Source organism: Camarhynchus parvulus, chromosome 1 (genome assembly GCF_901933205.1).
Source record: "Camarhynchus parvulus chromosome 1, STF_HiC, whole genome shotgun sequence".
Taxonomy (NCBI): Eukaryota; Metazoa; Chordata; class Aves; order Passeriformes; family Thraupidae; genus Camarhynchus; species Camarhynchus parvulus.
Window position 1 is genome coordinate 69140942 of NC_044571.1, and position 109271 is coordinate 69250212.

A 109271-nucleotide genomic window follows, 5' to 3' on the forward strand; every position below is an offset into this window, starting at 1 on the left:
ACGCGTGCAGGAAATATTCTCACAGACTTTAAACTTTAAAGCTAAACAGTTCTCAAGTTAAAAACAACATCAACTTCTTATTTTTTTTTCTTGTACAGGATGGTCTGGTGGGACACGGGAGGTCTGAGTTCTATTTGTGTCTCCTGTCACCAGCTTCCTATGACCTTGGACTAGCTGCCTAACCTCTCTATGCGCCTCCGTTTCCTTCTCTGTAAGAGGGGGATGACTACATTTACCTGCCCCATGCAGACACTCCTATGACTTGTTTCATAGTATAAAAATATAGGAAGGGCCACAGTGAGTCAAACTGAAGACCTGACTCTCGCAACAGCCTTTCTCTGGCTACACAGGGAAAAATTGGGAACATAGGGCTCGAGTTTTGCTGTCACGGGCTCTCTGCTGATCTGTCACAAAATAAAACATGTATGGGAAACGTGAGGTATGTGCATAGGGGGGGAGAAATATATTTCTAGCGCTGCCCTGAATGTTACAGAGTCAGAGAAGGCCAGCAGGGGAGCTGGCAGGGCAGACTCCCTAAGCATCCTTAGCCAGTGCTGCCCCTTCCTGGCTTCCCTGCTCTGAGCGCTCTCAGTGCTGCTGGCTGGGACCCGTTCTGGTCTGGGTCAGGCCCCGCACAGAGCGGTCTGTCCCGCGGCTCCCTCTCTCCAAGGAAGGCGGGGAGCGGAGCCCCGGGCCCCTGGGGCACGGACAGCGCTTTGGACCCTCCGAGCATCGCTCCGGGCAGCCGGGGCACGGCTGTAAATGGCCCCCGCCCGACCCTGCACCCGGCTCGGCAGCTGGTGGCGGGACGCGGCGCTGTCAAGATTTTCCTGCGGAGCAGGCGAGGGTCTCCGCAGGACCGGGACCCCACCGCTCAGCATTCTGTCCAGGAATCACAAGTCCGCTTCACGCCCTCCCTAGAGGAGCCTGACGACGTGCGAGGGACGAGTCCCGCTGCCGCCTCGGCAGAGCTGCGGCCGCGGCGGCTGGAAGCAGCCCAGACCCGGGCTCCAGCGGGACGGCACGGCCAGGTCCCTGGGGGCTGGGGGAGGCCCGGACCGGGAGACCCGCGAGGCACCGACACCGTGCCCGGCGACGGACGGACGGACGGACGGACGGACGGACGGACGGGCGGGCGGGCGGGCGGGCGGGCGGGGGACGCATCCCGGGGAGGGCGTGCTCCCGGCGGAGGATGTGGGCGGGGGGGCGGAGGGGTGCGCGGCGAGGGGTGGAGAAGTTATAAATCAGCGAGGCTGGGGCTGGCGGGTATCTGATGCCCGCGGGAGGTGAAGCTGGCAGGGCGGCCCGCAGCGGACACTCCGTTTCCGCAGGTCGGGCCGGGCCTGGGCGGGCGGGCAGGATTGGGGGGCTGCTGGATGCGGATTCCGCGCCTCGCTTTGCCGTTATCTCTTCCACCGCGGGAAGCGCCCGGGACCGAGGAGAGCCCGTCGGAGCCCAGCCGGCGCCTCTGCCCCTGCCTCGCCGCCGTCGGCAGGGAAAAAGCCCTGCGCTCCCGCAGGCAGGACCATGCCCCGCCAGCTGCTCTCAGGGACCGTGCTGCTGGGAGCCGCCCTCCTGCTCGCAGGTAAGGCATCGCTGGTTCGCGCTGCCCCGGTCAGACCCCGTTCTCTCCCGAGCTCTCCGCGACGGGTCCCCAGTGATGCGCCTCGTCGGCTGCTCCTCCCGCGCCCCTGACCGATCCCGCCGCACCCCGCTTATGGGCTGCAGCCGGCGGGCACCTGCGTCCCCTTCGCCCCTTTCCTCTGGGCAGGGCCGGGGAAGTGATCCCTGCTTTCCAGGGAGCGGAGAAACGCCGCATCCCCGAGCTGTCGATATGCTCCGGATGCCCATCGGCGCGTCCCGGGAGCAGCTCCCCGGAGGGTCCGGCGGTGCGGAGCCGTGGTGCTGCTCCTCCTCCAGCAAGGCAGAGGTGGCGTGGAGGCCAGCCTCTCCCGGGCGCTGGGACCGCCGTACATCATCGGGAGTTGTCCCAGCCGGTGCATCACGGAACGAGAGCATGTCTTGGCTGCAGGGCACGCTTCTTTCCTCCGTACTTTGTTTTCAAGTGCGCCAGCTCTGCCCGCGAAGCGGCAAAGGTGTACCTTTTCTTCGCAAAAATCGAGGTCCTGCTGCCTCCCGCCCGAGCAGGTCGGCGGAGCGCCGGTGGCGCTCCGTGCGGGGCTGGCTGCCGGGTCTTACTGGAGAGTGGGATGGAGCTGCTCTCCGGTGCCTGCATCCCGCAATGATGGGGATGGATCATTGCAGATTTGATGTTCTTAACCGAGTTTTATTTTGCTTTGAGCCAAGAGCCAATCCCCGCGGGCCGGGGCGCCGCGGTGGGCAGTGCGTCCCAGCCTTGTGTGGCTGAGAGCAGGGGTGCGTGGTGGCCGGGCAAGGGCCCGTCCCGCGTGGGCTCATCGCTCGGCAGGGCCGGTGCCCTGAGCGGATGCCCCGCGGAGCGGGACGGACGGGCACTCCCGCAGCCTGTCCCGCCCGGGGCAGCGCGCACGGCCGCGGGGCCGGCGGCCGGCGAGGAGCGAGACCAAACCCCGGGTGGGGAAGCGAAAAGCCGAGCTCCCTGCGGAACAGCCGTCGAGGGCAGCGTTGCTGTGGTCGGCGGCGCGAGTGGCCGCGGGCTCGGTCTGCTCCGCGCCGCTGAGCCCACGGGAGCCGTGCCGCTGCCTGAGGCTGCCCGGGAGGAGAGCTGGCGGGGCCGCTCCGACGAGACGTTTTCCTGCTCGGGAAGTGCTGATTCATCAGCTTTGATAAAGATACATAGGTATTCTTCTACATTTTTTTCCTCTTTCCTTTCCCCAGGAAAGTGCTAATTTCCCCACATTATTTGTCTCTGCCTAGGAGGTTCTTATGCCCAAGATGAAATAGGCAGAGGCATGGGACACCCACCCTGGATACAGGAAATGTGGATTCAGATCCTTGACAGGCTTCCTTCACAGCTTGAGTCTGAACTTCGGCGTCCTGCTCCTACATGGGCTCCTGCAGTGACCAGCTCCGCCAGGGGACTGGCTTCCTCTTTCCTGTCGGAAAGGTTTTCCATTGTGCAGATCGTGGCAAGCCCACTGCCCAGGGAGAGGGTGGACTCTGTGAGCCAGGGGCTGTGAGAAAGACCCTGGTTCACCTTCCTGTTCATGTGCACCCTGGACCAATCCCAGTGGGAAAAGCTTGGCTTGCTTAGAGGACAACCTGGGGCTCTGGGTGCTGGGGACAAACATCCCCATGGCCAGCTCAGGTGCTGTAGGTGTTGGAAAGTTTCTTCTCTAGTTTGGCTGGGTGCCCTTACAACCATTTTGCTGGAGATTTATACCCTCCCCATGTAGAAGAGATTGTTCTCAAATCAGAATTTAAATGTTTTCACACTCATTGGCTTTCTTGGGATTTTTTTGGTCTGTTTTCTAGAGGAGCATTCTTGCTCAGCTTTGTTCGGACATCTCAAATAGGTTGATCATGCTTCTTCTGGGCCACTGGGAGAGCTCTCCATAGTCGTGTTTGCATGGAGAGTTTGAAAGTTTTTGTTGAAGTGGTCGATGTTTTGTACCATACATCTCTCTGTGTTTTTCCTCCCGTTTCACCCTCCTTCACTGCTTATTTACCTGCATTTCTTATTCAGGCTGCCCAGCACTTTCCATTTCCAGTGGTCTTGATGAAGTTCAATTCATCACTGGTGCCCTCTTGTAATTCAGTCTCTGCAGGTGCCTGCTGAGCTTCCATTTACTGGCAGGTTCTAGGGGAGATTCTCAGAAACAGTCAGTGGTTCAGAAAGAACCTAAAAAGACCTCCACAAGGAGGAGACAGAAGGAGGTCTTTCAGCCCATAAAAGTATGCTTAATAATTTAAAATCCCTGAAAACAACATGCAGCCTACAAGCTTTGAGAGTACCCATTTGAAAAATGAGATTAAGAAAATTAAATTCATTTGACATGTGAGTCAAGGGCACTTCAGCTCTCTTGTGCCACACATATTTTGGTTAACTTGGGAAAGAACAATCCTTTTTTTTCCTGGGCTTTGCATAGAACTCACATATGTTTTCTTTATATCTTATAATTGTTTATTCCCCAAATTGTATTGCATATGCTTGCTAATGACTGTACACATAATGGTCAACATGAATATGTGGTTGCTGTATTAAGTTCAATCTCCCAGTCCTCAACTTTATTACTATAATTATAATTATTACTATAGTATTACTATAATTTTAGTCACTAGCAGTTGGGATTGTGAAGGACTGTGTTTAAACCCTGAAAATATCAGACTCTGCAGCCTGGATCAAGGCTTATGCACCATGTTTCTAGAATTGTAAATGATGGTTTAGCTGTATTTCCGGCTTTCCACACAGAAGTGGAACCTCACAATTTGCAGTTAGAAGGTGGTAGACTCTATTACAGTCTTATCTGTGAGCAGCACCATATGATCTCAGTTATTTCAGCAGCAACTAGAACATCAAAATCCCCAGTGGACTTTTCAACTTCATGGCCAGCTGGAAAAAGTGAAAGAAGAAATTCTAGGTCAAATCTAATCAGTGCTGAGGTTAATTTCTTGCAATAACTTACCTGACTTCTCTGAAAGTGCTGTTCAGATGGATGTTCATATGTTAAGGTTTCAATTTGATTTGAGTACTTGCTGAAGCAATGACACAGATGGAATGGTCCAATTTGGGATAGGGGCTGGAGTTATTAACAAAGTTGAGAAAAACTGGCTTTCCCACTTCTTCATAAAACAGGGCTCCCTAAAAATTCTGAACTGTGTTCACATAAAGGAGAAGGGTTAGGAACTGCTATATAACAGAGATTTTACAAAAATATATGGTGTGTATGGGGTTAAAGCATCAAACTTTCTGACACAGTTAAAGAAAATCACTTACAGAGCTAATTGATGTTTTACCAGACAGGTGTTTTTCCCATGTGCTCTACACAAAGCTAGATTTCATTATCTTACAGCTGGTGTAAATCCAGAGCAACTCCTTTGGGCTGGGCTAGCATCTTCTAGATTTACGCTTTGTGTTGGATAAACTTGGACATGGCTTGTGATGTAGTAAAGATCTTCATATCCAGAAGCACCTAATATATTTAGAACCCTAAAAATTTGCTTTTGGGGAGGTTTGAAAGTTTTTTTGGTGGTATGGGGGTGGGTTTTTCTGCATCCAAACAATAACAAACAAGCTGTCTATTTTTGGTCAGATGCTTCAAAGACTGAAACCAGTAGCCTTCCACACTGTGTGGGTGTATAGGACAAAAGGAAATTGTCCAGATTTGCAGGAGAGTTGATAAGTCCTTACACTTTCATGTGGTTTGGAAACTTCCAGCACACTGTTTATCAGCTTGCTAGTTTTCACGTCTGACAGATTGGGAAAGGAAGAAGCTCGGCAGAAGCAGATGAGGGTTAAGGTTCGGTGTTTCAGAAATCTGTGTCCAGAGGGGCTGTGGTGGGACTTCAGCAGCAAAATTGTTCCTTTGAATCCTCCAGAGTCAGAGTTTGGGACTTCCTTCTGCAGGCCCAGAGGGAATGGAAAGCAAGACTGCTGCAAGAGTAGGTTTTGCATGAAATGCCTAATCACAGTCACCCTGCTCTTGGAGACAAGTCTCTCCTGTTGATGTGAGACCTTCAGGAAGAAAACTGCTCCCTCCAATGACATGCTTCATCTTTAGATCTCATCCCTGCCCCCAGTAGTCTCTTTTTCCCCCCTCTACCAATATTTGTGAGAATGTAGAGAAACACTTCTGTACATATTTGGGCATGAATTCTACCCACAGACAGAACCAGGCTCTTCGGTCTTTGCCCTTGTGATGCATCCTCACTGCATGTATTCCTGCAGCTGGGAAGCAACCTTTCCCAAGCATCCTCAGCTGGAAATGGTCTGATTTCTTGATGCATCGTGGGGAACTGCTTATCCTAAAATTGGTCCAGTGATTGTCAGGAAGGTGCACACATAGTTTTCTCTTACTGAGGTGCAGAAGTTCAGTTTCATTCTCCTGTGGTTTAAGATCAGTACTGCATAAATCCTGGTGCTTCAAAGAAAGAACTATGGTGCAAGAAGGAGATGGAAAAGTGAAAATGCAGTCATTAGTGCTCTCTCCAAAGCCAGGCATGGCATAATATCATGCCTTTGTGACCAGCAGAACGAACTCATGATGGAACTAAGCAAAGTGCTAACAGATTGAGAAACCAACAGTGAGGGCAAAGAGATTTGAAACTAAAGATTTCAGAGGTACTTTTGTCTGAAACTTAAGTCTTGAGCCATTGAGATGTATGGAGAAATTTGGACAGGGAATGTGGATGACTGTTTCTTCTGCATTAAGTCATGTTTGCATTTGGGGTGTTTTTTGTGTGGCACAGTGAGTGGAGATGTGCCAGAGTAAAGATGAAGAGGAGGATGATTTAGCTTCATGTGGTGCATCAGTGTACTCAAGACCATTATAGATGTTTGTGCAATAGTTAATAGATTCATTAATCATCTTTCTCAGACTTTGGGTTGTCTTGTGTTAATGCTGAAGCAAAAGGTTCATGTTCATGGTGAGCTGGTTTTACTCTATCTGTTGTTTTATCCTCAAATCACAGTTGATTTTTCATTACCAAAATCCATATCCACAATGTTGAGTCACTCCTGTAACATATTTAGAGCATAATTCAGTGAGATGCTGTTGACACCAATTTCTCTTGGCATGACTTTTCTGGATGGTGGGGCTGCTTTTGCAGCAGTCACTGGTATGTGGCACTAAGCACTTGTGCAATACAACTTCTTTTTAAGTTGTATTCCTTCTTTTGGAGTTACAGTCTTGAAACAAGGCTCTCTTTGCTGTTGGAGCAGCTGAAGGATGGGCACGGGGCTAGAGGACAGCTGCTTCCAGGATTTTAGTGGGTTGAAGATGCTGTGGTGCCATTATTCCCACTCCATGGCTGGAAGCGGGCAAAGCAGGCAGGGCACAGTGGTCCTTGAGAGCCAGGGACCTGTGAGCAGATGTCTCTGCTCCTCAGATGTTCTCTCAGGAAGCCTTTGCTCTGGGAACAGACCCCCTGCTTGGTGCGTGGGGAGCGAAAAGGGATGAGTGTGAGGGCATTTCATGAGAGGAATTTCACAATTTCACATAGCTCACTTAAGTGTCCTTCCTGTGGGATTCTTCCTTGACACAGAGTGAAGGAATTCACCCGTTTTGTTCCCATTGTCATTCCTCTATGGAAAAACCTCTCATCAGGATCACCATAGACTAATGTTAACAGAAGCGTGAGAGTTGCCATCCTGGATCAGAGAAGGGCTTTTTTAGCTTCGTGTCATGTCTTTAGAGGTGTCCAGCATCTCATCTTCAGGAAAGGGTCACGAAGCCTTGCAGGAAGAAGTTATCTGATAAAATTCTTAAGACGGGATTTTTTTTTTGGTAGTATGATCTAAAATCCAATAGTATTTCATAAGAAACCATGGGATTGAGGGTCAAGGAAAGTAAAATTTAGTTGTTGTCTATGTTTATGTAAGTGGATTATTACATAGTGGAAATAAATCACATTAAACTATATAAGACAGAACTTTTTTGTTCTGTTGTGCTGAAAGTGTTTGGGGCGCCTTTCTTTGTCTCATGCAGTGCTGCAATTGACAATCATCCTAATCTATTTTATAAGTATGAATAATTATAATTTCCCAATGTAATTGAGCCCTAGGCAATCTTACCAGATTTTTGAACACGCATCTACCTCCTTAGACTAGGTGCTTTAGATGTCATTTAACAGCAAAGTGGGTTTTTCTCCTAAGCCATGGCAAGGGAACACCTCTGTACAGACTGTTTCTGTTCTCACCTCTCTATTTTAAATTGTTGTGCTGCATTATTTACTTGTTCTTGTTTTAAACCCAGGGGCTTTACTTATAGCTCTGCTTTATAGGTTTAAGTGGGATGGATGGAAAGTTGGTTCCTGACACTTCTTTTTGTCTTGGAGCACTACAGGACAGTTCAGATGTAACAATGGAAATAATAACCAGCAGCCTTCAGCAAAGCAGTTCCTTCAACTTTGCTTTACATTTTCTTTTACACAGTTCCTAATTTGTTTCTGTGCTTACAGCTTAGTGATTACTACAGCCCCAGATGAATTTGACAGGCTTGTGTTGCTGACTGGGCAGGTAGATTACTGGCAGGTAGGCAGTTTGCCTGTCTTTATGAATGTCTTCCAATTCAGTCCTATTATATTGCTTCATTTGTCCTGCCAGCTAATGTGTTACAGATTTTAAGTATCAAACTGGTAAAGAAATTTAGTTTGGACAAGAAAATATAAAACTTTTTCCCTAAGTGACTAGCATTTCTAAATTGTTTTTGTGTGAATTTTAGTGTACTTGCTTTCTCTTTATACCACATCGATACTTTTCTAGTCACGAATTATTGGGATAAACTTTTCTGAAGAATGTTGAACTGGCCATTATGTGCCAGGGTCTGTCATTATGGAATTAGAGGAGAGGCACCATGGTTGCTGACACCTGTTAGTAGGTAGATCTGGTGACTCACAGGCATCGTCTGGATTGGGCTCTCTACACTGTGTGAGCAGCACAGGCTGAATTGTGTGGGGAGGCACGAAATGACACTCCTGGGTGAGTGCCACTGGCATCCCTTTGGCTGGCAGATGACGGAGTCGCAATCATTTCTCCAGATGAGAATGACCTGATCAGGATCTCCATGCAGGGGCCAGGACAGGCACATCAAGGTGGAGGGGTATGAGAGCCACATGGATTTGTGCTGAATGTGGCTGTGAAAGTGTTGCTAGCTCTGGTGTTACCAGCCTCAGCTGACCTGTTTTGTTTTTAAGATGGGCATTTACCCTGTTGGAGTGAAGACCAGACTAAGGTGGGCACAACTGTGGTATTTCTCTTTTCTCAACACACATCACATGTATGTGTGTCTTTTGCCTTCCTGGTGTGGTTTACCAAAGTGGTCCTACAAGGGTTCATAATGGAGGTGTCAGAATGTGCATTTGGATATCCATTTTCAATTCCAGGTGCTCAGTGGGAAAGAAAAAGTTTGTAGTTATGGCTGGTTTTATTTTGTCTCTGTAAATATGCCCTCCTTATATAACGGATGAAATGAGCGCCTTCATCAGGCTAGATATTGGCCAAGATGCTCATTTCAGATCCTATATTTCTAGAGATATTAAAACTTGATGGATTTTCTCTCAGATCTTTGTCTGTTAAATACTAAAATTTATTTTTCATTGGCATTTTATCATGTGCTTATGCCCATGCATGGGAGTTACCTACTGAGTGTAAGGCAAACAAGCACAAACTTCTGATGAGCTGGTGAATCAAAGGCCTTCAAGTGGGTCTTGTGGGCCACTAAACATGGAACTCCATGGCCTTGGTTGCCAGGTATGATGGGAAATGTCAATAATTTCAATTGGTAGTAACTGGCATGAGGTTTATGTCAAATAACTGGCCGAGGTTTCAGTTCGTTTAATTTCTACATTTAAATTTTTAAATTAACAACCCCCCCCCGGCTCTTTGCCAGAAAGACTTCACCACAAAATTCTATAAAAGCAACTTGACCTGACTAGAGCAAGTGCTGGCAAAATGTTTGGCAGTTATTGGGGAAATATATACTTGTTTGTATTTGCAGCTATTGGCCATATTGGCATGACAGTGTGTCCTACTCAGAAGTGTTAATGAAGAACAGAGCTATTGCATTATTTTAAGCTTTGGCTCTGTAACATTTAATCTTAAATCAGTGTGTATAGTCATCTAGGAACACCAAATGCCTAGAGAGTAAATAAATTATAACTTGCTCTGAGATCTAGAACTGAAAAGGAAGGGATACACTTGTTCAAATACCTTTCTATGCCCATGAAAGCCTGTTTTGGGCAGTTGCACATCCATTTTCCCTAATGACTGATTTTAGTTCCACAGCATGGAGTCATGGTCAAGGCTTTTAGTCTACCCAGAAATAATTTAATCTACTGTAACCAACCCTATGCTGTTCAGACTTTACTATGGTAAAGTATGTATCATAAAGCAGCCCAGCTTTGCCATCCACTAACCTATCAATTTTTTTTGACTGGGTTTTATGTCCTAATAGTACTTTAAATTCTTACATTATAATTGAGATTGATCAAACATAAGCATTTGATCCAGAAATCACTTGGCACATGTTGCAAAACATCAGATTAGGTGAATTGAATGTCTCTTTTGGACCTGAGAGGGATGAACCAATGAGCTGGTAAATTTTGTGCCTCTATGTGTACTTAGTAAGTAAATAGAATCCAATAGTTTTCTTGGTCTTGAATGCAAAAGAGAGGAAAGTTTCAGACACGACAGGGATATGTGCAGGTGATGGCTCTGTTAAGGAGTGATACAGCTTGAGCTCTACCCTGAGGGTGTTTCTGTCTGCCAGCTCTGTACCAGCACACATGGTGCTTCTCTTTGCACAGGAGCCAACAGGAAACAAGTACAAAACTACTTCTGAGTCCAGGGACCTGTATCTATTAACACTTGTAAATCCCCACGGCTCTTAATTGGCCTGCAGATTTCTGCTTCAATGGAAACAGTGGTTACATTTTGATGCTTCAGATCATGAGTTTGCTCATTTGGACCATTGTCAATGTCAGCTTAGGACAAAGTCACAACTTCTTGCTCTCTCGCAGTTAAGCTGCCCTGGTTTCTCTTCTGCAGGCTTCAGGTATGAAGTCCGGAATTATTTCAGAGAAATGCTGTGAAATTAGGTGGCCGTGAGGTTTCCTTTAGAATGGGGACTTAGATGGCATCTGAAAGACATGGAAATACCACTTGGAGCCTCGGGGTGGCTCATGGTTTGGCACTGTAGGTCTTTTCTGGAGACTGTTTTTAAGTACAGGCAATTGAAAGAGTGCTTTTACCCCTAGGAGCAGGAAACCAGGCTGTGCTCCCTTCTTTGCCTGTACCTGAGCATCAGAAACCCAGGTGACAGATGAGATGGGGGCTATTGATGCTATGGAGATAGCAGAGTGTCTCCTTCCAGCAGCAGTTCTTCCTAGCCACCAGCACTCACAGAATCAGAAAGCTTCATAATCCAGGGTTCTCCCTTCTCCCTCTAGTCCTGCAGCAGGACCAGGTCAGACAGTTACACATTGAACAGGAAAACAAAATTTTCTTTTCCATTCACCACACAAGTTTTAAGACAACTCTCCCTAAAAGTTCTCCTGCCTGTATTAATGCAAGTATTAATGCTGAAGAGAGACTCAGTGTTGATTAAACTAGAAGGACCTGTTGGTCTAGACTTCTTCATATAGTCAGATGTAAATTGAAACTTTATGTGGCTCTTAAGAGTTGACCATGAGTTTTTCTTCTCTATACCTTTTTCTCCTTTAATAGAGTGAATTGGTGTAATAACGTAATTGCAATTATTATGGGTAGGTACAACTGTTTGACGAAAAAAATAGTTATATTTACTTACAGAATGGATTGAAGAACCTTTTAAAGAAATGGTAATACAATAGCTTGTTGAGAATAGCTCTGAAATAAAGAAAACTACTGATATCCCAGATTTCCTTACAGAATGGAGTAAAGCCATATACTCCATTTGAGGTTAGCTAGTGGCCATGTTCTGGTTAGGGTGCCACTGCAAGGTGGTGTCAGCTCATTTTCGCTGGAGACACACTGAAGGTCAACCCACTGGGTACTGTTGTGTTCCTTTACATTTTGTCTGAGTTCTGCAATTCCTTTTTAGTAGTACACATGTGGGTATTCCCATTCCCTCCAGTGGAATGACTCATAGGGAAGTGCTCATAAGCAAGAGTAAAGCAGAAGCAAGAGTCCTGGGCTGCATCTGAACTGAATGACTGATGTTTAAGCGTCACAGAGGTGGAGACCCTGTTAAGAAATAACCTGCCCTGTCCTTCCAGTGCAGGAGTGTCCTCTACAAAGTACATTTTTTGCTAAACATTTGAATCAGGAGGAAATGATATTTGATGGTAAAACTCTCGAGGCTCAGTTATGTTTCACAAGGGGTAAAACATGTACAAATCCAACAGTGACTGAAACAATTACTTCATGATGGATAACTTTATTGCCCACAGATGGCACTTTAAACCCAGAAGGTCAGATTCTTTGTACACACTGAAGTTGCAGAGATAAACTGATCATTCTCCTTAACCTCTCGTTGTGCAGGTGAAAAAAGGATTAGTCAACATGTTGAGGGTAACAGGAGTGGCTGGAAGACAGTCACAGCCCCAAATTATGGAAAATATGTTAGAAAGCCATCAAATCTGTTAACTTCAAGGACGTTTATAATAACTTCTAATATTGTAATTTTTTAGACTTAGTCTTAAAGCTAGCTTTTGGATTTCCTTTCTTTAGTCAAAGGTACCAGAAATTCTCTGTGTATGAAGAGAAATTTAAAAGTAGAAACTGGGAAAATTGGAATGGGAATAATAACCCAGACCATGGTCCCAATTTTGAGTTCAACCAATCTATGATTTTTAAGGGAATCCAGGATTTAGCAGAAATCGGTGAAAGGTTCATCATGTGTGCATTGTTACTCATTTGTCTATAGAACTAGACAAATATCATATTGGAAAAATACATGCACATTCATTTTTTAAATCTTTTTTCATGATTTCTGATTGGAGGGGTTTTTGGTTATAAGATAATTCATATTTTTATTTACTTAATTTGGAAGAGGAACAGATTTTTTTGCGGGACAGAAGTTAATGGAAGAAAACTTCCTTTTTTTTTCCTTGAAAATCACAGATTGCTCTCTGCTTTTATTAAAAAAATATTTGTCCTCCCCTTACTTTAGTTAGAATGGCTAACTTTTGCAATCTAAATTAATGTTTGCTCATTAATTAAGCAACCCCATTGACTGACTTTCACATGCATCTAATAAGCCTTCCATAACAAATAAAATGCGTCCGAAAAAAACACCCTTCCCCCATGGGAGGAGATTCCTCAGTTATCAGGATTAATTAGTTCTCTTGTTGTCACATGAAAAGAAGCTGCACCCCTCAATGTAGGTCAGTGTGAGGGTAGGCTGCTGATGGTCGCTTAGTGACAGGCACAATGATAAGTGAATGTGTCCTGTTGAGCCATGACCCTTCAGAAAAGACAGTGTCAAGTAAAATGCCCACAGAAGGTACATAGAAGGCATAATCTGCTTCTAAATATTGACAGTAGGAATTTCCCTGCTATTCTCCTTCCTTTTTCTTTCCTGGTAAACACGTCAAACTCTATTGCATTTGTACTCTGCATTGGTTTTGAAGCATTTAAAAATGTAAGGAAGCTAATGACCCATGAATAGATAGGATGTCAAATAAAGCTATTTTTCTTCGAGACATAGCATCTTGCTGGTAAAAGCATTGTGTCCCATACTTGTAAAAGCAACAATATTGGCTTGAAATAAGACCTCAGCTTTTTGTCAGTGAAAAACTAAATAAATGAATATATAACCAGGCTTGTATCTCTTCCCAAATACACTGACATTAAGTCTTGAATGTGAATACGATTAACTACTGGAGTTAAGTACCTAAAATGCACTTGAAATCAATGATGAAATGCTGGCTTGTGTCAATGGGAGCAGAGTTAGACAAACATGAAGCACTCCTTAAGAATCCCCCACACAATATTTATAAATACTGTGCTGTCTTTTAGATATATGTAAAATGTGTAAAAGGGCAAAAGCTTGAGTATGTGTCCAGTATATTTGGGTTTCTTTTTTTGCCTACACGATGGAGTGAAAAGGTGGGTGGTTTTGTTATGTTTTTTCTTTGATTTTAGCAACTCTGAGGCAGATCTGACATACAGGCTTCTAGGCTGACTTGTTTCATATGCTTCAAATAAGTTAGATCTTAAGGTTTTTGTGTCTTCGTTTATATCACTGTGAAGTTAGGAAGGGTAAAACCTTGTAATGTTTATGATGGTTTCTTGCTCCTCACCTCTGGCAGACTTTGAAGACAGCAGCAGCCCACATTCCCAGGGCTGGTCTCCTGGCCTCAGCATGGGTCAGATGTGGGCATGGTGCTGCAGGACTGGCTTTGCTCCTGGGCATGGTGCAGTGCCAGTGCTGAGCAAAGCCAAGCGCTCAGCACCGCAGGCATGACCAGGCACTGCAGACTCCCTCCTGTCTTTCTGTCAACACCTGTCACTCACATGGATTTTTCCACTTTCTCACCAGTTTTACACAGGAAGCAACCTACATGTTGCTCTCTAGCAACTAGTTTGAGTGTTGCAGCTCTAGCAACTGGGCTTTGATCCCAATGGTTTCCTTTGGCAGACAATCGCTGATGTTTTTTTCATACGTATTGAACTGCTTGTAAACACTGTTGCATGCTTTCAGCTTTTCCAGGGCCTCTAATAAAGAGCAGTTCAGGGAAGCTTGAGGTCAACTTTTCCCCAAAGAAAAAACCAAGATTCATAAAGCTGGATAAAAACTCTGCCTTCTTGGGAGCACATCTGACCCTTCAATTCTGGGATGACAAGAGGAATGCAAATGAAATGAGGGAATGTGGGAGTTTCACAAAACCATCAGATTGTTTAGCTAGAGGATGTTGACAAACCCTCTCAACCAGAGTGCCTGGGTTGCTCTCCAAGCAGCTGCCTAGGCTGTTGTAACATCTTATCTCAATTTCTCAGTGATTAGCCTCAGAGGCATTGTTTCAGAATGGTGAATGAGAAGACTCATGGACTGTAAGCATCTATGGGAGACTATCCCATAAAAGCACAGAGCACGCTTTGGGGGAGCCAGCCCTTCAGAACTGAGATTCCTAAAAGGCGAGAAATGTATGTTTGCAATGCATATCACATAACAATTACTTCTTCAGAGATTTGCTGCACCCTTTTTCTCCTCTCTTACCAGCTGCCAGAATATATTAATGTCTAGTTAGAAATATGATTGTCCAGACAAATCGCAGAGGAAGTCTATGTATGTGGACAGTCTCACCATTCAAATCTATGGTGTTATTTGAGGTCCAGTCCAGAAGATCTCTTTATTCTGAAAAGTTGTTATGCCCTTGCTTGCAACTTGTGCAAGTGAGCTATAATTTTATTTATGTCTATGTTCAAGTGCGCCCTTTAAATCTTGTTTTGAACTGGCGCAGATGATAGAATATATTGAAAACTACTGGAGCCACATCTTAAGTAAGATATCCAGGGCTACAAAGAAAGCTCCTGAATTTGGAGCAGCCATTGGCTTTGATGTGTTTATACATCTAAACTTTAGTCACCAATCTCCACAGGAACTGGTGTCCAAACGTTCCTTCTCTAGTCAACAAAAGAGAGAGGCTTTTCTGATTGGTGATACATAGCCCCAAGAAAGGTTCATGTATTTCTACTATGTTTGGTGCATACAGCTGTTCATACTTGGCTGTGCAGGGACCTCTTGGAAGGACTTAAAATAGCTAAGCTAAAACTGTACTTGACTGAGTTCTAGAAGAAAAATCTGCATTACCCTTTACTATGAGATGGGGTTTCTCCCATATGTTGACAAGGTAATACTTTCTCTTGGAGTAAAGTGATTTGGGATAGTTGCTGTTGCTCTTTCTCAACAATGAAATATTTACAAATTACACTTGAGTCCCAATTAGACTACAACTGGTTTTCAACTTTTAACTGTTTTGAAATGTTTTTACATTGTGTTCCCAGCTTCTGGAACATTTTGCTGTCAGTGCAAGGGCAGCGGGATGGATTAAGCACTGCCTCTTCCCTAAGGCATGTTCTTCTGTCAGCTTGCCATGAAAGCATTTGCGGCCATAGCCTATTATAGGGCAAAGACAAATCATTATGTCTTTCAAGCCAGCATCTCCTGACTTGATGAGAAGGAAGATCTCATGCTCTTCTGGTTTTCTGACCATGGGGCTTTTTCATGGTCTTCTTCAAAATGCCTCCATGTAGACTTCACAAAGCCCACCTGGATGTTTTCAACTGTCCTAAGCCACCTTGTGTAATGACACCAAGGCTTTCACCTGTGCCAGAATGGTCTGGCCACAACAACAGGCTTGCTTTCTCAAACAAGCATCAGACCTGGTCTGGAAGGTGTCTTGATCTTGTTCTCAGGATTTACTGTAAAGGTCTACCTTTTGATGCTACTTTGTTGACAGGAAGCCTGGAGATGGTGAGGGGCCCGGAGTAAGTATGCTGTGACCTTCAGTCAGAAAGGGAAGATCCTTAATGCATTTCACTCCTTCCACATCAGTTTCAGCCTTGCAGCAAGTTGCTTGAGTGGGATTTCAGTATCTTAGGAGTCAGTATGTGGCTCTTGCCATGGGAGTGGCTGAATTTACCCTTCCCATTGAAGGGGCTGCCATGGCTGTGTTTCCTGAGGAAATGCAGCCAGTGGTGCTGGGGGCACACTTCCTTGGTTAGATGTTAAATCCATGAGGTCCTCAAGTTTCTTCATTATATGTTCAGTGAAAAATTTGAGAGCAAAGTCATTGACTGATACCTTTCAATTCTATTTTCTTTCATGTGTAATGCTGCTGGAAGGTTATTTGAGTCCTGAGTCAGGGCAACAGGACTTTGCTCAAAGGAAGAGAGTATGTATGGTGAGAGAGGCACAGTTTTCTTTTCTTTTCCTTTCCAGTATAACAGCATAAATTTTAGTGGACTGGAAGCAGAATTATTTGACTTTGTTAATGTTTTTCTTTTTTTTTCTTTGTTTTTCTAGGATCTAGTTCAGGATCAAAACTAAAAGTTCCTGAGCTGAGTATAAATGGCATACAGCACGTTGTTCAAGCCGGCCAGACTTTAAATCTCACCTGCAGGTAACCAACTGAGTTGGATTATGATAATTTGGCAGAGACTTCATACACATGACACTTTCTTTTTTTTGTAACTGAAATTAGAAAAAAAATTAAACCTTGTGTTGTGGGGAAAGGTGGGGAGTGAACTTCAATGGCAATTGTTTAATAGTTCTTTGTTGTTTCTGCTGTTGTTTTTGGAAAACAAGATAAAAGAGAACCCCATAAATAGCCTGATATAATAAAAAAGAAAGCTTGGGAACTGGAGCTATATAATTGCAGCCCAGCATAATTGTTTCTGCTTCCTTATCTGTGTTTGCAGGGGGGAAATGGTTCATTCATGGTCTTTGCCTGAAACTCTTAGCAAGGATAGCAAAAGGCTGAAAGTAATTAAATATGCCTGTGGAAGGAATGGGAAGCAGTCCTGCAGCAGTCTGACCTTGAGCAGAACTCAAGCAAGTGACACTGGAAATTATAGCTGCAAATACCCCACAAGTCCAGCAAAAAAGAAGAAGGAATCTACAGTCTATGTATTTATTAACGGTAAGATTAAGTTTTTTTTAACACTTCCTGGTACTTGCTCTGCAATACAGCAAAGTGGAAAAGTAAGGCAGTTCAGCTGGGGCTGAGTTTTGAATGACATTTTCAGCATTGCAAAATGTTAATTTGCCAATTAATGTATAAAATCTTCTTTCTCAGAACTTGCAAATACGAATAGTAGTCTTTTATCAGTTAGAAAAAAAAATGAAGCAAAAAAATGACCCAATCCAACCATTTTCCTAGAGAAAACAGGAGTCCAGATGGAAGTAGACTACAAGAGAATATGTGAAATAGATATCAGAAACCATATCCTATGTGATGTGATGTGATTTCTAGGCAGCTGAAGGATGCTAAAGCTGCCTGTCAGATCACTGACTTGCCTCATGCTGCAGAAAATTACTATTTGCATATGAAGTCATATTTAAAAATAACCTCTGTAATCCATGTATCCATGTCACACAGATTGAAAAAAATCTAGAATAAATGGAATCAAATTAAACACAGAGTTGTGTTCAGCAAACAAGTATTGTGTAATGTATGGGAAGTGCTGGAATTAGGTCAGTTAGACTATAAAAGAAATTTCTGGTGATCCAGCTTCCTTCCAGAGTATTAATCAGACACTTATGAGAAGAGCTTAATTCAATAGACACAACAATAAAAGAACAAATTATTGACACTTTAGGGATTTAATTAATAGTTTAGTTTTTCGTTATTTTTACAGAGTAATGTTAATAGATTACGGTAGTATTTCAGGACTCACAGGTTTTGAAAGTCGATGTTACAGAGAACGTGCAACTGGAAGTTTTCCAAATTCTGGATCTGCTGCATCTAATGAGTTCGCATCAGAGTGAATTAGCCTTTGTTTTCATTTTGTGATATGAAGAGTGAGACTGGCATTGTGAAAAAGCAGAATGAAGTGGACCTCTCACTACACTGATAGAAAATAAGATAGCTCTCCCCATTACTGTGTGTTGCTTTATTGAGCACTATTGGCTGTTCATCCTACTTTCCTTCATCTGAAATATGCTGCAGTGTTTTCATCACCCATCTCTTTTCATAATTCTCTGTAAACCCAACAACAGATGCATCCATGGAAGAATAGCCAAAATAGGATATTCATTTAGTGACCAACAGCCTGCAGCCTAGGGAAATGTACAATTTCCTCAGATGCCTTTTGCAAGTTTCCCATCACGGGACCATCTTGAACCTCCCACCTTGGATATTATCCCTGAGACCTACCCACCTACCTACCCTCTCCATTCACTGCATGAGAAAGACCTCTCTGCTAAACTGACTTTACCATACAAGGGATGCCTTTGCATTCTCTTTGTCCCTTGCCTGTTTGAAGAGTTAATTTTTCTGTATCCTAAATTTTTACTAATGAGAGACACAACCAGAATTCTAACTCTTCACTGCTTCCCACTTTTATGTGGCTTCCCTGCATTTAAAAGGCACCTTCACTCAGATGATTGTCAACCATGGTTATCAGCAGAATTCCCATGGTGATGGAAGAGAAATGTATCATTGAGGAAATTGTTTTAGGACAGTCCCACCCCAACCCCTGTCCTTCCATCCCCTCTAATAATTTAAAGAAGGCTGTCTGGGTGTCTTTGTTCTGTTGGTTTTTCAAGGACTTTCAGTCACAAACCTTGATGTCACTTTTGAAGAGATGGCTAGATTTTATAACTCCTCCTACCTTAATTGCCAAAAAAGAAGTAAAATGTTTAAGGAACAAATCTGTAGCAACCTTAAACCTCTCTGGCATGTTAATTTTCTGAATTTGGCAATAATTTTGATTGAAAACCAGTTTCTTAAGATTGAAGTGTTAATTGTGTCCCAGGAAGCACACCTGAAAGTTAGGGAAAACTATGGATAATGAGGGAGGCTGCAGGGTAACTGCTCATTTAATGCCTGTTGGAGGTGTCACTCTGCCCTAAGGTGGAGAAAGGTCTATTATTCTTCCAAAACTTAACAGTTTCAGGAAGAATTCTTGAGTAAGTTGGAAAGAAACAAGATACTGAGTACCAAAACTTACCCTTTCTGATAAGTGTGCATTAGAAAAAGTATTTTCTTTCTCTATGCTATCTCATCTCTATCTCTTTTCTACCTGTCTCTTAATATGAGTCACCATTTCTGTAAATATGCATGAAATTCAATTATTCTAACTCAAGTGAGGTTGAGATGGGGGTAACAGAATCCTCTGTGAAGACTCTCATTCCTGAGTTTAGTTTTACTTTGCATTAATTCATGGGTGTTTAGGAAATAAACATTTGTGAAATTTGGGTCCCTCCTAGTCTTGTATTGTTTCCTGTGACAGGACGTTGTGTCAGTCCATTTCCCATATTAGCTCCATGTGGATCTCCAAGGTGCCTGTTTCCCATGTCTTAGCATGCTGCAGATGAGAACAAATAGTTGCTATTTACAAACACAGAATCCGAATCAGGAAAGTTGATATTGTTTGTACAGGAAGTCATCACTTATTGTTTTAAAAATGTTCTTCATTTCCGTAATTGGAGTGATACTGAATATGAACTGGATTTAAAAAAAAAAGCCCAAAGACCAGACCACAATAAGCCCAGTAAGTCCTTTGGTTCAGTGATGTATGTATGCTCCAGCAGAAAATTTTCTGGTATAGAGAAAAACAAGTCACAAGGCAATGAGAAGGACACTGCAAGTCCCACAGGCCCCAGGATGACTTGAAGCATTTCTGAAGTCCTGCTTTTAGGGGTCAAGGAGAGGCAGGCTGGTGACTTGGCTTGGAGGAGCTAGTCCTGACACCACCCCTCTTTCAGCTGGAGAGGTCACTACTGAGTTGCAGAGGGGAGTGAGTGCACAGAGTGTGTCCACAACTCTTGACCCCACACAGCTCAGGAATTGAGACATTAGGCAAGGGAAATTAATTCTCTTAAGAGTCTTCATCTTTGCCTCAAGAAAACTGATGGCCTGACTTTCTCCACGAGCCATGGGAAAAATCTGAAATGAAGCAAAGCCTCTTTGCCAATTTCTCCACTGTCCCGGACCCAGAACTGCTCAGAGCTTTGTTTTGTAAAGGAAAATACAGCCTAACAGTAAAAAGGAAAGATTTGCAATGAACGCTCACTGCATACATTGCAGTGAGGCATGGGGAATTTTCTGCTTGAAAAGAGATAATGATGGAATAAAGACATTTAAGAAACACCAAATTATCAGCAGGCTGTTCCGAATCCTATGTAAATTTCCTTGGGGAGACTACTAAGGGCTTTTCTTTCTGTCTGCTTTGTCCCAGTATCTCCAAGGCACTTTTCAATTGCTGGAGCTCATTCACTGTCTTCAAAAATGGGTAGTACTCTTAATTCTCTACTCTCATAATTTCTTGCCTTTGAACAATTGCTCCCATGGTATGACAGAGAAAAAGCTTGTAAGTTCAATTACATTGATATACCAAAGTTAGATTTTTGCATGAATTTAAGCCAACTGTGATTCAAGTTGAAGCGTTGCTATTTTCTGTGATGAAGGCCACTTTCGGCAAGTAATATACAAGAGTAAAATCTTAATTATTCTGCAACAGAGAGCAGAATTCTTCTCAAAGTAAAACTATTTGGCTCTGAGGCACTAGCCCATTTACTAATCAATGCTCTCCATCTCCTTGTCTTTTTTCATAATCCTGTGATGTATGTCTTCTGGTCACTTACTTTTCCTTGCAGAATGAGACATGTTTTAAAATCAGACCTCTAGGCTGTGTTAGTTGTCTATTCTCTTTCTATACTTAACAGAGAATAAAAGAAGCTTCTGGTATGTACTGTTCATCACCCACTTTTCAAGAAATCTGGAGTACAAGCTTAGAATAAACTTCTTGCTTTGAGGGGATTTAAGCCAGGTGAGGCAAATCAGAGCTGTGTAATTAAAGATGCAGGTCCTGAGAGTATCTGTGTTCTCCAATGCCTAGAATGTTGAACATGCCCACTAGCTGTATGTATTTGGTTTGATGTGTGTCTTGGGCTCAGAAGTCCAAAATGAAGGGCTTTATCATTAGGAAATTGTTCAAACTGTAAACCTTTGAAATCCCAAAACATCTGGGATTCTGAGCTCAATTTCAAACACTAAAGTTCTATGCTGCAGATTCTGAGTGTTTTAGAACTTCCTGGGCACCTCCCTGGGAGGTCCTCCTGTTGACAGATAGCTGGATCCAGACCCAGAACTGACATGCATTTAAGATTTAGCTTGGATGGATTGACTCCTGTAAACCTAAAGATACTATTGTTGCAGGACATGGAGGGTATCCAAAGAGTTCTGCAAAAGGGTCTCCTAAATCAGAAGCATCAGAGTCAAAATTATTCAACGTGTAAAAAAAGTAAGACAAAGCACCCTGAGAGCTAACAGAAAGGGAGAATTTTCTTCTTTTTCCTTTTTCTTCTTATTTACAAATAACACACTGATAAAAGAAGGTCTCAGGCCTGGGAAACTCTTCCTCTCCATGCCTTCTTTTGTCTTTGCTTTTGGCACAGTTTTAGCATATGAGCAGTATGGTTTTGGCTTGCACCGTCGGAGTCAATACTATGATAGCGCTTCTGCTATGAAGAGGAAACTCGTTGGAATTAAACTATGTTGCAGCTGTATCAAGTATGCGGACACATTTTTAGTTTCTAATGAGGTTCCTGTTACAAAACAGAGACCTCTAGGATTTGCTGACGTCAATGGCCTATAATTGCCGCTCTTTTGTCATTGCGTGTGCTTGGGCTCCGTATCACAGGACACCGTCGGGAGCAGAGCATGTGCCCACACTTTGGCAGCATCCAAAGCTCTGCAGTGACCCCTCCGTGGTCCTGCTCCCTCACCAAGGCTCACAGCTCCTACTGAAACAATAATCTTTCCAGGGTGAGCCACCACAATGGAGGGATACCTCTGAAAGAGCATTCCTAGTATTCATTTGCCTTTCAGGGATTGCTTGCTGAACACAGTAATAGCTGTGTTGTGTATTTCCTGGATAATATGACTATTTTTCCTGAAGATTTTTAACTGTGTTTTATTTGTGTCATGATCCTATGTTGACGATAGCATAGTGTAACTAATCTCAAAGTAAAACAAACCAATTTTGCCTAAAAATTTTTGTACAATTGTTAGAAATCCTTGTGCCTGAGTGTGCTCTAGATATAAATTAATTATCATAGAAGTCTAGGTAAAAGAAAGAAAAACAAAAAAGAAGGGGAATACTTTATCAGGTTTTCTTTCCAGGTTTAGACATACTTTGTATTTGAAGAGTGTTATTTTACAGGTTTACAAGAGGCAAAAGAGGAACAACCTTTCTTCTAGAATAAGACATACAAAATGGGATTGTTTTTCTTTAAGGAAATTAGGCATATGAGCCGGTTCAACAGACACATTTCCTAGGGCATGATTCACCTCATGGTAAAGCAGATATCTAAAACAGGTCAGATGAGTCCCATTGCAAAATTCCCCTTTTCTCACCAGGGACAAGACTAGTGGTTTGGCTCCTAGCTCAGTGAGAAATGTCTGTATTGTAGATGCGCAAGCGAGGCTGGAATGACTCTCGGTGTGCAAGATTCTTTTGGAATTACTTCTGAACAGCCCCAATAATTTATCTGGGATAAATAAAGTTAAGGAGGTTTAATCCCTTCAGTGGAAAGGGAATGTGGTGGTTGGCCCATGAACTTCAATGAAGTCTGCATGTCTGTTCTTTACTAAAGACTGTGGTCCTTTTCACATGCATGAGGGAAAAGGGTGTTATGGGAATGTGATGAAAATATTTCACCTCTTTTAGCCTGAAAAGAATCTTAAGGATGAGCCAAGTGTAAGTAGGTGTTTTGGAAGAAGTTCAGAGGATAAGCTTTTAGAGATTTCAAGGAGCTTAGATTTTCCTGCAGAGACTTTTCTTCTTGCAAGTGTATGTGTAAGTCCTCTGACTTACATAGCTCAGATTATTAAAAACAAAACAAACCCAAGAACAGCAGCTGAAGCTTGTGGAAAGAAAAGCCCTTTCCACTGTTTCTGAATTTGGCATTTCAGTGTTGGCTAATTTAGTTGTTTGTGCAAGCCCCATAAATAGCCTAGACAGGTTACTGATACCAGACGTAATATTACTTGTGCTAAGTCTCTTATCACGTTTTTATCTGGCTGCCAACCAGCTTAGCAAAAAAGCTGCTATTTATGCTCTTTAACAATATACCAAATGACCTTCAAGGATTTTGTGATTTCATGAGCGCTCTTTGTGGTTTCATGTTGATTGTAACTGAGAGATATTGTAAGGAACACAGTCAACCCAGCACACAGTCATTCATTCTAGGCATAATTTAAAAATACACTAAACTGATTTTTTAGTAACCTTTAACATACGTAAGTATTCTGGCTATCCAGCTTTCACTTTTCTGACCTCACAGGCAGCTCTGAAGAAAAAAAAACCAACAAAATGAACTAACAACCCAAATCAATAATTCATAAAAACAAGGTCAACCCCTTAGATTTTCCATTCCAAATCCTAATGAAACCGAATGTGTAACCTGGATGTGGTCTTCAAAATAGGTCAGTCTGTGATGTTCCTTTCACATCTAGAGCTTTATGAACATAGAGTTGAGTGAAACTGGCTCAAAAGACTGCTGGTGGGAAATTAAGTCATGCCAGATGTGCTGCCAACCAGCTATGTGGGGAAGGTTCATTTACCTTCCCTCAGGAAGAAATTGAGAGGAAATGTAGTGGGAGCTAATGACAGTAGCTGCGGCTGTTATGGGAAGGAAAGAGGAAAAGAAAAGGCAAGGAGAGTTATTGCCTGGGGGACAGAAGAATTCCATATTGTTGGCAAACCCTGCCAAGGTGGCATAACCTGCCCTGGTGCTGCTGTGTGTTCAGCTTTGCCTGTTCCAGGCTGGTAAAGCCTGCACCAGATTCTGATCTTGAGGCACCGAGAGTATCCCATTAGGGCTTTTATGATGGAAGGAGACTGAAATCAAAGGGAACCAGGAAAAGCCTCCATGCTCATTATGAAAACAAAACTGTGCTAGGAAACATGATGCGTATTCCTTTTAATCAAAAGCAGGAAGACATTTGGAGCACTTGGGGCCATCGATTGCCCTCTGGCCCACGGCGGAAGTCCCCGGTGATGTCAATGGGAGCTCTGCACGCGAATAGCGGGGGCATGGCGACGCCTCGGCGCACACCGCAGGGAGGGCACCAGGAGATGCTGTCACCAAGCCTTGGAACCCACCAAGGGCAACCAGAGTGTTTCAGCTGCTTTTACAGCTCTTTGTTGGCTTCTTCAGGTGTGGACGTGCATTTCCACTGGAGAAGAAGAAAGAAAACCTGGTGTTTTATGCTGGTTTCCTGGCCCTGCAGGAATCCTGCGAGGTCTGAGCTGCACAACCCCCACTGCCTTGATACTGGCATCAGTCAGTGGTGACATTGTCTGCAGACAGCACCGGCAGTCCCCAGAACAGCTCTTCCTCACACTTACAATGATCTGGAGATTATGGTACAGGAAACCACTTTGCAAAGCTTGCTGCTTTTGGGCAGAAGCTCTTAATTTTGTGACAAAGACAAATGAGTCTTCGGGGAGTAGTAAATGGGTTTGTCTGGTGATGTTAAGGGGCAGGTGACCTCTTCTGTGGCTGCAGTCCCTGAAACAAAAAAGGTTCTTTTCCCTGTGCTACAAACAGGTTCATTCTTGGTCTTTCCTTGAATCGTCCTGCAGAGGAAGCGTCAGCCTAGCAAGTCCTCAGGGCATGTTTTATTACATATGCATCCTCTATTACTCATAAGTTCCTTTCACTATCTCATTGGATGTTTAATACCTACTATTAAATAATACTTTGTGGGTTTAATTTCAGAAAGTTTGTATAACAGTTTCATTAAACCACTTTAGCTAAATTTTTTCTGTATCCTGGAGTACATTTGAGATCCTCTGCCTTAGGAATCTCACTGGTATAAATTAGAGCAGAATCCATTTCTCTTCCTGTTTGATGTCTCAAACAAAAATATTATTGCATATAGTAAGAAATGAGGATCCTAAGGGCAGAACAGTTTGATGACCCTGGGAAGTGCATATCACACTTTTGAAAGACAAGCAAAAGTAACTTACTTGAAGAACAACTTGAGTGAACATAGGTCAACACGCAGAAGTTCAGGGCAAGAACGCTTAAATCAAGTGTTGCAGTTTGAGGTTTTATAAGGGATTGGTTCTTGCTAACTTTACTAATTTCTTATCCAAGAAAGATTTCCATTGTTATTTCTAGGATTTTTGACTGAGTGAAAATAATAGGATTTGCCTGAAAAAACATTAGAGCTGTAGATAAGCACAGAATTAAGATCTTAATGTTCTGCTTTTTTTAGGAGGTAAAAACCAAACCTTATGTGAATTTGGAGGTAGTCTATCTGCAATGTGAGTCAAACTGAAACTTCAGATCTGAACACCTGCAAAGAAGATTTGGAGCCAGAGCCCGTAGCTTAAGCCCCTCTTTGTTAAGTGGCCCAAACAATAGCAGCAGCAATGTTCCCTGTTCCCAGCGCAAGCTATTTATGACAATGCCCTTTGTTAAAGGGATTGTTCAAGGGACGGTAAATTACTCTGCCAAGCTTTAGCTTTGACTCAAGAGGAATTAATGTTTTCCTGGCATTTTCATTTACCTTGTCACATATAAAAGAGACACATAGGTATTGTGATAGTGGGAAGGAGGAGAAGAATTAACTCTCTCCAGTCCGTATTCTCGGAGGTGAAAAAATGGCTGGATAATCACGGTAGATTCTTTCTCCTGATGCAGTCAGTGTGAATTTTTCCTATCAATTTCCTTGCAGACAGCAGGAAGATGTGCTTTACAGGGGGTTCCTTATAAGTGAATTTCAGCTCACTTCCCATATATTTACTTTTCCTGGTGATAAAAAGATACAAATGCCATGAAATAAGAAGCAGATATCTCAGTAGTAGAGGTGTTGCTGTAATGGAAAAAATGGACTTCAACTGTCCTGAAATTTAAAGAAGATTTCAAAATACTGACACTGTTATTGAATGATACATATACCTTCAAATACTTAATAATAGTTTGATGAACATGTTTAGACAAAAGTAAACAGAAGATTGATTTCAGAACTTTGTTTAGCTTTCATTACAGACAGGGCTAGTCTGTTTTTTAAGTCTGTATGCAGTGTTACAATTCCCATGCACTGCCTTAAAATTTCACATATTAACCTTTATTTTTTCTTCTTTTGCAGATACAAACAATCCATTTGTAGAGATGCACAGTGATATACCTAAAATAATAAACATGGCTGTAGGAAGAGAAATGATCATTCCATGCAGAGTCACAGATCCAAACGTTGCTGTTACTTTAAAAAAGGTACCTCTATCCAAGCATGCTCTGAAAGTGTTACTGTGGATGATGGTTTTGTTTGTTTACAGCTATTGTAATGCTTTTGGAATATTTTAAAAATTTAATATTTCTTATGCAATGTTTCTGGGTGTCAATGTGTTCAGAAATATTTCAACCCTGGAGGCTTCATTTTCAATCACACAGAAAGACTTCCTCAAATCTCCTAAAAAGGGTGGAAATTTTATGAAGAAACTTAAACTTTTCATATTACTTTATTGAATCCTCACTGGCAAAGGTTTCTTAAGCCCGGGAAGGAATTTCTTGTTAGGAGAAGAGATTTCCTCCCACCTCTTCCCCTACCCTTCCTCCCTTTTCCTCTTCTGTCCTCTGGAACAGGCGGTGAGTCCCTGGGGACTTGCTGTGGCTGTACAAGGATCTTTGCAAGCCTTTGCCCTACCTCACTCCCACCAGAAACTTTGCTGCTTCCTTTTACATGTGACTACACTTAGACAAGGGATGGCTTTTCTTTGCAGGGAAACTTTGCAGAGAAACTGCAACATTTGATGTGGTAGGGCTAGTTTAAGGAGAAAGAAAAAAAAAAGATATTTCCATGTTTTAGGAAAACATTTGTCTCCTAGGTGCCTTAAGAGTTCCATGGACAGCTAATGGAACCATATGAATGCACTAAAGTACCTGGTATCAAGACTGAGAATGGGGCATTTTTTCAAAATTACCTTTTTTTTTTCTGAAAAATTAGTTGGAAGTGGCAAAGAAGTTTTATTTCTAAATAACGGGAGTTATGTACATAGTGGCAATGAAAGTTCATCACTGTTAAAAGGAAAGGAGGTTTGTCTCTTTCTAGAATAATGTGCAATTGCCAAACAATACCACCGTAAGGTGCTTATCTAGTGCAACATAAGTCTTTGATTGTTCTTTGACTGCAGAGCTTTACACTAGCCATAAATTTCATCGATGCTTTCAAGTGCTTGGTAATATAGATACTGATTTTGCTGCTTGGTTTTCACCTGTTAAATCCCATGAAAGAGAACAAAATGCAAAGAAAAGAAAGTGATCTGACCCAGGACATTAAATTATGTGTGTAGGTACACACACACACACAGTTCTCTTGCAAGAAGATGCACAAGGTTGTGTGGCAATAGAATCAAAAACAAGTGAGACTTAGCATACTGTAGAAGGGTGTTGTAAAGTGGGAATTTATTTGGGCACTGTAGTGTTGCATCTGAAATCTCAGCATTAGATTTCTAGCTGAGAAAATTCTTGTCAGGTTTCTCTAATGAAACAATATAAAAAAAAATTCTCCTTATTTGTAGAAGATTGAAATGTAGCTGCTCTTTTTTTTTGGTATCAACTTCCCTTTAGCTTGGGCTTGTAGTGTAAAGCACAGCTCTACACCACCAAACCAGATGTAATACTCTCAGAAGGAGAAAGAGGAGGTAGAGCCAAGCCTTGAAAGAAAGGGTTGATTGCTTACATGTTTTGCATTCCAGGAAAAATAAATGTGTTCCCTAATTAATCCTAGAATTTCCTGAAGCATGTAAGCTACAATGCATTACATCATATCTTACTTTATTTATCTTCTATGACACCCTTATATGAAGATTCCAGCACGGTTTTACTCACAGGGCAATTAAGAGATGTGTTAAATGCATTCCACAGCTGCAAGCATACTACTGCTGGAGAAATGGCAAGAGCTATTTTGTGTTTTCCATCAGTGATAAAGGAAGAATTTGGTGTCCTCATAAAGCAGTCCTCTGGAACTGGAAAGAAAATACCAGCTTTAGTGTCATTAGGTTCTGCGTTCTATATTGCCAGGAAGTAAAAATACAAAATATTTTTAATAATCTCTCTCTTATGGAAGGAATCCCTACAGTTGCATGAGCACTGCCTCCAGCATTTGTTTCTTTGCAGTGCTGCTTCTTAGTTTTAGTGGACCAATGTGGGAAAGGTTTACTATCCATCTTCAAAACTACAAACTATATTTTTACCCAAACTTCATCTTTATCTCAGTCAACCTTTTCAGATACTGTGTTGCTTTCATTTTCAGACAACATCTGTGCAGGTTGTATTTTATAGCATTGCAATCACAAACAACATAGGAGAGGGGTCTTCAAAAATCAAGAAGATAATAAAACATGGTCTGGGAAATGGGTAGGAAGCTTTTAATTCCAATTCAAATTCAGCCTTCAGATCCCGATATAACCTTTATCTGCAGGAGCTGATGGCCTTTTCCTTATCATGTGAAGAATTGTGAAAAGAATTAATAGTTTTGATCTAATGCTTAATAGTTAGATATTCAGAGCCTCTGAAACCATAATTCCTATCAACATGATTCTGGCAGCCTCATTCAGGATCCATAAAATAAGATAAACCTTATTGCAAGTAAGCTGTGCACATCTCTTACCTCTTCATTTGTTCTTATCTTGATAAATGGAGAAAATATCACCTTTTGATACAATTATTTAATCCATCTGTTTACCGAGAATCCTTTTGGATTCTCCATCATAAAAACAATGACATTCATAGGAATAGAAGTAAATAAGCTTCAGTACAAGGAATAAGAAGTGGAAAAAAACCCAAGGGATGTTGTGAATCACATACGCAGACAATCTGAATTCTTAATAATGCCACCTCATTCCTTCCAAATTGGTGGAAGGGGAAACATGAAAGAAAAACCAAACATTCAAGAAGCTACTGTACATTTTAATTAAACTTTTAGTTGTCTCTTTCCAGTACAATCTGCCTTTGGAGATGTGGGGAACCACAGCTTGACTATAACTCTTGACCATATGTACATACACAGTATGTGGCTATACTGTGTTAATGCCACCAGGTACCAAAAATATTCAGTAAAGATTGAGCAAAGAAGGAGGCACAGCCTATACCAAAAATAGTTGCATTTGAAACAAAGTACAAAGAAGGTAAAAGGCCAAGAATGCACTGGGAGCCACAGTGATAGGGTTCACACAGATTAGTATGTAGACAATAAATTCCATGTTTACTGCAGCCGTCACAACAAGCTGATTCTTTGAATGCCTCTGACTCACTGTTGGTTCCCATCTGAAAGCTATTATTGTGGCTGAATTTATCTTCTGCTGCTTCAGTGGAAGTTTCACTGTTTCTTCATAGGTTTTCTACTTCTCTCTGTGATGACCAAATGGCCAAGGTTTTTGACAAGGCCTTGAACTACACTGGGCGTGCTCTGCATAGGGGCAGGACCCGATAACCTCTGGAGGTCCCTTCCAACATAAATTATTGTGTTATTCTTGGATCCTCTTTCTTGTACCATCCACACAGTGATCAGGATGGTGATGACGATACCATGCTTCTAGTTGGTGGTCTGAAAGATGGTTTAGGGCAGAGCAGAACAGCTATGGTTTTCTGAAGGCAGGAAACAGGTAATTTGGGCCAGTGGGGCTGGCAGGGAGCAGCATGGAGAATAGCTGGGTGAGAAGCTGAAGCAGGCAGGGAGAGAGGGCAGAGCTGTGAAGGGCTGTAGGCTGAGCACCCAGCCTCCGTCCATCTTTGCATCAGAGATAAAGTCCTGGTATTTCCACCCTCCAAAAGGGACTTGTTGCAACATCTTGGGTTTTAGCCGTTCAACAGATTTGGTTCAGAGACCAGCTATGTCACAGTGGTCTTTTGCTAGTCAGAGACCTCAGTTTTCTGAAGTTTTCATTCATGTAACTTAGTGTTGTGTTATGCTTTCACAGTTGACTGGGTGTAACTTTTTAGTCTCAGAGATGCAAAAAAATGATACAAAAAAGATGTAGCTCTAGTGGCTTTGAGGAGTGTCAGATGAGTAAACTGTACAGGCAAAGGTTTGCCTCCAGGATAAGTAAGCCTAGTGGACATCCAGACAACTCACAAAATTACAAGAGGCAAAATAGGACTCTTCTGTGTGTTTTGGTTGCTTTTGTATTCCTGGAGTAAGGCTAATACAAAGTCAGTAATACATCAATTAAGTAATGAATGCGCAGTGAATGCATTCAATGGGATGAAATACCAGACTAGGAAGGCTCTCACCCTCTGCCTTCACTTTCTTCATGTAAACCTGTACAGAAATATGTTCAGAAATAGTTTGATTTTCACCAAAGCGGGAAGAGGATAAATCGAATTGAAGCTCATGAAAACATAACTATGAACTAGTTACACCAAGATTGAAAATATGTTTTGTTTAGAACAGGAATGGCAACAGAGCTTGTAGGGACCAAGATATTGTTGAATGGCAGCCAGCAGGCTGTAATATAATGGGCTTTACTTGTGTGTGTGCTACACGCACTTCCCTGCGATTTGCATGCTTATTATAGCATCTTATCAGCTGTTGTAAAGATAAGGAATTCTACCACGTCATTTTGTGCTCTGTATTTGTTGCTCATTTGATTCATCGTGAACTTGGTTGTTTTGGAGGAAGTGGCATGAGATGAGTGAGTGTGATCTCAAGGGTGTCTTTCTGCACAGGCTGAGCGGGCAGCATCGAGGGTGCTCTGGTGTAGGGAGAAGCTGTACCCCACGGGAAGGAGACAGACTTCATTCTGCTTCCCCCGACCTCTGACAGCCACCCATGCTGGCTTTGCTTGTAGGAAGGAAAGGGCTGTCCAGCACATAAGTCCTCTGCTCAAATATAGGGGAAGAAAGAGATGAAGGGACACAGTAAGACTGGTGCACAGTGGGAAGTGATGGGCTGCAAGGTGCTTAGTTGATCCAGGGATATTTCCTTACGAGCATAATTCATTTAAACTCTCCTCTGTGCCATCTTTAAAAATATCTTATTTTTACTATTAAAACAGGTGTTATCAAAGTAGAGTCATAACCAGGCTTTGTACTCATGGCTGATCTTTGTGCTATCCAAATGGTGGCATTTATTCCATCAAAAAGTTATAACAAAATAGCATGATCTGAAAATGAGAGGTTTTGTCTGAGATCCAATGTCTATGTTAGGCTTTATTTCTTCAGGTTTTTCTTGGTACCTTATTAAAATAGGGCTTAATGTACCAAGGATCATGCTGTAAAAGATAACTGGTACTGCTGACAAAGTGAACATTTGATCCCACATGGCAATAATTTTTTGTTTGTTTTTTAAGCCTTTTAGGAAAAAAAAAAATGACATGCATGGATTGAATCCTGGCAGGAATTTCTTAAAACCACAAAATGACAGCAAATTAAGCCCATTTGTCATCTCCATTGAAAAGTGTGTATTTGTTTCTCTGTGTTGAAACCAGGATACTTAATTGCAAAGGTTCCTGGAGATGAGCATTTTAGCTGCCAACCAGGAGCCAACAGAATAGCAGCCCAACTGCTGAAACTAATGGTAGTGTCAATCTATTGTGTCATAAATTACATCCTGTTATAAATAATGAAATCCTGGAAACAAATGCAACACTGGCATTCTTCACCCAGGTTTTTCCTCTATTTTGTGATGAAAATGTGACTTGAAAAACCCACATTATTAAATGTCATCCTTTTCACATTGATTGGCATTTTTTGGGTGCTTTTTCCCCATCCCTTTTTTACTAGACTACTTTGATTAGAGAGTAGACATGAGGATGAGCTGTTTTTCTGATGTGTGTTTGGCACTTCCAGATTCCACGAGAAACCCTAATCCCTGATGGCAAGACAATAATCTGGGACAGCATGCAAGGCTTCAGAATACCTAAGGCAACTTACAAATTCATCGGGCTCCTGAGCTGTGAGACAACTGTCGCTGGGCACACGTACAGCACCAAGTACTTAACGCACAGAGAAAGTAGGTGGCATTCTCCACCCCCTGCCTCCCAGAAAGCACCCTGCCCTGCTGGCATCACTAATTGTTCTCCCTCTTTGCCACGTGCAGCCAACACCATTTTTGATGTTCAGTTGAGCACCCCACGTCTTGTCAAGCTGCTGAAGGGAGACAGCCTAGCAATTAACTGCACTGTCACTGCAGCCTGGAACACCAGAGTGCAGATGACATGGACTTACCCTGGAGAGGTGAGTACTGTGGCTGGAAGGGAGAAACCAGAGGTTTCCCACAGATCATGCTGCATCTAGCATCCCAGGAGGAATTCTGCTTTGGAATGCTTGCCATTGTTTGCATTCCATCATTTTGACCCTTGCTGACATATCTCTTAAGGTTTCTTTTTTTCCCTTCTGATGCTTAATTTCATAAGTAAACATGTTTACACAATGTGCTCTGGTTATATTGCATAATCACAAGCAAACACTAGAATTGTTTCATCTCTGGGAACTTCTTTTCGACCTGATGGAAGAAGAGAAATTTATCACCCCATCCCAGGCAGGGGCTCTCTCCTGTGACAAAAAAGTTTTCAGTGAGGCTGTCTTCTCAACACGTTCATTCCAAAGACTGGCAGACAGTCAGGCACCCGGTTTGAGCATGTCTGGAAAAGGTATTTTGATTTAGCTAGCCAAAATCTCATTTGTTAAGTGTCACACGAACAATCGTCTTGTTTTGACAGCTACAGGAATGATCTTGAATGTGCTTCTCCACCCCCCACACTGGGAGCATCCTCATAAATATTTGTCACTTAGAGAATAACTGCCAGGGAGTCCGTGTAAAACTGATAAGAAATTTGACATTAGTTTAAGGTTTACAACTCCCATTCCTTTCATGTCAGTTTGATTTATGCTGGTGATTCAAGTCAAGATCATTTATTATGTCACTCATTGTATCTAATCACAGGCTGAAATTATGATTGCATTATATAGGGAAGATTAATGCAATTGTTTATTGCTTACTGTAGCCATTTTCCCTGGCATTTTTTCACCTCAGAAATAAACAACTTAGCAACAAGAAATGCTTCAAATATATTATATTGCTCGTTGCTGCCCTACCAAGCCCTATCTGGGCACCACACTTGTGAAATTGTGCTTTGTTTTTATTTAGATGGTAACTGAAGGGTGCTCAGTGTTTATAAGACATCAACAATGTCCTGGGTTAAATAAACTTTGAGGCCAAATGCTGAGGGGGAGTTGCAGGAAATAACTCCTCAGAGCCACATTATCTTCAGTTCCACCCTGCTATTCCCTTGCCAAATCTAGTCCCTTTTCCGTCTATAGCATTTCCAGAATTCTCCCCTCCTTGTGTAAATGTCCTCTTTCTTCTTCCCTATGGCACTGAATCCAGGCACCAAACTATGTGCTGCTCTTCATATCATGGCTTCAGGGATTTTTAGGAGCAGTGCTGGACAACGGCGATGGGGACCTGGGCATGTTGATATGACAGGCTACACAAAAGGGAGGATCTTCCTCCCTTTGTAAAAGTACTAATTTGGATGCCATGATACCTTGGATGAACATAGGGATGAATTGCCCTATAAGGTTGCTTATATTTTTTATTGTTGACCCTCCGGAAATGTTACGCATCTTTTGCTTATCTGTGCTCTACAAAGACATCTGGGATTTTTTTGTTAAGTTATGCTGGCAGTACAGGAAAATAAAAATCTCAGGAAATGCTCATGAAAATTGGTTTGATCGAGCTCTTTCTTGTTCATTTCTTTGGCTCTTATAGACAAGGAGGAGAGGTTCTGTAACACAGCGCATTGACCAGAAGAATTCAGAGGCCAACATCTTTTACAGCATCCTCGTAGTGGACAGAGTGCGGGACATCGATAAAGGCCAGTACACCTGCCATGTGAAGAGTGGGCCATCCATCAAGGCTGTCAACACAACAGTCATTGTTTATGGTAAGAAGTGGTGCACATTTGTGGAATATTCAGTGCTCCTGTACCAAGGTCAGCTGTGTGATGGCTTTACGTTGTGACACAAGGTGAAAGCCATCGCAGGCAGAAAAAGGGAAACGAGGGAGGGAGGCACTCCAGGAGGGTAAACCTGTGCCATTTCTTCCATGGCTGTTTTTTACTGTTGGCAATAGACATGTTGATGTTCAATTTCATCACTTTTGTCTGCTAAATATTGTGATGGAGCTGTCCTCAGTCAGTTCTAGCAGATACAATCAGGCAAATTCGAGTTTGGGGGGAAAAAGAAGGTACAAGCATAATTTAAATAGAAGAATCTCTCTTCTGCTTCTATGGTACTTATGCATTTCTATGAAAAAATAAACAAGAAATAAATACTGTAATTCTACATGGAGTTCTGGAATAAGGCACTGGGAACATAGGATGAATCACTCACTGTATCTTAAACAGATAAACCGCATCTTTCAGAAACAGAGGTTTAGATTAAAATTTAGGTCAGGGAAGTTGGAGATCAAAATTAGAGTCAGAGAAGCTGGGACTGTTGAAGTCAGCCTGCATTCACATAAGCAGCCCCATCTATAGGATACGCATATTAGAAAGAGACTGTATGAATAAAGGTTTGCAGAATCAGGGCTGTATCTTTATAACTTAACTTGTGTAATTAAACTACTTATTTGTCTTGTGCATATTATTTTCAATGTATGTGGTAAGTGTGATTAAATGTTGAACTTGTTTAATGGATGTCTATCATCCTTATGCAGTTCATAATGTGAGTAAATATTGCACCCCAGGTACCATCAAAAGGACACTCAAGAATTTTTTATACTTTGAATATTTTATTTTGTACAAGTTGGCAGGGGAGAAAGAGATATTTTCCAATGTATTGTATGAATTTTATGTTTTATTGCCTCTTGGAAAAGCCATCAACTTGGCAGAGAGTTGGAGATGGGGGCAGAGCAAATGGATAAGAAAAAATTCCAGCAGGTTGTTATTATTCCAGTGAAGTGACAAAGATTTGTTGGTTTGATGAAACAGCTGTTCACCAACAATACAGAAAGTTTCTGCCTTTTCCTTTGCTATTTCTCTGAAGGTCCCTTAAATCCTCTCTGGAAAAATATTTTCTTTTGGAACATTCGTTGATCCTTGACCTGTAAGAGTGGAAAGGTCATCTGAGCAGCCTCCCACATACTACAGGCCACTTTATATCTTGTGCCTCTTTTTTCTGGCTGGACGCAATGTGAATTTGGCTAGAGTGTATCTTCTCCAAGCAGATTCATGCCCTGGAACTGCCTCTCAGTTTCTTGTTTGCTTATGGTATTCCTTTATATTTTATAGATCTCAAGGAGATTAGACTCTATTCTTGCTGATAATATGTGGGGGCATCAAAATTACTAAAGATAATTTTTATTTGGAGTCACATTTTCTTTAATAGAGCTACTCATTTTGCAGGGTGAAAATCAGTAATAGAAAGCACTTTTTTATTTTGTTTAAGATAAAATGTTCATTAATTTGAAGCGTCGAAGAAAAACTGCGCTGGAGGCTGTGGCTGGAAGAAAATCCTATCGTTTGTCAATGAAAGTGAAGGCATTTCCCTCTCCAGAGGTTATATGGTAGGACAACAGTTACTTCCATGTATTCATCCTGGACCTCCTTTTATGATAGAGTTGGGGAGGATTTTTTTTGGAGTTTCAGAGCTGCCTGGGGTTATGAGAACATTACTTCCATTTCACAAGTGCAAGAAAGGAGATACAGAAAGTTTAAAGATGAGATCCTCAAATATGTTGGATATGTCTCCTCTTGAAATCAATGGATGCTCCATAGCTAAATATCTCTACCGGCTTTGACTGAAGTGTTGCATCCAGCTTTACTCAGACCTAGATATGAAACCTGAACTTGCTTTTCAGACAGTAAGAGAAAGAAAAGAAGGCTTTCATTAAAAGAAATTGTTGACTTGAGTCATCCAGACATGCACTATTGCAAAAAGTGGAAGTTGATATTATTATGCAGTGATCTGCAGGTTGTAGACCTACTGCAGCACAGCATTCACTGGATCATGCATTTTGTCTCGTGTAAATTGTGTTAAGAATTTTTTGGAACAGTTTTTATTTTTATTAATCCAGTCCACTTTCATGCGCAACAATGTTATCTATTCATGACCTCAAGGATTTTTTTTGTTTAAATAATTTAAAACACCAGTAGCTCTGGCTCAATTAATTGCACTTTAACAAAGGGTCTATGACAAGACTGATTAAGAACACAAACTATACATATATGAATAGTGGGAGTTCATGTTACAGCCAGGAATTAATTTTGCTCCAAAAGTGTTGTCTTGTTTTATAAAACCTTTACACTTATGGTTTCATGTGGAAAACTGAGGGGTGAGTGTGACACTGATGCCAGCCATTTATACATAATTTTCTGGTTTTCCAGTGTTTGGGTTTATTGACTACACGTATAGATTCAAAGCTTCTGAATGAAAAAATCTCCAAACATTGTAACAAATTTTAATATTTTTTTTTAATTTAAAATTGAGGTTGGTCAAACATTGGAATAAATAGTCCAGAGTGGTAGTGGAGTCTCCATTCTTGGAGATACACAAAACCATACTGAAAATGGTCTTGAGCAATCTTCTGATATTGCTTTGTACAGGACATTAGACTAAATGACTTCCAAAGGCTTTTTCAGCTGCAGCTATTTTGTGGTTCTGTAAAATACACATACAGTGAAATGCCCAAATCCTTAAGTCCTTTGACCAAATTTTAGTGCTCGTTTAATAACAGTAAGAGTTTTTTCTAAAAACTTACTAAAATCTGTGAATCATTTAGATCAAATCCATCATTATAATGAATATGTGTTGCACCCTTCTACTAACATCATGTTAACCTTCTTGCAGCTTGTTAAAATGCACTTTACACTGTAGTTTAGACTTCGAAGAAAAATATTTTGCTTCAGGAATCTGTGTGTGAGCAACAGTTAGTACTTTCTACATTGATTTTCTGTTATCTTTAAAAACATTCACTTGATAGCAGGATATCTGATTCTTAAGTGCTTATCTAATCTACTTACTCTTCCTCTTCCTAAAATCACAGCTGTGCTTGGAGTACTGTAATACTTTGTCCCAGGATGTATTCTGAGGTCATAGAGAAATGGCCAGTGCAAGATGATGCAACCTTTATTTCTGTGACCCACGCTTAGCCAAAATGGTTGTTTTTTAGACTAAATGGCAGTCACAGCCATGAACAACTGGGATCTTCAGAGACAGAGTTGGAATTTTCAGCAACTCTCAAATACCATAGAGCCCCAAGAGTCAGATTCTTATAAATTTTAATATATAGAATAGTATTCTCTAAAGTGGTTTACAAATATCAGCAATCTTATTTGAAAGGAAAGGACAAGCCTGTGGTAAACAGAATCTCAGACTGGAAATCCAATCCCTTCCCAAAAGATTGAGGGATATGATGTAACATGGGTGGTTTAAGCACAAATAATTTTCAGAATTTTGATTTCTGGAATTCCATGAAACAGGTTAAAAGATGGGCTACCTGCTGCTGAGAAATGTGCCCGGTATGTGGTTAAAGACTATTCCTTAGTCATCAAGGATGTTGCTGAGGAGGATGCTGGAAACTACACCATAGTACTGAGCATTCCACAGTGGAACTTGTCAAAGAATCTTACAGTCACTCTTACTGTAAATGGTAAGTTTGCAACATGTTCCCATGCTTCTCCTGAACATGTAAGTGCTCTGTTTTCTCTGAGCTGGATTGTCACCAATCTTGCGCACATCAGGGCATTGTGGGCTTTTTTTACTGACTTCATGGACCCAAACTCAAGCCTCAAATGCAAGGTGAAGGACCCATCTTTGAACCAGAAGATGGACGCTGCTTTTCATTAGAAGTGTTTCTGTCCTCTGCAGCCACATATTTGCTCCTGATGACTTAAATGTGTTACTAACCACTTGTCTGACTTAGAACTGCTGTTTTCCTTTGTTCTCCTGGGGATTTTTCTTGTTACTCACACTGCAAGAATGTAGTATTTTTATAATCATGCAATACATTGGAATTAAGCTGGTTTTAATAGCTTTCCAATTTTTGCCCTTTCCAGTGAAACCGCAGATATATGAAAAGGCCGTGTCATCATTCCCTGATCCCAATCTGCATTTACTAGGCAGCAAACAAGTGCTGACATGCACTGTGTATGGTATTCCTCCACCTAAAATTACATGGATGTGGTATCCCTGTAAACAAAACCATTCTAAAACAAGGTAGGACAATGTCTTTACTTTTATTTAGTATGTCTTCTTTTACCATTACACTTAAATATTTTTTTGCAAAAGTAAAGCTTGCTGTAAACATTGCTTAGTTAAAAAAATTGTCTGTTTTTTATCAATATATTTTTCAGTGAACATGTAGTCACAATGCAACTTTTCCTCCATCATTATTTGAAAATGGAGGGCAGAGTGGTTATTTGGTATTGCTATTTGGGTTTATTTACAGTTCACTATTCATGCATGCAATATCAGTCCAGAAGTGATAATTGCTTCTGCATTTCCATGAGAGAAGACAGTGTCTTGCAAAGTTCACACACTTTCACATGGAGTTTTCCTCCATGCTTTTCTCCACACACAGTGACTCCTATGTGTAGTTTCTTTTGAAATCAACAGAAAACATCGTAGAAACTTCTTCCATTATGAAGGTCAGATCTGTCCTGTGATATGTTTATTCACAGCTTCAGTTCAGCAAGCTAAATGTGCCCACCATTCTCCAGATGATATTTTAAAAGGGTAAAGAATAAATGGCACCATGCAAGCTTACTTGACGCTGATGTGGTGCTCAACTAATCCTCTTTTTACATTTTAGGTTTTTTTTGAACTCTGTTTCTTATGATTAGGAGCTTTTGTTGACTCACTTATCCACAGCTCTTCCTGCATCATGAAATCTGACACAAACTGAATGATTAACACTCAACCTCCACAACAGCATTATCATTAAGTTGCTATTGGAGGGTTCAAACAGGCAAGGTACTTGGATCACAGCTCAGTGAAGATATTTAAAAACCTGACAAGTTTAACACACAACATTCTCTCAGTTTCAGTTGAAGAATAATCACATTCCACAGGATTTCACTTTTTTAACACTTTCACAGAACTGGAATTTAGCACCAGGTAAATATTTAAGTACATGCTTAACTGCAAGAGTACAAGACATATCCTTTAAGTAATCAGGGCATCTCAGTACTGAGGGTCTCAATACTAAACATCTCAAACTAAGGATACTTGTAAGTGCTTTGATATCAGTGAGAGAGTGGTTAGCACTTCCTAGAAGCAGAAGTTATTTTTCTCCCTCGCTATGCCCTTGGGATTATGCTAATGGCAGTCTTTCTGTGCCCTTCCCACCAAGAGGTGGCACTAGCAATCTCTCCTCTTGCTGGAATAGGTATTACCTGAAATCCTCCATTTCAAGGACAGGTGAGAGCTGCATTTCCTCTGTCTGGTATGTTTCCATACAGGGACAAGTTGCAAAACTTATTTTTGCTAATAGATTTAAGAGAAGAGAAATCACAACATCTTTTAACTAGAGAAACCTCGAGAAAAACATATATGAAAATTTTCCGTCTTTTAGTTTCTTTCAAGAGTTTATACAGTTATGAATAGTCTGGATTGAAATCCAGTGCAGGACTGAAGAAACAGTGGGTTCTTCGTTGGGAGTCGAGGTGGTGCTCATCTGTTGTCAGATATTTCCTTCTGTTAGCAAGCAGGTCTGCACTCCAGCACAGGACAGCAAGTCTTCAGAAATAGGAATTGACATTTGCATGCAGGTGTTCAGTAATGTGCTGAACTGTAGACTCCATTAAATTTTAATTAGGAGTGTGTTTGAGCAGGTGATCAAAGGAGAAACGTAACAATTTGAATGAGCTATTGGCTCTGTTACAATGTTGTTTCCAGACTGGCTTCCAAATTGCCTTCATAATTGTTCTGTGATGATTCCCTTTAACCCTCTCCCCTTCCTTCTCCTTTAAGTACTCATTGAAGAAGTATCCTGGAGAACACCATTTTTAAGGCTTTGCCTAAAAGGAGTGGGATGATTCCCTCTGAGTAATATAAGAATTAACTATTGCAGAAAGACAGAAATACCTGAGTAATTACATTTTGTCTCCTGCTCCAGGAAGGGAGCAGAGTGGAGTACCTCAGCAGCTGGCACACCTTGCTCGGGCTGATGCCTGTTCAGGTGTTCTCCCTGAAGAACTGGAAAGGCCTTTAATTCCACCTGTTTCATTATACTTCCCTCTTTGTGTGATGGGAGGTTTGCCTAAACAGGAGATTAAATGTGTGTGTACCTTGTGCAGGAAATGAGAAACGTATCTTGTTCTGCCATTATAGCACTTTTTTATATTTATCTGCCCAATGTCCGGTTTCCAAAACTAAAATGTTGCTTTATTTGTGGTCAGGCAGTGCTTGTTTCTGTACACAGATGTACCAGGTACTTTAAGCAATGTACCCCCACAGGTTACCCTTCAGTGTAACCTGTTAGTTCATAGGTGTTTGCATGAGGAGAGGAGGGTTAAGGGGAGGAGTATTACAGTTGGGGCAATAATTTTTAGCATTGTAGGAGGTTGAAGTTGTGAGGTAGTAGAGATTCTCAGGAAATTCCCAAGTCCCATGTCATGGGACAGAGTGTGCACTCTGCGCAGAAAGATGCTGTTGCTGCAAAGACTTTGCAGGGCACTGCTGGCTCCAAGATCTGTTTGCTCCAATATTTCTTTATAAGTATGTTTAACTTGGCATCATGAGCACTGTCACTGCTAGTTGGGGACTGACTGCCTAAGTTAGATGCTTTTATTTTTGAAGGACTGTTGCCCACGGCCTCCTTTAATAACAGCTATTAGGTTGTTTGGATACTTCTTTCACTTTATTTTCCAAGCAGTATTTCAGTTACAAAAATCTAAAAATACCTCAATGAATTCCATTGCTTTTAGATGCAGATATAGTTTAATTCTTTCTGATTGATGCAATCAATTTGCATAACTCTTCTTTCTGCTTCACTTGGGCCAGTAACAGGAGGATGGCCAAATTAAATAATTTCCATAGTTTCCTTGTAGTAAATAACAATAAAAAACTGGTAACATTGCTCAACAAATGTGGATTTTTGAAATGTGGAAAGACCAACATCATTAAAAATTCCCTGTTCTTTCTTTTCTGTTACAATTACTTTGCTTAATCTAACTCTTGCCATTAATCAACCTTTTTAGCTAGCTAGCTAACTAGATAAGTAGGTCCGAAGATTCTCTTCTGATATTCAGCCAAACAAGGAAACGTAGAAGAGTAAGGAAATCTGTCTTGGGCAAAAAAGCAATATTCTGGGGGTTTTAAGCTTATGTAGAGCTATTAAATTTAGAGATGGCAGCCAAAAGATAGTAGAAGACACGATGCAAATTAAAATGAAAATTAATTTAAAAAAATTAATCTGTCTTAAATGACTGAGAAACTGCTTTTCCAGGGCTATCTCATTGCAGCATATGGTGCTGCTCTGTAGCACATTCCCAGGCTGGGCAGCCCCCAAGGTGTTCAGTGGATATAGAAGAACACAGCCCTGTGGGACACTTGTCCTGAAGTGCCCAGCAGTCTCCTTAGCCTCTTTTCTACCCCTCTGGAGCCACCCTATCCATCCTGAATTTGCCTCAGGCTGGGTTGTCAGCAGAGGTATATGGGGGCAGACAGCAGCAGAGCTTGCTGAGGGTCTCCAGAGCCAGGCAGGCTAGGATCCACCCAAAACAGATCAGTTCTGAGGCTGCAGAACAAGCGTCTGCATGCCAGGAACGTGCTTGATGTTAATGGTTCTTGACCTGAATCTCTTCAGTAGATTTTGTTTATCTTAAACTGACCTGGCAGAAATTGCCAAGAAAGGCATGTGGGATACTGCTATTGCTCACTGGAAGCACTGGCTTGCTCAGCAGCTGTGCAGTGTTGTTTGGGGCCAGTTTCTCGCTCTGGACATTTCTACGTGGACAGTTCAAGAGAGACCTCCAGCCTCTGCCCAAGGTTTGACTGATTGGCCCTTCAGAAATGGCAGACAGTTGCAACACTGAAATTTTACCATGGGTGTTTAAACTCTCCCATCACCTTGCTACGTCCCTCCTCTTGAGCTATCAGTTTTGTTTAGCCTCAGACTGAATGTTACATTATTATTTTACAACCCTGCCATCCCATCAATCTGTGGTTTTTTGGCTTTTGGTTTTTGTTTTGTTTATTTTTTCCTGTGTGTGTGTTTGCTTGAGAGAAATGTAACAGTATTATGGAGTTGCTTACAAAAGCAAAGTAGATGGGGAAACTGGTACATGATTCTCTGCTCTCCTGACTACAGTGTCAAGACGTGAACTCTGCTTGGTGGTAAAACCACCTGATGGTGGGATTGGAGATGGAGGGCTGAGTATGAAGTACTCAGATGAAGCATCTGGGAGGAAAAAAGCTTGAGGTGCTCCTCAAAACTTCTGCAGAGATACAGAAAGACTGAGACTATCATACTGACAGTGCATGGCCAGACTCCCAGCAGCTTCAGTGAAAGAGGAGGCAGGCCATGTGTGCATAGCAGTCTAATTGCATTTCTGCATTCTTTGTGTCAGGGTATTAATAAGGGATTGAAAGGCAGAATCATTAGGATGTGCTTGGATAGATGATCTGGGCAAACCAGATTTGGGACGTCAGTGAGGTATGTAAAATGAGCAAGTAAAGAACAAATGTTAATTGTACCTAATTAGGAATGTACTGAACCACCCAAATTTAATTGTTGGATGCTTGCAAACATTGATGCCCATTAGTTTGCCCACAGTGACTTGTTTTGTTCCCTGTGCCACCTTCTGTTTTCAGGAAGGGAAAGGCTGAGTCTTTGGAGCTGGTATAAGTAGGTCAGATGCCATTAACAAACAGGTAGTTCTAAAATGCATTTGTTTAATTTGGCATGTGGCTGAATCCTCAGCTCTACCTTCACACTAGCTGAGGATCTGGTGGCCTTTGTGCCTTCCACCCTGCTCTACAAGAAAACAATCTTACAGCAATCTAGTAATGCAAAGGTACTTAGGGGTACACCAAAAATTCTACTGGCTATTCCCTTATTTTGGTGGAGTTGGGGAAATAGAGTAAATAAAAGTCAAACCCTGTGGTTTTTTACATAACTTTAAAAAAATGCAGAGAAACTGTCACAAGTGTACATTGCAGCAGCATGGACTTCCGGGGAACCTGAAGCCAAAGGAAAAAGAGGAGTGAAACAGCATCTGATCTGCTTCAGCCTGAATAAGGAATATGCTCAAGCATCTCATTCTGCACTTTCACTGGGAGCCAAAAGCCAATGCTTGCTTGTGAATACATTATTTCCTCTGAGTAGAGCTAAGTCTTTGTTTTCAGTGACTATTATGGAATTTATAATATTTTTTAATATTTTTTTTGCAAGATGCCATTTTAATCAGATCTAGCACATCCATATGTTTACATAAGCTTGACAAATACAAGAACATATTGACAAATGCATGCTTTATACTGAGTACAGTTTGCCCCAGTCTGTCCACAGAGTTACACGTTGACGAATTTATTCTGCAAGTATAAATTACTTCATTATGGATCTTCGTTGAATCAGAACCTTAAGCTTTCAAGTTTCAATATTGCTAGTTTCCAAATCACTTCAAATGAAATTTTTAAAAAATTAAATCAAGAAGCATTGTATTATTTATTTTGTCACTGATCAATCTTCAAACATAAGAGCTACAGCAGGATCCAGATGGTCAGGGATACTCTGCTTAGTACCACGCTTTTATTCTCACTTGCCTATGTTGGGTTGCTTTTTTTTTTTCAATTGCTCTTCCTTTTATTTTTTCCTAGTTTCTTTTTTTTTACTTTTGCTGCCTTCACAGGGTGGTCTCTTGGCTTTACTATGTGCAGTCTGACACCCAGCCTTAAGGAAAAACACTTCAGGGTCACGTAGGTGGTGGGATGTTTCTGCTTGATCTTTTGCTCCGTGTGGCCCAGCCCATAGGAAGCAAAGTGTGTGACAGGCTGTTCGTGGGGACTGCACGACGTGAGCGAGGCCCCGCACGCTGGCAGCCTCCGAGCCAGTGGGGAGTCCCAGCCCGTGGCCAGCAGCCTGCTCCTGCACTAGCAGGGGCTCTTGGCCAAAGGAAGGCACCAGGTCAAGCTCTGTGTGTGCTTAGGAGTGATTATGAATGGAGTGCTATTACTGGATCGAGTACACCTTTTACAAAAATATACAAACTCTAGTTAGCATCCTCTTTCCTTTTATGTGTAAGCCTTTCAAAAAGCCTTTGCAGAAGGCTTTGAACAGGCATGTGAGGTAGGATCGTGCTCAGAAAAAAATATTCGGTTAAAAAATAGAAAGCAGAGGTTAAGAGGGAACAACCAGTTCTTGCAGCCTAGGGAGGTGATCAGTGAAGTTTTTCAGGAGCCGGTGCTGGGGTCCGTACTTGTCAACACGTTCAGAAATAACCTGGAAAAGGTGGCAAGGAGGTGACAGTGTTTGCTGACGATGACAAGTTGTTCAGATTTGTAAGGATGAGGGGCTGATTGCAATGAAATGCAGAACTCTATGAATCCGGGTATCTGAGTGAAAAAGTGGCAGGTGAAATTCGCTGAAGATAAATGTGCATGATATACATAGGGAAAAAAAAAATCTTGCTTTCGTATGTAAAATACATGTTAAAAAGCTGTTGGCGGATCATTACTACTACAAAGAGGGATCTGAGTGCTGTGATAGATGGGTTTGTGAAAGTGAACACCACCATGAGCAGCTCAAAAAGAAAATCAAGTGTTAGGAATCACCAGGAAAGAAACAAAGACCACAGTACAGAACACCATGATAACTCCACAAATCCATAAATTATCCATGTCTTTTATGCTATGAGCATTTCTGATCCTTTCATTTCAAAGGATGCAGCCAAACAGGGAGGTACACCAGGAATAGCATCAAAAAGGATCAAAGGAATTTCAGAGGATGAAAGGAATGTGTGAAGGATGAGTGAGGAGGGAGATCAAGACTCTTGCAGACTGAAAAAGAAGTGTCTTGGGAGCTACAGGATAGAGACTTACAGACTTGTGAAAGACACACGTCTGAGGGTCAGTTGTGTATACCTTTTCCAATTCATGAGGTAGGGGCCGTTAGATGAAGACAGGAGGAACAGAATTTGGAACTGGAAAAGGATTTAGCTCCTCATGTAGTGGATAGCATAGCTGTGAATCTCCTTGCCAGAAGACTTTGGGATTTGAAAACTTTCTACAGTCTTGGAAGAGAAGTATAGAAACAGTCTATATTGCGGGAAGTTCCTGAGCTGATAATAATTGGTGACTGGGGGAGTATTAGAAGGAAATATCTGAAGTTAGTCCTGCTCTTACTCATCCCCAACCATCTGCATATGGTCATTGTTGGGACAGGATATGGGGTAGATGGATCCTTGGTCTTACATCCATGCCTGTCAGTATTTTCTCTTCCTGTTTTCCCTCTAATCAACTCCCCTCTCTCCTAAAAAATGTTTCCCTCCATTCTTTCTCATCCTTTCCTTGTTTTCTGCCTGAGCTTCAGTCCCCCACTCCAGTCAGACAAGAGTTGCTCCCAGACCCCTACTTGAAGAGAAGTTGAAAACAAATCATTGTGAAAAACACAACCTCAGTGGGTCAACAGCTCCTCTGTCTCCTTTGCTAATCACTGGAAAATGGAAAAGTGAGAGTTGTGCTTCCAGCATGTCAGCAAGAGGGGCAGTGTGTAAATGGACTACTGAAGAGTTACTCCTTTCTAGAATCAAGAGGATCCAGATAGGACAGAAAAGGAAAAAAAGGGAATTTTGGCATTCTGAGAAGGAAGGAGTTGTGGATACATGGATCTCGGAAAATTATAGACGTAAAGTTATGTGTAGAAGTTGAGCGAGCTATTAAAAGTGAGTTGTGCAAGGAAAATAATTTACTCTAGAAGGGTCTGAACAATATCTTGGACTTTATTTATAGGGAACATAAATTGGAAATAAAAAGAAACTTACTGCAAGAGTGGACATTGTATGTAGAGGTTTTGTGGACTTTCTCTTTAGGATACTGACTGTTCAACCAAATTGCAAGACCCTCTTCCTTGCAGTACTACAGACTCTCAAAATCAAATAATTTTTTCCCTTGAAAGAAGTTCTAGGTTCTTGTAAAAATCTCATGTGATAATTCTATAGTTCCAGCCAATATCTTGCTTCTCCGTGCAGGACATGATTTTTCCTTTTGCACAGAGAAAGTGGAGGCTGAATCACAGTGGCTTCATGGGAGATGAGAGTGAACACAGTTTAGTAAAGGAGGGAAGAGAGGTGAATAACAAGGAAGGAAGGTAGGTTTGGCTGAAATATGATGGTATTCTGTGTCCATGAAGAATGCTAAGCAGTGTGAAGCAGCAAATTAAGGATCAAAAAGCAAAATATAATCTTCTGGTAAGACAAGGTGATGATATTTCATATAGCCTCAGTATGCATAGACACCTGAAAAATTACTTTCAAATGTTGGTATGTTCCCTAGCAGCCAGAGGTTTCAAGTAATGGCAAAGAAGTTGGAAGCAAAATGGGTTTTTTTGATGACCCTCAGTCTCAGTCATCTGCATGTTTTGTTGCAAGTAACTGTTGTTGCAGGGTGCTCAGGTGTGCAGTAATAGAAGTGATTTTTTTCATGTGGAAATCTGAGTGTGGGCTGATGAAATACTGAAAGGTGAGGTAGGTAACATTGCTGTTGATCTTGCTGCTTCTTTTGAGATAGCTCAGATCAATCAGCTTTACAGGCAGCAAACTGGAATAGTTAAGGGCAAGTCATAATTTTTGGAAAGGATGAGTGTGAAAGGGAAACACCATCCAGTTATCTGGTTGCATATCAGTAATAGCAAGAAAGGCAATGTGCAGCTATAAAATGCTTCCTTTTTCAATAGAGCCATGAAAGTACACAGCAAAGCTCTAAATACCACCTATCTTATTCTTTTCAAAGATACCCCCCAGGAGAATGAGGTTTTGGAACATCAGGAACCTGATCCTAAATAAATAAATAGAAATAAACAAATAAACAAAGTAAAATATATCCAGTTCCTACCACCTGTAGTTTTCCTCCTAGCTCCACCAATGCACATATTAGGGAAGGTGTTTGGGATGAGCTCCCAGCCGCAGTTTTGCCACTATTTTGACCTCTAACTGGTTGGTTTTGACCTAGAGCAGGAGCACCTGGACCATAACTTAGAATCATAGAATCACATGCATAGACAAAGCTGGCCGGGGGCTGGCACATGTTCTCCTTCCCCCACCCCCATAAAGCACGTTTTACAAACTCTACATGCTCCCTGCTACTATTTTTCCTCTCTGTTTCCTGCTCCAAATTGACTCAATATTCCCAAGGACACGTGGCTACACCAGCCCTGTGCGATCAATCACACAGCACTGGACACGGAGGTGAAAGGCAGGCACGGCCCATGCCATTCAGATTTTTTTTTGGCAACTTGCAATAAAAAAACAATTCCTATGTATTCTTTACAATTCCAGGAATTTCCAGAGTTCCTGTCTTAATGTTAGTGTCATTGCCATTGCTTCTTAAAAGATGTGAGTCAGCCCAACTTGAATTTGTAGTAACATTGCCCTCACGCTGCTAGGAATTGCTGCCCTATAAAAAGGATAGCTGCTGAGAAAAGTATGGTGGCTGCCAATAATCACTTTAAAAAATGGGCACTGTTGGTGACAGGATGGTTTCCTCTCCCTCCCAACAAACACTACCCCAGTGAATGAGAGGCTGCCAGGGGCTTTGTCAAGAGGAATGCTTACTATCAGAGTTGAATGAAATTCAACTTACATGAGGTAACGATTTCAATGGCCTCTGGAATCACACAGGAGGGCTTGGGAGAGAGAAGCTGGGAAGACAAGGAGACAGAAGATGAGTATTTTTCCGATTGATCTGTGGGTTGAGGCTCTTTCACTGGTATTTGTTGTTGTGCTGCTTGAACTGAAAACTGCAGTACTGTCTTTGGCACGGGGAAGATGCGTCTGGATGGGCTAGATCTGGGGCTTTCAATCAGAACTGACTGTCATACGTGAGGTCAAACCATCCAATGAGTAACTGGACAAATTGTTTACCTCAGCTCCTATGCTCTGCTATAAATCACCGAGCAGCTTTTCTTCTGAGACCAGTAGTTTCATGGGCAGGACTTCATCTTGGAGCTGGTTTGTAGTGTGATTTCAGTGAAATACATCAAGATGACATGAAGTACACTCTTACCCTGTTGATAGTTATAAATACACCATGCTATTGTGCTTGGCATGCTGCATGTTAATAGAAATGAGGGCTCTGAAACTCATTAGGAGAGGGAATGGGCCGTGGAGCAGAGCGAGGACAGTGTGGAGCGAAGGCTGATCACCACAGCCCTGTCCAGAATAGGCCATGGGAGTTTTCTTATCTCGCTTTGGCAGGAGGTGCTGCTAGCTTCCTGTGCGAAATCACAAGCATATGCTGCTTTCCTCTTGTTGTTTGGCTTCCTCCGCTACACAAGACGGTTCCCAGCACTGTGATTATCTTTGCATCTTCAAACATGGCACACTCTGCTTCCTCAAGGGCTTGATGTATTCTCGAGTAGCAGGCCGGCTCCCCTCCCCCCAGCCATTTCTCCAGGGCCCCCACGGGTGCCAACTCCACACATCACAGACCCTTTATAAAGCTGGACTTTCTTCTGGTTGCATAACCCACCCCCTAGCCTCTCCAAATCCATGTAAATTCCCGAAGCTCTGGGTGATGAGGAGGTCTGACAGCAGAATTTATCCTTCAACAGGCAGAGCTGCTCTCACCCCTCTTTCCCCTGTGCTGGGCTTCTCTGGAAACCTTACAGAGAATTAGTGGCTCCTGTTTTTAAAAAAGGATAACCTTTTTCTCAGGCTGTTGACACAAAGGCCGATGCGTGCCTGTGTGGGTGCACACCTGCAAATGTGCATGCCAGCACGCATGCAGGCATACGGAAAAACTGCTTGGGGTGTGATTAACCTCAGTGCTCTGCTTCCACCAGTGCTCCACTAAGGCAGCAGAGTCCAATTACCTCACTTTGAGGTTGTGTAACTTCTGTAAATTTAGGTTTGTACACATCCCTGTTAGTATTTCTTACATGGGATCTCTACACAGGCAGAGTTGCGCCCACAAAGGAGAAACATGAAAGGGTCTGCAGGGACACAGGTGAAAGAAATGCATAGAAATGTGCTGGCAGATATCAGCTTGTTTATCAATCCCTGTGCACACTGTGTGCTCGTTCACTAACCCAGCAGTAACCCTGCCCTAAGATTTCCTGAAGATGCAAAGCACCGAGGCTCATCCCACAGCAAAACATTTCAGGAATTCATGTACTCTGGAAATATCTGGAGTAAGATTTAAATACCTAAAATGCAGTGTGATTTCCCTGCAAACACAGACAGTTCCTGCTAAAAATGCAATGCCCTTGTTATTTTACTGAGTGGGTAGTTTGAAGAAATTGCTAATTTCCTTGAAATTAGAAAAATATGCAGCTGATGTTATGTGAGGACACACTCTATGAAACATCAATCGAGTTAACAGGAAGATGATTGCCTACTTTGGTTCCAGCCAACATGGATTTTTGTGTTTTCATTTTTCTCTCTTTCTTTCCAAGCATCTGTGCTTAACACAAACATTTGGTTTGATGATTACATCTAAGTTCAGCAGAACCTTTTCTCTTTCTGTTACAAAATGCCAGTTGTTAGATGCTGAGGTCAAGTTAAGAGTCAGGACTTTTGACACATTTTTCCCTTCCCCATCTCTACCTGATGCTGTTGACCTAGGCAGCGTCTTTCACATGGCACCCCTGGCAGCAGAAAGAGGTGGGATGACTCGGAGTATTAACCTGAGCAACCAGCTCAGGATAGTGGACACAACACATGTGCTGTCCCGGAGCTATTTTAGTGTATTTGAGGTTAAAGTGAAGGGATTTGGCAGCTGATGAGAGGAAGCATCTGGTTCTGCATCCAAAGGGATGAGTCTGAGTCTTGTCCTGGACTCTCTCTGGCAGCCGTGCTGCAACTGATCCGTAAACATTCGCTGATCCAGCAGTTGGTGGAGCCGATGTTGTGTGTACAGCAGTACTCACACCTCCAGCTGTGTGCTGTTGGATGCAGCATTCCCAGCTTGATTGTGACTCCTTTTTTATTAAAACCACGGACAACAGCTATGAAGAGTATTCAATTTTCTACTCTAATTGCGTGAACGTGGTAGTGGCCAGTTCAGATATAGAATGAAATGTGACGTCAGTAGAGTTCACATGTGTGCCTCCAGGGCTAATCTAGCACTTTACATGTGTTTTTCTTGTTATTGTGATGTTATTGTAGTTATGATGGTGGTTTGCATTCTGGTTTTAATGAGTAATCAGCATCTCATTGTGCTAAGCATCAACAAAGACATAGCACTGTCCTCATCCCTAAGACATGGCAAACTAAATATATACAGTCTTCTTAAGGAATTGTGAGGAAGAGTATAATAATAGCAACTGAGTCTGGAGGCTCCAGAGCTGTAAGTAAGGAAATTGGAGATGCTTTTCAGAGATGTACAAACAGCTTATGAATATGCATTATGCCCTCTTTGCGTCCTTTACCAAAATATGTGTAAGGACTTCCATGGTAAAGAGTACAAAATTTCAGCACTGTAAAAAGAAACATAAATGCATTCTTTGGGGATAGGAAAAAAATAAATTAGGAGGCGCCTTTTAATATGCATGAAGTGGGATTTTGATATCTCTGTTTTCCTGTACAGATTGCATCCAGTCACAAATGTGCTTTTGATACTGCCTGTTCGTGTGTCTGGCATCACAAATTGAGTTTTGATATCTTCTATGGCATGAAAATGTTACCAGCTTAGCCAAATTATCATGCCTTCAGTGTTTTATTCTTGTTACAGAACCAGACTTCTTAAAGCTTTAAATGTGCAAAGTAAAATGGCTTCTACCTTTCTGAATAATTTTAACCAATTTTCCCCGTCTGAGTGCAACAGGTGCCCTTATTAATGCACCTGTCTTTCATTTACCCTGGCCTCAAAAATAATGTATTAGAAGTTGGCTTTTAAACCAGAGTCTGAAAGATGTGGTTGTGTAGATAGGGCTTTCCTGCCAGGCTCTTTTTCCCTGTCCTCTCTCCATGAATGAATTGCCATTGCCTTCTCCTGGCTCTTTTTTTTTTTGTCTTTTCAATGCACTGATCCTTTCAGTGCACAATGTGAAATTTGGGCAGCCCAAGTTAGTTTCCATGTCATTATTTCTTTAAGCTGTAATATCTGCTAAGTCATTAGCCAGTTTGACGCAAAGCTGCACAACTAAAAACAGGCATGTAAAGTTGGTGTACCATTGGTATTCCAAACAACACAAAGTTTACTGTGCAAAGCAAACTGCACAGTTTGACTGAAGGGAAATGATTGCATCATATTCTGTTTTTCACTCACTGGGCTTTAAAGTTCATTTCTCCAAACAACTGTTATACAAGTCAGAACTATTTGATTACAGATACTACAGTCATTATCTTTCAAATCCAAGGAACATAGTGTATTTGAAAGAACTTCATAAAGCTGAAGGGTTAATCTCTGCCAATGATGCTGGAATTGAACAAGCAACAACTAAATTCTGGATGAATAACTGAGCTAGATATTCTCACAGAAGAACAGGATCAGGCAGCACTTAAGAAGCATTCCAATGTGTTTATCCATGTGTACCAAATCAGACTCTAAGAAACAAATTATCTCTACCATGACCACACCTGAATGTTCTGATTACAAGCCAATTTGTTGCATAAGGCAAAAACATTTTATCTCTGGGACTTTCATTCATTAAGATGTATTTGATTTTCTTCCAGTTAAATTATAATTTAAATCCCTTTTTCATTTGGGTATAATTCTGTTTAACTTAATTTTGTTCGTTTGCAGGATTATGCTTGTTTTTACTGTGTGTCTTGTAATCATTGAGCCTCAGTATTAATATCTTGCTGTTTTGTAAACTGAACTAAATAAATATTCAGAAATGAAAACTGGCATAATCTTTTGTTAAAGCAGAAACAGCCTGCACAGAGCAAAAGAGCATCCAATGCATTATGGAATGCATCTTGAACCAATATAATTTGTCTTGATTTAAAGGCTAAAAATAGTATGAACTTGTGTTTTGGCCATGTCTAAAAACAGGAGCATTGGAAATGGGATGTTGGTCTTGTACAGCTCTATGTTTAGGCTCTGACTGTAAATTCAGTTTGCAGTGGCTTAAATGTGAACATTTACTCCAGAGAGCTAATATTCAAGGAGTGGATGTGAGAGCAAATCCAATTATCAGGCTCCAAACCTCAAGATTTAATGAAAAGCAATTATACTTTCCTGGTCATCGCAGCACCTGCAGTTTTCCTGACTGATCACTGTTTTCAAAACAATTGTTTTGTCTTACGTGTTGAATTTCTGTCCAATTTCTATCACCAAATCAATAACATTTCAATTTTTCTTGTCTTTAGGCACGGGTTTTGCTTTTATACTGAAGGATCTTTCATCTTGAAAGCTGGCAGCCACGTAGGAAACAGGATCCAGAGCATCACTGAGAGAACAGCTGTAATAGAGGGCAAAAATAAGGTATGATTCCTAGGAGCAGATAACCTTTCTGTGTGACAGCATGTGTTGAAAAGGCACTGTAAGATGCTATCAAGGTAACAGAGAAGAAGCCAGCATTTTTATATGTTTGGATTTGAGGCCTGCATACAGGCAGATAAGTTTCATACTTGGTATTTATCTGATGAGAGTATTTTTTTTTCTGGTGGCTGTCATGTAAAGGTAAGTGACATGCCAGGAGAGTGTATCAGTGGGATTTATATTGTCTGCTCTCTTATTCATGGTCTGAAGTATCTTGGGGAACCTCAGAAGCATGTGGCAGGGTTCCAGGCCATCTTTGCCTCATTTTGTGCAATTCCACAATTTATGGGTTTTTTTCCCATAAGAAGTAAACTATTTACAGTCATTAGTCAGCTTATTCACAGATGTGGTCCTAGTTGATTAGATGGCCATGTCTTTTTTGGAATAAATTCTAATCAGCCAAAAAAATCCAGATCATGGATGCAAAGTTTAAGAGAAGTCTCAGCCAGAGACAGCAAGATGGGATTTATCCCAGCAGCGTTAGCCACCTGAATTTAGGTGTTAGTCCAAGCCAAGCATCCCTTTATGGGTCATGGGGATATGCAGGTGATTCTGAAGGGTGTGTGGGCCTGTAGCCTATTGGTGTCTGATGTGGAAGACAAGGCCCATGAGATTAACTTGCCAAGGGCTAAGGAGGCTTGTCCATCCGTTAAAGCCTCAAATCAAGGGTACCCTAGATCAACTGCACTTTCCTGGGATAGACATGGGACTGATTTGGTGTGGTTGTGTAGCTTGTGCTGCAGAGCACACTGTCACAGAGTCTGTTTTCACGGGCTAGTTTTGTTTGTGGCAGTAATAGCTAAAGAGATTACAAGTTTTAATGCCTATCTTACTCGAGGCCTTTCATTTTTAATGACACCAAAATGCCTTTTGTAATTCTAAGGGCACTGGGGTTAAAGGTCTCTTTTCCTATGATGGCCGCCTTCAGTTTCCTGCATATGAAAATGGCTATAACCTGTAGTTATTCTCATGTCAAGGCCCTTTCACACACCGCAGAATAAATAGGGTTTTACGTGCAGCCAAGAATCAGATCTGGGACTGCGTTTTCTCCGGCTGTTTTATTATTTAGAAAGTATCACAGGTGTCCATGGCAGCATTCCAGCACGTGGGAACAGGCTGGATCCCAGGGAGGCATTTGCTCTATTTAGCTGTCCAGCTCTACGTGCCTAAAGATCAAGGCAAAGATGGGAGCAAACATTTTCCTAGGGTACTCTATCATAGGAAAGCACATGAAAAATGAAACATAAGGAGGGATTTGAAGGAGGAAAGGGAAATAATTTCAGGCACAGGAAGACACAGTCTATTCCACAGGGGGAATGATGAACAAGATGATAAGAATCAATTCTTTTCCAGCAGTCATATAGCCGTGCTATGGGTGCAGTCCAGCCTGTTCACAGGGTGCAGAAGGAGCTGTCTAATGACCAGATCTCATTCTCCTTGTGTACCATGCACTTTGGAGACAGCAGAAGAGGAGTGGCTAAAACATCAAAGCAACTTCCAGTCAACAGCAAATAAATTCCTCCCTGGAGGAAGATGCTAATAATGGGTCCTTGTGGTAGAACTGCAAGTCTTTGGCAGGCAGCCCTTTTTAAAAATGTGCCCAGAAATGAACCAAGGAATGGTCCTTGCACGGAAGGATTTGCAGTGAAACTTATTGGTCCTCCCTGGTATTCATTGTCTTTTTGCTCTTTAGTTCAATTAAAAAAGGTCTACCTTGCTTTGCTTTACTCCTCCTGGTCCCTGTGGGGAGGGGGAGGTTAGTGAAACAATATCTGTACTCAGCTTTTTCACAGCTTTTCTAAAGTTTCTCTATTTCTGCTGCTCTTCCGTAGCTTTTCAAGCACAGCTGGACTGCTTTTGTAAGTAAAAAAAGTGCTCTCTAAGCCCAGGCTCCTGGCCAAGCTGAGAGCTGCACAATTACCGCACACACAGCTGCTCTAGAGCATCCAGGATGGTTCTTTTAAATCCATGGGAGTCTGTGGCTTTTCACTCTTCGCAGCCCGAGACTCACCCTCAGCGTCCCTGAGCAAACTCAAAGAGACAGCTCAGACAGAGCCCTTGCCCATCTGCAGGGATATTGTCAAAGTGCTAATAGCACTGAGCTCACTGAATGCAGCACGTCATCACAAGTGTCTGCCTCTGATGGACTGCTACTGTGAGCAGTTCTGTTCCTGCAAGCAGCTGTGAACAGATCTCTGAGGCACTTCCACAGCGGTGGTGCCCTGCTAAATAAACAGTGTCTACCCCACTTCCACATCCCAACACAGCAAGAGTGGTAAAAACAACCTCAGAGCTCAATGGAAACAACAAAGATGCAGGAGACAAAGCAGTAGGAAATGAATGAAGAAACTCAGAAAGTTTCACATTTGGGTTAGCATGAAAGGAGAAATGCGTGTGGTCACAGGATGAGATTATTGTAAGCAAGGGAAGAGATGGACAAGGAATGATCGACAGGTTTCTTTAGCAATGAAGGTAGCTGTTTTCACCTTCCTAAAGACATTGTGCCAGTTCCACATGTTTCCTGTATGTGCAACATCTAAGTGCCTCCAGTTTGGCTCTTTGCTGTGGTAGGTTGTTTGTTTGTCTGTGGTTATCAAGGTAGCCACAAGTATATTTTAAAGCTAGAAAAACCTCAAGCCCTGTGCCTGTGCAGTTAAAGTAGTGCAGGAAGCCTGCACTACATGATTCTTTGGTGACAGAGAAACCGTGACAACAGTGTTTTAGTAACATTTCCGCTAAAGCCTCTCCAAGCAGACATTGAGAAACTCGAGTGGTACAATGGAAGAACTTCGTAACATATGCCATAATACTTAATCATGAGACAGGTCTTGAAGTGATTTGATTCCCCCACCCAATGTTTTGATTCTCGTTTTGTTGGACATTTCAGCGACTTCCTACAAAGCTGCGCTATTCTTAGGCTGTCGTGTAAACAGGTCACAGACACTCTGCTGTCACTCAGCTGACTAACACCCATCACTTCTCAGTGCTCCCCTTAAAGCTGACTGCTGTGTCTGACTGAGGGCTAACACTGATTATTATACTGATTATTATTCTTTGCATGGTCAGTGTTCATTAGACTGTCAGTCAGTGAATGACCTGCGATAATAAGGTACAGAAAGAACTGGTGCATTCATTGTGCCCCTGAGTACAATTGGTAGTGGTGCACACATTCGGTGTGCTCTGTCCCAGGTGTGCAGGCTCACACTGGCTTATCAACAGCTTTGAAGGCACTTGGTACTCCTGCTACAGGGGTACAAGGGACAGAGTTCTGCAGGAGAAGTCAACAAGGATCCTGGGCGTGCAGAAGACCACTAGAAGGCAAGTTCAGATGAGGGAAAGCAAAAAGTGGGGGCCAAGAAGAAAGGGTTACAAATCCAAGGGAAGGAGACAGTAGACAGGAGGGCAGTTGAGTACGAGGGAAAGTTGGAGGGAGTGAGACAAAACCCTCTGCTTTTTGGGAACTAACCTACTGAGAACCTGAAGTGGAACAGAATGTCCCTGACTGCCTCATGCTTCTGCTGCTAGCATGTGTTGGAGTACCACTGATCAATAGCAGGTACCACAAAAGCTGGGTCTGTGTCACAGGGTATGCCTCTAGGTATGGTGCATAAAGGGTAGTAATGCATGGAATTGGAGCTTACCACGCATATATGTGAGTGTGTGTGTGTGTGTGTGTGTGTGTATAAAAGTACATATATTTGTACGTATGACTTTGTTTTGCACTGCATGAACACCTAACTGACACAGGTTTTTAGTGGTTCCAGCACTTGTGAATGACAAAGACACTTGACTTCATGGAAAATGGAAGGTAATTGCCCTGTATCATGATTCTGGAAGACAAAATTTAGACTCACCCTTGTGTATCTCTGGTTTGGCTTGCAAAGATGCGTCAGCCTGACTGGGGGTAGTATTAAAAAGTGTAACCCTCCAAAGTGGAGTGCTAAATAGTCAGAAGAGTAAACCCTTCTTGGACATGACTGATAAGTGTAAGCACGCAAAATAAAGGGGTTCCATCTCTCCTGCATCTTCTATGCCAAGCCCTAAACACCTACCTCTTTTCCGAGCTCCCATATTACTGATGAGAGGGAGAAGCATGTGCTGTGTCTGTTCTCAGTCCTGACACATGCCAGCTGTCTGGCCAGTACATCTGTGCAGATTGGCCATCTGGAACCCAAAGAGGAAGAGAAAGCCGTTTAGCTCACTACAGCAGCATTTTGATCTTTCCCCTCCACCAAACAGTCGGTTTTCATTAAGAGTGTGAGATCTCATGAGCTTTGAGTTGTCAATAAGTCTTGGATGAAACTGGGCAATAGATTCAGAAATTACTGAGCATGTGGGGGTGGAGAGGATACTGGCAGACCGATGGACAGGCTGGCAGACAGATGAACATAAGGACAGTATGATCTTCCTCAGAACCCAGGCTAAAGATAGCAGTGGGAGCCCCACTTTCCTCTCTTCAGCACATTGTAACTTCTCCTGGAGCCTTCCCGAGTGCTACTAGAATTGCTGTCAACACTTTCAAGTGAATCTTTGGGAGGTACCCGCAAAGCCAAGCCCTTGGTGAGATTAAAACCAGCAGAACTTGGGGCTGGCTGCTGCTGAGCTGTGGGACAGCATGGGGTGCAGAGGGAAAACAGAGCTCTGCTTGATATACAGCAGCAACTCATAGAGATTTTTCTGTCTGACCCCAGGGGGAAAGTGGGTGCTCTCACATCCACTCATGTGCTCCTGTTGAGGATATTTTGGTGTTTCTCCCATGGTGGTCCTGAAGGTGAAACATGTTGACCAGATGTTTTGCACCGACACTCCTCGCCAACATGTGAGGCATGCACATCGTATGCCTTTGGCAAGAGCAGACCAATCCAGCAGTGCCCTACCAATATTTAGAAATGGATGTTCCTAAATGATATTCCTTTAGACAAAGATAATTCCAAGGGCATAAAGAGAGCATATTTTCATTTATTTCCTTTTTTTTTTTAATCAATAGCTCTTCTTAAAAGCATAACTAGAAGGGAATTGGCAATAACTGACAGACTTGCACTAACCTGCTCTATGTTGAAAGGGCAGTATTTTGCTTTTTAAATACATGGGCTGTTTGAAGAAGTCAGGGCAGCAATCTCTGAACAGAGCAAGTTCATGTCAGTATCTTAATCGGCCTTCTAGGAATCACATAAAAGCCAAGCTGCCAAACATTTTCTGAAAACTTATTTTCCTTCTCTGCCATCAGCTGGAGCACTGGGAATCCTCTATCTCAGCTACTTTGAGAAGAAAGAAATTTGAGCAGACCCTCCAGGGGAAAGACCAGCCTACCGTGGCTCCAACAGCAATGATCTTGTCAGCTGCTTTGCATTCTCTTTGCCTCCCCAGTCTTTTCCTCATCAGTTTCCACCACATACAAATCTGTGAATTCCTCTTCCATCTCTTAGGATTTCTGCCTTATGCCTTTTTTATTTGCCCAGCAAAGCAGCAGCAGTATGGGACTTACTTCCCAAGCCCCTGGCTTTGAGATGAGCCTGTAACATGGTGCTTCAGCAGAGATGATGGGAGTAAAAAAAAGGCATAAAGGGCCAAAACTTTGGTGGTAAATGGAGTTTGTGGAGAGATGATGCTGAAGATATTGAGCATGCCAGGAGGGATTTGCCTGCTCTGTCTAATCATGCCAACTCAATTTAGACTTTTTGTACATAACATAGTTGCAAATCCAGGGCCTGAAACTCCTGTTGTGATGCCAGATGATACAAGATTGTGAAAACTTTTGCTTCTTTTGCAGTAATAGCTGTACGGAGGGAACCATGCTGCACAAACTGATCTCAAACAGCCATAGTTTCTCCATAAACAATATGCCAGGCTTAGTTTTTGTACACACTGCTTCTCTGGTGGGTTTTGGCTGGCATCCAGAATGAAAAACACAGACTGCACCACTGGAGGGCTCACAAACTATTTAAAGAGATGTTATCTTATCCTTGTGCTAATTTATAAGCTAAAAGATTTATACAGAGACATGTTGTCTCTAAAATATTCTGTTCTGTTGCAAAGTCAGTCTTGCTTCCTCCTAGACACTGCGGCTTTCTCTGCCTCAGTAGAGTAAACATACCAGTGTGCTCTCTAGCACTAAGGTCTCCTGTGCTCACAGCATTTAATTCCCTTGCCTTCCAAAGAGCCATTTCTTGCATGGGAGTTGCCTGTTGGAAGTGATCCTTGGCCCAAATACTAAAGAAGTATTTGGGACAGTGTGAGTTGGTCAAAACCAAAATGCTGCTAGGGGGAAAAGCTGGCAATTTAAATCACTGGGTTTCCATGCTAATAAATGTTCTCTCAGGCAATTTAATACACAAGAAAAGGCATCATCTGTAAGTCACTGCAGTCATACTCTAGCATAAGTCTATGCACCATCCTCAGATTACTACTCAAAAGTAATAATCACATCACAAAGGGCTGAAGAAGTAGAACTCAAAACAGTATGCACAATTTTCCATTAAAAAGTAATACCTAATGATAGAAGGGCAAAATGCAGTCTGAAACTTCCAAAAACTTTTCAAACCTTTGGAGTAGTTGTGGGAGGAATAGTCAGCACGTGTTTTTCAGGCTCAGAAATGCTCTGCCTCTGTGTGTAGTAAAGACAGGTGTCCTGGAGTTAGAGAGCAAGAGCTTCATTCTCCTTCACTGTGCATATTAGGTCACAGTTGCTTCCTGGGCAAAATTGCTGTGAGGTAATACCAGCTAGCATAAAAACGCTGGTTTTTGGTGGAAAGTCTGGCATGGCAGAAGCAGTTTTTAACCACCCACATTAGCCTTCTGTGGCAGACATTGTGGGACTTCCTTCTGGTCTGAGTTAGTGTTGAAAAAGCAGATGAAGGAATCCTGGTGCTGTACTCTGTGTCCACACTTAAAAAAAATTATGTTTAGAACTTGGAAGAAATTCAAAGAGAATGACAAAATATGGACAGGGCTGGGTGCGCCCTTTATAATTAGAAATTTGTAGAGGTCAGCCTACTGAATTTAGCAAAACAGGATAATTTTTCCCTAAGGACTGTAATTATCTATCTGGTATTACGGATGCTCTTTCATCTCACAAAAGATCCAAAAAGGTAGTTTATAAAAACTGTAGCTAGAAATACTATGTAGTATGTTAGCCGACAGGTAGTTGGCCGCTGAGATAATTTCACAGGGTAGAGGTGCTGTTAGCATTGTAGTGAATTTACCATAGTGAAGTCCTCTAAAACAAGCCAAAACCAAATTATTTGCCTCAACAGTGTTTGCTTGAGTAGTAGGAAACGTAATAGACTCTCTCTACTGAAGAATCATTTTAGGAAACCAGAAGATCTACTTCATTTAGGCGCTCAACAGGAGTTTGGGGATAGCTATGCTTTCTCCCAGGAGGAGACAAAAGCAGTGCAAATGTCCAGTCAGTGTTTATGTAATAATGTAGATAACTGGTCCTTATTTATTACTGCCTCACCCTCTTGTGTTTGTCTCTCAACTCCAGTAATCAGGCAGACTTAAAAGAATGTATTAATTGCACAGAACTTATTTTTAGGATTTATAGAGACACCAAACAATTCCAAACAGTGGAATTCTGAAGCCCCACAATTTCCATTCGTCACTGTCCCAACTCTGCCCGTAACTCTAGCCAAACCATGTTTTACAGAACAAGTAAAATGGCAACAGAAAGAAAATTTAACTACCAAGTAGTAACTGGAAGCACATTACAGTGATAAAGTCCATGTCCATGCCTCGTGTCTCAGCTCCATAACCGAATGACACATCATTTGTTTCTGCATAACTTTCCTCTTCTGCTTAGTGCCCAAGCCACTAGACCATGGCTTCCCATCACCCTAAAAGTATAACTCTTATTATTACAGTGTTTTTTATATTTCTAAGGGCACATTAGGTGGTTTTGGTCCCTGGTCTTTCAAGGTCTTATCTTTCAAGTCATATAACTCTGGGAAAATATTTAGTGTGCTGGACCTCTTAAGATGGTGATAGAATATAACATAACTAACAATGACATATTATTATATAATAGAAATATTAAGTCCAAGAAAATAGTACAAAAGAAAATGAGTAAACATCTCTTTTGCCTCTGCTCTGTCTCACCTGACACATATGTGGGAAAATGAAAGAAATCCAACAAGTTTAGTGCTAAATTGAGATACTTTTTTCCCCCAGGGTTATCCAAATGCCTGAGGCGTGTCTCACCTATTCCCTTTGCAGTCTGGCTCTCCTACAGGCTGCTTTATCTCCTTGTGTGAAACACATTCTGTCGTGCTTCATGTCTTGTAGCTTACCATTACATCACCAGCGAGAGATAAATCAATCTGAAAGACATGTTCAAAGATTTTTGGTCATGATGCCTTTGATGATATAAGGGTCACCCACGGAGCTTGTTTCCTGTTATTCTTCTATCCTTTACAAAACTGTGTATGGTAACATCTTCTTTAAATAGCCCCAGAGATGCCCATCACTGAATGAATGGAAAAAGTGGATCATGGGACAGCCAATGGTGACTTAGGAAAAAGAGAAGGCAAGCTTTAACTGAGTTCTTGAGCCAAGGAGAGCTAAACCTCTTCTTTCTTTTGCAGACTGCTAGTACTCTTGTTGTAGCTGAAGCCAAATCGTCAGGAATCTACAGCTGTGTGGCATCCAACAAAGTGGGAAAATCTGAAAGAAATGTCAGTTTTATTGTAACAGGTAAGATCTACTCCTCTACTGAGTCAAACGTATTTCCTGATTCTGGAGTTATAACTGTTAAGTTGTTGTGGCTTTTAAATATACCACTGTTTCACAATTGCTGCAATGTGTAAGCTCATATCAATCTTTCTGGGTGATGCTGGTAGGTTTCATAGCTGCTGGTCTGGATTTCTAGGGATGCCAAATTGGTGAATGACTCATTCCTCCCTCAAGCATCAAGCATCAAGCATGACAGAAATTACAAATACAGCAATGAGTAATTCCCCATTTTGGTTCATCTCTGCAGTCATTTCATGCGTGAAATTTTAGTGTATTTTCACCCACAAGTAAGCCAGTTTCACGTGTGATGGTGTCTACAGCCTCATTCTGTTGCCCACGAGGATATCTCACAACACAGAGCCTAGAACAGTGCCAGTGTCTGCAGGCAGCACAGTGCTAGAGATGTCTGGGGTACCTCTCACAGATCTCAGGGACGATGGCAACTTATGGGTGTAAAAGTGTCAGGATACAGACCACAGAGTTTTGTTTCCTCCTCTGAGAAAGACAGCCTGGAATGCCATTTGCACTATGGCACTGAGAATTCCTTTGGTGTTATCTTCACGTATGAGCATGCTTTCTGTTATTTTTGCATTATGAGATGTGTTTGGAGTTTTCACAAACAAATGACTTAATGCTTTACTTCAGGAATTTCTGAAAAAAGCCCACAGTGTGGCTTTGGGAATAACTACTGCATTATTCAGCAACACAAAGTCTGCACATGCAATTACAAAGGATTTGTTTTCTGTCAAAAAGTTTAGTTTTGTTTATAAAGCAGTAGTTTTATAAACTTAGGTTGTTGGCAATTTTCAGGGTAGATAATTAAAGAAATGTAATTCATTCAAAAAGATGAGAAAAAGCAAAAAGGCTAAAATATTTAGATGCTTTAATCCCCAAATCATAATCTCTGGGGTTTTTATGTTGTCATTCTCTTGCTTATAATTCTGATGAGTGATTTTAGTGAAACTCATTCTATTTCTATTCTGAGAGATACCAAAAGAGAATAGACACACTCTCACTAGATTTGATTTTGAAAAAAAAAAAAAAGAAAAAAGAAAAAGGAAAAAGAAAAAAGTACTTCAAAAAATGTTCTCCCTCCCAAATTCTGTGTTTTTAAAATACTCTGACAAGGTGAATCATAGAATATCAAGTTGAAACGGGCCTCAAGGATCATCTGGTCCAACTCGTCTTGGGAAAAGCACAGCATCCTGTCCAGATGAATCTTGAAAGTGTCCAAAGTTGGGGAATCCACCACTTCCCTGGGGAGATTATTCCAATGACTGATTGTCCACATAGAGAAAAATTTCTTCTTGTGTCCAGTCAGAATCTCCCCAGGAGTAACTTCTACCCATAAGTCCTCATATTTTCCATTGTCTCCTTGTAAAATAAGAATCTCCATCTTCTTTGTAGCCACCCTTTAAATACTGGAACGTGTTGATAAAGTCTCCCCTAAGCCTTTCCTCAAGGCTGAACAAACCCAGTTCTCTCAGCCTCTCTTCATAGGGCAGACTCTCCAGTCCTTTGATCATCTTTGTGACACCTCTCTGGATCCTCTCCAGACTTTCCACATCTCTTTTGTATAGAGAGAGCCCAAACAGAATGCAGTATTCTGGATATGGCCTGACAAGTTCTGAGTAGAGTGTAATGACTTCTTTATCTCTGCTGGTGATGCCCTTGCTGTTACAACCCAGCAGCCTGATGACTTTTTTTAACCACAGCAGTGCCCTTTTCATTCATGCTGAGCTTGTTGTCCACCACAGGTCCCTTTCCACAGAGCTGGTCCCCAGCTGAGCAGATCTGTTGACCCACATGAGCTGGTTTTGTGCTTCCAGGAGAGTGCCCTTTCCTCTAACTGGTAAAAGAGAAGAAAAGATAGCTTGAGCACCAATACCTTTCTCTGGCACCTCCAGGATTTTGTAGTCTTCCTTGCATCTGCCCAGATTCCATCTGGCTTCCATCCAGCTTGCAGTATCCCTCCTGCCCACACAGAAGAGTAGCAATGAGCAGTAGTCGGTGCTCTTGACAAGTTGTGGCACTGTCTCACCAACATTTCAGGCCTCAGCTACCAGAAGGCAGCATGACTCCATCATGCCAGCAGATGGGCACCCTTGCAAGCACTTGCATTTCTTTTTTAGGTATCCACTGTTGTGCTTCTCATACAGTTTCACCTGGCAGGCTTCCTTTGTGGGTGTCTACAGCTGTTAAATCTCCATGTCATAACACACTTTCACATTTTGAAAGTGCCACTTATCTATAAATATAGAGAATTGGTAAGAAGCATGAGAAGTATAAACAGATAAGTGACACACAGGCAGGTTGTTTGTTAAAGTACAGAAACAAGAAAGATGTCACCATGTTCTATTAATGGAAGTGACAAGAACATTTGCCACCGTGAAGATGACTCTTATCCCCACTTTCAGTTTTGCTTTAATCCCTATCCTCACATTGTGTGTGTTTGGACAGAAAGATGAACACCACATAGTTCTCCATAAATTAACATGCCAATGATAGTTTCATCTTTGTGTGGGTACTTCACATGAAACTTTGAGAAGTCACTGAGAATCATCCACTGAGAATGCTGCTCTTTCAATATGCAAGGGGCTGAATTTGGCCTTCTTTAACTCTTACTCTTCAGTTTTCACAATATGACATGGAAGATCCTGAAACAAAATGAAGCTGTACTTGATGGACCCCATTCACCATATCCAAATCTCCCTTTCAAAGTTTTGATGGTGGTTTCAAGTATTTTAGCGCAGTGACATGAAGGATGTAGTTTTCCTATTTAGACCTAGCATTCTCAGATCTTAAATAAGGATGGAAGGAAACCCTTCTCCTTGATACTAAAGCTTGCACGAGAACATGCAGAATGTTATGACTTCTCTTTGAAGAATCTTATATTGGCTGGTGTTCAGAAAGAGAAATGTCAGCTTTATTATATCTTGGAATTTTTTAACATCTTGACTGGTGGCGAACATTCTTTATAGGGCAGTGGAGTTGAAATGCATTTGTCCTATGAGCTTCTGGAGCTGAGCACTTCAGTTGTGTGATGTGGGAAGTCCTGATCATCCTCTGACACTCACTTGCATTGATTGAAAGCAGTGCAAACAATACTATTATTTGGTCCCTACAAAAATCCAGTTGTGCTCACCATAATTCTCCTCCATCAGGCTGAGACCAAACTGCTATGGCTGTGTTTCACATCAAGAAACAAACACGTCCAGAATGTGCTGAAAAATGCACTGAGGGAGTAAAAACCTGAGAGCCTCACATGCTGATGGATGTGAACAGGACACTGCAAAGTATTTCCTCCTGATGAGTCCAAAACCAATATTTCAGGGTTTGTGTGACAGCTTTGGGCTAGTTTATCTTATGTTGTTGAGTCTTCTGGCGCCATTTGAAGTCAGCCTGAGACACACAGAAGTGTCTAAAAGTAAGAGAAGTGTCTAAGCAGGAGGGGATGATTCCTTGTAGAAAAAGGAGCTGCTATAAAAGGGACACACCAGAAATTACTCTAAAGAGCAGATAGAGACAAAGACTGTTCTGAACAGGGAGATCCCTTTCCTTGAAGGCAATCTCCCTCAGCCCTTGTCCTGGGGAAGAGAAAATGCACGTGCTGCAGTGAAGTTGCTGCAGTGCTGTGAGGGCTCTCTTTTTTGTGGGCAGAAACCATTAGGAAGGTGGTGGAAGGCAGAACGTGTCCCAGCAGCCCTAGTTTGGAGTTGACAAGTTCCACTCCTTCAGGGAGAGGTAAACATAAGGAAATTACTGACAACAGAGAGAACCTAGGAAGAAGCACTTTCTTTAGTTACTGTAAATATCATTATTTCTGGGCTTAAAGTGAAACCTGCCTATCTTTTCCTAGGAAGTTTGAGAGTGGTATACATAATTTTATACACTGTGCCTCAGGGTGTGTGACACAAAGACCATGGGCTTTGGAGTAGCTTTCCTATGGCTTTGGTCAGATAAAGAGCATTTTTCGTGTACTGTCACTGACTTAGCTCTAAAAGCAAATCATTGTTCAAGACCCAAAAGTAGCTGTGCAACTTACATAAAAGCAATGTAGAAAGGAGATATCTGAAAGCTCTCCTGCTCACTGTTATGGGAGCAGTCTCTGTAACAACACCTTTATGCCAAATTTAATTGTATTAGCACCCTTTCCTCCAGCCTGCCCCTTTCCCTACATTTTGGGCTGTTTTGCTGGCACACAGCAGGCCCATGGGTGTGTTTGCAATTACAGAGGGTGAAACAGGAACAGCTCTGCCTTATCTCCCTGGTTTCCCAATGTCACTAAGCGCATTTTATTTTGAGATTCCTGATGGTGCTTGGCAAAGATAAACAAAATCTTCCATCAGGAAACCTGGGAGCTATTTCCACAGGAAGCTTCAAATCACTAAAGTAAATAAAACCCTTTTACATTATTCCCAGCCACGTTATTTAGCTAGCCTGAGCCTGTAACTATTGGTGAGATAGGTGTCATATATTAGGAGGCTCATAGCCTTTAAACAAATGATTCTTCTGGAATCATGTGCATTTTGCTGTTGTCCCTAGATTTATTCAGAAAATAGTCTTCACAGAAGGCACATTGAGGAAGAGCTCCAGACCTGACAACATAAAAGTAGTTGTAACTGTGTTATACTGTTGGCACATTATCCTTTTAAGCTAAAAATAGTTCACTTGCCTCAGTCCCCAGGGATCTTTAGTTTCATCTTAAGAGTTTTGCTTGGCTTTCTTAGCTTTTACTGAGTACTGGCATCTTCAAAGGCAAAAATTATCACTATTTCTAACCAATACCCTGGCTTTCCCAACACACATCAGAACAATTTGAAATGTACTGTGAGTAAGATGCAGCACCTTCTTTCTTCCAAGTACTTCTCCACATTCAAAATGTTGGCCATCTGATTATTTTCAAATGTGTCTGAATTTAATGCTTTTTAACAAAATCAAGTATAGGATTCAGTTCATCTAACTTCAATTTTACAATTAGGTACCTAAGCCTAAGCTGATCATGTAGGATCTCTTAAGAATTAAACATGAGGGACCAGGATGTCTGGCATTTGACCCATTTTAAAGAGATGGTTTGCACTGCCCTTGGAGAAGCCTGTGTCGCCCCATGGACTGTAAACTTTTGCCCACATACAGAACACAAAACATCTACATTCAAGTAAATGTCTGCATTTTGGTAGCTGAAGCTAAATGTGATGGATTTCATGTAGGGAGGTGTTTCATCTGAATAGCACTTCCAGTCAATATGTTCTTAATTGAGATTAGAATTGGGCACCACACACTCTTACATATCAAACAGGATCCTGATGGTTGTCACTCATAGATGAGCTCATGAAATTTGAAGTTTTTCTTATAGCTTTGTTTACCAGAGAGAGAAAAGTGGTATCCCAATGGAATGTAAGTAGAACAATTTAACCCCACGCTTTAATACCCAGTCTAATATTTTAGTGTCACTGCCTCCACTAGGTTGATCTTTGGCCTGCACACCTGAACTACAACTGATGACAGGCACACACTCTGCTCCCGCTGCAGGGGCACCATGAGTTCAACCAGCAAAATCAGGCCTCTTCCTGGGAGGCATCTACTGTCAGGAGCAATTTCAATCCAGGAGCTCATTTACCCTCTGTTTAACTCAGGGATAGATGTGGAAAAGAGGATATTAAGGGGGACAACTGATGCCAGGCTTCCAATAGGCAGAGAGCAGTGAGCAGGTTATGCTCATGGCTCCCCTGGAAGACAAGGCAGCTCAGTTTGTAATGTGAGGATTTAGGGAGAAGCTTTCTAATGGATTGGTCAATCAATGAGAGAGGTTAATGAAAAAATATATGGCATATTATTCACTTGAGAGGTACTTTTTACACATTCCTGCTGAAGTGACATTAAACCTGAAGCAACACTGGTAAGAATGAACTGAATGGAAGTCAGCATTGAGCTGTTCATGATCTAAGAAACAAGAAAAGAAGGTATAATTCTCCCTTATAAAAGAAGAAGCCATACTTGGGATTTCAAGTCAAGTTTACGGCCAAGTGCCGTAGCAATTAGTAGTGAAAGAACAATTGAAAATGGCCACAGTTGATGTTACTTGACCAAGAAGTAGGAAATGACTTTATCAGAATATTGGCTACAAATAAACCAAGAGAGGTTGCATTCTAGGAGTAAAACTTGCAAGTGCTTTCTCTCAGGAACTTCTACTTTCACTGAGGTCAGTGGTGTGAGCGCCTCGCTGGAGGGATGAGCCCCAGGTGGAGGCAGCTGGGAGGCAGCTGACACCACCACAGCTCTGCACCACTGCCCAGGTGGAGGAAGTTGCAAGTGACATTACAATAAACTGCAAGCAGGACCTTTTCAAGTAGGGTTTTCTACATTGTTGGATAATTCCTGCCTGAGCCGTCTTCTATGAAGTGAAAACTTCACTCACATCTACACTTAGTAAATTGTTAGTGCAGTGATCCTTAGTTTCTCCCAGGTGAAAATATTTTTCACCTGTGATAATGCCAAGGCACCTAAAGAAAATACCTTCATCCTAGTGCTGCCCACACATAACTGGTCACCCAGGGCAGAGGGTACTTCTGCTTACCTCTTGGGGGCCTGGTAGGCTTTGAATGCAGGGAGGGTAAGCACCTCTGTTCCAAGGGAAATCTCAGGCATGTGATCACAGATGTGGTAATTTCTCAGGACTTGAAGCATTTTTAAGAAATAGAGGTACTTCATCTGAATACTTGTGAATAACAAGAAAACAGTATAACCAAACATGATGAAATGCAGTATTTTTATACTGCCCTCTTGAGATTCCTTTTCTCTTATGCAGTTCACAAGCTGGAGCTGTGATCAGAATATTTCTCCTTTTTCATAGTCCCACTGTGCTGTCCTTAAATAATTCTGCTTTTGGTACCTTGCCCCAGTCTGTCATAACTTGGCATAACATTTATACAAACTCATTACTTCCAAGAGCAACTTCAGTTTACACCAGCTGACATCTGAGGCCAAGTGTATCATAGCTCCAAGAAAAATTATGAGAATAGCTGGAGCTGAGTGTGTGAAAGGAAAGATTACACACCTGAGCAGGAAGACAATGACATTGATTGGTTCAAAGACTTCCTGATAAAGGGGGAAATATATGCTGTGTTAATTTTGGCTCATTAGTTTCATGTAAACTAAAAAGTGTTCTTGATTTTTGACAGATGTACCAAGTGGATTCCATATTAGTTTGGAAAAAATGCCCATTGAAGGAGAGAATTTGGTGTTGTCCTGTTCGGCCAACAAATTCCTGTACAAAGACATTGCTTGGATTTTACCCAGGACAGTCAACAATCAAACGAAAGCAAAGAAGTCTCACAACAGGGAGTACTCCATCACCCTCACTCTGACCATCAAAAACGTTTCCCTGGCACATTCAGGCACCTATGCCTGCCGAGCAAGGAACATATACACGGGGAAAGAAGTGCTTCAACAGAAAGACGTTACAATCAGAGGTGAGCACTGCAACAAAAAGGCTGTTTACTCTCGGATCCTCAAATATAAAAGCACAAGGAATGATTGTACAACACAAAGCAATGTAAAACATTAAAGGACTCATTAAACAGTAAGAGATGTCTCATATCATCTTGATTTTTTATCACTTGCTACCTTTCAAGCCCTGAGGTGGTGCTCATTTCCCCATGGGTTGGAAATAGGAGGAATAGCAAACAAAATCCTAACGCATGAGCTTCCAGTTGAGTTCAGACGGGTGTTTTCTGCTTTGAAAAGGCACGTGGAAGCTGGGGTTTGGAAGATCCCCCGTGCTACATTTTACATGCCGTTATTTTTTCTCTTGCTGTCTCCTACTGAGCAATAAGGAAAACTTTGGATCAATCTTTTCTTCCGCTTTGATATCAGCCTCATCAAAAGTGTCAAAGCTGAATAAACTGATTAACTTTAAAAACTGCTGTTTTCAGTCAACAATGGACATTTAATAAGCTAACTTGAATGTGCAGAATGAGCACAATTCAGTTCGAGATTGACTGGACTACATATTTTTTATTTTAATCTGATCTTGATGGACTTATAAATATTACCTGCTGAGCAAGTTCTAATACTTATTTATTTGAAATTATTTTCTACACTAAAGTACATTAATCTTAAAAAAATATCTTCTAAAAGAAGTATGCAGGGAAGAAATAAAAATGTTGATATAATGCACAGACCTATCATATCATTTATAATAATGATGATTTTACAACTGACAGCCATGAACCACGTTTCTCCAAATAAATCCAGGTAGACTTCCAGTTGCTGTGTTGGTCAATTTTTAAAGTCAGTTCTGCACTAATGTATAAAACTACTGATAAAAATGTGAGTGTTGCTTCTGGCCTGAAGATTCAGGAGTTTGTAATGTTGTAATTATTTTATTAAATGAAGAATGTTACACTAACCTGACTGACAAGGTTTTAGCCAGCACGGTTAGTTAATACATTTTTAAAATACAAATTCAAAACTGACACCATTAAAAATATTCATTGCTTTTGGTATGCAAATGACAATTGGATTTATTATGGGGATTCAGAACCAACAAAACTGCTGAAGGACAATTAAGGGCAACCTAAGAATTCCTTGTGAGCATTTCCCCTTTTCTTTTCCTTTGTCATGATTTTGCTGTGAGCTGTTTCTGTGTGCTATAAATTCTGTGTAAGGAAAAAGTTACTATTTTTAATAGATCTGATAACTTTATTTTTTTACAATTACATAGCTTTAATTATTTTTGGTTACATTTATGATCAATCATTTATATAGCATTCACACAAGCCATAACAAAACAGACCACAATGACCAAAATAGCTGCAGCAAAGGAACAAAGTGGCTGTGCTTTTAAAATAGAGGGTGACAACATGACAGTTTCTTGCGCTTGGGAACTCACCAGACTATTTCCTCCTTTAGGTATCAAGACCGTGTCCCACGGCTAAACTTGCCTTTCACGTGGGAATTACTTTTGTCAAGTGTGAAAGGGTAAACAATAGCATTTCCCCATAATGCCAGTTTCATGGAGCCTAAAATGCTTAGAAAACAATTGGTAACCTGGAAGTTGTCAGAGTAAAGAAAAGAATAATCATTTATATCTTGAAATGTCACCTATAGCCTGCTTGTATACAGTAACTCTTTTGTTCATTATTAGCATGATGGCTTCCAGAAACAATGTGTTCTTGCAAAGGGATCAGGCTCTCTTTTTTTCCTAAAACATGCCTAAAATGCAAGTGAAGTCGTTGGCGACTGCTTAAAAATGGAGCAAGCTCACTCTTTAGCATTTGCAATTCTTCAGAAGAACTACAATACAGAATCCCCTTTTTTCCTAGGGTATTTTGTGGAAAGACATTTGATGGCGAGGTGGGCGGTGATGACAGGACATTACGAATTTTCCATGGCCTTGGGAGCCGAAGCACCATGATTTGTAGCAGCCAGTTGCCAGGCAATATGAGTTTGGGTCAAAAAAAAAAAAAAAAAAAAAGAGATGTGGCAATTAGACTGTTCTTCTGTGAAGTTGTTGTGCATTGCAATGATGTATGTCACTGCTGAGTGGCGGTTCCACCAGCCTGGGCTCGACCAGCGCTCAGAGGGCCACGCTCGGCAAGGATGTCCTGACATCCCAATGTGCTGTCCGTGTTGGAGAGCACAGAGAAAGCTCACTGGAAACCTTGGAGGAAAGCAGTTCTTGGTGGCAGGATAAAAACTACTGATGTCGCTTTGATGTCCTTGGATGACTGGAGAATCTCATGGGTTTGGGGAGTTTCTCTGCCTTCTGTTGTGTAATATATTATTTAGGGAGAAAGGTGTGAATTATATTTCTTCTTCTTCTTCTTTTTTAAGTGTTTAAAATAAAGCTTGTATTTATATTTTTGTACTGATTAATAAAAAATAAATGAACAGACAACATAATCCTAACAAAGGGCAAAAATGAATGGAATGCAAATGTAAATCTGAAAATTAACAAATTGTAATTTTTCCCCTTTGTTTGCTTTTAAAAATGCAAAATTTCCCTCCCTACTACCCCAGGTCAGAAAAGTACTCTGATACCAGTGTCCTCTTCTCCCCACTGTGATCCCCCTGTCACTTCCCTGGGCCAAATTCTGCCTACTATGAAGTTCCTCAGGGTAACTGAGAGCAGAGATTGGCCAGCAAGGCAGCATTTGTGGGCAAGCATGAAGGCTGGGGCCAGGTCTGGGGGGTTGCCCTGGGAGCTGAGCCCCACACTCTGCTGGTGGCCAGGCTTGCCCCTTGGCTTTGGAGTGAGCGGAGTCGGACATTGGAAACTGTCCCCTTTGGCTTCACTGCAAAAATGAACGGGAGAAAACAGGTGGTTTGCAAAAGAGAGTAATCCTCAGGTTGACAAAGTCCTTGAAAAATCAGCTGATTGTAGCAGAGAAATTATTGAAAGCATGTGAATGATGACTTAAGTTTTAAGCAAAGAAGTTTTTCTTAATATGAAATCCCATCTTTAGTGTATGGCTATAAACAAATTAAAATTAATCACAACTCACAGAACGTGTGATTTGCCTTTGTTGTGTCATCTTGTCCGCCTTCATTTTGGATGTCTGGGCTGGGGTGTCTGTCAGGGACTGCTGATAAATGTTGAGTTCTTCTCAGCACGTGTATGTGGACATGCCTCAGACTGTCCCTGTTCATAGTGCTGTGAAAAATGAGAACTAAACAAAAATTGAGGCAAGGTATCAAGGAGAAGAGGGCAATCTTCTTGGCTGCAAGGCCAATATAGTTGACTATGTCATTGTGTAGGTATGTGATGAAGAATTTATAATGCCTCTCATAAGCAATGCTGTTTGGGAAGAGAGAACAAATTGTCTACCAGGCTGTTAAGAACAAATTTAATTACTTGTGGAAATTACTGGCTTGCAGCTCAGAAGTGCCCAAAGGCCACAGTCATTGCACAGTCATGACTATGCTGGAGTTAATTTTAAGGGGCAAAGGCATTGCAAAAATATCCCACTTCAAAGGAGTTTTTAGCGCTGTGGTGGTCATGCACACTGAAAAATCTGATGGTACATAGGGGTTTAACATTTCTGGAGAGTTTTTATTTATGTCTGGTAACAGAATAATTATGAGGATGGCTAGAATAATTATGTATGATGGGTAGTTTTTCTGTAAGGAAAAAAAGAATAATCTTCCAAACACAGAATATCAGAAATTCAGCTGATACTGAACTTGGTGTATTGACATCTGTTGCAGCTCAAAAGAAAATATTTGCAAATAGTTGGTTTCTGCTTTTTTTTTTTTCAATTCATATTTGGAATCTGTGTATTACCATGTTAGTAATTGCTGGTCCTGGCATTGTCTTTGAAGGGAAAGATTGCAAATACTTGGGGAATTTCAAGGAACCTGCAGAGTATTTCCATCTGTGACACTGCTCATGAGCTCCCTGAATTCTCCATGACTGCTTTAAATGGACCAAAATACCAAAAATAGTTATGTGAGAGTTGCAAATGTGAATGAAGGATGTTGCCATATAATGTGCATAAACATTGTAAATATCTTGACCTTTGTTAGAACAGCCTTCAGCACTGTATGAAATGAGGGAAGGAGTGGCAAAGGGTTGAAATGATCATGAGATTGTTTTGTTGTCTTCAGAGATTACTTTAACGTGATGTTTGTAGTGTGTTTTTGAAATGCTGTGGTGTGGTTTGGCCAGGCCTGGTTATGTTCAGCCAAATATGTGAAACGCAGAAGCGGAATAATTTGTGAAGACTTTGGTACAATGCTTATGTGCTCGTGGTGGTTTTGGATTATGTGAGTTTACTGAATATGATTTGTATCTGCACTCTTTAAAGTAAGTAAATTATCAAAGTCACATTTGTGGCTATCACGGTGTACAGAGCAGCAAAGTGCTACCAGCAGTACAGAGATACTCTGCTGCAAGGGTGTTCTGATGATTCTTCAAATCTTTGGTGTCACAGTTTGTTTCTTTTGATGGTGAAAAACTGAGCTTTCATAGAAAGTCATTGCTTTCGATATAAACAAGCATTGTTGGTCATGGAACTGAGAGAATCTTTTGAACACTGTCATCATTGGGTGTTCATTGGTCACCATAGCATGCCATTGCTGAGTAATAGGAGTTCTCTGCACACACCAAACCCTCCTGAGCTGAGTAGAACAGTAAATAAAATCAGTGAAAAATGAGCTTGGTAGAAGAGCTGTAGCAATCTCTAACAACAGTAAAATGAGTGTAGGGGAGATAATTAAATCTCCACCATTACAAGAATGTAAAACAAAGGTGTTGTTTTGTCTTATAGCTCAAGAGGCACCAGCCCTGCTGCGGCAGCTTTCGGATCAGACAGTGAACGCCAGTAACTCTGCCATGTTGGAGTGCCAGGCTCGTGGTATTCCTGAGCCCCAGATATCCTGGTTTAAAAACCATGAGGAAATACAGCAAGAACCAGGTGAGAGCTTTGTGTACTCACCTATCTCTTACAGCAGGCTTTTTATTTACCCATCTGCCTTAGGTAGCCATTTGCAGAGTCATTGGCACCCGCAGCTAGATGTAAGGAAGGCAGGCAGCAACCCAGGTGCTCCAGGTAATTCTGTGTCACTCCAAAACATGAGCCAAGCTGGAGATGTAGACACAACTGGCCTTTATGGAATCAGTGAAACACTTTTCACCTTAAAAGAGTCATCTCCAGAGAAACATATTTACCTCCATTTGTTATAGAGGGAGCCCAAGGAACAGGGTCTTGGCCAGCAGATAGGGAAGTACCAGCAGGAGTCTGCGGTCAGGCACTCAAAGTCTGTTCACGAGTCAAAAGCTATCCAGGAGATTAAATCCATGTCTGGGGTATCCAAAATCCAAATGCACCTACTGTGGCAGAGGAATCCAGGTCTCATGCAGCTCATGCAGAAAGGAACAGCTTCCCAGGTGTCATGCTGCAACAACAGTAAAACTTTGGGAGCTGTTTACTGATATTTCTGGAATGTGGCTTCAAAGATCAGCTAAGGCTAAATGTCCATCTGCTGGCACCATAATCATGGAAGTGTTCCTTGGATATTTCAAATGGAAATGAATGACAGAGGAAAAGGCAAAACCTTTCTCATGGGAATTCATGCACATTTGGTTCAGAAGCACACACTGAGATAGTGTTAAAACACTCAGCAAAAATGTTCAAGGAGGTCTGGTGCATAGGAACTTGAATTCAAAGTGTAATCTTCTACAGAACATTTTAGAAAGTTTGTAGTTATGGTCATGTCCTGAATTATTGCGAATTACAATAGCATGAATAAAAACAACTGGAAAAATTCTGAGGATTTCTCCAGCTGAGTTATAAGCCCATGCAGACTTGCAGCCCAGGCACTAAGCTTAATCTAGAGACAGATTCCATGAAGATTTACAGTGATCACATTGCTGTAGTGTGCATTAATAACACTATCTTCCAAAATGAAGGTTATGTGTCTAACTTGGGTGTAATGCAACAGATACGATTGGGAGCCAGGGAGATGTCTCCAGAGGGTGGGTCAGAGCACTTCAGTTAGGTGCCTGAAATAGATGGTGGGAATACATTTTGCTGGGACTGTGGTTCTGATGGAGCCAAACACAAGTATGTACTTGACTGCACATTTCCTGGCTAGAAGGTGCCCTAGCAGCAGTCCTGAGGCCAAATCTGCTCCCTGCCTCTTCCTTACTTCTTGGAGTATTGTCCAGGCTGTCTTCTGGGTTGACCTATCTGGAATAAACAAGATGTTTAAAACTTCAGGTAATTCCCTCATGGGAATTCTCTTTGCACTATCCCGAGCCCCTTTGCGAAGGAGTCCATTGTTCCATGCCACATGGGCAGATGAGATTTGGAGCAAGTCTGCTGCCCATAGGGACAGTCTGAAGGGCTTTTGGAAGGGCTCTAAGCTTGAGCTGCTTCTGGGGCTAACCTGGGCCTGCAAGTGCAGTAATCAGATTATCCTTTCTCCAAAAGCTGCAGACATGCTGAAGTGCTTACCTGGATGAAAGCATAGGCACAGTGCTATCAGCATAAACAGTACCAAGTACTTCCAAGATCATTCCCTTAGGCTGAGCTTTTCGACTCACACAAGTGCTTTGTAAACACTGATTTCCAAGAGACTTGCAAGGCATCCAAGTGTATTTGGCTTCCCTGCAGAGAACATTGTGCTGTGCAGTCCGTGGCTCAGATCTCTTCTGAGAAGAACTTGAAGCCGATACTATTACACAAGGGCCAGGTTTTGTTTATATCCTGGCTCCCTCTCATTGCAAAATATTTCATTTCACAGGAATAATTTTAGGGCCTGGAAGCCGAATGCTGTTTATTGAAAGAGTAAAAGAGGAGGATGAAGGACTTTACCAGTGTATAGCCACCAACTTGAAAGGGTCCGTGGAGAGTGCGGCATATGTCACAGTACAAGGTAAAGCACCACACTAAATGGGAAGAGCAAGACTTCCAGAGTGATGTTCTTAGGCTGGAAGGGCAGGGGTATGACCTGGGACTCCTCTGGTGATCGCTGAAGCAATTTGAAGGAAGTCCTAGCAAGGGAAGCATACCAGGTTGGAAAGGAAGCCCAGCAGGAAATGCTAACTCAGAGTGTGTTTACACTGACCTAAAAAGAAGAATTGCTTCAACCCAACAAAGATCAGGTCAGGGTAGAAGACAAATGTAAATTTAGTATCAGCAAAACAAACAAAAACCAGAGCAAGTAACACTCTCCTACCCACATATTTTCCCATTTCAGATTAATCCCATAGAAATTAGAGGCCTGGGATATTCTAATTTGTTTATTTTTCAGTGCAAAGTGAATTGCCAAATCAGACTGGAAGATTTTAGCCTAGCAATAGCTACATATGCAAAGGTACGACTACAAGGAAGTAGTTTGATTTAGTTATTTCTGTAACCATTACTTGAGTTATCGTGCTAAGAATTTAAATGCCCAGCATTGTTCTGCCTTCTGACAATCTCGACTCATGCCTGTGGCAGGGAAATAAATTAATTTTACATTAAATAAAAAGAAAGTTTATTAAATGACCTTTCAATTTCATTGAGTACCCTTTTGGCTCATGAATTATGAGATTAGAGAAGTAGGTTGACATTCTCCACATAGGTCAGTGTCGTGCATGTATTAAATTTGACATAATGTATTTTACTGACCTGGTGTTAAGTAAGTAGTCCTAGATGCATTTAGTTGCTCCTTAAAGAACACAATTGGAATATAACCAGGCCTCTTAGGCAGAGATTATATGTTTGTGGATGTTCTCATATAATTGTTGTGTTCTGAATACTTCTCAATATTTGGATACCACTCTGCAGCACAAGACAACTAGTATTGATTTTTTGCCATGAATGTGTTTGCAGTCAGAGTTAATAGTGATGATACAATGATGTTTCTGCTTTAAAAGGCCAGGGATAAGTGTATGCTAGTCTGGGCTGGCCTAACTGGTGAAATTGAGGAGTTAAAACCCCTATCCCCCTATGAATAATTATAGAATCATAGAATGGTCTGGGTTGGAAAGATCCTTAAATACCCTTTAGCTCCAGCCTGGTCTAGTGGAAGGCAGGAACACCTCCATCAGAGCAGATTTCTCAAAGCCCCCTCCAACCCAGCCTTGAACACTTCCAGGGATGTGGCACCTGGAACTTCACTGGGAAACCTCTGCCAGGCCTCATCACACTCAGAGTAAAAAAATGCTTCCTCATATGTAATCTAAACCTGTCCTCTTTCAGCCTGAAACCATTCTCCCTCCCTCCCATTCTCTATCTCTCCATGCCCTCGGAAGAAGCGACTCTCCATCTCTCTATTAGACCCCCTTTAAGTAATGGAAGGCTGCCAATAGGTCTCCCTGGAGCCTCCTCCTCTCCAGGCTGAACGATTCCAGCTGTCCCAACCTGCCTTCATAGGAGAGGTGCTTCAGCCTTCTGCTCATCTTTGTGGCCCTCCTCTGGACTTGCTCCAAAAGATCCGCATCATTCTTATGTTGAAAGCCCCAGAACTGGATGCAGCACTCCGGATGGGGTCTCACAACAGTAGAGAGGCAGAATCACCTCTCTCTAAGTGCCTTGATAATACCAAGGCTTTTACAGCTGCTGTAACAGCTAAATTAATAACTTCTGCCAGCTGCTTGCTGTCCAAATCATCCTACTAATTCATAGTCCTGGACAAGGTAATTCATTATTGTATTGATTTTTAACATAATTGAAGCTTGGCTGTTTATTACAACCACAAGCATTCTGTCAGATGGCTTCTAGGAAGTCATATATCCTAGTCCAGGTGAGAGGAAAGAGAGCAGTCTCTTGGCTTCTTCTGTGGTTACGTGTCCTGAGGGACCCCCAGCAATGTTCTTGTATGACTTCTGTGGGAGCAGGAGATGAAGACCACCACATTAAAATTTATGGCTTTGAGACTGGATGATGAAAAGAGAGACAGTTTGTCTTGTCTACTATGATCAAGGAAAATGTCTTTCCACTCTTTTCCTACTATGTGCAGGGACGTCACTAGAGATTTTTTTACTCATTCCTACACTGCTCTGGAATGTCTGTCCCTCTCCCAGGAAAGGAAGCCTCCCACTTCATCCCTGAGCCTGGAGAGACAAGATCAGAGCTTGAAGGCCTTCTCTAAGCTTTGCCACTTTCTTGTCTCTTTGAGAAACACAGGCCCTGCTCCTGCTGCTGCGAGCACCAAAGCTTTGCCTCTGTCCTGGGGCTCTCAGGGCCGCAGATCAAAGGGAGCAGAGCAGCGCCTCATATTGATGACCACGTTTAGCAGATTGGAAGAGTAGTTTGTGAATGAGTCAGGAAGGAAACTGTCTGCTCTCTTTATTTCCTCTGAGAAAACATTCTTATACTCACAGATAAAACAATGTGTTATTTTTGTGTCTGAGATGGATGAATGGATGGGGGAATCAAAGGGCTGTTTTGAAATAATTGCAGGCTGTGTTTGGTTTGGAATCAGGGGTTGCTGAGCTGTCTGTGGAGAAGAAGGGCCATGTCTGTGGGCATGTCAGAGCAATCTCTCTGCTTGCTCTTGGCTGAGGAACTGAAGAGGTAGCAAATCTGCAAGGACAGAATAGAAACAGCAAATGGCTGCCAGAGCATCCAGCAGGTGGGGAGGACTGTACCCCTGAAAGTCTGGGGAGAAATGCAGCTGGGCATCTTGGGCATATTTTTTTGGGGGGTGGGGTTCAACATGCTTGCAGAGCTGCCATGAAAGCCATTTCCTGCTTCCCCTCCTGAGGACCCTTGCAGCCCCATGGATACAGTTAGTTGCAGAGGTGCTGCTTTGAAGGAGATGTGTCAATAAAGGAAGCAGCGTCTTATGCTCACTGAAATATGGACATATAGCAAGCAAAGGAATACAGCAGTGTGCCCTGTCTTAAAGCTGATACTTGATAACTTCATGTGAATCCTGCTGATGAAAAGGAAAACATCTATCAAGCATTCACTGAACAATGCTGACACTATGAAAATGGTGTTAGCCTTTAAAATAACTTCTATTTAAATGACTTATTTTAAATAACTTTTCTATCATCTATCTATCTATCTATCTATCTATCTATCTATCTATCTATCTATCTATCTATCTATCTATCTATCTATCTATCTAACCTTTCTGACTTTGTATGTCAGAAAGTTGTTGAGCCTTTTGAGTCATGCTGACGCCATCAGGAACCTCTCCATGAAGTTTATCTGGAATTCCCACAGCTACTAAATGAAGTTCAGCCTGGGTCATGACTTCAGTTTGCAATATTGCAGGGGGACATCAGGGGACACAAAGGCTCCCATTACCTCAGAAGTCCACTAAAGAGGTTTGGAATGGAGTCCTGGTGGTTGATAGTTTGACCTCAATTCAAGCAAGGGTCATCACCAATGGTCTGGCTAAGTTGTGACAAACTCTGAGGATGGACATTCCTCAGCATCCCTGAGCACCCATCCTAGTGCTGCAGTGTTGTGATTGTGAGATCACATGGATTAAGCAGGGTAGATCCCATTGGGGTAGGGGTGAGGGATCCTTTAGGTGCAGCAGATCAGCATTGTTGCCCAGGCATTTCTTTTTCTCTGGTTGATGCCTAAGCTTCACCACAATGTTTAGGTGTTTAGAACTGAAATCCTAATGAGAAAGCCCATACCAGCCAAAGGCTTGAGCTTGTAGCTGCAGGGACCAACAGATTAATCCAGGCTCTCATCCTGGCATACTTGCGTGGTTCTGGTGGCTTCTGTTGCTACTGAAAGAGAGAAGATGCTGCTGGTGACATTTCTTCACTTGCCCCTGCTCACCCCTCGGCAGTCCTGCAGACATGGGGTGGTGCAGGGGGCTTTTGGAGGGGAGAAAGGGGGAGAAAGGGGGCAGCTGCTTGGGGCAGAGTCACCAGAGGACACAGAGCTGCACACAGGGAGAAGTCTTTGTCTGAAATATTCAGCTACCAGGCAGAGAGAGGGATTTAGTACAGATTAAAGCCTCACCAAACCCTGCTAATCCTAAGGCCTCTTCTGAGTGTTTCTGCCTGTTCTGCCTCAAATGAAACCCTTTTTCTGCCCAGCTGAGAGACACTCAGAGAGCTCTGACTTCAAGGCTTTCAGCAAGACTAGGACTCTGGCATTTGATAACCCAGCCCAGCTGGAGAAATGCTTTCTGGTTGCCTACATTTGCTCACACATTTCAAAGACAGCACCTTCACATCTCTGCTGATTCCTGGACAGCTGCTGTAGTGCTTAGAGGGTTGCTGTCTTCCACCCCAGGAAGGCCTGGCTGAACCTTGTGGGTGTTCTGTGTGCTGCCATATGAAGTTGTGGTGACTAATGAACCTTCAACCCCTCCAGCTTTTACTGAATAGGTATCAGAAACTAATATCTGCCTTCTGCAGGAGTGCTGGTCAGAAGCAAGAGGAGACAATCCAAACGTAAAAGGAAATGCAGATGCCAGAGAGTAGGCAAGCTGCATTGGGCTGTATTATTTATGCTATCACTATGTTCCATATCTAAATCAAGTACTTGAAAAAAATACTTGTGAAAAGAGAACTCTCTTGGTATTTCTGGAGACTATTGTACCTCCATTCATAGCTGCAGTCATGTTTTTCTTCAATGAGCTTTATTCTCAAAGCTCCAGAATGGATATCCCAGGGAAAACTTAGATATGGGGCATGAATACAAATCTGATTATCATTTTAGGGAGGGAATACATTATGCCAATCAAGCAACATATCCTCTAAACAAAGCTTTGTGGCCTTTTGCCTAAAACCAGGCAGCACATCCCTCTGGATTACCCAGTAAAGTCACCAGTAAAACACAATAACACCTTTTTCATTTGTCAGGAGTAACACCAAGCTGCCAGGCTCTGAAACTCTGCAAGCGCAGACAAAACTACTGTGAAATCATGTTCAGAATTCCTCCTCCTTGTCCTCTCATTTACCCTCTCTAGAGGGTATATCAGAATAAGAGGCAGGGTATGATGTTTCTTTTTGCATTTTCTACCAATCAGATGGAAAACATATTGTGGGAAGTGTGGGATTTTTGATGCAATCACAGGATTTGCAAAACAAACTGCTCTGAATCTATTTTACAAATCCCTAAATAGCAGTCTGAAGTGAGTTTCATTTTGGCTTTTTTAAAGATTTGTCAGTGGGCTCTAATACTTTCCAGATTTCTAATCTTCATGTTTTCTTGCTGCTTCATTTTCAGTTGTGGCCGGTTTTGTTTTTCCCTTTCTGTGCTTAATCAGTTCCCTGGTTTCTAGAGCTCTCCCAGCTCCCTGCCACCCAGGTTCTGTGGGGTGCTGCTGGGAAAGGAGGGGGTCCTGTGTTCCCTCAGGGAGCCTGGCCATGTGCTGCTGGTGTGACTGGCAGGAGACCTGAGGGCACAGAGCCTGCTAAGGGGGCAGTGGATTGGAGGGAGGGCTAGGCCATATGCCCTGGATTTCTGCCCAGTGGGAATGAGGCTCAGGACCCTGGTTCCATGGTGTGTATGAGCTGAGCCCCCAGGTGACAGATCAGATTCATCCAAGCCATGGGAAAAAGAGCTCATGGACTCCTGCTGGCAGCACCATGAGTCTCCAAGAGAATCCCCAGGTCACCCCCAGGGATGGTTTTGGTGAGGGCTGGAGGGTTTACAGCATGTCTGGGATAGAGGTGCAGGCTGCAGGGCTCAGCCATCAGCAGGGAAGAGCTCTCTGAGAAGTGGATAAGGAAAGGCATCAGGTCCTGGACAGCAAACCCCAAGCAGCACCACTGCAACTGCCCTGGGTCACACTTGGTGTCACTTGTGCCTACACCAGCACAAACCTCCCAGGAGCTTCTCCTGCACATTAGCAGCAGCTCTCACACCACAGTACCACCTCAGCAAAGCCATCCCCTCTGTGCAGCCCTGTCCTCTCCTGAGGCTGCAGGAGACCTTTTTTTGGCTCTGTGAGCTAGTCCAAACAGAGATTAATACCCCATTGAAAAGAGCCGGTCCTTCCTGGTATTTTATTTTAATGGGAAAAAAAAAAAAAACAACCACCTATGAAGTGCCCTTGCTTTGCAGGTCATTTTCTCATATGTTTCCCACTTGATTTTCCCAGGCATATCAGAGAGGTCAAACCTGGAGCTGATAACACTGACCTGTGCCTGTGTGGCTGCGACACTGTTCTGGCTCCTGTTGACTCTGTTCATTCGCAAGCTGAAGAGGGTAAGAACAGACAGGGATCTCCCTGTGGCACCTCCCTCTCCTTGGCAGCCCTTTGCTCATGTCGGAAAAGTTTTCCCAGGCCGCTGGGATTGTCGGGTCTACCAAAGAAAAATTCTGTTCCACTTTCACAGCACCAAGTCTGCCAGAGCTCAAGGAGTGTTTGGATAACACTCTCAGGCTCATGGCATGACTCTTGGGAGTGTCCTGTGCAAGGCCAGGAATTGAGCTTTGATGATCCTTTTAGGTCCCTTCCAACTCAGAACATCCTATGATTCTATGATTCTTTGATACTGCTCACCCTTGTTCCTGGTGAAATAACCAAGCTGCTGATGGATGCTGGAGAACCGTGACTTGCAAGCCTGAGTATGAGTAAGCCAGAAAGAAAAGCCTGGGTGGGGACAAGGCTCTGAGGCTCACTTGGGTACCTGACTCATGCCAAAGGCATCTTCATTCCTCATTACAAAAACTGTGGGGGTTTAGCATCCTAATGTCTTTGAAGATCTGAGTGAGTGGGAATGACAGATCTTCACAGAATGTGCTGGGGTCTGGTTCGCACAGTGTCTAGTACAATTGCATCACTTCCAAAGTGATGTTTTACTGAAGGAGTTTTGATGGTGCAGCTTCTAGAGCAGATGATCCTGTACCAACATGATAAATTTAACTGCCCCTGCAGCTGACCCGTCTTCTTGTCCAAGGCTGACTGTGATGGTTTTAAACTCCTTTTTGCTGACAGCACCCTGTCTGCATTGTGTGGTGTGTGCAGGATAAACCATGGCAGCTTTCCCAAGCACACAATACAACCCCTCAGTGTAACCTGCAGGAGCAGATGGATTTCAGGCAAGATACTGAGGCAAGACACAAGCTGAGAGATGGCTGCGTGCCCCCTCTCCTCACTCCCACACCACCACCAGCCCAGGATATCACAGCACAGCACCACAGGGATCTGCTCACAGCCACCACAGCTGGGCATGTCCCAGCTAGCTGACAGACCATGTCATCTCAGCCTGCTTTAAGGCCTGCCAGTGTCTTGGGCTGGGTACTAAGAACTTTTATTGACTGATGGGAAAGCAGCTCCAAATCAGGGCGGTACAGCAGCAGTCACTCTGCCTGCATTCCTACCGCTGCAAGCCTTGGTGAGGAGAAATGCGTGGGAGTTTGGGGGAAAAGGAAAGCAGAGGTCAGCTGAAACTGTGCAGAAACTTCATAGCTGTAAGGGAAATTACAAGGCAAGAGGGACCAGTACTGAATGCTCAACAGTAATGATGAAGCAAGTTATAACGTGACTGCAAATCTTGGGAAAAAAGGCTTTAAGTGTAGCAAGGGGTTGCAGATTTTTTTTATTTTATTTTTTATGAGACCAAAACTTGTTAGATGGTTAAAAGATAATAAAAATATCATCAGATAATAAAAATATCATGTAGAAAAAGGGACTTTAACTAAGTGACATGTCGAGGCAACTTTCCAACTAATGTTAGTCTATGTTTATGGTCTTCTCTGTGTTTCTCTTATAAACCCTTACTCTCAAAGATTTATGACTGGAATTAGCTCTGAATTAAATTTTATATACAAATTATGTTGCCACAACAGAAAAAAAATATGCTCTCCAAGAGCATTTATTTAAAACCTCTCTGTGATGCACACAGGGACAGATTATATCCTTAACAATTTTTCATCACTGAAAATGTTGCTTCAAATCTCTATTATTTGTGCCAAAACTTTGATATTGAGTGCATCTGATGAAAGAACTGTGGGAAACTGCCTGACTTTTCTACTCCCCTATTGCTTTTTCTGGAATGGGTCCACTTCAAAGCTCTTTTAATGTGATGGGCAGGAGCACTCTGGTACACACATCTCTGTCTAGAAATGCCCTTTCTGGAGCACCACACAAGTTTCTGTTTCTGCTCATATCCCACTTATCCATGTTCTTTCCAGACTTAGTGGATGGTTTGGAGCCAGGCTTTAAGCCTCCTGACTTCTTCCCAAGCATCAGTGCATCCTTCTTGGGACAAAATTTATAGGTTTGGGGAGGATGAAAAGCAACTAGAACAGCAGTTGTTAATTACTGTCATTTTACTCTAGTTGTGCTGGTAATCAAGGCATGCACTGCTGGGAATATCCTTCTCAAAAGACATGCCTAGAAATGCAGGTATTAGGGACATATTTCCAAACTGTAGGGAAGGGAAGTTGAAAGTATTAGGAGGCAGTTGAAGCAAATAATAGAAAAGAGAATATGTGGTTATATCTGTATGTTTGTGGTATCTGTGTGTCTTTGTCCATGTGCTACTTCCACAAGTTTAGGAAAAGCAACACCTTCAGGTTCAGTTCTGTAGATTTCCCATAAATTCCAACTAATAGCCAGGAAATTATGACAAACACTAGACCTTTTCTGTAGAAAGATAAGTACTCCTCCTCTTCCACTGGAAAAGTTCATTGGATTCGAATGGAAATCTTGATGCTCTTTGAAGGAACATACATTTCAAAATGGATGAACTGCAGGAAACTTTCAGATCAGATTCATCTTTCCTTGTATTTCTCACGTGAAGTGGATAATACATTTGCTCAGGAGAAACTAAGCTGGCAAATTAATTTGAAATTTTATGTTTTAAAATATGTGTTTGAGTCCAGCTGTTAATAAATTCCTCCAGACTCAAATGTTTTGAGTAAATTTTTCAGAAATTATACCAAAGAAATAAAAAATCCTACAAATTTGTCAGCAGTTTGTGAAGTGTACAATGTCCAGTGTCCTGAGGACTTGCACGATTTCTAACCACAAATGACCTATCTTTGCAGGATGTATGGAACAAGCAAACACTGGCAGTAGAACTCCATCTGTTGCATGTGTCCACTTCTTGCTATGCACAATCATGAAGGAAAGTTATTTTTATCAGCAATGTTTAGTCACTTGCTGAAAGTATTTCTCCTGACTGCGCAGAGGGCCTGTGTCATAACACCATATGTTAATAGAGACACACATGGATTTCATTGAAGCAACTGGTATGTCCAGAGGGGAGGAAAACTAGAAGAAGGAGTTTCTTTTATATAAAAACTCTTGCAATATATAGAAAAGCCAAAGGGAGCTTAACCAAACCGTGCAGTGTGCAGTGAAACATGCAGCCTTGTGAACAGAATGAACTTGGAGCCCTTGATCCAAACAAGAAGATGCTGACAGATACTGTAATCCTCTTTTTCATTCTGCAATGTGCTTGTTTTCCAGCCTCGTTCCTCTGAAATGAAGACTAACCATTACCTGTCAATCATCATGGATCCTGATGAAGTCCCCTTAGATGAGCAATGTGAACGTCTACCTTATGATGCCAGCAAGTGGGAAATCGCAAGAGAAAGGCTAAAACTAGGTAATATTGGAATAGTTTATTTAGAGTTTGGATTGATTGAATAAGATGTATCTGTAACTATGGGTAAAGAGGAGCTGAATGTGTTCCAGGCACTCAGCACAGTGTATTGCCAGGTTAGGTGTGATCTATTCCACACTGAGAGCACTGATCTGTGAATGAATTACAGCCTTGAGGACTGACTGACCACGTCTACTTGACTTTTCACATGGAAAGTCCATATTTGGACTTCATGTAGGAAAGAGAAAATAGAACCACAAGATCATTTAGGTTGGAAAAGACCCTCAAGATGAAGTCCAACCATGGATAATCTACCTGTTCACTCCAGGAAAAAGCTGTGGAAGACAGTGACAAAGGTTTTATTAAGGTCCAGGCAGACAACACCCACAGCCTTTCCCTCTTCTATTACGTTGGCCACTCTGCAACAGAAGGAGAATATAGACAAGAATGATGCATTCTATATTTTGGAAACTGATTCACTTAAAATACGGCCCAAAACGAGCAACCAAAGATTTCCAAATCAGACTGCCGACTTCTATGTTTCTCTCTCTAGACTCAGGAGCCTGACCCTTGGCATTTACTGTAGTTTTGGTGATTCACTATAAAAATGATGAAGGGTCTGGAGGGGAAGCTGTATGAGGAGCAGCTGAGGTCACTTGGTCTGTTCAGCCTGGAGAAGAGGAGTAGAGAGGAGATCTCACTGGAGCTACAACTTCCTCATGAGGGGAAGAGAGGGGCAGGCACTGATCTCTTCTCTCTGGTGCCAGTGACAGGACCCAAAGGAATGACCTGAAGTTGTGTCAGGGGAGGTTTGGGTTGGAATTAGAAAAAGGTTCTTCGCCCAGAGGGTGGCTGGGCATTGGCACAAGCTCCCCAGGGAGGTGGTCACAGCACCAGCCTGACAGAGCTCAAGAAGCATCTAGACAACACTCACAGGCTCATGGTGTGCTGCTTGGAATTGTGCTGTCCAGGGCCAAGACCATCCGCAAGGATGATCCTTGTGGATCCCTTCCAACTCAGGATATTCTATGATTCTAGGGTTTTCTTCCCTTTCTTCAACCTGGAAACTTGGAAAAAGGCCTGCGCAGAAATGGGTCCTCATAATCCATCCTGCACCCCTTCCCATTTCTCCCTCTCCTTCTTTTTCCAGCACAATCTCCTTGTTTTCCCTCTGTGCTGCAGTTTTATAAATATTCTGTTATTGCACCATAAAGAGCAAGAATGTGACATGTAAGTCCACACATAAATAAATAAATACCCTTGAAGACTTTAAACCTACAGCCAGCTCCCCAGTAGATGTCCCAGCAAAAAGCATGGGTTTGGGACCATTCCTTATTAAGCCTCATGCGGGGCTGATGAGAAGGGAAGGGGGGAGGGGACCTTATTTGGAAGTTGATGAATCCCTCCAGAAACCACACAGATTTTAGCAAGAAGGTCATCATTAAAATGTCAGTGATAAGCTCAGCCTCGTTGCTATAGTGCTGTTTGTTCTTTCAGGCATGCATTGCATTTGTCCCACAGCAAGGTCTAGAAAATCCTTGCATTTTAGTTAGGAGCTGTAACAGATTCCTCCTGTCTCCTGGCTATCAGGAACAGAGCTTGGTTAACGTGTGCAAAATTAGGATCACACTAAATTTGCCTGCCAGAAGACACAAGGTGGCCAGATGTGGATAAGCACAGCTGAAATACATTGCTCTCGATTTATAATTGTCATACATAATTCTGGGAATGCTGGAACCTTGTGCTGGAGTGGCTTCAATCTTCAGACAATTTTCTTACAGTGGTGGACCAAGAGCCTGATGTGCAGACAATGTGACCACTGGGAAAGAAACAAACAGAAATGGAATGTAAACACCAAGGAAAAACCCATGCCTTTCAGGGTTAGTGTTTGGGGTCCAGAGGTGACGAACGATGACCAGAGAATGAGTTAAAAGTGGAAGAACTGGTGTAAACAAATAAAGAATGCTGACAATGAATGAGAACCAGATTTGAAGAAGTTGTGTATGTGCAGTATGCTAGATTAGCTCAGTGCAAGTCCTGCTTACATGGCAGTTGGCTCAGTCTTTGAGTAACCTTGGCAGTCTCTGAGGATTAGTGTCTCACAAACACAAAATGTGCTTCTATGGTTTTTAAAAAATATTTTTACTTGGAAATGCAACCCTTCCAGCATCTGATGCGACTGTTTTTCTCTTTCCACCTACTTATCTTCCAGGACACATATTTATTATAACTTTTGCAAAGAAGTCTCTCCTTTCAGCCCACATCTCTTTTGCTGTGTGTTCCTCCAACACGCGTACACACAGCCCATGGCTGCAATGCAATGCTTATATAACAGGACTCTCCCTTCATCTGTAAGATGTACAGACATTACAGGAAATTCCATATGGGCATCACTGAAGTCAGAGTAATTAATATTCAGCACAGATTAGTCTCACTGAGAGTAAATGTCATCTTTTCATTAGGCAGAAAAGGCTGGTGCCATAAATCACTGTCAGTGCGGTTGGCGACAACACGCTGTGTTAACTGAGCCATCACGCACTTCTCCCCTCCCGCTTGGGCTTGACCTTCCCGGTCTGGAGAAGGTGGCACAGTGCTGATGCTGGGATGCAGGGCTCGGGGCAGTGTGGCTGCTGGTTCCAGAACAGTGTCACAGGCATTGGTGGCAGTGGGCTTCTCGAGCCCTGCTCCCTCCCGTGCCCCGCGAGCCCACAGCGCTGGCACCGAGCACAGCACTTCCCACTCTCCTGCATATGCACAGCTGTTCTGTGTAACATAGTGGAAAACGTGAAGCCACCCTTGGGGAAAACCCAGATGACTCAAGCAGAGGCAAAGAGCCTGAGAAATGAGCACACCTCCAAGCCCCTGCCCTCCCACAGGCATGGGGTGCAGCGCCTGCAAGTGCTTTTTTCTAATTGCTTTTTGCTCCAGGTCTAGCAACAGACATGCTTGAAGGACTCTGCTAAAATGGGACTGAAAGGAAAATTCTCCTGGTCCAAAACTCCTTGACTGAGGCGTATGTTCACTTTAATGTGTTCTGAGTGGTCCAGTAAATCCAAGTCAAGTGTGGAAAACTTAAACAGAGCACTTTGCTTTGCTGGTCTGGATCTAAATGCTGCAGCATGACATATCCGAGCACTACCCCAAACATATCCAGTGTAGTTGCTCAAAGGCTATGACAAACTGACTGCTCAGATAGTTGGGCAACTTAATATTCCTCTGATTAATAATTTTGTAGTTACTTTGTATGTCAACAGAAGGGACATTTGCAAGAACAGCCACAATTGCACACTAAACTGTTGAGTTTTGAGCTGCATGATGTAAAGTTAAAGCAGCCCTGTCCTATGCTACTATTCAGCACAGTACTAAACAGCAGCAGAGCACCAAAGTCTGAGTGTTGTTACAGTTTCCCATTGAATCACACCACTGTTTAGAGAAGGAAGTGCTGTTTCCAGCGCTCATTCTCCTTTCTGAAAGGTTAGCAGCTTTGTGCAGCTTTATGAGCCGCTGTGTTTTCCAAGTGGTGACTAAGTAGGCTATCAGGACGTGGGAAGTGCATTAACAGTGATGGAAACAGATTAAAGCTTCGGATTAAACAAAGGTATGGCAGGTTTTATAGGACCTCAAACTGCAAGTTCTTTGTGCAGAAACCACGGACAGTTAAAATGTTAAGAACTAAAAACATCAATTCCCAAAGAAAACCTGAGACCTGAATCTTAATCTATACAATTTTACACAATCTATATCCAGTAACTGGAAAAGGCAACAGTAGGTTTCTTGATGCACACTGAATCATCTGTATTTCTCCATCAAACACTAAGCCCTTCACAAACCAAGGTCAGTTTGTTGATGTTTTTCAGTCATGTAGATCAAGTTCTTTGTGGCTTTTATTTGCTGTAAAAAAATGACAACATTTTTGCGCATCTAGGGTGGAAATAATTTTCTGGGTTTTTTTGGCTTAGCATATTCCATTCCATGTTTCCATTGACTTTTATAGCATATGTTATTTGCTTCTACTGACAGACATACTGAGAATTACAGTTTAGATACAATATACACATATAAAAGGCAGTATTGATTTAAACTAGTACAGACAGCAGCTCTTTTTCTCTTCTTGCAAGTATCTGAGTGGGCTTAATCTCTCACTCAGATACCAACAAGATAGACGTCCACATGAGAGCTAGTCAAACAGGTGTTCATCATAGGAAAAGGAAATTGTCCTGTGGAGATGGTCATGCCATATGTGCATATCTGAGAAACAAATATATGGTACAGGTTATCCTTTGTTTTTATATGAAAAGCTGACTGTTATTTTCTGCTCTTCTCTACACCACAGATCCTGCTGCCATACTCTTGTTAGCCACTTTGGCACCAGGGTTCTGCTGAAGGTGAAGCACAAAAGCAATCTGAAAATAGTTACTTGGAAATAAAACTTATTGCTAGAGCTGATGTGTTGACAAGATCTCCCTGACCAAGACTTGCCAAACTCTGTAGCAGGGCAGAGGCAGCCAGAGAACATTTCAAAGGGGAAGAGGGTCTTTATTATTGAGGACATAACTGGCAGCACCACAGGCTGCTGCACCGTGCAGTGTGCTCAAGGAAAAGAGGAGCAAAATCTTTCTCTGGCAGAGCTAGACCGAAAAAATCAAGTTTGAAGCCAGTGTACCTCCAGTGAATTGTTGCTTTCATTTAGTGACATTTTCACTCTTATCACTTGCTCCCTCTGATGACTCTGTCTTCTAGTTTGACTGCTTACTTTTTAAAAATACCCAATAAAACAAAAAACCTAAACCAGGTTGTAAATATATATGTTGGAAATATACCTATGGCATTCATTGAAAAGTACATTTTTCAGTTCATGATCTATGAAGCCATTTGCTGACAGGATTCCTTTTTTTTTTACCAAGATGTATCTCTCCACTTTATTTTCTTTGCAGGAAAGTCTCTTGGACATGGAGCTTTCGGAAAGGTGGTACAAGCATCTGCCTTTGGAATTAGGAAATCACCAACATGCAGAATAGTTGCTGTGAAAATGTTGAAAGGTATCTAGCTGCAAAGCTGCACTGGGAAAAATGATGCCTTATATAGTGGTGCATTTTTAATAAAATTCTGCCAAAAGCAAAGCTTTCTCCAAAATGTGTACAAATCAAATTGCAGGACCACCACAAATGAAATGGCAGAAGTATGAAATAAGAACTGCATTCTCAGTAAAAAGTCATACCATTATGCTCAACTGACTCTATACCAAATGCTGTAAATGAAATTTAGCTGAAGTATAAGGTGATGCAAAGACACTTGGATAGAGGCTTTCATATTTTCCTTGGTCACTCATTCCAAGGAATGATCATCCTACTGTTAAAATCAGATGCCTTATGTCTCATTCACATATGCCTGACTTTTGCATCTCATTTAACCTTCTCAATTAGATTTTATAATGATTTTTCTTCATGAAGGCCCTTTTATTAAACTAAATACAGTTTTAGCTTAATAGTTTTATTAGCTAGTTTTATTGAGCAGTTTAAATCTTGGTGGTGTTGTACAGCAGTGCCCCCTCTGAAGTGGCTGCAGGTTCACCGCATGTTGCTCAGGATGCTGACACCCAGGTTGTGCAATGGATTTGCCAGCACTGTTCATACACCAGTGCTCATCTGAAAGTAAAATCATCCCCCAGCTATTCACTGCCACCTTTCTCATTGGAGCAGAAAGGACAAAACCCCCTCGTTAATTTGAAGTGGGCTCTTGGGATGTCAGCAAGCAGGATGATATTCAGTCATAGCCTGCAGCAGCTGTGATTGAATTCCCTAACCCAAAGTCCTGGTGGCATCCTTCTCATGTACTTGGCTTTCCCTTCTTTATGTGGACCAGAGCAGGGTTTTTTTTTTTTTTCTTTTTCTTTTTCTTTTTCTTTTTCTTTTTCTTTTTCTTTTTCTTTTTCTTTTTCTTTTTCTTTTTCTTTTTCTTTTTCTTTTTCTTTTTCTTTTTCTTTTTCTTTTTCTTTTTCTTTTTTTTCTTTTTCTTTTTCTTTTTTTTTTTCTTTTTCTTTTTCTTTTTCTTTTTTTTTTCCATTGCCTCAGCAGTTTATGCTGCACCACTTATCTGTCTCAATCCCTGAATCCTTTCTGGTGTTGTTTCTCTGCCAGGACACATCCTCTATTCTGGCAGTATGACTTGGAACCCCAATGCTCTCCGTGGATTTTGTTTGGGAATACTTTGAATTAATCCATCTTAGCCAGTGGCTCTCAGCTTCACATATTCTTACTTTTAATTTATCAGGAGATGTCTACATGTAAATTCCAGCCCTTGGGGTGGACTGCTGGGTTCAGGGTTTCTTTATGCACATCAGCAGGCTTCTTGTGCCAGCCAGCACCACCAAGGAGCAGTGAGTGCTCCTGGAATGGTTGGGAGCAGAAGGCAGCTACAAGAAGTCTTCCTTGTGGGATTCACATGCACATCTGCAGAGCAAATGCTTGTATCTGAGTTAACCACTCAAATGCCCTTCATTGGCAGTGTTGAGAGACAACAGTTCATCCCATCCTAAGGCAAATTCCTTAGGATGGAATGGAGATTCCTCCTGCATACGGGGAGCTGCGTTGTGTTCAACTCTGCTGACCATGAAGAGAGCCAGAGGTGACCAGACCTTCAGTATCTTTAGTATCTCACCTAAAGCACGGGGAGATCTGCCCATTCCTTGTGTCCTCACTAGATTATCCAGGAACTCTGCAGTCATTAGGCCTTATCCTCACAGAATTCCTATGTGATGGAGGGGAAGTGTCACCACCCATACAAGCAAATAGCGGATCACCAAGTAAAAGATAAATGTTGTCTGGGACACTACAAAAAACTGTTTCCATTCAGATGCTGAAACCAAGCCCCTTAAGACCCAGCTTGAGAGGTTTTTCCACTGTCCTTCTTGCTCTTGGTGTCACTAAGCTGAAAAGCTCCTTTTGGGCCTACACAAAGCAATATTGTATTTTCTTGTTTTCTTAACAAAACCAAATTCTGCAGGAAAAAAATCTTGCTTGGGGGAATGAGAAGTTTCACTCAACACTAAATAGGATGTTTTGGATCTATTTGAGGGACTTCTTACATCATTCCTATTATTATTGACCATGACTGGTAAGGGTGAGATGCAGTCACTTCACTTTAACCAGCTAATATTTATTTCCCTGGTCTCTCTCCAGGCTTCCTACATAATGAACAGAACCAGGCAGGTATCACCCAGGGGTAGTTCATCTTTCCCTAATACAGGTGGCTAAACTTGATGGCTATATCAGCTTCTGAAATACTTTGCTCTTGACACTGACCCCTTAAAACATTGATTAGCTCAGCCTAGCATATAACCCTTAGATAGCTGAAGTCAGATCAGATGGAGGCAATTCTAGATAGAATTAATTATCATATTGAAATCCCTTTTTATTTGTTCTTTCAATTTTTTTGGCTGAAACATCAGGACTATTCGTGTAAAAAAAATTTCTCCCAGTTCTAATTAGGATAGAGTCTACTGGGAGGAAGTTGAGTGCCTGACTCTTTTTATGGGTTTAATTGCAACCAAGAGGATGCTGAGCAGGGAGGAATAGCAAGAGAACATCTATACAAGAAGTACATCCAGTAACAGAGATTATTTCAATGGAAAGCAACAAGAAGTTGCTTTGGTAAAGCTCAGCAGGACCAGTACTTTGCCTTTTCACATTGACTTTTTATTTTGTATTTACAGAAGGGGCCACAGCAAGTGAGTACAAAGCACTGATGACAGAGCTGAAAATCCTAATCCACATTGGTCATCATCTCAACATTGTGAATTTGTTGGGAGCTTGCACAAAAAATGGAGGTAAAAAAATCTGCACTGCTCTGAAAATGGGTTTGGATTATCTCCCAATAACAGCCAATGAGCCACGATGTTTTTCATCCAGAGGTCAAGTTAGTAATTTTCATATTTGAGCTCATCCTGTAGTTGGTGAAAAAAAGAGGAAAAGAAAAAGAGATTTTCAGTCATTTAATGAAGTGATTAAACATTTCCTCTCTTTAAACTCTCTTTTAGTATTAATATGTGAAGTGTGAATTTAGGAATATGCCACTTGCTGTCCTTTATCTCACTCACTCCACTGCTCAAGCTCAAGTTAAACATGATCTGGAGAGGCTGGGAACAAGGGATATCAGCTGCTGGCCCTGAACTATGAATCACAATGCAGCTGGTGTAAAATCCTCCATGATACCATATCAAGAAAATCAAAAGACCAGTATGGGAGTTTGTTTGTTTTAGATATGTCACCTATTTTAGCTCATCAAGTGTGTGTGGGCTGTGGGACTCCAGTCTGAACTGCCCAAAGAGGAAACAGAGCGTCCCTCAGGACCCAGACTCAAGACCCAGCTTTCCAAAATTAGGCCTTGCCATAATTTCCAGAAGCAGAATTGTTTTGATTATGTCCAGTGTTCTTCAAGCAGCCTTCAAGTTCTTAGGATGTGTTGCCAGTTTTTCTGGACTCAGGTTGTAGTTAGGGGCATGAAAGATTCTTTCTCAGAACTGATGCCACCTTTTATTGCTTTATGCTGCTCAAAATATTTGGGTTTTAATTTTTTCTTTTAATTTAATTGCCCAGGGCCTCTGATGGTGATTGTTGAATACTGCAAGTATGGGAATTTATCAAACTACCTGAAGAGCAAAAGGAATCTTTTCTGCCCTAACAAGGTGAGGAGGCAGATGGTCCTGGTAGGGTTCGTCTTACCTGACGTAAGTGCTGGAAATGAGGGTGTCAGGTCTCTGGGCTGGTCTCCTCAGGCTCTCTTCTACCAAAGCAGAGAAATGACTTTTGGGTTCACCTGACTTGTATTAATATTTGGTGTGGGATGTGTTGTGCCAAGAAAGGATTCACCTTTCCCTCCCTAACTGTGCAAGGAGACTGCTGTGACTAATTTGGCTGGAGCCACCTACAGCGAGGGGAAGTGGATCCTATCCAAAGTGTCCCCACACGCTCTTGCCCTGCTTTTGATGAACCCATTCCTGGTGAGCTTGAGGTCAGCAAAGCCAAAGGAAGCGGTTTTGCCCACTTATTTCAGTACTGCTGGGAGCACAAACAAGATAATACCAATGAAATCTCATGTCCCAAGACACCCTAATATTCAGAGATTTACAAGTAATCTTATTATTGTGTGAGGAGAAGAGCTATCAAGAGGAAAAGAGATTAGAGTCTTGTCCTCACATCCCACATCCTTCTGAATCAAATTCATTATATGTTTCTTATTACAAACCTAAATCCAAATGTCCCAGAAAATTCACATAGTTCCAGAAAAAATCCTCCAAATGACCCAGGGCTCTAACATGAGACTTAGGAGCCTGGATACAGAACAGCAGATCTCCAAACCTCTGCTCAGCTGTGCCAAAAGCTCATCAGCATCTCAGGGATGGGCTCTGTGGGAGAGCCCACTGGAGAGGACATCCCTCTCTGAAAGGCCTTTGTGAGTCTCTGTTCCCAAGGCTGTCCGTGCTGCGCTCCACATGAGACACAGCAACTGGCTCCTCCGACACGTGGCTGTTGGAGTGGGATGCTCAGCAGGGAGCACGGCTGGGCAGGGCCCATGCTGAGTGGAGTCATTCCCATACCCCCTTCCCACACCCAGTGCTCTAGCACCCTTGGGAAGGTTGCCTGGGCAGGAAGGAGGTGGAAGTTTGACTCTGCACCAGCAGCACACGGAATAGAGACGGTTGCAGGACAAGAGGAAAAGTAAGAGGGAGCAAGAGTAATGCAGGCAGCCAGGCTGCTCTACAGGTAGCAGTGAGAGAGCTTCTTCCAATCATGTGTCCCATTAAACCATCACAAGATTGGCCATAGGAAGAAAGCATTGGACTAAGGCATTGAAGAGAGGCAGTCACTTCCAACAGCAGCTCTCTTTCAAACACCAAGTGCCTTTGCTCCTCATGGAAAGGATTTACAAGCCCACACCAAACCCTGTGCAGGGACATAGAGACAGGTCTCTTAAGCAGGTTGGGACTAAAAGCTGACATTTGAGAGGTCTGGGATACCTCTGTTGTGGGCACAACCTTCCCAATCCGCTTCTTTGGGCTCCTTCGCTGTCTGCTGGAGAGAAATGGGCCCTTGCAGATGTCTCATTTCAGGCCGAGATGAGGCACAGCCCAGCAGACTGGTCCATCCATACACCCTGCAAATCCTCACTGTGGCAGAGATAGCCCATTGCCCTGGTTACCCTAAAACCATGTGCTGGTGCTCCCAAGCCACCAAATTTCTGCCCTCTGGGGATGATGGCCTTGGTGGAGCACAGCTCTGCCACCAGCCCCTGCCCACTACAGTGGCACTGGACACCCCCACCCGTGTGAGATGTGAACACCCACGCCAGAGACCACCAGCCTGGCAGAAAGGCATCAGCAGTTTGCCTTGGTTTCCACTGCTCTGATGTAGCACCTCTTCTCCTCTTTTTGTTTGAAGGACTCCTCTCTGCAGGGAGAGCCAATGAAAGAGAAAAAGGACATTGAGCCAGCGGGAAGCAAAAAACAAAGGCTGGCCAGTGTCACCAGCAGGGAGAGCTTGGCCAGCTCTGGGTTCCAGGAAGATAAAAGTCTGACTGATGTGGAGGAGGACGAGGAGGGTAGGTATTAATTCCTTCCTGTCCCTACACAGACTGTGATATTTTTACAACATACTGTGAATCCCTGAAATTTTTTTCCTCATTTATCACCCTAATAAACATCCGTGGGAGATGCTCAGAGGGTCATGTCCAGAGGGTAAAAGATTTAAAAAAAGATTATTTCCAGGGTTACAAAATCTGACAGGAAAATGTGTGATTGTTTGTTCTGACTGCTCCTTATCTTTGGGGAAAACACAGCAGGGTCCAAAGCATGGGGTGTACAGCAAGCACTATTTTTGTTTCCAATGACAGTGGGTTGACCTTCGAACACCTTTCATAAAGACTGAATTTATGGGAATAATGGGGTCTGTAAGAAAGGGGGGAAAAGAGAGCCTGTGAGCTCTCTTTGTAATAAACCCTGCTTGCCACTTCTGCAGATGCTGATGACCTGTACAAGCTGCCCCTCACTATGGAGGACCTGATCTCCTACAGCTTTCAGGTGGCCAGAGGCATGGAGTTCCTCTCCTCCAGAAAGGTGAGTTTGGCACTGAGGGTTTTCCACTGCAGAAGGACAGGATTCAGAGGTGAAATCATGTCTACATTGTAGTGACACCTTCCTTGGGAGAGGTCCCAAAGGAAGAGCTGTTTTCCTCTTGGCATTATAAATATAACTGTGTTTATTCAAGTATCCATAGTCCATAAACACAGGATCATGACTGAAGGCAGTGGGTCAAGCTCATTCACTTGGGGAAGATCTTTTGGGTGTGGTAGGTTTTTCCTTAATTTCAACATATATTAGGGAGCTCCAAATGATTCAGCTCTTTCCCTGCAAATGTCAAAGGGCTTACAAATTTGTCACTTTCTGGACTTAATAATTAAAAAAAAAATTACTGCTGTTTACAGTAACTTCATGTAAACTACAAGCAACTTCCCTAAAAATTAAATATTATAATGATGATGATGATGATGATGATGATGATAATAATAATAATAATAATAGTAATAATAATAATAATAATAATAGGATATGGGAGACAGGAAATTTGTGGGCAGGAATAAGGAAATGCAGTTTGATTGTGAAACTGTTTTATTATAGTGCATTCATCGTGACCTGGCAGCCAGAAACATCCTTTTATCTGAGAACAATGTTGTGAAGATCTGTGATTTTGGCCTTGCAAGAGATATTTATAAGAATCCTGATTATGTGAGAAAAGGAGATGTAAGTCAAGATGCTGCTCATTTACCCAAATGTTTATAACATGTCATTTCAAACTGTCCACCAAAATGCTCTGTAGGTGTTCACATTCCCTGAATTTAAGAGCTCAGAAGTTGTTAGTTTTTATGTGAAGATGAGCTGTCCAGATGTGTTGTGGGTCTGGGAAGCATTTCAATCCTCAGGCATAAGGCTTAGACATGCTAACTGCTTCACAGCTTTGCCCTGTTAATACTTTGGTTTTTTAGACATTTCTTGGCTGGCTCACCATAACCCCCTTACTCCGTAAACTTCCTTCAAGGAAAACAATCCCTCCAAAAGAAGGCGTGTACCCCTCAGTGCTCCTGGTGCCCCGAGCAGCTGAGCAGGACTTGTTCCCCCAGCACCTACTTGGTGTTTTGCCCCCACTGCAGAGAGCAGGCAGTGACTGCCCTGCCAGCCCTGCTGTGAAGGGCTGGGCAGCAAACTGTGCTTGCACCCACCCATGCTGTGGGAATTTGGTGTGGGCATTGCAGTCATGCAGAGAGTCTCTTTCTGGAGGTCTCACCCATCTGCCAGCTATTCCCACATGTGTAAATGACTTCCAGGGTTTACAGCATTGCAAAGTAGCTGGGAAATGTTTACATAGCTTTGGTACTGCTCAGGAGACTCTAACAAGCTCTGCTGATATGCTCCTGCAATTCTGGCTCTGAAAATGTCCCCCAAAATATCTCCAACATCGTTACAGAACGGTTGGTGCTTGGATGCAGGGCTTTCTGCCCTGCCTCTATGATGCTGGCAAGAGACCTCTGCTCCTACACACTCCCACATCCCTGTAAAGAAAAGGCCTGGCCACAGGTTTCCAATGTCTGGTGTTTTGTGCCACATGTTTTTTAAAAACAGCCTTTTACTCCAACAATTTGTTAAGCGTATGAATGAGTGTGGGTTTATCTTGACTGCCTGTAAGGAAATCCCACAGGTTCCTGCCTGAATGGTATTTATTTACATAACAATACATAGTTGATTCATCTATGATTAAAATCTTTCAGGCTTTGAAAATAATAGTCAGATTTGTCCCTTATATTCCAGGCTCGACTTCCTCTCAAGTGGATGGCTCCTGAATCCATATTTGATAAAATCTACAATACAAAAAGCGACGTGTGGTCCTTCGGGGTCTTGCTGTGGGAGATATTTTCCTTGGGTATGTTAACTCTGCACCCCAGGAGCTTGACAGGAGTGGGGATTCCAGCTTGGGGAAAATATCCATTACCTTCAATGATCTTTTGGCAGGTGTTCCAGAAAGACCTAAATCAGAAGCAGAGGGATTATCATGCCCCTGTGAACTAGAAACTTTGGTGCTTTTAAGAGTGCTGAAAGCTCATTTGCCAAGCTGAAAGCCTCAAAGGATAGCACAGCTGTCTAAGAACTTTACCAGCTACTTCTGCCATGGGCAAAACCTGGCACTAAGCTTCCCACTTTTCCCTGTAGAAAGCCTTGGCAGAGGATGCAGGGCAGCACAGCCAGAGCAGTCACAGTGCTTTGTCTGACTGATGGCACTAGCCAGGAAAATCAGGCAATTTTTAAAGCATTTTAATTGAATGTGGAACCCTGTGGGATAACACAGAGCTGTGATTCTGGGTCACCAGCTGCCCAAGACCAAGGCACCACCTCCTGTACTACAGACAGCATTCAAGACACAGAGTGCCATGAGCTGAGTGCTCTCTCAAATGCTTCTTATTCCTCTTGTGGGAGCAAGGGAGCCAAACCCACAGTTTGCATGTTGCAGATCCTGTCACCTGCATTTCCAGCCCAAATTCAGGAAGTCCCCCAGCCCAGGAAGGATCCAGCACCCCCCTCACCCAGGCTACTGGACACAGCAGGCGAAAAGCATCTGCACTTATGCCGCACAATGAACTAGAACATGCAATCTGAAATTAAAACCTTAAATTAAAAAAAAAGGTGAAGCCTTTTTTTTCCCCCTTTCTTTCATGTGGAAAAGGCAGGATACAAGATGTACACTGAGTGGGAACAACAATGACTGTCAGAATAGAAGAATCTTAATTGAGTTCAACACAGAGGCTGACAAGAGAGGCGAACAGCAGAGGAAACAATACTATACAGTTCTCAGGACAATCAATCATTTATTAGTTTAAATACATGTTGTTGGTCAGCCTGCCAACTCTTGGGATTTTATGGTCAGCCTCATAATACCTGCTATTTTTTTCTTAAAGCCCCAGCTCCTTGAACCTGGTGACTCTCTGACTCTATGAAAGGTCCCTTTTTTTTTTTCTTTCTTTTTCCCTTTTCCTGATATTTTTTGTCTACAGAAAAAAAAAATAAAATACCAACAATACAATCAGGCTGCATCTGAAAAACACAGAAAATAGAAAAACAATGCAAATGCATTGTGACCTCATTTAAGACAATTATTTCAATTTTTTCAAGGTGATTTGGGGCATTTGGGGTTTTTTAATATTGTGCTCACTAGAATTTGGAGTAGTCCAAACAACTGAAAGATCAGACTTGGCTTTTCAAGGGATAGTGTTCAAATCAAACTCATGTGCATTTTTTCTATTCAGGCCAGGAAAGCACCACCAATAGTTGTGGTCTTGATCTTGCCCCCTCCTCCAAAGACTGGGGCTTGGAGCACAACCAGCAGTAATTCCCTGCCTGTGGCAGCCAGCAGGGCCAGACCCTGCAGGGAGGGCACCCCCTGAACCCCAGCCCTGCAACCTGATGATGCACACCCCAAGGGAGACTTTGAGGGAGATGCATAGGGTCACAGTGAGGTCACAGTACTCAAGGCATGTATCTATTCTCCCAATGTCACTTCCAGGTGCCTCTCCTTACCCTGGAGTCCAAATAGACGAGGATTTCTGCAGCAGGCTGAAGGAAGGCACAAGAATGCGAGCCCCAGAGCAAGCGACCGAGGAGATGTAAGATGCCTTTGCTTGCCTTGTGTACCACTGCCCACCCTCCTGGGCTGCCCTGCAGATGATGTTCTAGCCTCTAAAAATACCCTGTGCCAGCCTAAGGAAAAACAACCCAATCCTCCATCGGTATCTTCTTGTGCACCCCCATCCTGGCCCCTGGCTCTCCCAGAGGTAGGGGGCAACAAGGACCTGAGCCCAGCACACCACCAGGGCTGTGCTCTCAGGGAAGCTGAGCAAGGAGGAGGAGAAGAAAGGGGAGGAGAAGGAGGAAGGTCATTCCTTGCTAGATTTAATATTTACCGACGTGCACAGAGATAAGTGCTGGAGGAATGTGACATTATTAACATCGTCTTGACTTAGGAAGTGACAGTGGAGGCTTCCTCGCAGTCACTCGGGTAAGGAGGGTCCACCCTTTCCTGTACACGGTGTCTGATGGCAGAGGAAGGTGACGGGAACCCGCAGCCACCCCACCCGGGTTGTCTGACTCCTTACTGCCATGTCAGCCGTCACTCCCTTCTCCCCGGCCTTCAGGTGCAGCCTCAAGCTGCTACTGCATGGCAAACACCTTTTTGGAGACCAAGGTGGGTCAGGACAGAGCACCTTGCCTGGGAGGCCCATGCAGCACACAGAACGTTCACCCTGTGTCACAAATCATTGAGGACCATGCACATGTCCACGGTGTTTTACCTCTGGAGGCAAAATTGAGTACGTGTGGGTGTCCTGGTGCCTTCCCAAGTGCTATGTCATGACTCTAAATAGCAACACTTACCAAAAAATAGTTCTAGCAGAAGAAAAGGATGCAAGCCAGCCATGCCTATCTGGGAGTATTGCCCATTGACTAATTTTATTATCCTAGTGACAGTAGATAAGAGCTTTTTTTTTGTCTCTTCCACATATTTTATTGCAGGAAGGAAAGCTCGGCTCAACCAATACAAGGAAGTGACACATCCATATATGTCATCTTAGGATGCCTTTAGGATACTTTAACCTAAACATTGCCAGTTAATAGATGTTTAATACAAAGGTTTAATGCTTAATTAGGAATGAAAAAAAGGAAGTATGACTGGTTGGCTGAATTATCCTTTTGATGTGGTCTTCTGGGGTGTTGCACAAAGGTTTTCTGTTTTTGTGGAAAGTTTACTGCTTTAGTTTTAGGAAGAGGCCTCGATGGTGTTAGAGAGAATCTTTGTAAAACCAAGCAGGTTGAGGAGTTACCTCCCTATGTCTGTCTATCGATGACAAGATGTCAAAGACTGCTGTGCTGCCTTGGATCAAACGGAGCTGTAACCCCACCCTGTGCTCACTTTGCTGTTGTCCTCACAGTTACCAAATCATGCTGGACTGCTGGCAGAGCAATCCCAACGACAGGCCACGGTTCTCTGAGCTGGTGAAAAAGCTGGGCGACCTGCTGCAAGCAAATGTCCAGCAGGTATTAATATCACAACCGCATGCTGTCACCGAGGCAGGGGCAACTGGCCATATGGACCCAGGAATAAGGCTTTTATTTCTTGTTTACATTTAGGAAGGTAAAGACTACATACCCCTCAGCACAATATTTACAACAGAAAATCGGTCTCCCCCTGCATCTGATGCTTTGTGCAATGAAAATTTTCCTGTAACAAGCTCAAGCTGTGGAAGCACCGAAAATGTCAGGTGAGATAAGCAAGAATAAGCCTGTGTGTGTGTGTGTGTGTGTGTGTGTGTGTGTGCGTGTTTGTTTGTTGGGGGTGGTAGCCTCACTGCATAGCCCAGTTTGGACTTGGGTGGGAGAAAACATTCATAGACAGCCCACAGGTGGCCTGAGACTCCCACCAGTTGCGGAGTCACCCACTGCTGTGGCTCTTTGGATTGCCCCTGCCTGGGGGACCTGCAGGCCACAGGGCTCAGGCACTGTGAGAGGCACGGCTGTGCATACCCTGGGACTGGGGAGTGAGATTTGGGTGGGGTTTGGTTAACAAGTCCCTTTTGTATGACCTACCTCGAAGATAGCTGGGAACGGCCTAAAGAAACAGAGAAATACCCAACACTTCCTGCTTGTGCACTTCACATTCTCACCAAAAACTGTCCTCCTTCTCTTGTTGAACAGATACATAAACACCTTCAAAATAAACCCCCCCCAGCGCATAAAGACATTTGAAGAGCTTCCCATGAAGGAAACGCTTGTATTTAGTGTAAGTGACTCCTGGGCCAAATGATATGCCAGGTATTTCTTGTTATTTATGTGACAGATTCATACAGGGATAATCAGGATGGGGGGGTTACTGCTTTGTCAGCTCTAACTGATACAAGCTGCAGGATTAGCTGTACTTGCAGTAAGAGGTCATCCCACTGCCCTACAAATTAGGGTCAGAGATCCTTTCTGGCCATGTGGTCAGTTCCAGTAGGTCTGCAAGGTTGGTAAGAGCAAGACCTGCTAGCAGATGGACAAGCTGGAGCCATGTCTAACAATGGGACACCCACACAATCCTGGTAGGGATGGGCATGGATGAGAGGCTGGGGCAAACTTTTAGTGACTCAGTAGAAGGCATTAAGCAGCAGGAGGTGGGAAAGGCACAGTGGTCCTCACAGGGTTGAACAGGTGGCTGGCCAGAGCCTCAGACTGCATGCAGACACTTTTCTTCTAGCACCTTGGATTTGCGTTAACATGACCTGTCTGCTGCACCCCAAGGCACCAGTGGTTTGGAAAGGCACCATTAAATGCCTGTGCACTGCTGTGCACAGAGCTGCTGTCTCCTAGAGCTGTCTCAGTATCAATGACCAGAAGGATGCTGGAAATCAGACCAAAGAGGCACTGAGTCCTTTGTAAAATACAGTTAGGACCTAACAGGACTGCATCTTTCTTTTTTCTTCAAGGATTATCAAGCAGACAGTGGGATGGTGCTGGCTCCAGAGGAACTGAAACGCTTCACATGGACAGGCAGCAAGCAGAAACGGACATTCTTTGGGTCTGTATTTTACATTCCCTTCTTCTCAGGTTTTAGATGGCAAAGGAGAATTCAAGGTCCTCGTGCTAAATCATGCCTTGTGAAAGTAGCTGAAGTGGCCCCAATCCCTGGAAACACTCTTGCTGAGGTGTCCTGCTCGGTTTAATCAGCAGTCAATCATCTTCCACACCTATGTCTCTGAAGAAGCAAATAACCCTCAACCCCTTCGATGCACATCAGCAATATGATTTATTAGCACTTATTGATCCACCTAATGCTCAATTTAATGCCAGTGTCAGAGAGCACTGAACTGAGGTAGGAGGCAGGTAACTGTGGGAAACAAGCCATTAATAATAGGGGAGGAGGAATGTGCGGTTCTGAAGGATTTGCAGTTGTTTCTGCAAGTCCCAAGGGCACCCTAGCTGGGACAAGGCCCCCTGTGCTTGTTTTTGCCCTTCTTTTCCATGACTCAGCTAAGCACGGCCCATTTAACACCCATGGGCTCAGGATGCTAAAGTGGCAACTTTACAATAGATGGATGTGAGGGCCTCACTTCTCTTCCTGCCTTTAAGCACTTGAATATATTGGCCATCTTCCTCCACCTAATTCCTGACAGCTGCCCAAGCAGGGAACTAGGGCTGCTCTAAGAAATGGGTTGCACTGACATGAACTCTGTGTAAATGGGAAGTGTTTATTTTCTCAGTGCCGGCGCTGTATCAGCTCCCAGCCACTGCAAAGCTGGCAGTGTCCTGCTTTCAGCTCACTGCTCTCCGCCAGCCCGGAGACTGCCCAGACCCAACCCATCGTTCATCTCACGCTGGCAGGAGGTCAAGGCCAGCCTGCCATCCTGCCAGCGCCAAACTTGTCAGTGCCTTGCAGTAGGGCAGCCTGGGAGGTGTAGCATTGTCTCAAAGAACAATCAGAGCTGCCTGAAACATGCAGTCAAGGCAGAGAGGCCTTGCTCCGTGACAGATTCCAGTGACCTAGAGGGCGTTGGTTGAAATCTGTGTAGGACAGAAATACGTGTGGGACAGAAATACGTGTAGGAAAGCGCGCTCGCTCGCGGGGCTGGAAAGCATGGCCTGGACAAACACGCTGCTGGCAGCAGCCTGCAGTGGCAAAGCTTCTCATGCGTGGCAAAGCCAGGGCAACACAAGCCACTCTGAACTAATGCTGGGAAACCCTTTCTCCTGCCTTGGCCTCTCAGAAAATAGGCTCCTGAGCAGTTTTATGGTACTTCAGCTCTGTTGTGGCACTCTGTCTTTGGAGGAGCCAGGGACTATAGAGTGTACGTGGGCATTACAGGGTTCCAAAGGATGCAATGTTCTCTAGAAGTGGTTTAACTCAATTTTTCTTTGTGTATTTCTGAAGGCTGCTGTCAGCCACACAGACGACATGGCAACATCCCTAAATGAAATTTATGAAATGCCTTTTTCTTCACATAGAGTGTGTCCTGAGCATCCCTCCGGAAATGCTTTAAGGGGCATTTTCAAATGCAGAAGGAAAACGAATGTGAGGATAAGAAAAAAGAATTGAACTGAACAGTGGCTGCTAGAATGTAAATCCTTGGGAAAACAGAGTGGTAGACTGAGATCATACAAGGTCATCTGGCTGCAAGCTAAACAAGTGGTACTGTAGCACTGTGCCAAAAAGCACTCATGGATGTGAATGCAGGCAGTGACCCTTCAGTCTGCACACATTCCTAAAAGTGGTAGCACCTTAGCTCAGCATCCTTTACTTAAAATTAATTGGAGCACTAAATAAATACCCCTAAAATTTGTACTGAGCAAGGTGGAACCTGGAGGGGTTTGAGACATGGGAACTGATCTAAGCAGATGTACATTGCTGCTTCTTCCCTTGCATTGCAGGCATCCTGACATTTCAGCTTGGCTTTTCTTGCCAGGAGCTGATTCAGGTTGCCAGATTGTCAGAACAGTTTCTGAGTGAGCAGCAGCAGCTCACTGTCAGGGTAGCTGGTGCCAGCACCAGGCTCAGGAAGGGTTTCACCTTCCTTTGGCAGTAGCTTGCCTTTGGTTACATCCCTTCACTGTAACAAAGCATTGGAAGATTCAGACTGGGCAGAGCTCAAGAACAGCATAGTGTGGAAGGAGCCATACCCAGAGTACCCTACCTGTCTCCAGAAGCACTCCCAGGATTTGCTTCAGAGGAAACTGACTGCAGGAGAGAGCCAGCATGTGCAGCAGTGCTTGCCAGGCCAAGGGCAGAGCAGGGAGCCAACCTGACAGTGCAGGGGTACCCCACTGACCCTGGTGAGGTGCCGCCTCTTGGGCTTCCACTTCTCCTGCCTAGGGAAAGGCACTAATGCCAAATTTCACCCTTGGTTTCACTATAGGAGAGAGCATCAGCCCAAACCTTGGTGAGGTCCTTAGGCCCAGGTGGTGGCCAGGAGCATAAAACAGAAATGGTTGCAACATGTTTTGGATTTGCTAATGCCACTGAGATGAAAAATGATATTCTGAGCAGCAGGAAGTGAAGTGAGTTTTTCCTAATATAAGGCCTCAGGTAAAAGACCCCGGTAGACAGGTTTGGGGGCAGTTTTCTGAGCTGTGCTCCTTTGCAGGTAGAAAGGATCCCAAGTGCAACCCTTTTCTAGCTTTTCAGTAGTGGTGAAAATGCCCAACACAAGTAAGCCAAAATCCTTGGGCTGAGGCAAACCCTTGAGTCAGTGTAAATTACAAAGCCAGAAAAACAGCAAGAACATGCATCTCAAGAGCTGCAGCCAGCCTGTAACCTCACTCTGGTCCTGAACATGGCAAGAAACCAGCAGCCATTTCCTCCAACAAACAATCCCAATTAAAGACCAACTAAACACAGTTTCCAATTTACATTCCTAGATTGGCAAGATGATAGTTCACAGCTACAGAAGCCTTTACTGACTGTAAACTCAGACCCAAAATGAAGCCTGACTACAAATGCGAAAGCCCTTTGAGCTCCCTCAAAATTTTTTGTGGGAATGCATGCCCAGGTACAGCAGTGCACTCCAGATAAAATTAACAGATGCAGCTCTGCTGGTAAAAAGGTTTATTAAACCAGAAGCCAAGTCTAGCTCACAAGAAAAATCTCACGATGCAGAAGCCTGATGATGATGAAAGGATCAAAGCATGACAGTTTTTAAGACTCACAACTTGTCATGCACACTCCACTTTTGCCAGCTCCTGAAGACACACAATTACAATGTAAATCACAGAGGCATTTCTCTTTAAACCCATCACAAAAAGTCTATTGCATCTGTGACTAACCTTGTCATTAGTTATGGAATTTATCCCAAGGCAAGTACTTCTCCATCTGCCAACAGATGCAATATAAAAATATGGGATGCATCTGCAATCCTCATCACAAGGGCTCCTCCTCAGGAGCTCCATTCATCTACTAATAAATGTAATGGGGTGGTCTTCTTAGGGAGAGCTTCCAATTTCCTACAGTAAGAAGAAGAGACAGAGAAGTCCAATTTCCTACAGTAAGAAGAAGACAGAGACCACACTACTTAAAAAACCACACAAGCTTCTGAGTTAAGAATTTGAGAAACTGTGACCTCTAAGAGGAACTTGTAACAGTTCTGTGCCACTAGTTCTGTAGTTTGACTCAAAGACCTAACAGCGCAAAATAAAATGAAAAGCAAAACTCTGGGCTCTGCAAGCTCAACAGATGCTCTCTGAATGTCTTATCTGGAATTCAAGACTAGGGCTGCCAACATTTCTGACCTTAAAAATGGAGAGGAGTGAATTGTCCATGAACTTATAAAAATACAGCGGAGGAAATCTAATTTTAGACACTGTGGTCCAACATGTTTACTTTAGGATTTCACATATAAACAGTGATGGAAAAATGCTTTGGTTTGTCCTTTGTCTACAGATAAATCTTTGGTATCCAAGTTCAACGGTGTAAAAAATCTCTGCCCTGATTTTCTTCATTACTGAAAGAGCCCTTTTAAGCACTGTAATCTCTGACTATGGGTGAGAAAGTGCCAAAAGGGTAACAGTGCCTTTAAAAGTGGCTTTGCCCAGAAGACATTAAATCCCTCTTAGTAGAGGGCATCTTACAAAAGGCAGCCTACAGGAAAACTGGTCCTTTTAAGGGACAGGAAAACTCTAATTCAAACCAACAGTTCATGGCAGCTGCCAAAAGAAGCCAAAAAAGAGCAGACAGCCAGACCTCATGCCCTTCCTCACAAACATCAGCCATTTGTATTAGAAATTTATCCCAGCATTAGGCTTTGGGAACACCTACACCAGTAATTTTCTACTTTTGCCTCAAGGTTTGAGACCTTCCACCACTTCAGTCCTGCTCAAAAACCCCCAGCACCTTAGGAAGAAACGTTTAGGTATGGGGATACACTGCCTCAGCACAGCAGAGCTGCCAGACATTCCCCACTACGCCACCCTGCAATAAAGTCTCACTCCCCAGCACCTGCCACAAATGAGCAATTAGAGCTTAGGCTGAGCAGTCCAGTACTCGCCCCAAGCAGCAAGACTGATACAATGCACAAACACTTTTAACACTGATGTTCATTCCCAGCACCTCTGTTTAAAGGGGGCTCACAGGGAACACAGGAGGACTCCTCTGTTCTGCACTCCCTCTGAGCAAGTCCATCTGCATCAGTGCCCTTCCCACCATGTAAGAATTAACTTGTGACCTAGCTTTGCTCACTAAACCAAGAATCTTTACATGTTAAGAAAGCTCACAATGACACTGCTCTATTACAGCATTAAAGGTGCCAGCAGGAGCAAGGAGTCAGTGCTTTCTGGAGTAACCAAGCCAAGAAGCTTCTGCAGTTTCAGCTGTGACCAGCTCAGTGACTCCAAGCGAAGACACACCTGTGGTTATGCGATGCTGGAGAAAATGATTGCCAGCCGCTCTCCTCCTCCTCGACTACAACTCTGTTGTCCACTATTCTCAGCCACCAGTTTAAGTTCTTCTAGGCCAAGTAAACATGCAGGTTCTCGTGAAACACTGTCAGTTTAAAAACTCTGACCCAAATTATTTCAATGATCATAGAACTTGAGAAGTTATCATTGGCTTAATCCGAGATCTGCTTTTCTACAGACTGCAGCACACGTATTCAAAATAGAGCAAAATATTATTGCTTATACCTTGACTTTCCCAAATGCTCAACACCAATAGCTTTCACTAAAACTGCTGAGTGCTTCTGCATCCAGGAAAACCCAGAGGCCATTATTACAGCCTCTGCTCAGGCTCACTTCTGTCCTGACTGGGAGAGGCAGCTGGGAGCCCTAGAGAGCCAGGAATCTGCACCAGGCACCAAGGTATCCGCATCCCATGGCTGGGGTATGTGTTGTGCTGGAAAACAAAGAAGCCTTCAAGAAGATAGAAACTAGAAACTGACCACAAACTATATTTTTTATGAAAACTACTTTGAGAAACTTGTGGGAAGGCTGATGGTCTGGGGAAGCTGAATAAGCTAACTGGGGATGGGGCATTATATGCATCTTACTGCTCCAGATGGCAGACGCAGTAGGGAGCCTTGCAAGGCAAGAATTTAAAATGTGTTGCTAAACACGATTGGCAAGGATAGACAAGAGTTAAGACCAGATCCAGGGCTGTAACAACAGGGAATGCATACCAATTCAGTTTGGACAATCCTGTTGAAATCCAGTAAATACCGAGATTTTGCACTTTGTCATAAGCCAACACACACACACTGGAACCAAACCACAAGGTAGATAGGTTAAAGCCAAGCTCTGTCCACAAACCCTCACAGACCTTCTAACACTGCACTGATTATATTTTATTTATGGGAATCTGTCTGAAAAGACAAGATGGCTACTAGACTGCACATACTTTAATTGATCACTAGAGAGTTTGAAGAGATTAGTTAGAAATTACAAGGCAATCTGTAAAGTTAGGGCAGCTTTTTTATGAAGACACCTAAATTTCCATGTTAAATTACCAGTATGTACAGGAATAAAAAGATATCATTCATTTACAGCAGATTTTGTATAGCATCTCAGAAAGGTCATGAGTGTTCTTTGCTTGAGAAGCATTAGGATGCAC

The 109271-nt window shown here is 42.5% G+C and overlaps 1 protein-coding gene across 1 annotated transcript; it reads left to right on the forward strand.

The window, feature by feature from the left end:
• Positions 1-1284: 1284 nt before the first annotated feature.
• On the forward strand, positions 1285-108168 carry FLT1 (fms related tyrosine kinase 1). Its single transcript, XM_030954195.1, is given in 31 exon segments — positions 1285-1585; positions 16608-16704; positions 17003-17223; positions 26413-26537; positions 32112-32274; positions 32362-32498; positions 34036-34210; positions 35715-35832; positions 37748-37917; positions 38324-38483; positions 52739-52853; positions 61493-61601; positions 68822-69112; positions 73913-74059; positions 75891-76022; positions 82158-82264; positions 85479-85617; positions 90549-90653; positions 93326-93439; positions 94209-94297; positions 96051-96210; positions 96627-96724; positions 97286-97408; positions 98471-98582; positions 100218-100317; positions 101638-101743; positions 101837-101967; positions 102401-102485; positions 103168-103259; positions 107963-108122; positions 108124-108168. Coding segments are annotated over 31 exon segments (3984 nt in total). The 5' UTR covers positions 1285-1527.
• Positions 108169-109271: the final 1103 nt, after the last annotated feature.